The sequence below is a fragment of the Diadema antillarum genome, unplaced genomic scaffold, assembly GCF_040938485.1.
Source record: "Diadema antillarum isolate AM-2024a unplaced genomic scaffold, OU_Dant_1.0 seq00000809_RagTag, whole genome shotgun sequence".
In the NCBI taxonomy this organism is placed as follows: Eukaryota; Metazoa; Echinodermata; class Echinoidea; order Diadematoida; family Diadematidae; genus Diadema; species Diadema antillarum.
In genome coordinates, this window is record NW_027271689.1 from 424,550 (window position 1) to 550,662 (window position 126,113).

Sequence of the window (126,113 nt, forward strand, 5' to 3'; positions counted from 1 at the left end):
CAGCTACACATTGTATGAATCTGTGCATCGGCTATTGGACGTAGGCTGCTTTTGCTTGCTGATTCCATTCAGTGACGTCACAAATATCAGGCGTGTTGGGCAAGTTTTTGTAGGTTTTCGAAAAAGAAAGGAGAATGGTATTCTCCTCACTTTATGTTGCACAAATCTTTCTTTCTTTTCTTTTGGTGAGGTCGGAACAGTATAGTTAGGGCTGGCTTAAACACTATTTGCAATGTTATTGTTCATATTATTTGATATCTTTGAATATTGCAGTTTAAGACAATAAACCTTATGGTCAAATCATGTCCTGTTCATAGTTTGTGTGCTATCATTTCGTTCTGTAAATCCATTTGATGAGACTAACTAGCTCACATTGTTACTTCTCTCCCTGTTCCCTTGTCACTTACTATTTTTTAATCTTTCTTTGAAGGCCGCAACACTTTGTAATATATGCAATTGCATATAATTATCACGATGTAGGTTTTCTAAAAATCCCTAATCTGGAGCTTTCTATTTCTTGAAATGTGCTTTCTGCTGTAGGACTGAAGCCCTCTTCAGCAATAGAGTCAGACTTTTTCAGTGTTTGTTGATAGACACAAAGAGGCGCTATACTCGTAGTCAGTGACACAATATTTGTACTGACTTTTCGAATGTCACGATTCATCTTTTTGATACAACTGTACTTCGCAGAAGTTGCTTAAGTATTCAGTAATTTGTTAAGTATTACTTGAACTCATTGTCACACATTGTTTAGATGAAGAAGAGAATCGTTAACACTTTTTTTGGTCATTCAGTGAAAAGGGAAACCAAGCTTTAGTTTATTGTTGATACTGTATATCATTTTAATAGCAAAAGCAAGGATAAGAAGGACACGAAACGAAATTGGCCGACAACAATGAAACGTAATGATGCATTTAATACTTTTATACAAAATCTTATATAAGTACTATAGAGTGCATTGCATACATTTATAGAGTATAAACATAACATTTGTCCCTGATTTTATGTCTCTCGTACAGAAAAAGAGAAATGAGGGCAAATCCGTCTATGTTAACATGAGTATATAAGATTATGGTGGCAGCTTAACAGGATAACTATTTTAAGACGTTAGGACATAAAGCAGCTGTAATGTGTGTCGGCAGTAAGAAAAAAAAAAACCAGAAGACGAAATGAAGAGATTTTGGCCAGATCCAGCATTATATAGGTACGGATGCACATCGCGAGTATAGTCGTTAAGAGAATCGCAGAGTGATCCATAGACAGAGAAGAACAAAATGACAAAAAAATCAATTTCCAGACAAAACTACAGCTGTACACACATGTAATTAACGAGTACGACAGTACGTAACGCACACCTGGCTGTCACACTAACACGTAGAAAACTCTCAAAGCGTATGATATCCCAATTTTCACTGGCATGTGTATTGCGTTACGGGGAACATTATTGCCTTTTTGGAAGTCACGTAGAAAAAAAGAACAACATCAAAATTGTGATGTTCCAGTGACTACATTTCAGTCGTTGCCGTTGTTGCTGTTTTTATGGTGTTGCTGTTGCTTTTAAAGCGGTTGCGGATTTGTTTATAACATCAAAGTTCCAAAATCCTAAGCGGGTGATGAATCATGGTAATGAAGATCCGATAGACAAATCTCTTGATTTACTATAGATTGCCCCTTAAACCCATCTCTGCCAATATATCAAATGTGTACAAATTTCACACACAAAGCTATGGATAGGTAGTTAATTTGGCACTCAGAGGGGTAAATATTACTATCATAAAGCAGGTGCCAAAAGTACCAAAGAGGAAAAAGTGAATTGAGTTCCTTGTAGGAGGTTGAATACAATCATATTCAACTTGTTGCCCACCACCTCCACCCCCGCCAATCTCACTTTAAGTAGCTATACACTCACTGAAATTTCTCCATCTTTTCAAAGCATTACCAACCTCACTAGACATCCAAAACTACCGTCATAATCATCACACCCATTACGGCAAGTTGCCGTATAAGACTAGTGTATAACTGCTTCGCGACCCGACCATACACAGTCATAATCCTTCATTCACTGATCCATTATATTATTGATACCTTATGAATCCCTTGTCAGCTCCTAGTGGTCACTTTACTTGGATCTTGCCAGGTCAAGTGTCGACAAGGAGTACTATGAGTAAGTTTGGCATACTAAATGGCACAGTCGTGGAGCTACATCACTAGCTCCATGGTACAATCAAGCAAAAATTGCCACTGAAGTGTTGCGATTGATGCGTATGTCGTCTGTCAACTTTGAGTTATGACCAACACGAAACGGTAGCGCACCTTCCTTTCAATATTTTCATCCGTATTCTCATCTCTCCTTTAGTTTTTTTTTTTTTCAGTAATGATAGCTTACATTGTAATATTGCCACGTATCCCCTGCGAAATACATATCTGATAATTTCATCCTCTGTTTACAACCCTGCATTTTTGTTCAACTTTGGCCGGCAGTAAAGTGTTAATGATGTTCCTATAAAACTTTTAAATACCTGAAACAACCTTATCTTTAGTGCGTACTGGTACAGTGAAGAAGAGAAAGGCTCAGTGAATAACATACGTTGCTATAAGTATTACTTCTTGGTTACATAGAACTTGCAGAAACATCTTCATATCAAATATGATTTTAACATAATACTGGTTCGCAAAGCTTGCGTTATACTTGCAGCGTGTTCCCCTCCCCCTCTCCAGCCCTTTTATCTCTCTCTCTCTCTCCCTCTCCATTTCTCTCTCTCTCTGTCCCTCTCCCTCTCTCCCTCTCTCTCTCTCACACTCTCTCCCTCGCTCCCACTTCCACCATCTCGACTCCCTGTTTCCCATCTTCAGTAGATGGTTGTCATGGGGATAGGTGTGGTCGAGTTTGTTGGAAGAACCTCCTCAGGAACGTATAGCACTCCTGCAATGAAGAATATAGGATAATAGTGTACATTAGCGGGGAGCAGGATTCTATAATACAATGTAGTTGACTACATGCAGATAGTTTACTCATAGGACTCTTTCAGCTGGATTTTAAAACACTTTTTTTTTTATATAGACCATGTAGAACTGAACCATTGCAAATCTCGCCTAAGCAAACGTCCCTTAATCGTCACGAATACACCTTTACATGTACTACGTACAAAGCTATTCATTTTTTTTTGACAGCGACATTGCGCTTATTCAAGTGCTGATATGCATATTACGTTCGAAACCTATAATTTGTAAGTATTATTTAGAATATTTTGTCCTAAGCACATAACATGATTTTAAAAAAGCAGGCTATTCGAGGAATAGAGCATGATGCCTCATAGTTATTACGTACACACAAAAAGAAAAATGCATCAAAGATTTGTAAAGTTTAGTTCCATTAATCATCGGTTGCATTATTTCTTGTTTCTTGTCGTTATTAATGAATGATGTCGAAGTTGAGATGACTTACCAGCGATACAAGCCGTCATAAAGCAGGCAATTGTTCCAGCGACGAGCGCTCTGATAGCCACCGCGGCCAGATCGGCCCGTTTCTCGGGAGCAAGGGGTGTCAAGCCGCCGAGCTGGATACCTATAGATCCAATGTTGGCAAAGCCACACAGCGCATACGTGGCTATCACCTCAGAACGCAACTGAAAAAATGAATTGAATAATCTTCAAATAAATCTCAGATAAAACATAAATCGTGATAGTGACCTGACCACAAAATCAAGCCGTGCGAAATGCTAAATTTGAGTAGAGTTGCAATGATTTAGCTATCCTGACTGTGTAAGTCACTACATTATCTACATAAACGATGACATCAATGATTCCATGTTTGGTTTTTATTTTAAAAACTTACAATTCTACAGCTTTCACACTTCAGTAGGCGTCTAAAAAGAAATAAAACAACTGAAGTTGTGGTTGCCGAACTTCATTATTTTCATCAAATATCCAGCTTGAACACGGAGAAAAGTTTCTCTTTAATTTATCCGAATTGAATCATAATGTTGGTTACCGAGGTTAGCCTGATCACTCTGCTCCTATAAGAGCACGTTGTTGCAACATCATAGTTACCGGTACATCAACCAGGTATCCGTTTATACACCTTCGTCAAAATGGACTCCGTGAATTACATATCTCGTGTAAGTATGAATACATCAGACAGAATTTGACTTCCGGTGGTATCTACCAACTCACCGACAAGGAAGGCTCAAGCCCGTTCTCCCTGTTCTCAATCAGTTTCGCCAGCTCGTCGTAGGCGACGAACTCGTTGACGAACGTCTTGATTCCGATGAGTTCGGCAACTTTTCGGCAATCGCTCCATTCGACGCCCATGATGAAGGCAAGAGGCATGAAGACGTATGAACATATAAGCTGAAAACAAAACGAGTCTATGAATTAATTGTATTGTCACATTTGATTGTGTTCATACTTTCTCGACAAACAACACCCAAAATTATAGCCTATAATGTATTTTTTTTTATCGTCATTAAGGTGTGTATATTTGCAGATTTAGTAAACTATACATGCATCACTTATGATTTGTTCGTTACACAATCTTTTCGGAAACGTACTAAGGTTTTACTCATCTGAAAACTTTTACTTTGGGTGATGTATGATGTTGAAATATCAGAGGCCAACATATTGAATCAAATTAAACGATTTGCATGTACATTAATACGGTGTTCCAACATTTAAAAAAATGCGCAGTTTACGGCTAGAGTGATTTCTCTCTTATCGTTGTTTTTACAATCTGTCTCAAAAACCATTCTTTTAACCCTTTGCTTTGCCACCTTAACTACTTATACACAGGTTTTGGTGCTCTCTTTGGACAAGCATCGTGTGCCTGTACAATTCGACACACTTCGCACATATTTTGTTCTTTTCAAACGACTCATGCCTACCTCAAAGGTGAGCTCTGGGTAGCCTACCAGACCTCCGAAGTACCCCAAGAGAGCGTTGACCAAAGCGAGGAGCGACAAGAAGGCGATGAGGTTGGCTGCGATGTTGAGTACCAGTGGTATGGCCATCGACGCTCCGTTCGAAGCGGCTTCCACGAAATTACGCTCGCTCCTGAAAAGATTTTGAATTGCACAGTAACATAATTTTCGGAGGCAATTGTCAATTGTCAAAAATCATCTTTACATTGTTTGAGGGGCATGATATCAATTTGAATAATTACGCAGTAACCGCTGCAAGCTACATAATATTAGAACCAAAACTGGTTGTCAGGCAGAAGCTCGGTGGTCTAGTGGCTTTAGACGACTGTCCAGTGAGTAGGAAGTTCGTAGGTTCGAATCCTGTTTGAGTTTGAAGGCCCATCAATTCAGTGCTGTAACGTCATAGGGCAATTTGTCAATCAGTTGCATTAAACAACTCGACGCAAAAATTCATCTAATCAATTTGAGCATGATATTACATTCAAGTGTGAAGAGTACGTCAGTTCGTTCGTTGGTCTGCGCTGCACTGACAATTTTTAGGTCCTGGTTGTCCTCATCATTTCGAACAATTTCGATCATTTCCATCATAACAGCTGAAAAATTAAGAGAAGCCAAGTTTAAATCTTGATATCACAAAATCACGTCAAAATTTTCAGTTCTCTCTCTTCTTTGTCCTCTGTACTTTATTCTTACTTAAAACTAACATTGTCGTTTCAACCATCTGGTCCACGTACACAAAAATAGACACGTGCACAATAGAGATTCAGTAGAGAGAGAGAGAGAGGGGGGGGGGGGGAGGAATGCAAAAAGAAAATGAATGAAAATAAAAAAAAAATCCTTCCAGCAGTCATCACATCGAGACACCACCTACTCCCCCGCCCTCCCTTCAGCAGATTCCTCCACAACAAGGAAATGCTACCGTTATAGGATGACTATTATCATTGGCTGATATGTGGCGCTAAAATCGAGACAATGTCATATCCCCTTAGAACACATGACTATCTAACAGAAGGACAGACGATTAGGCCTATAACGATGTGTCATATCCTGTCATTTGTTTTGTTTTGTTCGTTCGTTTGTTTGTTTGTTTTGACTTGCGTTAGGGGATAATGTTCGTGGTTGATTTGGTCAAGATTCCCTTCCCCACCCAACCTCACCCTTTAAGGATCTTGAGGATGTAGCCCTCCTAACTCTTGCTAAGGGTTTTCTTTCGCTTTTTTAATTTTTCCCAGTTTTCTCTACAAAAAGTGCGAAGGCTACAGCGACAGCTCCCTCTATGGCCCTGTAATATTACAACCTCAACATGATCGAAATACTTCATCTTTTTGAATGAATTTGAATCAATTTTGCATCAGTTTTACCCTTTCTCAATGACGATATCCTCGCAGTTGGCAGTGGCTGATTTTTCCGTCTCAGGGTAGAAGAGCTTCGACACCGCCAGGGCTGCGGGGGCAGACATCACCGACGCCGATACCAGATGAGCCGCGCTGATACCGCTCAGCACGTAGGCGCCAAGCACGCTCCCAGCGATGGTGGCGAAACCACCGGTCATCACTGCGTGGATTTCCGACCGAGTCATATCCTTCAGGAAAGGTCGAATGAGTAACGGGGCTTCTGTCTGTACAGTCGGATGTTTAGAAACAACATAAAGCGGTTACAGATGTATCAGCCGTTGGGCTCAACCAAGGAAACATCTCTTTTGATTACACAGGTCATTTCACAAACAGATTCTGCAAACTTAACCTCTAATCAATACTTATACTCCGTGCTTATACACGTGCCGTTTGAAAGTTTGCATGGTGATGTGAATGAGGAAGAGAGGTTTACGGCAACATCATAGTTATGTGTAGGCCATTTGTTGTCCTCGAAAAGACTGTTGTTTGGTGAAAGAAGACTCTGGAAAAGGAAGAGTGGAGGAGGGAAGCGACATAAGGAAAGTGTGATGAGGAAAATACGGGCAGCAGCGAGAGTATGGGAGACAGCAGGGACAAATGTTAATTGCAACTGATTGACAAATTGCCATGGTATTATATTGATGTAAATCAGTACCGAATTTACCAGTATTTCGTAGCAGCCATGATAAGCGCAAAAATCATGGGCAAACATACTCGGGTTGGATTCGAACCTACGACCTCCTGATCGCTCAACAGGCCTCTTATCCACTAGACCACCGAGCTTTCGCTCGACAGCCAATTCTAGTTCTAATTCTTTTTCAGCAAGTAGCGGGCACTGCGTATTCAGTCAAATTCACGATCACAGGTCGTAGGTTCGAATCCTGCTCGAGTATGTAGGCTATGCCAATGATTTTCTTCTTGTGCTATTTTCGTGAGAAATAAGAAAATTAATTGAAACTGAAATTGATACTGAAACATATGGCAGGACTGACTATACCACACCCACCTGTCCGATGAAGATGTTGCCGGCAGCGTTTAGAGATTCCGACGCCGACGTCCTCATCGTTCTCTGCATCAACCAGGCGATCTTCTCGATCACGACCTGCATCACGCCCCAGTAGTAGAGGATGGCGATGGCGCTGCTGAAATAGAGGACGATTGGTAGGACCTGGGTGTGGAGAGTATGACGTAAGCAGTGTTACGTAAAAATATCGGTCCTGATGAACCCACGACTAAACTTTGAATTCTAGCTGAAGAAATTATCTGATCAACCCAAAATTCAATTTCGTTAAATTTAAGTTAATTGCATATTACAAATACAAATGTTGATTTTTCACCCAAACCACTGTCTATGAGCCCTTTAAGTGTTCATTTCATAAATTATCAAAGCCTGTAGGAATATAGAACTAGTGAAAGGGTTTATTTCTAACTGTATGATATTGATGTATCATGTGCGAAAGTACAAATATTCGAGCGATTTTCTCAATACAGTGTTAATGCTATATCTGCTTACTATGGCGTGCATAATTATGACCAATAATAGGAATTTCCATGGCTTAAGTGTATAAAGAGAAAATGTAAATATGAATATAAAATGAAGACTTCAGGCTTTCGTTATCAATTCACTATCAATCATGCAGCCTTGCATTCTTCATTTTCTTTTGCCATGCAATTTCCCTTGGTCCGATAACACACATCCAGAGCTCCGTCTGAAGGCCAAGTGACACAACCAAAGCCAACAAAAAGTAAAGATCTTCACCAACGATATGTTTAAATCATGCAAGATGCTGGAGTAAGCTGCGGAATACAAACTGCCTTTTTGTTTCACAAATCCATTGGATGAGCACAGTATATAATCAAGTAAACACGAGTTCACACCGCAGAATAATATTTTATGCACTCGTAAGCCAAGAAACTTAGCAGACAGTAACCAGTCAATTGATGAATAATTGGATGGATAGCAAGATAATTGAATGAATGTTGAATTGATAAACAGATTTAGTCAGGAAGAAGAAAGTTAAACAAACAGTGAAACACGAATATAGATGTAAAATATTACATTTCCATGTTCATAAGTTGACTCACCGCAAAGGCAAAGTAGTGCTCATTGTAATCTTCGCCGAAGAGAAACTCCGATCCCGCCGCCGAGTAGCCGAGAAACTTTTGTACGACATCGCCGATCCATTGGAAGAGTACATAACCGGGATATGTGCGAAGGATGAGCAACCCGAAGATGAACTGAAGGACGAGCCCCCAGATCACAGGTCGCCACTTCACCTGAGGAAAAGAGGATTAGGCCTACCGGTTTTTTTTTTTCATTCTTTGTTTACATTTTTTTCTTTTCATCTTCTTTGATGTTACATCAAAGAAGATGATATTGCATAATGATATGAAATGACAATGATAGCTGCAGGTTAAATGTTTGCGATTTTTAAATCTAAAAAATGATAGCCCTTCTATTAAAAACAACCCTTTCCAAATGCAGAGGTACACGCACATACGTGCAAGTATAATGCAGATACCCTTACTAGTATTCTGAACAGTCAGTTTTTTGACCAGTTGACAGTATTTCTTTTGTTAGATAATGATAGATTTCATGTATATATATTATGTAGATCTATCTACTTATCTATTCATTCATTTATTTACTTGTTTATTCATGTATTTATTCACCTATTTACACACTTTCTTATTCATTTAGTTATTCTTCCGTCTCCAACAGAAATATACCAATATGAATTTCTACAAAAAAATAATTGCATACATATTGATATCACAATGTACAATAAACGAAATTTATATGATGATTACAAAAAAAAAAGAATTTACTCACTCGGTCAGGATACTTGGAAAAGACATAGAGGAAGACAATGAAGAAGACCAGACCAGCAAATGAGACGAGCTGTATGGGGTTTTCTCTCGTCAGAAAGTAGAGACAGACGGCAAAACCAGCAAGCACGACTACAAGGACAATCCTACATGGCAGATGGAAGAGAAAGATGGGAGAAAGGTGGTTGTAATACATCACACATAGTTTGATAGAAAGATGAAAACACATAAAATGGTTGTACAGTGTACATACTCCCGTTATAACGAACACGGTTATCAAGAAATTCTCGTAAATACAAATTGGATTTAGGCCCTCAAATCATTAGCTATGCATATTTTGGCTATAACGAAATTTCGATATAAAGAAATACAACACTTCTAGTCCCGCAGAATTCGTTATATACAGGGAGTCGACTGTATATCATTCAAATGAACCACAAATGGTACAAGAAGGGATTACTAGACTCATGATATTTTCATATAAAGCATTATCATTGCAGTTAATATTACTGACGTGATGTCAAGCAGGACAGTTCTAATCCGACATGGATTGTTATTTCGAGATGAAAGTTGTTTATCAGAAATATTTTGTTTGTTGGGTTTTTATTGTTTCAAATTTCAAGTTTTAATTTTTCTTTCAAAGCTTAAATGATTTATAGTCAACAGTATGCTGTCAAGTTCATATAGTTTTTACTTTCTGACATAGGTACCTTCTCTCACAGCACAATAATTTGAAGCCTAGCTCCCTCTACGACAATTTCGCTACCATTCGTCGACCAAAAAAAAGACATGTTTATCTCTTATCAGCTTAACGTAGCTGAATATGGGCTAGCCAGCCATCTTCTCAGATGGAAACAAACAAACAAACAAACAAACAAATCTGTCATAATACATCCATCTGTTGGTCTAGTTTTTACCATGGGACGGATAAAAGGAGGTCATTGTGGTCAGATTATAATCATAAATCTAGCCTTGACCCAATAGATTGAAAAAAAAAAGTGTAGACAAAGGAAAGAATACAAGAGAGCAAAATGGGAAAGAGGGAGAAAGAGAGAGAGAGAGAGATGGAGAGAGGGAGCGAGAGAGGGAGCGAGGGGGGGGGGGGGGGGAGAGGGGGGAAATATCAGTTGCTCGGATTTTATATCGCAGAGTGTTTTCATCTGTACCATAATACTTAGGTTCATTCAATCTTATCGTTATATGCACCGACAACCAGTACTGTCATAGAATCTCTCTTTGGCCATCATGTTATAACAAGTGACCCATTTACTCTCAAGGGTGATATCTACACGAGATGTCGACATCTTTGTTTTATTGCTCACTGCATGCCAGAAAATATGTAACAGTGATTGTGACAATGCAGATGCATGATACACTTTCATTTCGTTCCTACCACTTTGCTCTGTAAAGGCCTCGTATTAGGACATTCCAAAGCGGTTCCAGTATATTCTCGTAGATCTGCTCGCCCTTGGTGTCCCGTACGAGTCCGTACGCTACACAGAAAACCGTCACTGCCGTGATGATGAGGATGACGAAGGCCTCGTCGAAGTCGTAGATGCATGCGTAGATGAGATAGGCAGCGTACAGGCATAGTATGAAGGCGTAAATTGCGTAGCTGATGAAAGTGTGGTGTTCCGTGCAAAATGACGTGATCCGACCAGTCACGCTATAAATGTTCTGAGCGGAATTGACATGGCAGAAATACTCTTACTCCTCGACATTTAAGATTTTGTCAGATACATTGTTCTGAAGACTTTACGAGAGACACTCATAGCACTACATAGATTTGATAACCATACAAATAAAGTAGAAAGAACGGCTCCAAATGGACTTCGCGCTTGTTTGTAATTTTGCTTAAATGTCAAAACAGACCCCTATTGTTGTGAGTATGCCGAAGATATTTGCCTCAGCTGTGGCAACATTTTGCTCCTGATGTGTATTTTAGGAAGAATATACAGATGGGTGTATTTAAGATTTGTCAGACCATATTGGAAAATCTGGAAGAGCACAAATAATTCAGTTAAATTATCATTATTGTGGTACAAAATCAAAATAATCTGAAACAACAAAGACAGTACATTCACTTAAAGAATCTCGCAGACAGGCACTGACTCTGCTATTATCGAAACAGCAATCTCGACATAGTACATTTAATATTGAGTGACAAAAACATAACTTATAGGTCAAGAGGTAATAAGACATGGGCAGGCTTTACGCGACAACAATACATATAACAACTGAATTACAACAACAGCTACAACGGATGATTATGATGATGTTAAGCTGAACTCAGCATGAGGCGGCAAATAATTATGATATTGACTGGCCTTGAGGGAGATACCAGATGAATATTGCCCTCGTCTTCGACTCGGGCAATATTCTTTCAGTTTCGGCAATATTTTCTGGTATCTCCCTCGAGGCCAGTCAATATTATATAAATACCAACTCAGGGTGTCAGATGTTTCCAAATCGTCTACTAGTAACTTTTCTTTGTGCCAATGAACGTATTCCATAGATGATGATGTGTCCAAATTTTCATATCATAGGCTACGCTAACTGCTAATTGATATTCAGCACACACACACACCCTCGTACACACACACATACACACACACGCACACATACACACACAGACGCACACACACTCAGAACAACAATAACAATGTTTCAAAGTCAATAACATTATATTATGCAACTAGTTCACTGCAACACATGCATCAATGTCAACAAGAAATATCTACATACACCAATCATAATAATTTCAAATTCTAGAAAGGTAGTTGGGATGTAATATTATACTTCAATCAGTTCAGATCAACAGGTTATCTTTGTTAAATGTTAATTAATGTGTGTATACCTGCCAGCACCGATTTTGGAAACCCTCAGATTCTTCTTCCGTATCTGGTTTCCCGTCATCTTCCGCTATTTGACCTTGTATGTTGTTATTATCAGGACTTTGCTGGAAGGGAACAAAGATATACAAGATATGAATAGCTATTCTTTTACACAACGAACTCACAAACACACACACATACACACACATACACACACACTCAAACACACACACACACACACAATCACGCAAACAAACCCAATACAGTCTAATGTATTGTAAGCGGAAACTAAACCTCGAAGCACTTTTGGCAACATTCCAACGAAAAGCCACTTCCTATTACATTATGACGCAAATAAAAGGCAGTTAAAGAACAAAGCAAAGAAATTGTCAGATCGTGGAATTTAAATGAATTGAACGTGATATAAGAAATTGATGGCATTTCAAAGTTCTGCAGTGTTGACATTGGTTAAAATTATATCAGCTAGACGATTCCATTGCTCTATAGGTCTCTCATGGACATGTACACAAATATTCACGTTTATGATAAAGATTCCCTCAAATGATAATTATTGCACTAACTAAGCAATATGACCTTCAAAGAGAAATCTTTATTCACTAATGTAATGCACAAACCAAAGGGGAGAATTTCAAAGACCCAACATAACATAACGGTCTCGGATAATCAATGCGAATTTACCAATTTTAATTTACTCATGTGAAAATTCAAAGCGCTTATATGTGCTGGTATTTGATTTTAATCTTTCGGTTGAAGTCAACTTGAACGTACATGAAAATACGGTATGTCCCTTCAACCTGTACATCAAAAACCACAAATGTCTGTGTATTCATGGTGAACGTTCCGGAGCATCGTTTGAATTCGCGCACGGGAGGAGAGGCGGAACTTCATCCATTGTGTTTCAGGCTCTTATTCATAAGCTTGTATGTTGTTGTTTTTTTATATTGGTCGGTTTGAAATTCTTTAGAATTTGATTGTTACTGAATAACAACCGAGGTTACCAAAGTTCTTGCATGTTATTTTCGCACAGTCTCATCGACTCATCCATTTACGACATTCCGCAGGACAATAATGATCGTCAAATATTTTGTGGTTGCGGGAAGTTCACCGAAGTGACGAGTGGTACAACCACCTTCCACAAAATATTTGAATTATTCTATTCATACAACCAGACTAGATGAACGTCAAACATATTATGTGTTACCACACTTTGAATACATATCATCACGTACAGAGAGAATTGGAGATGAGAGGGGGAGAGATATATTTTGATAGATAGATATATTGGCAGATATAATATACATCTGTATATGTACGCATGTTGTTTGGTCATATACATATAAGTTGTATATATGATATATGATATATGATATATATATATATATATATATATATATATAAGTTTTATATTATGTATATCATATATATGCAAAGAGAGAGAGAGGATGGAGAGAGAGATTTTATATTTTTTCTCTCTCCCTCTCTCCCTCTTTCTCTCTTTCTCTCTCTCTCTCTCTCTCTCTCTCTCTTTCCCTTACCGACTTTATCGATACGACGGGAGTTATCGATTCCATAGCTTCATAAGCATCGTCTGCATTAGCCGTGGAGGAACTGGCGCGATCGTCATGCAGTCCATTCTGATGGCATGGATCGATATCACCGTGATCGGTCGAGAAGGCTGGGTTATCGAACGTGTTCGATTCGGTAGAGTCACTCGGTTTGAGCACCTGTCAAATCAGATGAAATGGAAATACGTTGTAATTCATCAAACAAGCATCTATAACCTGACTTTCTTTTTAAGATAGGTTTTCCCATCCTCTTTTGCACTTTTGTCATTCAATTTCAAATATTTATTATTCAATTTCGTCCCGAGAAGCACGTGGAACGCAAATCCTAACTTCAATTTCGCCAATTGTCATTGTCATTCGTTTTTCGTCAAACATTTTCGAAGATATAGCATTCAAAATCGTCAATTGTCATTCAAATTCATCCCTCCCGCTGAATGATCGCAGAATGTGAAGATCAAATTCGTTTTTGTTCACACAATTTCATGAATTTTTCATTCAAATTAGCCAGATGTTGTCGTATGCGAGACGGTATGTCTGTTTGTATCAGTGTGTACTCGGATTGCTTGTGTGTGTATGTCTGTATCAGTGGTTCTGTGTGTCTGTGTGTGTGTGGGGGGGGGGGATACTTGTGTGCATGTTAACTCCTGAATGTAAAATGTGAACGGTTACAGAAAAAAATACATGAATGACTGGGAAATCACACCGGATAGAGATATGAGACGAATATGAATGAAAATTTAACGAAAATGATTGACAAAAGACGAAATCGATCCTGCTGTTTTGAGTGCTGCGAGTGAGACTGACGAATTTGAACTGTAAATGACGAAAATGTATGCCAAATGACTAAATTGAATGGACTTTATTTGAAAATGAACGACGAAAGACGAATTTGAAAGTAAGATTGGTTTATTCCCGACATCCCGCGACGAAATTGAAGTAAAAACTTGTGAAATTGAATGAAAAAAGTTTGAAAATGAATGGGAAACCTATACATGGATTTGATGGACTTGAAATATAAGAGTCACATATAGCGTGTACTAAGATGATATAATATTCAAAAAAAAAAAAACATTAATCAATTACACTGACATCAATGCTAAACACTGCCGTTCAATGAAATCACATTTTCACCCGTGCATAACATCGTTTGAATATTTGTTTTCGCTTTCGAACACGCATACATACACACATAGGCAATTCTCATACGTAGGTTCTTCTTCTTTGTATCCAACATCTACCTCCACGTATTAGATGAGAGGAATGTAAACAATGAATTCTCTGTTATCTCAGCAGCCCGTCTCACCGGTCTGCTCTTATCAATAGTCAATAATAAGGTCCAACACTTAGGAAAGGCCTACACCCCTGGAAGATGCAGGCAACAGTCTCTTTCAATCTTTTCAGAGTTCAGGGAACACATTCACAATTATTTGCGCAGGAGAATTTCTGAGTTAGGTTTACATGATTGCAATGATGATAATTGATAGCAATAAAATTGTATTTGGCGATTGGAATTCCCCAAAATACAGCATCACTGAATCATACAACTCTGGAAAAAAAAAGTACCAAATGAAAACAAAAGTATGATACATGTTATATATAGATTTCCGAGGAACGTTCAACGCTTTCATAATTACAACATTGGAATAGGCAAATTGATGTTCAATGCATTTGAAAGTTAATTCCAACAATAATAATAATAAGACTAATAATGATAATAATCGAACAGTAGCAGTGATTGACAGATGTGTCATGGACATAATATTGGTTGGCATGGAAGTTTTTTTTTGTGTGTGTGTGTGTGGACGGATCCCAGTAATCTGAAGAGAAAAATACATGTATCTTGATATTCACTAGGCCCATAGTGATGCTTACATAGGGTATCATGTAAATCACTACAAGCCAACATGCATTTACAATTCGTAGGCCCTGTATGTATACAGGAGAAGGTAAACACAGATTCGATTTGAAGACCAATATATCTGTCTGAGCCAAAGTTGATAATGATGCTTACAGTGGTTACTGGGGAACAATAAGATCTGATTGCACAAAGACGAATATAGATAGATTATTATAAAATGTATATTGACATAGATTGTATAGTGATGACAATATCCTTGCCGTGATTATTGGTACCATTCTGTCATATTATCGACAGTGTTTGGGGGGGGGGGTGGGTGAGGGTGTGTGTGATCAATTTAAAGGGGATGGCTAGTAAGTGATCAGTGGGAATCAGTGGAAATGGTATAGGAGATGATTGTTCCAATCCTTACGGGATTCCTTCAAGAGTACATTATAGGGCCTATATCTATTGTTGTGTGAAAATTATTTAATTCAGAATGGTCTCATATTCAAGTAATGTGCAGCTTAAAGTTTCCAGGTTAGCATGCCTAGTCAGTGACGGGGCATTAAGCTGCACATTACTTGAATATGAGACCGTTCTGAAGCAAATAATTTTCACACAACGATAGATAGGCCTATGTAATGTACTCTTAAATGAATCCCACAAGAATTGGAACAATCATCCCGCAGCATTCGCACTGATTCCCACTGATCAGTTACTAGCCTTCCCCTTTAAGCATGCTTTATGAGATTATAGTTTACAGCAGTCTTTTATGTCATGTTGTCCCTTCATAAGTTTATCTTGCACGATAAAGCGTTTTCAGGCTAATCACGTTGATCAAGGTGAATGCTTGCAAGTACAATTTGTATTCGTTTCATTGTCAAAACGCTGGTGACGTCTAACATGACCCCCCCCCCCCCCAAAAAAAAAAAAAAAAAAATATGTATGTGTGGTGCGTTGAGGTGTGTTTGTGTGTGTCCCCTCGATTGTTGTTTGAGGCCCATGTTATCTACGCGTGCACTGCTCAAATCTGGTAATCACAAACTTCGCGGATCTTGGTATACCAGCTATAGTATGCTTTTCAGGTTTTTCTCAAATGCGCTTGCCCTTCAAATATTGACTTATTATGGTGGAATCACAACACATTATGCAAGTAAATTTGAGGTTCACTTATTGCATGGTATACATTTCTATCTATTGGTTCAGGTGTCCTGTTGTTTTTAAAGGACATGATACGAGGCCATATAGGAATTTCGTGGAAGAATCGTTGATTTGTATATCAAAACTTTTAACGACCTGTGATTAAAGTTCAAGGAACTTAAAGAACAGACCTTAGAATTCTTGTTTCCAACGTCATCACTCTTCAATAAGGGTCAAGGTGACACACCCTATGATTATAATGATCTGCAAGAATCCGTCTGCGTCACAACTCTTGAAGTTCTTTATTATAATCCTTTTATCCTACTATTGTATAGGTGGGTATTATAATGAAAAGAATCCTCATTACAGTATGCGGCTAACAGGGCATCGATTCTTTGTGACAACTATAAAAGATGGGTGCGGAATATAGAGGAATGGTAAATTCTCTCTTACGTGCTCTATTTCGGCGGACAAAGTTCATTTCTTTCATTTTATTTTGGATTCCAATAAACAATACTAGGTTTTATTGGCTCAATTCACATTTTTCGTTGTAATTAAGGGTCAAAATGCTTAAATGCGCCGCAAGTCCTTTACCAATGTGTTTACCCCACCTCAGATTAAGACATCTTCACCAAGGTGATTGCGATTTACACTCGGCTTGAAATGAATTGAGAGGAGTCGACTTGTGTTATCAAAAGGTCACCAAATTGATTGGATGATGAGGTGGACTTGGACCTGACAGCTTATCATGCCCGGGTTTGATGTGGATCAAGAGGAAACGCTTAGTCCGAACCCTGGACTCTCGTTCCAGAAACGATCAAGGCTTAATCTAACCGTGATTATGGTGGAAATATTTGTTTTCTCAGACACGCATCGAGGCGTCATCATGAGTTCGTAGGCTCGAATCTATGCGAAATGTCAAGAAGTCGTTCTCTGCCTCTGGTGTGCAGATTCCGTTGCTAATGATTTTATGTGCACTCTGTTTAAATGCAATCTGTCTCATTATTACAGTGTCAATGATTTCACTCTTTTTTTTTTTATTCACGTTCCTTATTCCACATTTCGTACAAGTTTTATATTCCATTTGATTTGAAGTATAATAGAAATGTTTTTCACACAATGGTCAGTTTGAACCAATAATGCACAAATGTATAAGGACATATAATTAACGTGTAATATGAGGAACCCACTAAAAAGCAAAGCTTGTAGGATGTGGGTTCCAAAAATATAACATAGGGTTTTAGTATAGTATATATCAAAGTCAGAAGTGACGTAACATGCACAATTCAAAATATCGAGAATATTACAGTGTTTACGGGATGTACAAAGTATGGTATATAATGTTTTATGATTAACTTATTTCTCTTTTGAGAAATAGTATAGTATATAATGTTTATAATGTATAGTATATAATGTTTTATGATTAACTTATTTCTCTTTTGAGAAATACAATGTGTACTTTTTTTTTTAAGCCGAACACAATCAAAGAAGAAACTGAATAAAGAATTAATGGATTTTTGTGAATCTGTAACCTTTATTGATCATTTATTTAAATCCCATTTTTGTGTATTGCCATGTCTCACTCAAATACCATCACATAGGTCCTCACTGCAAAAGCTGTATATCGACTGTTATTCTGTAAATCTTTAGTGTAGAAGTTTAGGTAAGAATGCGCAATGTAGAGCATGACGTGACAAGGAAGGTGGGATCTTTTCCACCTCCCTGATGTGACGGATAAAGTTTCTTTATCAAGAAATAAAAACTAGTGCTATTTTGATTGAGAACTGAAAATTCTCAATCATGTCATGGTTAACACGTCAAAATATCGTGACCAAAGCCCAGGTGAAAATGATGAAACAATCTGTCGTAGAATTCCTTTGGCTTTTCCCCTGATGTACTTAAATTGATTCTTAGTGGAAAATTGAGCGAAGAAAATGGGATTCCATCGGGATTCGAACCCGAGACCTCCGGATGCTAACCCGGTGCTCTACCGACTGAGTTATAGAAAGCCCTAGTTCAGTCTTCGTCCCAGAAACCCTACATTCTCAATGCTCGAATGGTCAGAAGCTATAGCAGTGTGTTTGTGTGTGACACACGTACACACTTAAACCTGGCATAAACCCGAAGGATAATTCAACTTTGGGATAAATGCGAAGGATCACCGAAGTAACGCAGCCTTTTAAGTATGTAACAAACGCAAACAGAAAAACTGACCGGAAATGAATATTATTTATTAGTGGAAAATTGATTCTTGTTACACGTAATGCACTATGGCGGTTTCTTGCTTTACAAATTTCCCATGAAGAACCGATACAGTATACATGGATGTCGTCCATTTTTGTAACCCAGTTTAAGGTGGCCTGGTACCAGCTATTTAGGGCAAACAGTGCTATCTTTGATTTGATGATTACGTGGCAGACGTCTTCCATGTGGCATATCTCCCACGGATAAGTTTATATGCTTCTATTCTAGTAAGGATGCTTGCTGATTTTATTTGATTTGATATAATAGCTGATCTTTTTATTGCTATGAAATTACCATAAAGCTTTCAAACTAGACAACTTATCTGGAATCAATACCTGTAAGTGGGGTTGCGCTTTTGTTTTATATGAGAATGAAACATAATTTTATGCACATGCACATATGCATGTGCACTGTATTTAAGTATACATCCAACGAACAAGAAATATCTAGGATGGCCCAAAATAAGTCTATTTATTAGTGGCAGATTATGAGACTTTGAACTAAGATGTATTAAAAGAACTAATTCTATTGATGTTTACTCTATTTTTCTCCAAGTACACGCAATATCAAGTGACCGAGGACGATATAATATGCCGAAAACTGTGATAAAATTTTAAACAAATAGTAGATTTGTTGAATGTTGATTTCGGAAGATCAAACCGTAGTCGTTCAACAGAATGTCGAAATTCGCACTTTGCACTTATTTCAAGACTGTGATGTTGACTTTAAAAATTCAACATTCTTCCCTGCAAAGTTTGTGTATGTTGCATCAAACCCCTTATTCCACTTCATCGACCACAGAGATAGAGGCTACATAAGAAATACTGGTGATGGAGGGTTGGCTTTCTGTGAGAAACCTATTATATTATATAAATGAAAATGACAAACAGCATTTGAATTTTTGATTGTTTTTTTCAGAGTAGATGATGACATTTAAGCAGAATTTAGCTCATGTTTCTGCCTCTCCCTTTCCAGTTCTTAGCATTTCGTCCGTTTCCATTGGTACCATGGTAATGTCTATATATATGATGTATACATTATGACACAGCCCATTGTGCCTTAAACGCCCGCAATCAAAGCCTGCACGTGCAACGCACACAATTAGTATTTATTCGCAGTTTGCACGACATGATTATTTTATAACATGAACGTGACAGCAAGTTCCTCTATCTTTTATCATGTCTGTATATGCAACAATCAAACTTGTAGAGATTGTGGGCGTCATTGTTTGATTTAAAAAACGAAGGCCATTTACATCCAGTTTGGTGGGTGTCTTGATTGCACAGACCCTCCCTATACTTCCACGACAGAGCTATAAACACCTTTGTTATGATCGTATATATTATGTGCTTTGAATGAGTACCTGAATACAACTTGTTTGAACCTCGAGTCAGCACAGGACGAAATTCACTAAATAATGAGAATATGCCCTTCAATCATGTTCCACGTAAATTATGGTTAAAACCTATAGCTCTATGTATCATAAGCACCTCCGCATCTCTTAATGACTTTTTTGTGTGTAGGTATTTTCGAAACAATGAAGGAAATTAGATTAGAAATGACTCATAATTACCATTATACCTCGCGAAATAGTGTAATTTCCGTTTTCTAAGGACCTTTTAACAATAGAATATGGTACTCCTTGAAACATAACATCAGCTTTCATGCTTCCAGACGAAATTCCAGCTCCAAACCTTGTCTTTCAACAACGAATAATTTGACACTATACACACAGTTAATTGTGTGGGTTCTTTTCGTGCATGTATGGAATACATGTGAGTTGCAGAACATGAGTTGCAGAAACAGATTTGATATCTAGATCATAATTATACAATTATTGTATTAAAGCCTCTTTTCTGACATTATTCTTTTATATTTTGCATATGTACAAGCCACCCGATTCATTATACACTTTTTTGTTTTTCAGAGGCCTCCATTATAAGTTTAAGATTATATTCTGCTTGAGGATTCATGTGTGTGTGTGTGTGTGTGTGTGTGTGTGTGTGTACTTTTTTGTCTAAAATATCCGTTTGGATACAACGTGTTCTTCTGAAAGTATTAAAGTAATGTTGTTTTTACAAGCAATAATGCAGGAAAACCCTCTTCTTCAAAGTGATGTGTAAGATTATGCTGAGTTTGGTCAAACGTGCAAAAATGAAATAAAGTCAAACAATCTCAATATATCTGGATGTCACAGATGGATAATTGTCTTTGGCGACGAGGGCAACAATGATATTGGACGATGTATCCCTAAGGACGATAACACTTATAGGAGAAGCAATAAGAGTTGATTCCATAAATTAACAATATCTCCCTGTCTCCATCTTCCATCTATTTATGACAGAATTCACCGGCAATGAACTGATATAGCTAAATTGGACATACAACAATTGCAGGTCTATAATATTTAGCTGTATTGGCCGATATTGGGCAGCAAATACATTATGTGCATTATGTTATGAACATGACCAATTACTGAGACATGAGCCCAGATCTATGGTCTCTCATTGAGGGCTACACTCGGTTTCACAACACAGGTAGCTGTTCTGTGACAACAAGACAAACTATTCCATTTTTTTTTTAAATAATGATTTTACAATAATTTGATGGCTGTAAATTTATGATTACTAGTTATATCAGACGGCACCATAGTCCTGGGAAGTTGACAATATGGTAACAGGACGTTAAATAAGATTTTTAAAGTTTTTTTAATGGGAATCTCATGTGCCATTCCTTTATTCTTTTCATCTTTCATAAAAGAAGGAACCCCACAGACAGAATGATGACATTGATGTATTAAACTATACGTTGCTTAAGCGCAGACCCTGCGGCATGGAGTTTGCCAATATTCTGTATAACAAGTGACCAGTGTATTCAGAGCTAGTATGATAAGTGGCTGGTGAAATCATACATGCAAAGGCTTTGTGTCCACTACTGCTTGATTCTGATTGGTGCAAGTTTATGATTAACTTTTAATGAACCCAGACGAAGTCTCTTAGGTAAGAGTCCAGCATGAACAGTAAATTGTATCATGTATATAGAGGATCAGGGAATGCATAACACATGCGAATAAAACTACTACCCCAGGCTACTGTTTTTCAGTTGACAAAAGCGGCATCATCTTTCTGTACAGCTACTAAAACAATTTTGTCGTGCGTTTAACCATTTTGTACTTCAGTTTGAAATAAGAATACAATCCTTTCGTTATCTGGACGGTCAGATGCGAGGAAGAAAAGGAGTAAAAAAGTAATCTCCAACTCTGTGCAGAAAATCATTGATTGCTTGAGCTTATATCCTGGCTCATACCTCTAAACTCTCAAGACTGTTCACAAGGGAGATTGATTGTTTGGGTCTTTTCTAAGCCATAAAATCAGTTCATTTTAGTTTATCTCATTTTAGCACGGAACCTGTTTCAGCCAATGGCTGTTCTTCAGGTGGTCCGTGCCCGATAGAATCTCATATACATCGTCATATATCATACAAAACAAACATAACAAAATAAACAAAACAAGAATACAATTCATTGATCAAAAAAAAAAGAGAATGAAAAAGAAAAACGTTAACCCTCCCCTCCCCCGTCCATTCATAACATAATACTGACTATTCACATAATATATATCTTTATTCATCAAAATCACTTGGAATGATTCGGTTCAGTAAATTAAGTCAATGCACATTTCAGAATCAATTGAGGTATTTCGAATCATAATGTCTACAGAAAATAATTGGCATTAAAATATTCGGTAATTTTACTCAGTTTATGCCAGATGACAGTAGGCGAGGATAATAGCTTCACAGTGTTATTCTAACAAAACGTTTTCAACAACACCTGACGTCAAGAAATAACAGGTATAGGACGGGAACATGAATCCCATCTCGCTGTTACATTCGACTAAAATAGTGTGATCAGTGGACAGGTTATGTGACAACATTTCAACTTACCATCGTTTCTATGTGTTGTATTGAATGTGATCCTGTCGAACCTGGAGTCCGGTTTCATCAGCTTGAGTTAACACGTAATTCCGCTGTGAAGCACGTCCAAACAATCAACCAACGAGTTATTCCACACGGACGATGTCAAAGAAGACTGGACATCAGTTCGAGATATCAGTTTTAAATGAGACTCATTGCTATGCAAACTTCGGTTTATGTTGCTCGAATTTACTTTACCCTGCCTGCTTTTGGCAGAGATCGGCATGGACCATCTAATCACGTGACAATCTTTTTCCCTCTTCTTATAGATTGTTTACTTATACCGCTACGCGGTACAAATCGATGACTGTGGTTTTCCTATCTCTAATAGATAAGATAAGCGTTTTCCCGCTTCTGTCAACTCAAATCCGCTTCTGCTTTTATCCTAACTCCATAAACCTCGACCGCCTTTCACACACAACCGGTGTACTAGTTTGGAAATAAACAGGGCTTATAAACGCTGATATAGTGGCAGTCGACTCAGTAGGGTTAGAATCAATCAACGATGCTTAATAGATCTCAAATTAGTCTGAAATCAAAAGAAATAGCAGTTTGATAAATTGTATATCTGTAGGCCCTACAGGGAATGTTCCTCTTTCCCCACCATCCACCAATTTTCGTAGGTCTTGTGACAGTCGAGACGGGACTGAGAGTAATCGGGATCTTTATTCGGATACAATTCCAGGGATAATGATAATAATAACAATTTTATAGAGCGCAAATTGCACTTAATTCTTATTTGGAAACGAGAAAAGACAGATATATGTATAAGAACACACAGAAACAAAAGAAGAAAATTATATATATATCAACCTAAAACACACCCATTACATCATTAAACAATTTAAAGGACAATGAAACTTACTTTACAAACTAATGAGACTTCAATAAAGACTTGAGCTGATCTAATCATGAACATTCTCTGACATCATTAGGGAGCTGATTCCAAAGTTGAAGTATTGAATATTAAAAAGATCGTTTACCATATGACTTACTGTAGTTACTACATTATACTGTGTTAGCAATTGTTTGGTGCTTGATCGAAGTTGTTGAAAGTCTGTTAGATTTCAGGCAATCACTAGATATTTGTTTTTGTTTTATTTTATTTATTTTATTTATTGTCTTCTTTATAAAAGCAGGGTAGTCCCATTCAAGCCGCAAGGCCTGCTTTCCAAGGGAGCCCTGCTGTACAAATCACATTTATGTTACAATAAAATACATACATAACAATCATGTACAAACATACACAATAATACATTTCATAAAAGTGGAGATCCTCTGTAGATAGATAAAGCGAGAGAGAGAGAGGGGGGGAAAGAGAGGGAGAGAGAGAGGGGGGGGGGAGAGAAAGAAAGGTGACAGAAAGAATACATGTGTACATCTTTCAAAGAAACGAGAAATTAGCTACTGCTGGTACTGGTAACCACCTGGATGTTGCGGTCATTGCGTTTAAATAGGGGCAGTGAGGCGGAGGATTTGATAAACACAGGTAGTGAGTTAAATAGCTTCGTTGCTGTGTATGAAAAAGACTGCTTTTTTATACTCGGTCTTGGGTTTAGCTAGATACAATTGGTGCATGGAGACTGATCTCGTAGAGTATGGATTAGCTCGTTGTGGTAAAACTCGTCTGAGATATTCAGGAGCAAGGCCATTCAGAATTTTGTACATAAATACATTATAATTATATTCCAGTCTATTTTTTTTTGTTTTATAGTTGTTGTTGTTGGTGGTGTTGTTGTTGTTGTTTTAAGCAGTAATCTATTAGAATTCGAGTCTAACGTAAGCAGGCTAATCGCTACGATCACTGATTACTATATATATATATATATATATATATATATATATATATATATTTAATGACTATTTCTTAACCTCACAATTCCCTACATAATGATGACATACACACTGCACTTACATGGATATCAATTCTAAAAGTTATGTATATTTCATAAGAAATCATAGGATATTATCAAAGTGTGCTTTACAGAGAATATCATCAATCATTTTTTATTTTGTACTTGGATAATTTGGACAACTTGGATAACTTTGGTCTAACATGTCTAGGAAGGGAAATCCACCCATTACTCATTGTCCTATAAGTTTACTGTTATTATTGTATTGTAACATTATTAATGTTTATTTTATGGTGAATGAATAAACAAACAAATCAAAATGTGTGAAACTACTTTATTTGTCTATTGGTTTTTGTTTTGTAGTTTTGAAAGGTGTCTCATCAGGCCGACTGGCTGAAATGGAAACGAGTACAGCTGGTAATATAGACTAATGACGAGTTACTTTCGAAATATAGCATCACTGTCTCTCTTGCAGTGCCTGGCGCCAAATTATTCAGCAGCGTTTGTGAGACTCTTGTATTGGCAAGATTAAAGACGGGAACTCGCATTTCAAAGTCATTCTGTGGGGTTCCTATCAAATTAGCAATGAAATTGCCCCATCAAAACATCGAGTTATCGATGTGTGTATCATGTACACGAACAACAAAACAATTCACCGCATTCACTGTCTCTATACGTCAAGTGAAAACACACATGCACATTTACTTCGCAAATGGAGGCTTGATCGTCTCTCACCATCATAATCTTGTGGAAGAAAGCGATCCGCTCCATTGACTTAATGTTATCTTTAAAGCCAAGTAAATCGTGTGAACGAATCAGTGTTCACGTCCCCTGCAAGAAAGAGGAAGAAACCAATCCGGAGTTCAGTTCAATCTGCGGAAGCCATGTAGGCCTGTCATATCTGATTAAATGAACCTACAAGTTAAATGAATGAAAAAAGGATAGAGAGCGAGGTTGGGAAATTTTCAAATGTTCCTGTAACTCAGTGACTGCTGTCTAGACTGATACTGTCTTGTTTCATTGGTTACAAGTCATTTTCCAGCCTGCTTCCCACAGACTGAACTGACAGGCAGGGGACGGTTCTTCGGTCTACCTTGTGAAATATCCAAACTTATGTCATTATCTCCTATCATAGGAGATAAACGATTTCCACACTAACTACCTAACCTCATGAACAGAACGTTTTCCTAACTTAAAACTTCTCGTTTCAGGACTATGAATGTTTCACATTGTGCAGCTTAACCACTGTCAAGAACTGCATTTGCAAATGTAGGCCCTTAATATGAATTAAGACAGAAGCAAATCAGTGCTTTGATTCAGGAAATCTTGCCAGGCCAAGATATCTTGTGTAGTTATGATAGTACCATCTTTACCATTTTTACTAAATCTAGATGCTTTTCTTAACGTGCATGAGTGCTTTATGATTTTTTTTGCTTGCTGTTGTTGTTGTTTTGAATAAAGATAAAAGAAAACGTTAGGTAAACAATTTCTGCCGTTAATGAAATTTGTGTGACAAAAAAAAACACCAACAAATCTTGGCGTGGTAGTATCAAAGTTTTTATTCAAATTCATGAAATTCTTCCGTCGAGATGTTTTTATTTTAACTGATTGCAACGCCCATGACTTTTTTTATTATGGCTACTACAAAAACATTGATCAATCCAGTGCTTGTCTACGTTGATGTACATAGGGCAATTTGTCAATCAGTTGCAAAGTATCAAAGTTTGCAATGAAATCCAGGCCGTCATAATTATCCAAACCTTTATCAGAATTGACATCGCATCCAGAGTGTTATCTGTATAACGGTTCAAGCTGATTTCCGTCCACACTTTCCATGGTTGCTGATTATGCGGCCAAGGTTATTGACTCTACGTATACTTCAGGGCTGTGAGAATCAAAATGGTGAAAAAATACAACAACAATGTTTAATAGTACAGTAATTGTTAAAATGAATTAAAATCTTGTTTTACAAACAAAAGTACAAACTGAAGTTGGTATTCGTCGTGGGAAACTGATGAGTTGAGTAGTCCCCCGTTATAATAAACGAATTGCTCGTCTTCACATTATAGACCTCAGCCCCAACTCAGGATCGGCGATTCACCTCCATGCCGACATTAGCATTACAATCGAGATGACGTTTTTCTGTATAACCTTGACCTGCCTAGAAGACGTTTGGTCCGTCTAATCTTTCCTTGACCGTACCATAGAACACTGCAGGCTCTTAGGATTTGTCGAACGTAATTTACTGTGATTGCTGCTTTTGTTCTTAATCATGTCAGCTCATTTCGAATGGTATTACCCTCGTTATGCCGAAGGTTCGTTAATCCGAAAGACACGGATTCCCTATACCTAGATGTTCGTCAATCCGAAACACACATACAGCTGTATTCCCTTTACCGATATAGATGTTCGTCAACTTTCGAAAGTGAAATAGGGTTCGTTAATCCGAACATTTGTGACATTATTCAGAAGAAAGAAGAATACAAGAATAAAAAACTGTGAGGAGAATTCCACAAAATTTAACTGACATGAAAAGTGCACACATTTCATGGACTATAAGACACTGACATAATCGTGTTAAGGGTAATATTATTTCCCCGATTCTTTCTGAAAGAATTACTTTCACAATTATTTGAAGACATCTCTTTTTGTGACTAAATCTCATTTGCAATATAGTGACGTTATTTGTCTCTCTGTCTGTCTCTCTCTCTCTCTCTCTCTCTCTATATATATATATATATATATATATATATATTCACTTATTTATTTATCTATCTATTTATTTATGTATATACTTATGTAGTTATTTATTTATTTATTTATTTATTTATTTATTTATTTATTTATTTATTTATTTATTTATTCATTCATTCATTCATTCATCCATTCATTCAACCATTAATTCATCTATTCTTCACACATTAGAAGGACAGCCCTTATATATCTATTCATTTTTTTTTTTATGAATCCACCGTACGTAGGCCTACATATTTAGAATCTACTGTTGTATTTTCAATCTATAAAAACCAAATGGAAATGGCTAAACATTTTCAGAGCTTGCAATAACATTGAATATACATCACTATCATGGCCATGTAGAGAGCAGTTTCAAGAGGGCGGAAACAGTATGGGGGATGTAAAATGTTCTTTATTCTGGTTCCTGGATAATTGTAAATCCACAAAACACGGCTTCTATCCTTAATCACTCTGGCATATCGTTGACACTGGCTGTTGAATCAACTCAGAAGCTATCTATGGCATCATTGTAAGCATTTCGCCCCTTCGACACACTCTATATAGCATACTGAGTATTGCTTTACATTTTGCGCATACAGACCTATTATGATTGAGCGGCGGCGACTTGACATGACTTTGTCACCTTTGAAAAGCAGGGCCTTGAAAAAAAAAGCATGATAACATGGAGCAAACAAAAATGAGACTGATTCAATTTGCTTTGGGCGTCATCATACCGAATACTGATCAAAACATCACATATTCAAACAGAGGAGAAAATGAAAATGGCAGAGAGAAAGAGAGAGGGGGAGAGAGAGAGAGAGAGAGAGAGAGAGAGAACATGGAACAGACAGGTTTTCTTTCTGTTTGTGTGTGAAGCAAAGATATGATATGGGTTGGTAGTCGTGATAAGTTAGCCGTTATTTGAGATTTTGCATTTTTTGTGCAAGAGTCTCTTTGGATGAGCCCTGTTTGTCATACATCCCATTCACTTTCACAATTACGCAGCTCGACACCCACGAGTAAAACTTTCCCTCTAGCTATAGCCACTGAGTAAAACAGGCCGAGCAGCCAGACACTAGGCAAATAAGGCCCCATGAACTCGACACTAGGCAAGCAAGGCCCACGAACTAGATGCTAGGCAAATAAGGTCCACGAGCTCGACTTTCTCATACGTACATTAGCAGTATAGCTCGTGGGCCTATTCTACCTGATGTCAAGCTCGTGGGCCTTGTTCACCTAGTATCTAGGTCGTGGACAGTATAGCTCGTGGGCCTATCTTACCTGATGTCAAGCTCGTGGGCCTTGTTCACCTAGTGTCTAGCTCTTGGGCTGTATGACTCGTGGGTGTCGAGCTCGTGATATGCACCTGATGCAATTTGGTATTTGTTCCAGAACAATTGTGGCACCGCCAAGAACTAATCAACTTTATCTCAGTTAGTGTTTCCGCTTCTTACAATAATTATAAAATTAAAATCTCAAAAATCAAAGCACATACACTCAAGATGAATGCACACGCACGCACGCTCAGCGCACATGCACACACAGACACCTGCACTTGCACTCAAACCTCTTCCCACAACCCTTCAATTTCTACTCATACCCCCACACCGACAATGATCCCTCATGGTATGATCTTTGATGATCAAAGTTTGAATGACTCCGAAAGTACTTATTACACAACTGCCGAGTTTAATGCACTCATAAAACAAAATAAATTTCAATCATTTTTGGATTTGTTTAGTCTTCTTCACATCAATGCCAGAAGTTTAAATAAGAATTTTGATTCCATAGAATCATTTCTTTCCTCTTTACAAAATTTTCAATTTAGTATAATTGGCATATCAGAAACTTGGCTTAATACAAATTCACCACCAATGTTTAATTTAGAGCATTATCGAATGTATCGTTCTGATCGTTACTTAGGCAAGGGAGGTGGGGTTGCTTTCTACATTAGAAATAACATTGATATAAAAGTGAGGCATGACTTACATATCGAGGGTACGGAAGATATTTTTGTTGAAATTGTGAACAGTAAAGCAAAAAATATAATAATAGGTAATATATATAGGTCCCCAAGAAATAACATTGATTGTTTTCTAGAAAGTTTTGATCAAATTCTGAGTATTATTTCTCAGGAAAAGAAAGACACTTTTATAATGGGAGATTTTAATATTGATCTTTTAAATAATTCTGATAATCATACAATGCAGTTGCTAAGTTTATTAGCAACTTTCTCATTTCAACCACATATCAACAACCCAACAAGAATTTCTAGTACATCAAAAACTCTTATTGATAATATATTTTCAAATGTAATAAACACAGAATTCACAAATGGTATATTTTATTATGATATATCCGATCATTTACCTGTTTTTACCATCAACAATAGTTCTTTGAAAATAAAACAATATTTTGAAAATAAAAAATCTCAAATGTATTATAAGGAAACAGAAAGTAATATAAATTCTTTGATATTTGATTTAGCGCAGGAAGAATGGGACGATGTATTTGATGAAAGCAATGCTGATACTGCTTATGAAAAATTTATCAGCAGATTATTGTATTATTATCAGAGAAATATTCCTTTGGTTAAACGGAAACCTTTAAAGAAAAATAGACAACCCTGGATTACCAAAGGTATTATGCGGTCTATATCAACCCGTAATAAGTTATATAAGCAAGCAATAAAGAATCAAAGTAATAACTCATTTATGAAATACCGGAAATATAGAAATCAATTAACATCAGTAATAAGATTGTCCCGAAAATTGTATTATTCAACTAATATAGAAAAAAATAAGGATAATCTTTTTTCATTGTGGAAAACTGTCAATGCTCTTATGGGAAAGACGGTAAAAGAAACTACCAACTCTATCATCATTGACAATGAGGAAATTACTGATTTTACCACAATTGCCAATTCATTTAATGATTATTTTATAAATATTGGTCCTAGTTTAGCATCTAATATGAATTCATGTAATACACATTTTACTGATTATTTACCCAATCCTTGTGAAAATTCATTATTTCTCACGCCTATCAATGACCATGAAATAATCAATATTGTTCAGAATCTGAAAACAACTAAATCGAGTGGGCATGATGGTCTTAGTGTTCATTTATTGAAACAAATAATTTTTTACATTGCAAGCCCTCTAACTCACGTATTTAATATGTCTCTTTCAACAGGCATTTTTCCGAACTCATTCAAACTTGCAAAAGTTATTCCCATTCATAAAAAAGATGACTTTAAATTAATGAGTAATTATAGACCAATTTCATTATTACCAAGTATATCCAAAGTTCTTGAAAAAATTGTGTATAAAAGGTTATATCAGTTTTTACAAACCAATAATTTATTGATACCCAATCAATTTGGATTTAGAAGTGGATATTCTACTGACTATGCAATCGCTCACATGTATGATAAAATGATTGAAGCTTTTGCTGATAAAAAGCATGTTATAGGTATATACATGGATTTGTCGAAAGCATTCGACACCATCGACCATGAAGTATTGATACATAAACTTAATACGTATGGTATACGAGGTCACGCTCTGCTCTGGTTTATAAATTATTTGCAAAACCGTCAACAGTATGTTAGTTTTCAGTCTTATGAATCACACAAACTTGATATTAAATGTGGGGTACCTCAAGGCTCCATTTTAGGGCCTCTGTTGTTTAACATTTATATAAATGATATTATAGGTTCTTCTCCATCTTTGAATTTTATACTTTTTGCTGATGATACATCCATTATTACATCAGATTATGATATAGGGACACTTGTTAATCGTTTGAACACTGAATTATTGAATATATTGAATTGGTTTAAATCAAACAAGTTATCTTTGAATGTTAATAAGACAAATTTCGTTTATTTTAGAAAACCCTACTCACAGGATCTTAATATCAACATATCAATTGATGGGTTTTCTCTTTGCGAGAAACAGGTTATTAGATTTTTAGGCATTACAATCGATTCTCATTTAACATGGAACGAACATATATCCTGTTTACAAAGGACCCTATCAAGAAATATTGGTGTACTCTGGAAGTTGAAAGATCTTTTATCAGAACGATCCCTGATTATTTTACATAATTCTTTAATTTTGCCTCATATATTGTATTCAAATATTGTATGGGGAAATTGTAGTATTACTAAACTGAATTCATTGTATTTACTCCAAAAGCGTGCTATTCGTATTATTACTAATTCCACATATTTATCTCATACAGATCCTTTATTTCATCGTTTGCATACTTTGAAGCTTCAGGACATCCACATTTTACAAACAGGTATATTTATGTACAAGTATGCAACAAATCAACTTCCCTCTTTATTTCATAATATTTTTCACTTAAATTCGAATATACACACATATCCAACTCGCCGTTCGACAGATTTTCACCTTGTAAACCCCAAAACTGTTTTAGCTCAGAAATCAATTAGACATTACGGTCCCGATGTCTGGAATAACCTACCTGATCAATTAAAGCAGTGTACTTCACTGTTTTCCTTTAAAGCTCATTTAAAAAAGTATTTATTATTGAAATATGTCTCCAGTTAGTAGTTTTTGATCAATGTACTTTTTCTTCTTTTTTTCTGAAGTCTCAGTAAGCCCTGATCCATGCAAAGTGTTTTTTTTTTCATTCCCTCCCGTTCCTTTCCTTTCTTTGATAATGATATTGCATACATTCATTAAAGCGTATACCTTACCCCCAAAATAGGCATGCTACAGCCTTTATTCTCTCTTGCACTGTCACCTGCGCACACGACGCACTGTCACTCGCACACACCTACACTTTTATTGTCTACTATACCATGCAGCAGTCAATGGTGCTGCGTGCTGTTTTTTTTTTTCTTGTTCTAAAGCGCCAAGTCACTATTTTTCTTTTCTGTTTTTTTTTTCTGTAGCAAAATGTGTTTTGTGTATTAAGATTAAGAGTTTTATGAGTACATATATAATTGGTGTTGTATTACATTGGTATCACATATTCAGATAGGGCCTCATCCACGTCAAGCTCTGCTTATGATGACGGTCCCCTGTATTGATTTCTCCTTTGTTATTAGATACAGTAAGCCTTAATATGTTATTTTGATTCATAATTATGCCACTTCAGACTGAATGTTGTTACGCAAATGATTTTTTTTTTGTATTGATTTGTATGTATCTGTATCATTTTGTTTTCATTTGCAATTGTATTCGGAGAAAGAAAATGCAGAAATAAACCAAACAAACAAACAACAAACAAAAGTCTTTATGTATCGAGCCCCCAAAATTCATATGTATGTAGATTTTAATGTTTTACTGTTCAATAATGTATGAAGGTTAATTTTGTGTTACAATGAATGTTTATGTATTTTTATCATGGGCAGGGCTCTCTGGAAGAGCAGGATCTGCTGGTCTTGATGAGACTACCCTGTGGAAATAAAACTGAAATAAATAAATAAATAAGATATGATGGTTGAGACAGGAAGAGATGATCGTATTATACAAGTACTTTCACATGCACAGAAATATCACCTCGTACTTGATTGCATTCTATTACAAAATTTACTTTCGATGAAGGTTCGTAATGATTTCAACGATTTAAACTTGTAGTATACACACCTTGTAATGAAGTACATCCTATCAGAAGAAGAAAGGGAAACCATTTAACGAGTTCTCATATTTTTGATTTCCAGCAATTTTTTTTCTTGTCAATAACCCCTCTATGAAACACATCCTTGTCATTTTGAAGAAAAAAAAGGGGGGGGGGTAAACTGATGGTAATAACGCAATATAACCCTCCACAAGAACCTTTTTATAGTGCTGAAAGGAGGAAAGCATTTCCGTTGGGCCTTTCCTTTACCTTTGTACAGGGGAGAAGCCCCAGAAGAGAGATCAAGGAAAAGTCAAGATTTCATGTTAAAAGGCAGAATCCCTCTTTCGAAAGAAGAGCATGGACATTCCACTAACTCCATCGTTAGGCATTTTGTTAGGTGAGAACTGACACAGCTCAATCAGAACACTACATAATTATATGTATTTCGGAGACAGATTCCGTCCCATAAAATCAGAAATCGAGCAATAAAACTGTTTGTATCCATACTGTACCATTGAATGAGTCAAGTACAAGGTAAATACATGTAGACAAAGTAGTCTACATGATTACTTATCTTAACATATCTACGTCTTTTATCAAGTCATGAAAGGAAGCAATGTCGTCTGCTATCATCCCAGCTATAAGACTTAACACTGCTTAATACTAGTGCTTTGGAGGCAATAATGATGATGATGATATATTTCATTGCTTTGAATACGGCTAGATCTCGTGGTGTGTTATTGAAAAATTGTCTTTCCAAATCAGCAGTAAATTGATTCTCCGAAAAAATATTTCGTGTCAAGCTCTCATTTCATAAGCCACGTGTCTCGTAGAGGTTCTTTTAAAACAACACAATATTCTGCTTATTGGTGTTAACCTTTGCCTTGATGAAATTATACTATTGCATCTTGTGTCACTGAAGGCGCTTCGAGTTACAAATTGCAGATTCTCGGTTCAGAAAGTGGTTGCAACATACTATTTGCTATCTGTTCATACCTTGCGACAGCTAGCTGAGTATGAAGTAAGATGTTACGGTCTGTACAGAGGTGAAAGTGACGAATAAAGTCACATTTTGAAGAAAGTAAATACTTGACCTTTGGTGTCCTTCCTTTCTGTTCTATTGTAGGCCAGTCTGTAGAGTCTGATCTGTAGGGCAAAAGTGAAATGAGAATAAACTGATACGATTCCCATCTGCCACGTCTGGAAATCACTCACGACTAACTGTATAGTGAAAGTCAGATGATTTCGTTTTAAAGGTATCTGACATGCTCCTATTACGTGATTACTCTAAGTAGGTTGTTGTTGTTGTTGTGGTGGTGGTGGTGGTAGTAGTAGTAGTAGTAGTAGTAGTAGTAGTAGTAGTGGTAGTAGTAGTAGTAGTAGTAGTAGTAGTAGTAGTAAGTAGTAGTAGTAATACATGTAGTAGTAGTAATAGTAAGTAGTAGTAATATAGTAGTAATAGTAGTCTCATGCCGGGAACATTTCTTTTTCTCTTTCTCAGTGATTTTGCTATTAATCACCTCTTTATTTGACATGTTCTGCACATACAAAATATCTTCTCTCTCTCTCTCTCTCTTTTAGCTCAGATTTTCTTTTTCATTCCGACCCAGATTATCGTCTCCCTATACATTGCCCTAGGACAAGTAGGACGCAAATATCAAGATGAGTGAAAAGAGACTGTCTTTATGAATATTGACCATTTTTGCTTTTTTGCATTTTTACTCACTACCGATTATAGACGCATCAAGCGCTTGCATGCATAAGATGACTTTCGCCACATATGCTACATAACATGGTTTAACATGTCGCCGCAGTTTTTTTTTTTTTTTTTTTTTTTTTTTTTGATGAATGAGTTCAAACTCAAAACGTGCCCTGGTTTTGTAGGCCATATAATATTTTGCATGTGCCTGTTTATGACACGTTCGTGGGATGGAAAATTAAAATTTGTAGATGTTCATGGGCTTCATGTGTATATTCCGATATGCCTATTATGATAGGCTGTCATAGTGATGGGCGTTAAATGTATTGATGTGTGAGGGGTGAGGGTTTAAAGGGTTTAGGAGAGTCACGTGGGTACCCCAAAATGATCTGTGTAATGGGACAGCTCGAGTTTGGTATGCTCTGTTAGCCCGGCTGATATTGAGGTACAGTACGTTTAAGCGGGGTTCCCACTATCACGATTGGCGCCACGATTGAAATCGTGGTATTAATCATGCAGCAAGCGTGATGGTCTTATCAGATTGTATCAGATCTTGAGATCAATCGTGGCAATCGCGTTAATCGTAGGAAAATTTTGGACGGTTCAAACATTTTCTACGATTAACACGATTAGTTTTTTTATCGTGATCATCGCATCAGATTGTCTAGGATCGTATCCAAACGCAGCAAATCTCTTCTAATCGTGCTTCTTAATCGTGTTGATCGGGATCGAATTTTTCACTTCACTTCCGCTTATTATTATTATTATTATTTTTGCCCATTTGCCCTTATTTTACTCATAAACTGGTTTATTTTGTATTCTGATAGGTGGAAGCCTGCATCTTTAGATTATCATTTCCAAACGGTAAATTGTATGACGGTGTGGGGTTTAATTGTCATAATTTTTAAGGTACATTATCAAAATCATTTTTTAATGATTTCATAAAATGAAAGTTGTATTACAGATTTTTAGATGTTTTCATACATTATGTTAATGATGTTTTCATTAATGAGTTGCTATTACAATTATACAGACACACAAAACAGGATATGGGATAACTTTTGTAACGAAAACAAAAAATTAGCAAAGATAAAATGGCAATTGTATGTCTGCACGTATTGACTAACTCAGTACAAAGATGAGAATAATTTAATGAATCGTGCTTGAATGGGTGCATATCAAAGGCAAATGGTTATTTTTTAAAAGTATATTACAGAGTATTTTTTTTTTTTGGGGGGGGGGGTGCAGTATCCTGCTGTTTGTGTATTGTACATAGTAATTAAGAGTTGTTGTTTCATCAGCCATCGCTTAACCCCTTTACATCTATTTTGACACTTTTCAATGTCTTTTTTGTATGTTGGGTAGAGCACAATTTTAGAGGAAAATGGTTATTTTCAACTCTCATTATTACTGCAAATGTAAAAGTGACCATTGTCGTGGATGTGAGATCACTCGTATGATTATGACAATGAAGATCACTCTTATTATCTTTCACAGTTAGTTATTCAATAAGTGTAGCAATATACCTCTGCGAAATAATTTTGCGTAAAGCCTCCTTTTTTGTTAAAAAGTGACATCATTTTGATTAGGGAGTCACTTTTCTGTTATGTGCGTGTATCAGTTATGTTAAACATTGTTAAGTAAATACTAAATCAAGCCGAATAAACCAAACTTTTAATAACCCATGAGATAACGACATTTTGAAATAAAAAGTTATATGATACATACAATCTGCGAATATGAAATCGAACACATAAGCAATACTATCCATTCGGCCAACTTTCGCATATCGAGCGTAAATAACACAAAATAATATGTTACATAACATTCAAAATGATCCCATCCTCTTTCTTAGCTTCCATATCATCATATAATTATTTCCTTCATGTATTGGAGAGAAAGGTCATTTTGTCTTGCTGTTTTTTTTTTCCTGGGGAAGAAGGGCAATCATCTGATCTTATGTATTTGGGTTCGTTATTTCATTTTTTTTTTTGTGAGGGGGAGGGTGAGCATGTCGATTTGATAATCTATTAATTTCTTTACGTTTAACATTAGACGAGGGAATATCTGAGGTTATGTCTGGCCTGGGTGCTGCTTTCTCTCTGATAACATAATCGTCATTAGCAATACTGCAAAGGTTACGTTGTCATCATCGTCAACCTGTCAAGCCTTGCCATCATCAATGGTTGTGGATAAAATTAATTGGCCTAATCACTCTGCATAATTTAAGGGAAACAATGAAATCCATCGTCAGCAGGACTTTGATATTCCCAATTCGGGTCCAATCGCGCCTCAAATGGGGGTCGCTTCTGATCCCGATCGTAAAAAAATATCGTATCATATCTCAGCAGCCCGTAATGGTTCGCGGTATTCGTAATGGAACGTATCAGTACGTTGCTGCACGTACCAGATCAGGGATCCTGATCGTAATGGTCATGTTAGATCGGTACCAATCGTGAACTCAATCAGGACAATCCTGTCGGATCGTATTTGAACGGCAGACCAGATCGTGACAGATCGTATCGCTTGAAATAGACCAATCGTGACCATATCGCATCCAAGCGTACCAACACGTATTGACTCGCATAACCTCGTATCCAAACGTGAAATTTCAGACGAGTTCAACAAATTTTCCACGATTAGTTACGAATGTCCAATCGTGGCGTTCGCAATGGATCGCACGATAGTGGGAACCCCGCTTTACTGATCGAGAATACAACGTCATCAGCGGTTTGTATGGTAAAGTATAATCAAATAGTGTATTATAATCCCATGATATGAATATTTTTTCGCAATCATTTGTTATAATCAATATTATTCTCTGTTTGGATTAAAAATAACGGGATTCACATGTTCCTCACCTTCTTGTTGGTGGGGTATGGTACAGAAAAAAACCCCCAATTTTGATGAGTTTTACTGCGTAATTGCTTGCTGACGCGATTACGCCAAATGTACATGATTATTATCTCTTCTCTTCGTAGTACTTAACAGGAAAGTTACTGAAAACGATTTATTTCACTGTTATCGTGACACTGGAGGTGGTTTTCAGGAGATCTAATTGGTATCAGCGTCTGCAGCATAAATACAATGTATCTACAAGGCTTAGTAATCTCCACCATAATAGCATAATACATGTAATACACTTGTGTATATGCAGAATAGAGTGCAGGGCTGGCGATTGCTCGAGCAGTCCTTCAAACCTGCTACGCAGTTAATAAATTTTGAGTGCCCCGGTACCAGTCCCGTGGTGTATAAAGAGCATAGCCGTGATAGCACTTGATTGGAAGGCATGCTCTTATTATTTCTTTGGTTGGTTGAAGCTCTATAGGTATTAGGCCTTATTCATCTTGTATGAGTTCGTAATGCATTGTGATTCAGTTGACTCGGATGGGTTTGATATAAGTTGGAGATAAAAAATCTCACTCTAATAAATGTGTGTAGTCGAGACGATTAACATGCGGCATAAGAAAGGAAATACGGTCTGTCGCCTAGTACCTCCTTGGTCTGTGTGTGTATGCTATTATACATGTCTCTCGTAATAATGTGAGATATGTTCGTGTATACAAAGTACCGTTTATGTTGTTATTGTCATGGATATTAGCGATGTTGTTAACGTTAAAGCAGGCAGAGGATAAGTTGATGGTTCTGGGGAGAGGTTTCAAAGTAAAAGGAATCGCATCTGCAGAACAAAAATGGTTGTAAAATTTAAAATCATAAATACCTAGCTGTTGTAGATGTGATTAAACAAAATAATCACGGCTATGTATGACGACTCCAGTTCGTGTGTATAATGGAAATCGGGTTAAGCGATGTAAGTGTATTATCTAGTCGGAATTTACGAATATACATTTTTAAGGGTTCTTGCTAATAGTTACCCTCCCCCAACTCCAAAAGAGGGTGGGTCTGAACATTCTAAAGCTTATAAATCGTAGGTATTTTGGAATGTTATGGAAATTAGAAATGCAGGGGAAAATATCAACACGAAAATCTCATCATTCTATACTAAACTACTGAACCAGTGATTTTTGTTCTTTGAGCCCATTTTTTTTATTTTGAAGGCAGGCAAGTGTGAAAATAAAAACCCAAACAGTGAAAAGCACGCCTTTTGTAAACACGTTTCTAATATTTACCTGCTATAGCAATGTAGAGTGTTAGGAGTCTAGCCACGACGTCCCGGCCCAACGAAAAGGTGTTTGCTGGGATCTAAAATCTGCATGATAATAGTTTCGTCCTCTTTGCATGTACAAAGCAAAGACTTTGGCAAACACTGGTCTGAGAACTTATCCCAAATCGCATGGTATATGTACAGGGTTTTGTTATTTCTCGGTCTCATTCTGGGTATCTTTTTTTTTTTCTGTGTGGGTTCCTTGACATTTCCTAAAAACATAATTACGGGCATAGATAATGAATAGTTTTTGCCAACAATGACACTGTACTTTCCGCTCTGGTGTACCCACAACCGCATGAGACCTATTTACTGAGTACCATATACTAACTAATGTAATGAATTAAAAGAAGTATACACGCAAATATAAAGTATAACCCACCAAACTGAAGCAATTAATGATTTGTACGTGGCCATGCAGATCTGAGAGATAGACTTGTTATACGACTATGCAATGCAGAAGAGAATCAATGATACGAATAAATGGTAAATGAGATGTGATCTAATTTTTCTCTTAAGGTACTTGTCTTCGAGAGATGAATAGTAATCTATACCAAGGGCTTGATTAAGTACATATTGTATGTCTTAATTGTTTAAGACTGATTTACACTGAGTACGTTTATGAAGAGCTCGACTTTTCTTTTTCTGGTGGCCCGTTCGGGCCAATAATATTAACCTATGAATTCAAAAGTTTGGTGGCCCGAAACAGAAATGAAGAATCCCGAAATAAGGAAATATGACAACTCATTTTCAATTTTACTTGCCCGATCGGGCCACCAAAAGATAGCCCTTTGGAAACTTTGGTGGCACGACATCATGTTTAGAAGCTCCGGGCGCCGGGCCATCACTAATATCGCGCCCTGGTTTATGAACTACATTTACTTAGGGCACTGCATACGTTCAACCTAAAATTGGTACATGTACTGTTTTGTCGTTATTTTACAAAAGGTGGACCTATTTTATTGTTATTGGTAATCAATCATTGGTCATGTTTTATTAGACTTTGTTTTACACAGTGCAATCTATCATAATTACTGACTTATTAGTGGCATTGTTTTCGTCTGAGTTGGATACATTGTACCACAATGATATTGTTACTTTGATGGCACATGCTGTATATTCTTTTACTGTTGCTCTTTTTCGCGTTTTTTACGGACATCAATCTACCATGCCAATGAGATTACACTGAATAATCTGCAGTACAATATGCATTTTCATAAATTGAGTGCACTCTTTGTAGAATCAGTTTGCACTTGTTTGAATTGCTATACAGTGACATGCTTTAAACGATAGTTGCGTTCCCCACCGCCCCCCTCCCCAGATCATGCAGATACTCGGATTTTCAGATACATGTACATTGTATTGTGAACAAATGTTTGAAGACTCGAGTCTGCACCTACAGACCATTAAAAAAAAAATAGTTTAGACCGGAAATGCTCCCTTGGCCGGTAAGTCTAAATGGTCTCTACTTGTCATCACTAATTCCAAAACTAACCTTACTCCTCTTTTATTAGCAGCTTTTCCAACCTGGGTAGATACAGTCTACATTGAATGAGTGCCGATAATAAGGCTGAGAAGACGGTTGGCTCACTCGTTTTGTAAGAGGGAGGAAAGGAAGAAAGGGACCACAAAAAAGAACACTCAAACTTTCTGCTGTATACATGACATATACGTAACGTTGTAAGTCTCTCGCTACATCATACTAATTAATATTGCGATTATGTTCGTGCTTGATTTCCTCGCCATGTGATATTAGAGTATAACGATTTGCATTTACAATGTAAATGTACGAAAGGTATGTTTTTACAGGCAAAGAATTTTCTATGATTTACCTTCACCCTTTTTACTTCTCTACCCACTTTGTTGTGTATGTTTACATGTAAATGTATCATGAATTCCCATCGACGATGTAATGATACATAGGGGATTATCAGATCCAAAGTAAACCTTCCCTCCAAACAATGACGACGACGACGACGACTAACTACAGCAACAACACCACCAACAACACCACCACCACCACCACCAGCATCAACAACAACACCAACAACACCAACAACAACAACACCACCACCACAAGCAACCAACTAACCATATTATACCCATAATTCAATAAATGTTTCAATAAGTACACATTTTGGCAAATATCATTATTATTTCAATATTTATTTACACAAACAAAATCTATTCATCATAATCATACATACATGTACCACTCTGTAGCAGTTGGCTAACTAACACACAAGATAAGAGACGTCACAAATAAAACTTAAAAGCATATTTACATTACAACATCATAAACATGTCTTTGCTTACATGTTTAAATGATTGTATAAGCATAGGCGTGGTATACTCTCCGACATCAAAATGTCACTGGCTTGGAAAACTACCACGGGAAACTTGTTAACATTCGTCACCCGAATAGCGGCGTTATGACCATTGCAAAATTAAAGACTTTAGGGAGTAGGGTTGCTTTGTGTTTAAGTTGATTTGCTCTATTTCATCAAAATAATCTGTGTTTGGTTTTGCTGTCAGATTAAATCTATGCCATAGCTTAGTGAAAATATCCATGGAATTCTCGTCTCATACCAGTGTTTTTAACACCGTGATTTCATTGTATTTCATTCCATTATTCATCTTTTTTTTTTTAGGGGGGGGGGGGGTATTGCAAATAAATTTTTCTAGAAAACCAAGAAACCAAGGCAACATGTTTAATTGTGTTTCATTTTGTTACACTAAATATATATCAACATAGCCTATCTTATACCAATGCGAAAAGGCAATTTGAAGAACATATTTCATATGACAATACATGTACAAACTTCACAAACTTATTAAAGGTCAAGGAAACGGGTCACCTCAGGTACCTTGTACGTGTACATTGGACCTTCAAAGATTGTGCATAATCAGCATCAAGGAAAATAACTTTTGACTGTCTGCAAATACAGGCAGTACATGTTTACACTTTATTCATTTGTTTTCATCAAATCTTATATTTACCATTCATAATATAAATGAATGAAAGGACGGGGTAAAGATAAATGACAATCAGAAAGAGAGAGAGAGAGAGAGAGAGAGAGAGAGAGAGAGAGAAAGAAACAAGTAAATGACAGAGTGCTAAAATATGTCATAAGTATCCTACAGTGCTCTATACCCTCATTTCTATGTGCCTTTGTAAAAGACACAATTGAATGTAAGGTCTACTCAGTAACTGTCATTTTGTAAATGTCCTGTTACCTTGTATGTGCACACACACTTATATGCATTGCCACATTTCTAAATGGTGAACCTAATGTACCGCTTACAGTTTACATGGATTATTGCCCATTTCAACATTTCCCTTTGAGATAACAGACAAAAAAGATAGGATAAAGATAGTCTGACAGATAGATAGGTACAATGTATTGGTAGATTAAAAGAGGAAGAGAAGGTGAAAATAAGAAATATAAAGTCTCAAGGGATAACATCATGGGAAGCAGTGGTTCTGGGCACTAGGCCCCAGACATGTCATGCATTGTATGCGACTCAAATTGGTCTAAAATGAGAGCTGCACTGAAGAATGCTCACAGAGCATGGAAATAGAGAAGGGTTCAGAGTTCTAGTGAACCCTGCACTACACCCAGGGATATTCCCCAATATATAATTACATATGTATAACTGTTCCCAAATGCAAAAATACAGCTGGTTTAAGATATACATTTCCAGTGAGAGGCTCAGCTTTGATTATCAATACCACCAAAGTAGGTAAAAGGATTATTCTACATAAATAGATCAAAAATCCACTTCATTTCTGTACAATCTCACCTATGCAAAACACTAAAAATGTATATGCGGTACATATATTATCATGCCTCTTCAGTCACACTGGATTTGTACAGAATCCACACACTGCAGAAAGTAAAATGCGGTAAAATAAGGAATGGGTTACACTGGAGAACTTTCCCAAGATTTAAAAAAAGGCACAATGTAGATTTGGAGTGCAGGAGCAGAATGAAAGTTGAGTTTTTAAGTACTGCACACAGGACATGATCTTCACTGGATGGGACTGTTATCATTCGAACAAAAGGGTACAATTCAGAACTAAGTACAGCTGTAGTTGTGCTTGTGTGCTAATAAATAAAATATAACTGCCTGTCAATTTTGGCTGCCTTACATCAATCACAAGAAAAAAGATTGTATCCAGGTATGTACAAGGTACATATATAAAATTACTAACTCACATTGATCCAGGATCGATCATAAAGCAACTACCTGGTGATCAATCTTAAATATAACCATAAAATAACATACCTGGAAAAAGAGTAGTAAGTCATGACTGATTAAGACCCGTACTACAATCGACACCCACAGGATATGACTCATGGGTTTGCTGTATTTCAGCTATAAATAAAAATTATATCTCTTATATTTACTTACTAGTGTAATTCTACTCCAACCCCCCCCCAACACAAATAAAACATATGTACAGTAATCATTTTCCTGTACCTTAGCCATCACACACCATTCACTGTATTTAGCTCATACACATTCTATACACATTTTCTGAAAATAAAACATCTTTTTTTCTTTTTTTACTTCAAATTAAACATTACCACATCTCCATTTCAAACCTCCATGGGTGTCAAACCTCCATGGGTGTCCTAAGACACTTTTCCCTACCCTTTATTCCCTCAATGGGAAAAGCAACTTGGGTCCAGATTTCAAACAACAGCACACTCTTGAAAATATGGAAGTGACAGGTGTATACCAAAAGTCAGCTAATGTTACATGCCTAGTGTTACAAAATTTGGAAGCTGTGCACTCAAAGCATATTGACCTCCTTGGATTAATCCTACATACTTCATAAAGGAAAGGCTCTTTCGTTCTTTAATGATGTTCATATTGGCATACAAATATCAAGTTGATATTCTCTAGAAGAAAAAAATATTATCAAGAGCAGACATTGCCCTGCAGCTGCATTAGCCTACATAAAGATCAGTCTTACTGAAGCATTTTGAGAGAGCTTTACATAATTGTTCATTATTTATAGAAATGGTTACGTCATGAATATCGCTTGCACTGCTAAAACCCCACTTCCAAGGTTTGGCACACGTTAAAAATCAGAATGTTTCATTTTATGAGAAGTTTACTCAAAAGCTGGTTAAGAACAGGATAAACTGATATCCTAAATATTGCAGCTAGTTTTCTCACAAGTAATCCCAATATATTACTTTTACTGCTCTATGTTGAGTAAGCAGACATTGTTGACAGTATGAAAAGAGCAAGATGCTAGCAAAAAGGATGAACAGAGCAATGCATTTAGTGCACAAATCTGTCAATTATAAAAATTCAGAATTATGAAATGAATCTGCTACGTTTAGTTGGCATCATAGAACTCTAAACAAGCTATTAGGTTTGCTTCAATAAATAGATGGCTCAAGGAAGCCCTAGGGAAACATGTTAAGCTTAAGTGTGAGTATTTTGTACCAGTCACAGTAGGGTAAAAATGGTAAAAATGTGTTTACTAAAAATGTTGGGAAATTAAGGAATAAGAGATGCAACAATGATGTTCGGTGCATGAGAACACTTTTGCCTTTCTTGTGCATTTGACAGCAACAAGGAGTTTACAAAGAAAGTACAAGTGAATTGCTCTCATAGAATAATGAGACGGATAACCCGCAACTCCACAAGCCTAATCCCTAGTATACATACTTGTTAACATGGATAAAAGTTTGGACAGGTGTTCAATGATCTCTACGAAAGCTCTCACAAGAATTCTTAAACCCACTGGCAATGGAGAGTACACATGCTTAATCACACAACCCACATGAAACACACGCTGCAGAGGCTTCAGATACACAGAAATAAAAAAGAGCAAAATATCATCCTACAGGATGGCTTTGCTTTTATCATGAGGTAATCGTTGTGAACAGCATTGTTGCCATAGTGCCAGCATCAGCGCTCATTGTTGCGTTAGCCATGACGACTGGCGCCGGTACAAATAGCACACCTGCAGAGATCGCGATAGAAAGATGGAGAGAGAGAGAGAGATTAAAAACAATTAAAGATGAGATATTGTTACATTCACAAAAACAGATCTAAAATTCCCAAACAATGCAATAACAAGTATTGATTTTGAACATGTTTTGTTTTTCATTGAAAAAAAAAAAATTGTAATTACGGCTCCCAGAGCCATCCCGGAATGGACTTGGATATGCCTCAAATGCCACCACATGGTGGAAATTGAATGGGAATTGCAGAGGAAGAAGATGATAATGTTCATTGAAACAAAATGTAGAAAGGCATTAAAAAAAAAATGTGCTGTGCAATTGTTTAACATCCTCATACTCCCTGTTGTTTGATTTACATTTCATAATGATGTTTAGCTACTTCATCATCGCTATGTGGAAGGCTACATTCATTACTATGTTGGTACGCAATGGTGACCAGATAAGACAGGTTATTCCTAAAATCAGCTTTCGAAAAGCCCTAATAAAATATCTGTTGTTTGACTGAACAGTCTTAAAGAACCAGTAAGCGGGTCATCTAATTGAATCGGTATTTATTCGCTGCCCGTCAGGGTACATTCGGAACTAGGAACAGCATGTATCAGCAATGCGTCAGTGAATATGTGCATAAATGCGCACACTCATTGGTAACAATCAACTCCAGTCAAGATTCTTTGGCTATGTGTGTACTTTTATAGTGGTCAATGATAAAGTTGTAAACAATTCATCACAGGGATTCACAAGTATTCCCAAACTGGGCCCATCTTTTACTCCCATGAATCCCCATGCTATGGGATCTTTGAGTCACCCTACAATTATAGTATACCATTGACAATCATTATGTAGGCATGGCAGGAAGTAGAAAACAGCCCACTCTGCTGTATGGTGACTTACCAGCTATACAAGCCGTCATGAAGCAGGCGACGGTTCCTGCGATAAGAGCACGGACGGCCACGGCGGCAAGGTCAGCTGCTTTGGAGGGAGCCAGGGGGGTAAGTCCACCCAGCTGGATACCTATCGAACCGATGTTGGCGAAACCGCACAGGGCATATGTTGCGATGACCTCGGACCGTTCCTGTGAATAGCAAAAAATGGAAGACTTGCCAGTTATGTTCTGAACCCGGGATCATAGACATATTGTGGTTTCCACAGCAGAACATCATCAGCTGGCATTCTGAGCAAGAAACACCCCCCCCCCCCCCCCCACACCAAAAAAAAGGCACATCATCGAACTTGTTGGATGTTACACCTATAGTTTCATTACCAGTTCAGAAAAATTCAAATTTTTGGCAATATTTAGAATATATGTCAAGTTTCACTTCTTTTTCATTTACATTGTTAAAGATCAATAGATGTCTCTCTGTGCTCCTTTTACATTGTTGGTAACTTTTATCATTTGGTATCTAATGTTGAAATTGTAATAAGTGTATGATCTGTTTTTAAAGGTACATTGAACTTTAACAAGCCTCTGGCTTTCAATGAATAGTACCTGTTACATTTTATAAACATTTTATATCCAAACGATTTTTATTATTGAACAAATGTATGAAATGACTTGAATCTCCTGAAACTTACAGATTAGTGTCAAAAGAACATTCATAAAGTATAAACAGGCAAACACGACACCTGGAGGAAAAAAGCATAAATTTTCAGTCCAAAGACGTAGCTTTGCAGATAGATGCCTTCATGGGAAAAGAATTCAACTAAAAATTACCGAGAAGTCGTTGAGTCCCTGTGCCCGTTCATCCAGGATGACAGCAAGTCTCTCATAGGCCACAAACTCGTTGATGAACGTCTTGATCCCGATCAGCTCGGCCACGGTGCGACAATCCGCCCATTCAACACCCATCATGTAAGCAATGGGCATGAAGACGTACGAGCAGATGAGCTGCAAATAAAGGAAATAGATCGACTGCATTCACACCTGTAGTTTTTGGTTTACAGCAGACAGATTCATCAGCATTTTGGAGCAGATCACACATAAAAGCTCAGAGATGGTCTCGGATCAAACACATATTACTCAGTGTTGAGAGAAGAATGAGAGAAGAATGACAGAACACAGAACAGTAAGTTTACAGGACTGCATATGAGACATGCTCGGCATTTTCTGTATTTTGGTAAGCAATAATGATCGTGCCAATCATATAAAAGCAACAAATGTCTGAGACAGTATTCAGCTCACCTCAAAGGAGAGTTGAGGGAAGCCAACCAGACCTCCAAGGTACGACAAAATGCCATTGAGTAGTGCCTTGAGGGCAAGGAAGGTGATTAGATTGGCAGCGATGTTCAAAACGAGGGGCACAGCAGTGGAGGCTCCCTTCGACGCTGCCTCGATGAAATTTCTTTCATCACTGAGGAAAAAAAAAGAAACACAAAGTGGTACAACATGAAACAAACAATGTTTCTTTCTAAATCATTCTTTAAACATTCACTTGCCGGCCAAGTAAAATCATAAAGTTTTGTCAAAGGAAATGCAATATCACAGCCTTTTGAATCAAGATTCTACAATTGTGACTTTTCAGTCTTTACTGGAGAGAGCATTAAGTGAGAATCAGAATGTGAGTGGGTGCTGATCCAGCACTAAACACTCACCCCTTTGGCAGTTTGACATCCTCAACAGTGACAGTCTGCGATTCCTCCGTTTCTGGGTAGATCAGCTTTGAGACTGCGAGGGCGGCGGGAGCAGACATGACGGAGGCGGCGATGAGGTGAGTGGCGCTGATGCCCGAGAGGACAAACGCTCCCAGCACGCTCCCGGCGATGGTCGCGAAGCCTCCTGTCATCACCGCGTGGATTTCTGAGCGCGTCATTTTTGGCAAGTACGGACGGATCAGGAGGGGTGCCTCAGTCTGCAAAGTGATAATGATGGAGGAATGGTAGATTTTTAAATACTGCAGAAACTGCACGATCATTGACTGCGATTTAGCAGGATTATCAGGGCAGGTGGGTTGGGGGATGGGACTTACAGGTTAGGTAAGTATGGCGTATTCTGCCGTAGATCCAAACACTCACCTGGCCAATGAAGATGTTCCCAGCTGCACTGAGTGACTCTGACGCAGTGGTTTTCATAGTACGCTGCATCAACCATGCGATCTTCCCTATGACCGTTTGCATCACACCCCAGTAGTATAGAACAGCAATGACACTGCTGAAGTAGATGATGATGGGTAATACCTGAAGGTGTGATAAAAAATAAAAATCTTCCATTTTGAGATACAATGACCAGATGACAGACTGGATGAATTATCAAAATACTGAACAAAACATCTTTCAAAATTTCTTCAGTCTCCTATGCACTCCCCCCCCCCCCCAACTGTGTGTTGTTCCACATACTGAGCATGTCATTCCATTTTTCCCCCTTCAAAGGATTCTACTCATGAGCTCTAGTGGAGCATGACAGTATGTGCAAACAAGTTTTTAAGAATTTATCTTTGGCATGCGATCCAAGGATCCAGGTAAAAAATCTAGTCAACGAGACACAGACAGTTGAGTAACAAACATCATAGGCATTCACTGAGGCGTATACAATGTATGTATATTTAGAGAAAAAGAGTGTGCGATGAAAAGCTTACAGCCATGGCAAAGTAGTGCTGGTAGTAGAGCTCTCCAAAGAGGAATATGGACCCTGCCGTTGAATAATTGAGGAAAGTTTGCACGAGGTTGCCGAGCCAGTCGAATACGACGAATCCAGGCCTGGTGCGGAGAATGAGAAGCCCCAGGATGAACTGGAGGACAAGGCCCCAGATAATGGGACGCCATTTGATCTGTAAGGGATGAAAGGTTAGAGGTTAATTTCTACTTAACAACTCATCCTGTATCTCAAGCAAAGCGTAATTCAGTGCAAAATAGGCATGACAGCTAATACCCTTTTGGCCTGGGTAGTGCACTTCGCAATGCCAGCATACATTGATCCATCTAGAGCAAATCTCAACATGCACATCCATCTGCCACATGCTATCTAATTACAAAACTGGTACAAGTTAAAGAGTACACTTCACTGGAATCTCATACACAAGTAGCCAGCTTGAGCACAGATGATTTAGTGCTTTCTTCTTTTCTGTCTTAACAACTTTTCACCTACTCATTTTGATTAAATGTGAACTTTGCACTGAAAGAAACTTGAAATCATTTCCTTTAAATGGCAACACACAGACAGACAAACACACACTCTGATTAGATTTCTACTGCTTTTACACCTCCTCTTCTGCTCTGGATTCATGCTTGACATTGGTTTAGACTAAGATACACAGGTCTGTACTGAGCAGACACTGTTCATTTTTTTTTTTTTTTTAAATCCTGAGGTAAAATAACATCAGGGCTTCACTCACGTGACGTGGATACTTGGAAATGATGAATGAGAAGAAGATGAAGATGGCAAGGCCAGCCAAGGAGATCAATTGGATGGGATTCTCTCGTGTCAGGAAATACAGGAGGACGGCAAAACCAGCCAAGGAAATCACAAGCACGACCCTGCAGTTTGAGAAACAAAACAAAAACAAAAACAAAACAAAGATGGTCAAATTTGTAGATAAAAATCATCTTAATAGAAACAACAAAATTTAAGTCGTTGAAGTGATGTATGTCTGACGAGAAATGTCCAAATTCCAAATCTATTGAGGCTTGAGATAGCAATATCTTAGTACAGTTGAACCTCTCTTATCCGGCCTCCCTTTATCCGGATCTCTCTATCATGGACGCAATCTCAACGTGATTTTTTTTTAAATAATTACAGGAGGAAAGGGGGATTCCCAACTCCTTGAGAACTCCTACACAAACACACATGAGTTACATATTACTTCCAACATGATTAACATACATTACATCAAATTTCTTTCCAAATTGCTTACCTTCAGACATTCTAACATCCCCAAACATCCCCAAATGTAACAATGAAAAGGTTGCAGTATACACATTACTACATGTGGTACTACAATGGGCTTCATCAGTACATGTGTATGTATGTACATGTATAAAGCATTGAGTCTCCCGTATCCGGCCAAATCCCTTATCCGGATGAGCCCTGGTCCCGACTTGTCCGGATACGAGAGGTTCCTCTGTACTACATTACTCACTACAATTTCACATTGAAACACTTGACTCAATGACTAAGTTTCGCAGTGAGGGTAATTTGCATTTGAAATGGAGGTCTAACTGTACCAGCATACAAATTACTAGGTTTCATTTACTCATTTAGAGTTTTAAAAATTCAGAACTCCCATATACCAACTGATGATGCCTTCAATTTATTGATCACAGTTTTAATAGAGACATTAGAACATGCACACTCTAAGCATCTGGCTGCATTTAGATCAAATGAAATGTGGTGGAGATATGCAATAAGTACCATCTGAGACGGGGCCAAGCCTTGTCCAGACACCCTTCCGCAGGGACAACGACGTTCTCAGTAAAGGAGTCGGAAGAAGTGTCGCGAATCACGGTGTATGTATATAATACAACAGCCACGCCTGTAATGATGAGGAGAGTCATGGCTTCCTTGATGTCATGGATGGAGGCAAAGACGAGGTAGATCAGATACGCGATGAGGAGAATAGCCGCGAAAACACCCTTGTAGACCTTCCTGTTTGCCTGGTACGAATCCTTCAAGTGCTCACCGATGTCCATTCCCTGCAGAACCATTGACAGATTAATAGAAAATCATGAAAGAGGATTCATGCCAAAGTGGGACCAAAGGGAAACTGATGCATGTACACCCCAGTTCCATGCATGTTGTCTTTGCAAAATGCTTGCTTTTTGAAGAGTAGTGTTAAAATTGAATTGCAAATTTGTATGTCTTTTCTGTTTGAGCAAGTAGTTTCATAACAAAATCTGACCTCTGTATGTAGGAAAGATCCACATGCTGACATCATCCCCATCTTTTTTTAATTTGTGTGTAACAACTATCATTGTTTTGCATTTCTATGACTCCAGTGTTTTTCTTTTTCAAGATTTTCATGACACTTCTACTTTCTTTTGTTTTTTTTTTTTTATTCAAGTCAACTTCAACATGGAGGGGCATTTAACACAAGTCCTGTAAACCCCAAACTGGGACTTTAGAAACAAACAAAGGAACAAAAAAAAAAAAAATACTCCTTAGAATGCATACAGATCTCACATGGCAATGTTATATGCACAAAAGTCTGGGAGATGGAGAAGTAACTGAGAAAGTCTCACCATCCAGCAATTGTCACGGTCCGAGGGATCATGCCCATCTATCTCTACAACAATAGTATTGTCAGCTGTCACATCGGCTGAAGCCTCAGGGTCCATGATCCCATTCTTGGGTTTCTTCGGAGTGCTAGTTGGCAAGCTTGCATCCACTTTCTGAAGTTCGATGTCATTGTATTCATTTTGCTGCATTGGATTGAAAGAAAAACATAGCAAAACGATAAAAAGTAATCTTTGGCACAGGGTTCTGGTTTCCTAATGCTTGGTTGGAAAAGAGAGAATCTCCATTACAAGAGGAATTACATTATTCCAACTGAAACAGGTAAATGGTATCAATCACCTTAATAGCTTCCCCTATTAATGTTGCTCCTAATCAAACTAATTTATGGGACTTCATACTGCTTAAATATACATACAAAACAATATTGTTTATGCCAAGTACGTATTGTTCGCCCCATTTTGCCAGAGACTTCAAAAAGATACATTTATTCTGCATTTTGCTTGCAGAGCATGATAATGAAATTTATTGAAACTGAATTTGACAGTAAGACACACGAGCCAGTGTACTTACAGCTTATATTTGTATACCCACTGTACTCGCGCACGTCCACACTCAAACACATACAATTGTATACAGACATACATTGTCTGTGACCGTGCACCTCAAAACGAACATAAAGTCGCACACACTGATTTTGCGTGAGGACTGAAAATAAGTGAAATGGGTCAACCTCGCCGAACTTGACTTTTTCATATTTTCTGAAAGAGCGGGTCTTCTTTTACATTATGCTAAAATTTGGTATCATAAAACGGACAGGAAAGTGTGTTTTCTAGCAGTTTATCTCGAACATTTTTGGTAGAATAGTGTGATTAGGTGTGTCTTTGACAGAATCCCTTTTTCATTTCTGAAAAAACCTTGTCCACACTCTTCACTTTCAACTCTAATAACTTTTGAAAGGATAGTGCTACTGCTTTGAAAGTTGGCATTAATTATGGACAGAATGTGTTAATGAGGCATGCTTAATTTCAGTTTAAACTGATAATCCCTTCATTGTTGTTACTCTGGTGGTTTACTTCCTGTTTTTTGTCCCATTCATCGCACAGCCAGCACGGTTTGGTAAAGATAAAGCGCTTGAATAGACACTGTACTTCAGAGCCTCTTTTCTCAGTTCACACTTTTCCTGAGTTTGTGCTTTCTTTCCAATATTTAGATAGGTTAGGAGAGTCCATTTGATTTGAGTTATACTTCATTTTAAAGCTTAAAGGCTGCTCTTTCAGAATATGGTCTTAACTAAAAATTCATGTCTGGCGACTTTTTGTTTGTTTTCAGGTGCAGGGTCTCATATGTACTGTACGATGCTGCTACATACTACTGTACATACATGTATGAGAAGGGCAACAAAGCTGGTGAGCAAAAGGGAAAATAGAAAAAAGCAAAGAAGAGAGCTGAGACCATTCACGCCTGCAAGTGGCATGATGCTGAATAACATGATGAGTTTTATATGCATCCTCAGATTTTTGTTGAATTTAAATCTTGTAAAATGGCCTTGATGTTTTATTTTAAGAGATTCACTGATGGATTCAATCAGTCATTCCTGCTCAGTTCAAAGCCCTTTCTACCCTGACCAGAATATGCCCCTAAAAGCATTACTGTGAACTTATGTGCCCTGGCAGTCATGCAAGCAAAGAGCCTGCATCGTTGCTCCATCAAAATAGTTTCGCACAATTCAACTAACAATTCCAGACCAAGCAAGCAATACAGTTATCCAGTTGCCCATTTGTCTGAAATGGCATGTGAATGTACATAAACAAGGTTCTTTGAAACCTGTGGCTGCCCACTCAGGTGAATCAATCTCACAGGCAATACATCTCGCACTCACACAAAGACTGATCACGTTACAAAATGACAAACAAAACAACTCAACCATGTCCAAAAGGATCTGCAGTTTAAGAGTACGAAGTTCAAATGCAATGAATAATTGGCTTTTGGCATTCATCATTGTCTCTTTTTTTTTAACCATTTGCAACAAAACCCATAACCATCCTCATTTGAGGGAAGAGCTAAGCCAGCAAATCAGGAATTGCTACGTAAAAAAAAAAGAAAAGGAAAAACAAATTGTATAGCCTTTTCTGTAGAGAATTCACATTCCTGTGGTAGGAGGGAGTTGCCACTAAGAGGACGTATTTCACTCTGCATTCATCAGCTGCACTGTGTACACACACACATCTCTGTCTTCCGTGCATGCTCAAGAGAGATTCTCCTTACAATAAATACAGTGTACAAGTCCAGGGTGGTGTTTCATCAAGTTGTTCTTAGGCAAAGAACAACTTAAATCGACAACAAATACAAACATAATGTAATACATTGTAAATGTTGTTTGGGAAATCACTTTGCTTGCAGCTACAATTTGTACATTATTATTGAATGTGTTGTTGTTCTTCAACAAAAAGTGTGAATGTTGAAAATGAGAATCAATTTGGCAACCCAATCCAAAAACTAGTAAGGTATGAATAGGTCTATCCAGTGTTTAAATAAAAAATGATCTACAGAATGTTTGCCTTGTTTTGCTTCAGTACTTTTGTGGTGTCCACCACCAACCCAACTCTACCCCTCTCTTTTCAAACATGAAACTTCCTTCAGGACAAATATTTCTTTTGTCCTGCTCACAAATGTGATGCTGTGTAACATTCTTTTCAAAATCGCTTTGCGGTAGCTTCAAAAGGCAGAACAGGAGCACATTAGGTACTTGGTTGCCACACTGCTTGCAGCATGCAAGCTGACTGGAAACCACTTTTGAGTTTTACAAGCTAAAAGTTTTGAACAAAGTCTCCATGACATTAAACCTATTAAACTCCATTCCATCCATCATTATTCTTTTTATTTCATTTCCTCCTTCAAGGAGATTATGTTTTTGCTGGCACTGTTAGTTAAAAGTTCTCTGTTTGTCCATGTGTCTCTGTATTTGCAAAACAACTCAAAAAGTTTTGAATAGATTTGGAAAAGAAAACTTACAGGAAAGGGTGATAATAACACTAGAGGTGATTAAATTTTGATGGTGATCAGAACACCTTTCTGGATCCAGGAATCATTATTGTTATTATTCTTTTTAAGAATTCTTCATCATTGGCAAATACAGCCAACAAACAGGGAGTTCAAGTTGGGCATATTTGAGGTGGCAATATGTGCACCGAGTGCCCACTTGAGGTGTAGCAAGAAGCTAAGGTCAACTCAGTGAGACACTACAAAGGCTTCTTTTTCATTGGGAAATAGCCCAATTTTCAGTAAGTGTGTGTAAGGGAGGGAATGAGCTGCTTTGCAGAGGTCCACACTCTCATCTGTTGATGATTTCTCCTCAAATGCTTTGATCATCTCTCCAGAGATAATTAAAAAAAAAAATCAAGCTACCTGATAAAGGCCGTTCGTTACACGCCAGAGCACACAAGCACACATCTAAAAGTTCATAAAACACTCCTCACACTTTCTTTTACAACCTTACCTTGTCCTTCCTCCTACCCTCCTCTGCTTCACTAGGATCATTGGAAAACGCCAAGTTATCTGTGCTCATCCTGACGGTAAAGTGGTACAACGCAGCAAAGTCGCAAAAAGCCAACAAAGCTGAGAAAGAAATCTTTATCGAGTATCTGTCCTCAACAATTAACACTGCTACATTTGGCTTGGTCAATGCTGTTGTAGAATATTATTGTCTGAAACAATTTAAGTCGATGAGAAAGGTGCAGAAGATGTTGGAGTCAGAAAAGCTAATTGAACAACTGGGCTCAAGAAGATGCTGTGAAGTCCTGGTTTGTTCAAGAGTGTGTGTTGTAAAGACTGAGTTTGGTACTGTTGAATGAACACAGCTAGTCCAAGCTACAAACAACAAAGAATGCGCCCCCGCCCCTCTGGAACAGATAGCCCAAAGAAATAAATGTACCAATCGCGGCAAAGATCGGTGAAAGGCCTTCAAAGAAGACATTGTCTCCATGCATAGCGTTGGAGGAGAGGTCCATTGTGTTTGGGCAGGAGAGGGGAACAGAGGACACTCACAGTCACCAGGAAAGGCTTTAGTATGTCCCCAACGTTCACAGTGACAGAATTTTCATAAAACTAGCAGGATTCATCACTCCTTTAAACCACATTGCTCATCAGCAATGTCAAGACCCATAATTAACCAAAAGATTGGTGTTATGGATGGCAATTTGATTTAAAAGTAGAACTTGGAAGTTTGAAAACAACTGAGAATGTTCACAAACACAAAGACCCTATTCTGTGCTGTTAACTCCATCATCAGGGCTTCAGTTACATCAAGTTAACAAACTTTATAAGGTCACATAAAGTTAAGCTATTCAAGTGTGAACTCTGCTCGCCTCTCTAAATACAATGCAGTTTCTCTGAATAATGACTAAACTGTGAGTGGGTGTGACTCTGACACTAAAAGGGGGCAATACTGCCAAACAAAAGCTCACAGAGAATTATACACTTTGTACATAAGCTGAACTTTCTGGGTGACCATGCAATGTACAAACTAAAATACAAGTGAGTCCAGATTTCCTCCAGCACACCACCCCAACAATACAAGGACTGGTATTGTTGGCTCTTTCTCTCCATTCTATAAAATAAACAAAAACTAGAGATCTGCAATCCTATAACAAACAAGCAAGCAAACAAACAAACAAACAAACAAACAAACAAACAGACAACCCACCAACCGACCAAACTAATCAATATGTACAGCTACATGTAAACCAGGTTCCATTTAAATTGAAATACACAGTTGTAACTGCATAACTACACACAGGATGGTTCCCTACCCCACAATACCGGTACATGAATATCTTGATAAAAATGTATTATTACCTAAAGCAGCTGTAGCTTTACCGTCATTTAACTTTACCTACTGAGCATTTATGAAAAATGGACTCAAGAGTCATCAATCTCTAACCCCCCCCCCCAAAAAAAAAGCAAACAAACACACACACATTTTCGATAAACAATTGATGCTAAAAAAAATAAAGAATAAAAAAAATCTCCCAGTCTATTAATCAAAGTCACATTGGTCATTTGTGTAGACATGCTACATACATGTATGTACAGTACATTGTATAAACATGAACATCACATCTGGAATTGAATGGCAGTCAGCTGATGCAATATTTCTTGCAAAAATAAATAAATAAATAAATAAATACATAAAATAAATGATAAAATAATAATCATGATAATCACGATATCCCTGGAATCCCCAAAGATTGATAGCAAAACTGGACTATTGTTTCACACAATTTAACTTGAAAGAAAGCAGGGATCACTGTCTAAGGAACAAACAGTGGAGAATACTGAACTATAGAGGGAGTTATTGAAGGTGTGAGCAAAGGTAAAGTTTGACTGCCTGTCTGGCCCATAGGGTCTCTCTCACATTTATGTAGAGATTTAAACAGCCTTGCACTGCTATGGCTGGGCATCAACTGCATTCACCTTTTCATTATTACTACAAAGTCTCAGGATCTCTCAATACATGTTATTCCCAAAATGCATCTTTTTAGACCCAATATTTGGCAACTCAGAAAAGTCCCCTTTTCTCAATCATCAACTGATTGTCTGCAGTGAGTACCAGGTACAGTATATTCACTTCTTTTCTTTGTTTCCTAGGATTTTCTGCTACTGATTTCATAAAAAAAAAGAAAGCAAAAAAACTTGCTGTGTTCAATTGGCTAAAACATCCAGTGTTGTCACAGCCTTCCCTTTTTGGCAGCTCATACATTCAACTACAACTTCAACAACTCCTACCTGTAACCTCTGAAGGGATTAACCCTTGCTGTGCTTCTTTACACTGACTGGCAGAGATGTGTGGAAACTACATTTGTACTTGCCAATGAATAGAGATTACCCTCATGATATTCCCTCAAATAGCTGTTCTGTCACCATGGCTTCCCTACAGGACCATGGCAATTACCCCAGACCCTTCCCCTGGCCCTAATCCTAATCCTAATCCTAACCCTAACCCTAACCCTAACCCAAACCCCTAACCCTATTTACAATCTTTGCCCTAACCTTGCCACTAACCAGTTAGCCGGGGAGTAATTGCCCTCTGGGGGTACACTAGTTGCCTGGATACGCAATTGCTACTCCTGAGTGAGCTTACTATTCAAAACTCAACATGTATCTGTACATGTAGGTCAAGTGTGGAGAGACTAACTCAAGTGCTGATTAAAAAAAAAAAAAAAAAAAAAAAAAAAGTTTGGCAAGTTACAGTAAAAGCCTAGTGCCTGATCACATAAAGGTTTAAACCATGCATACACCATTGTATGGTAAACCTTAAACCTCTGTACCGGTACGTTTAATACATACAGTGTGTACGGTGTACATTACAATGTAAATGACTACCTTTGTGCTACATTTTGGAATACATCTTTAACACAAAACTTACAAGCCAGAATATAAGGTACATGCAACATAATTACACACCTACAGTTTTCTGCAGAGTACATGTATTTTAAATGGATGCATTAGTAGTGAAGCATTAACTTTCAATCAATGAGAATATACAGAAATTCAGAAGTTCATGAAATTTGTGTCATTATTCTAGAAAAATTCATGAATATGAGATGTTAATGCCAGTCTGACTACAAAGTATTTACTAATATCATCCTTTCTGTGTCAATTTATGAAAAACAACAACAGACCAACTACACCAAGTACAAATTTGGTCACCTAGCCTTTCTGGAGAAAAAAAATACACTAAAAACTTAAAAAAAAAATAATAATAATAATTTAAAAAAATATATATATAAAAAAGTAAAAAAAAAAAAAAATTGTTTGTAATAGAAGCAATTACCACCAGCACCAGCATAGCACAAGAAAATACACAGCGGTAACTACATTGAAAGTGCACAGCGCCATCTAGTGTCAGGAACATAGTATTACATACTTGGCACACCTCACTGCAGAGAAGTCACAGTTGCTATGCAGCAAGAGCTGGTGCCCCTTGATTGCCAGGACGCATGTTGCACATGAATGATTGCATACCAAAGATTTCATTGTCCTAGTCAACCTTGGCAAGCTGAAAGGAATCAATGCCATCGTTCCTGGCCAGTTACCTATACTGTTCAATGGTACAATTAAAATTCAGAATTGTTGTGTGATCAAGTACAAAGCAGCGCTGCATTATAGTTTATCAGCACTGGCAAGGCAATTTATGTACAACTTGTATAACATACTGTAAACTAGGAAAGCAAAATTTTTCAGAACAATTTTTTATCTATTTATTATTATTGTTATTATTATTATTATTATCATTTTAATCAGGACGATTACAATGTACACTTGTAACTGTACTGGGCTAATACCATCCAATGCAGCAGCACCACTGCTTCAAGGGAGAAAGTTTTCACCTGACCCTTTCAGATTCACAGGGATGCATATATGAAAACCACAAATAGCACTATTGGAGAACACATCATTTGGGGGCATCAAAGCTTGAATACATTCATTGGTATTAAATGGCCAACTCCTGTCCTCATTCTTCAGCTGTGTGAGTATTCACTGTATGTAGAGATGAGTCTGGACATATCAACTATAATTATTTTCAAGGATTTTACATTATATCAGAGCTGGGACTGCCTGCCCACTCTTTGGTATCCAGACATGCATTACAATGTGTGAAAGCTGAGGCCTTTATATTTCAGTCCAGACAATGTAATTCCCCCTTTTATAAACATCAGCATCTGGCATACATGTACTGTACATACAACATTGTACATGTAAGAGAAGAAGTCTGGAATGTCTATTGTGATTTGTAAATATCAGCCACATCTAAATCATACTGTAGGAGGTGATGTTATCTTGTATATTTAACAGGGAATAATTTTCCTGATATCGCATAGCAATTTCCTATGCATTTTTACACCACTGCTACGCAAAAGTTATGCTACACAAACTTTTTGTGTAGCAGTTTTCTTACATAGAAGTGTACAGGATATTGATCATTGAAGGTATTTTTCATCAGCTGAAATTGCTAATCAAATTTGAGTTTGAAAATTATTCCCTGTTTAAGTCGTACATTTGTACATGTACATACAAAACATTTTGATATTAAACAGAAAAGACAATTATCAGTCAGGTAGGATTCCTATCCCTTGGACTTATAAGAGGGAGAACAATTGTTTATGCTCAAATTGCTAATTGTCAACCCAAAACATTATTTTGTTTTAATACCTATTAATCATGGAACAATACTGATTTCACCACCTCAACCTACAATCATACATGTAAAATACAATTGTAGGCATCACTACAATGAAAAATTGATACAAAGTGTTTAAGGTCCTACCGACTATACACTGTAATTGTGTCAGACTTTGAAGAAGTGAGCAGTAAAAAACTCTTAATGTACATGTACAATCTTTTTTTTTGTGGTAATGTTTGTCTGAGCTCACGTGAAGCCATAAGCAAAAATTAGTGTTCTTTATACGCTGTATCTAACTTCACAGAGCAATAAGAGCAGAGATGATATGAATTGAATGTAAAGAAATTTCCACTTGGTACAGTATGATTAGCTGCCACTGAAACAGTACAGACTGATGAGGTCAATGCAAAAATGTAATCGACACAACTTCACAAGTGTGTTGTCATGATGAAGAATTCCTCATTGAAACATGTTCTCAAGAAAAAGGGGAATTCTTTGCAGTAATATGCACTAGGCAGGTCAAAGAAAAATGGGGACATTTGCCTGACCCCTATAACTGTACTATTCAATTCAGGATGAATCCTTACTCTATTAAAAGGAGTTGTGTGTTGTACACATGGAGCCTGTAAACCACTGAGCCAATGAAATGAAAATGAACCATACATGTACACATCATACAATAATGATTCACTCCCAATTGGAATCTAGGATTAGGCCTTATCTTTGCTTTGTCTGGAATGACCAGTTATGGTATGGAAATTCCAGGCCCTTCCACATGGTTTCCTTTCAGCATTTGGTTTTTCACAAAACCTACTTATCGTATTGAAGCTGTACTGTGTCTCCCAAGATGCAAGAACATCTCTTGCTTGCTTGCCGACCTGGATGATAGCCAGTATCATCATTGGCCACTAGAATGGCAATGCAAGCTCCTCTTTATCTTCTATCAAAACTACAGGTAGGCTTTATCATTCATTCAAGCAAATCAGTTTTGATTCCACGGCTACTCTTGAGAGAGAAAGAGACCCGGAGAGAGACACAGAAGGCACGAGGATGACCTTGAAGAGATCACAAATTTTGACATCAAAGGATGATGATGATGATGATGATCCACAGCATTTGTATGGCGCCATATATCTGTCACAGAAACATTCAAAGGCGCAGACAAAGGAGTACGGACTTGAAAAATGATAACAAGCCTACACGTACAACACTCTTCAAAAGGTAGCACAGCAAAAGAGAAAATTGTGGCCAATATTTGTGTGGCACAAAGTAGCCTTCTGCTTATTCATTTACTAAAAATGGAGATAGTGTCAATTCATCTTTGCCCTGTCCATCAGCTTACACCACTGCTGGACATTCCTATCTGAACTCGTTGAGGACGAGTCCCGAGCATACTCGGTCAAGCGTCTATGGGAAATGCGTGTTGTAGCAAAATAAGTCCGTCCTCAAACAGGTTAACACAGAGCCACAACACAAGAAGAAAGGCCTCAATAAAATGTGATCTCTCACCAGGGTCAAACACCTCATTGGCGTAGAAAAGCTATGATGAGGTCCGTCTGCTCGTACATGTTTCTTGAAGAACCATGCAAGGCACCTTGAAATACATGTAGGCAGTCTATCGACATTTGCTCCTACTGTTTCACGATACAATCACTTTCATCTTTCAAATTTTATTTCTGTAACTTTCCAACACTAACACGAAGAAGCCCCAGTGCAACGCAACACCAACACTCAATCAAATCAAGTTCATCACTCCAACCAAGGTGTTTAGGTATTTGAATTGATGGGCGCCGTTTATTCAAATTCATAGTCACGATTGTCTTTATAGACATGTATATATCAGTTTCTTGTATTTTTGGACTTTCTTTTCGGGCAAGTAAAATTCATGTTCGAGCAAGTGGCGTACAGTATGTTAAAAGGATACATGTACTGTAACAATTTGAAAACTGCTTACCCAACCAGGCAATTGGTTTTTAAAAAAAAAAAAATGAAGTTACAGACTGTATGTACATGTAGCACACTGCCTTTACTTGGAATAAATTTCTTGTGATTTCCAGTATGAATTAAACTTGCCTCAAAAGGGAAGAAATTATGAGATCATTGTCTGTGTGAAACAGCATGCATTTCCATGATGGCAAAAATACTTGTGAAAATCCAAAATTTGCCCAGTAAGAACAGAGCCAGAGCAGGGCATGCTCTAGGAGATGAGCTGATTGTAGATATGCAGTCTGCTGGTAATGCTTCGTCACAAGCTCACTATTTTCATTTTGAACATCTCTGAAAGCGAATGATCTGATTTGAATTCATGTTTCAGCCAATTACTGTAAAAGTGAAAATTTTCTTGGTGTTGACATTTTCGCGCATTCGCGCAACCAGAAACTAGCACGAAAATAAAAAACATGAATATTTGTGTTTGCCATATGTTCCAGTAGGCCTGGTTCAGTTGTAGTTGATGTCTTGATTACACAGATTAAAAACTTGATTAGTTCTTGAGTTGATGCAGTAATCCCTTGTTACTAAAAATACTAGTTAGTACTATAGCAGCTCTATATGGAGCTATAGCCTACAAATGTATTTGTATGTAAATTTATAGAATCACTGTCTGTAACTGTTAAGACTCTATCGAATACTGGGATGAACGCCAAAGATTGCTTTCAAGCCTTTCTCGCTAACAAATGTTCGTATTATTACTAGAAAATGTAGAAGAACACAGTTTCTACTTATTCGATAATAATAGTAAATCATGCTCATTTTATAGCTCTTGGTTTTTGAATTTATTCACAACTGATTATGGACATTACAAGACTGTTATTCCATTTACTGATTTAGAGTAGATAGTCTACTGTGTACTAGTATTTGGCGGGTAGCTCTGTGCTGTGGCTGCCTACCCTCACTCCCCCGCCCCGTTGGTTTGTATACATGACGCAGGAGGCAACCCGAAATTTCCCGCGACAACCCAAACACCGACGCGGCGGCGGGCAGCTAGCTTTGTTGACAATGAGAGCCGTTCAAAGTTGGCGCGCATCTGGGGCGGGTTGCCGTGTTTGACGAACGCGTAACATACAATGGTCTGTGTGCTCCTACTTTCATCTACAAAAATATCAGGCACTTATTTCCGTCAAAAATATTTACCAAATATTCTAATATATGAATTTATGAAAAAATTTCATTCGGTATTGTTCAAGATTTACCAGATGTTCTCCTAAGAAGACACAAGCAGAGTTGGTATGTTAAATCGGCAACACATTCTTCTTACTCCCAAAGACGTTCACGCCCGTACAAATTTGGAGACCGCATGGCTCGTAAAAGAAACACAAACTTGAAGCTCTTGTTCTACTAAATTTGGCACTCTCCTGTCGTGGAAAATTACTCAACACGTGAATTATGAAATTATCTACGACTGCCGATTCAAAGTTTTACCCATAACATGAAAAAACGATCTATTTAACGTAAATATTATCACTCTGCTCAGCAGCACATGTTCGCAAATAAATTTTACGCAACGTAGTGAACTGAAGGAACAACTCACCAGAGTCCTTATGACCGGCTTTCTCTCTCGTTCTCTCCCTAAAATATATCCCGAAGACTCCAAATCTGAACCAGTAAAGTCTAAATCTAAGCACACCGAAAATTTTCCAGAATCAGGACTGTCTGCGATGTGGTTATCCATATTGCACTCAAATTTATCCTCGATCATCGAGCCTGATGCGTCTGTCGCGGTTGGAAAGAAAATAATGGCGCGACTATACGTTACGTACGTACAATACGTCTCTAGCGGCGCGCGGCACTCATGTACTACGTAGCCAGCTCGCTGGACCGGCTCGAGCGAATTTCTGAATGAACGTACTGTAGTGACAGTTTACGCGTCATGAATATTCAAACTTACGGGATATACCATTTTAAGAATATGTATCTTGAGCAGATAAATATGATTTGCAAGATAAAAAAAAACAATATATTTGGTCTTTTCTGGCATATGAACTCATTGAAATATTTAACATACAGATATATATTAGTTAAAACCATAAGGAAAAGGTCGAAACCTCATTATGATCACACGGCACTTGATGTTGATGGATACAATTATAGCTGTCTATCCCTATAATAATAATATAGGTAACTGTGATGTGGACTTGAGCATGCGCAAAAGGAAAGATCAGTCACAGACCTTAATTAAGACTAAAACACGGTTCCCCGGGTTTATCTGGACGGCAAAGCTCACTAGTATCATTGATACAAACTAAAATGAGTCTTGTAAATCAAGACAACCAAAAGGACAGACAGACACGAGTGTACTCAGATCAGCAATTTCAAACTCTACCATTTACGTTTGTCAACGTACGTCGCGCTCCGTGGGATCCTAATTTTAGGCGGGACTTCACGATGTAAACAAAGCCAGAATACGGAGTACCAGTGACGATTATGTACGCGTCGGTTTGTTTACGTTTTTTTTTTTGTTTGTTTGTTGTTTTTTTTTTTGATAAAGGGAGCTCTGTAGAAGGCATACCCCAACTACTACAGTAAACTATGAATGATATTGCAGGAAAACTTATTTTAAGTGTCGAGCTGATGTCTACATACTGTATTACTTTCAAAGCAGGCATTTACTAATGGTGATTTCTTATCATCCCTGTCAACAACCCACTTATTTGAAGCGCAGTCCAACATTCCGTAACTAGTGGTACTGAAAATCGAAGCCCATTTGTAACTGTATCCATAATTGCCCTAAGGAGCTCCTTGCCCTAAACTCCAACACACATACTAAAAATCAAAAAGGTGAATAAATGCTCTTTGACAAATATTTTCTGCTGCTTTCTGATTTTCGTCCACCAGTTTCGAAGTATTTCAACATGTGTTTCTTCCCCTTCTTTATATGTATGAACTGCAGACACTTGATTGGGTAAAGATTTTGTAATCTTTTGTTTTTGTATTTGTATTTGTATTTGTATTTTTTTTTTACAGCCCTCGAGTTGTTTCTCTTTCCGCGTTCCGTATCACCCTCTGTTCTACGTTTGGCTCGCTCTCTCCCTCTCTCTCTCCCAATGCATGCATACATGTGTATATATTGGAATATACCAGGGAGGTGAGATCTTCCCACTTCCCTGGAATCCCACGAATGATTCCATGTGTGTCGGCCTATACGTTCTTCCGGTTCTCCTGTAAGTATCTGCCAATGTGTCTTTCTCTGTAAGCCTATATCTTTTCCCATTTCTTTATGTTATCTTCATACTTTCAACTATGAGTGCTCCTTCAACATTTTCTTTTAGAAATTGCACAACATTAATTTTAATTTCAGTTAATATCATTATTATCATTAATGTTCTTCTTCTTCTTCTTCTTATTATTATTATTATTATAATCATCATTATAATTATTGTTATTATCATCATCATCATCAGCTATCTAACGTGGAAAAGGTTCAAGGTATTGAATCTTTGAATTGTCCTCCTTTTATACATATTTTTGTTAATAAAGTGAGTTCTCTATAGAACATAAGCGATATATGTGCTAAGTAATGCACGTCAAAATGTATGCCAACCACACGGACAACGCTCAATAAATGCTCTAATGGCACTGTCATCATACACGGTATCGATAGTGTTTAGAGATCAATGTACGGTTTTACTTTGTATTTTCTGTAACCAAGGAGCTTCATTGCCTTGGTGTAACCATGGAGGTAGAAAGAGGTTTCTACCTCCATGGTGTAACACAACTAGCATGGCGTCGTTACGCGGGTTCGAAGTTCCCGCCATCAGTGTCATTCGCCAGTTACTACTAGTAGTACTAGGAAATTTGTAGGTCCATTGCGTCAAGCACATCCTTGAGCGCTGGGAGACTCACTGCGTGTGGATAAAGTGGACAAAATGACCGGACACATGCAATTCAGGGGACAATGCGCGCAACAACAGAGGCCATCGATCAAATCTGCACGATGGCGGGATACTAGTAACCGCGTTTAATTTGCTGGGAATTACGATGCTCACATGCATACACATCAGGGGACCGTTTCATGAAAGTTGTCAGCCCCGACAAAATGTCAATCTCCGACAGTTACCATAGTAACAGTCAGTGAGCAGAGCTTCACAGTCAATCAAAACCAAGGATTTTACTGAAACTGTCAGAGACTGACAACTTGTCAGGACCGACAACTTTCATGAAACGGTTCCCAGATGATTACTTTGTTTATGTCTCCAAGGCCGGTGGCCAGATACAATGTGTTCAAAATTGTCTTGCCGACTAAATCGGCTTTCACAATAGGTATGCCTATTTGATTTGCTGGTATTTACACACCTGTATAGGCTTTTGTCGAGGTATTTATACAGATTATTATATGAGCTAATGGTTTTACAGTTCCTCAAATATTGTTTTTATAGGATGATAGGGTGTGCATGTTGCCGTGTGTGTGTGTGTGTGTGTGTGTGTGTGTGTGTGTGCGTGTGCATGTGCGCGTGTTTCTCGCAAATGGCCTCGATTTCTTTTTTCTCTTGAGAAACGATGGAATACTGAAGTATTACGCCCAGTTTGGGGGAAATTACACGGGCTTTTTTGCGAGAAGATAATTATGTGTGTTAAAAAACCCCGCGTTCCGTTCTTTGATTAAAAAAAAAGAGTAACAATATAAGTTTGACATTATTTTGCACAATGTTTGTGTTTGGTGCATTTTTCCTTTGTATATAGACTGACATTATATTGTACAATGTTTGTGTATCCAATGCAGTTTGTCTTTGTGTAATGTTTTGTTTCTGTGAACGTGAACGTGAATTTTGTGATATAAAATTGAACGAAATTCGAATAAAGAACTAATAAAAAAAAAGGTGGAGTATTATGAGAAAGAGAAAGCTCTTATACCCCTTGAGAGAGAGAGGAAAAAAAGTATATATAGGCAGCATGGACTAGTATAGCTGAAGGCCGTGTCACATCACCATTCCGGGCAAGCTACGCGGGCTTGTAGTTTGCAGCACGTAGAAGATTTTCTGCGGGCGAACAAGAATGTTTGCAATTTTCATTCATGCCTTGTCATACCGTACGGGGGAACTTCTGCGGCTTGACTTGCGGGGAAACAAATTTACTCCCCGGAGCTCTCCGCAGTTGGTCCGCACCTGACAGTATCTAGTGCGTAGTTGCCCGGCGGTGCTCAGGCAAGTCCGATTTTCTAACCGCAGCCAAGTTTTGAGCATGACCAAAACTTTTTCCGGGTGAGTCGCGGGAATGCCCGTAGAGGTCCACGCAGAACGTCAGTAGGAGACCCTTAGCGGCAGTACTTCCCAGGCAATTCCCACGTAGGTACTTCGCAGTCCCGTATGCGGCCAAGATAATGAAATTCTGTGAGATTTCAGCCATTCCACAAGAGGAATTCCTTCACTGTGTTGTCAGCCCCCACGCAACTGGTACAAAGGTCACACAGTATACTCGCAAGTATAACGCGTCCAGCAAGTAAGACACATGCGCTGACTCGCACAAATCCTTTTCCGCCCTCAGGAATGTCCGGTATAATATAATATGCTAGAAAATCCCTACACGTAACAAGCCCGAGCAGCTTGCCCGGAAAGGTGTGACAGGGCCTAAACACGGGCGGTTTGCGGGTAAAAAAATATGCGTGCGCACCTCCGGGCGACTACTTTTGAGATAGGCCCTACATGCTGGGTACTGTCGCAGTGGCGGATCCAGAGGGGGGCGCAACCGGCGCACGCCCCCCCCTTTATTTTTCGTAAAAAACAAAAGAAATAAAAAGAAAAACAATGAAATGAAACCCGGAAGTGGCACCAGAAATATTAGTCACGCCCCCCCCCCCCCCCCCCCCCCCCCCCTTTACAGAATTCCTGGATCCGCCCCTGCTGTCGGGGACCTCGGGTAGTCAAAATTGTTCTTTGCAAGTCCCACGCAAGGCTGGTGTGACACGGCCTTTAGGAGGTAGGCGTGCTCGCCTAGACCTCATTGGTATAGCACTGGTGCATGTACTCTAAAAACTGAGTAAAGTATGGTGGCTCACGTGGCTGCTTTCGGTTTCTATAACATGCAGATAATGTACAGAGGCAACCACTGGATAAGTGATGATTATATCGGTATATCAGGATGCGAAGAATGATATAGTATTAAGCCTACTTATTTCCTTGAACGAATTATTTTAGTTATGCTGAATTCGACGAAATGATATCCTCCTTTTCCTACTTCAGTATTCCATTCGTAAGAAGGCGCAAGGGGTTCGAATAACGCGTCGGCCCTAATCAATAATATCAGCATCTTAAAGTCACTTAGTATACCTGACGGGTGCACCTGTACTTTTTATCTAGTATTTAAAGTAATAGACTGTATGTCAGCCATGTTAGTAAACGTTCAGTGATTAAACTCTGGTGATAATCTCGCACATGGTCATAATAGGTAGATGCAACTCAGCGATATCGACACCTGTGTGATGTGTGTACTGATCTCCATGTATGGAATGATGACTTAAGTGCATGTAGCTAATATGGTAGCTCCATGATGTGAGTGACAATTAAAATGGAACAATGCTATTCCCGAAGATGAGTATATTATTTGCCCTATACCACTCAGAGGCGGATCCAGGAATTCCGTAAAGAGGAGGCGCCTTTACAAAATTAAAAGGAGGGAGGGGGGGGGGGGGGGCGCACGCACCACTTTTTTTTTAATTTCTTTTGTTATAAAAAAATAAAGGGGGATCCGCCACTGCGATTGCAGTGTCGTTGATGACAACATCAGACTTATTATAATAAAATTGAAACAAAATAATTTACAAACTCTTCTCCGAATAGGTGGTGATGATGACGAAGGTGATGATGATATACATTTATTATGTACACGTATAGCATGTTTAGTTACTGTATACAGTATAGTCGCATGACTAATTTTGTATGATAACAATCAAAGGGAAGAAATGGTAAAAGAAAAAAAAGAGTAATAACAATAATGACTGATATTTCTGTCCCGATCAGAAAAATTGAAATGTAAAGAACGTGAACGGAACAAAATTGTTCCTTATATTTTTCGACGTAGGTTATGATTATAACTACGGCATCATTAATGTTTGACATAAAAATAAAAAACACAAACAAACAAACAAACAAACAAAACAAAACAAATAAAGAACAGTCACGACTTTGATGTGGACACAATAAACACACAAAAATGTTACTTGGTACAATACACACACCACAAACAAGGTCATCACCACCAATATGCACAAACACACACACACACACACACACACACTTTACTTTACTTACTTACTTTTACTTTTCCGGAACGATGGTGTATAGGACAGAGCCTGTTCATCGATCAGGTAGAGTTATCTCTTGATGCTCTCTTTCCAATCAAGCAATAAAATTGTCCAGCGCTGTTACCCTTCTAATACAATTAACAGCTCAACTTCTATTGCGTATTGTGTTATTACCAAAAATGGCCTATGGCAGGAGTTGACAGCTACTGGAGACCAAGAGCACGTATCATGTCACATTACGTCATGTAATGACTATAATCAGTCATAATCAAACACAACATCTTTCCAGTGCTTGTCTATAGCCTATTCTTAAAGGCATTTATGGAACAAGCAGAGACCACTTCTTCTGGGAGAGAGTTCCACATACCAACAACTCTGTTAGCAAAGAAATACTTTCTGACATCTAACCTTGCAAACCGTTTTCCCAGTTTCATGGAATGACCACGTGTTCGTCCATTACTATTATGAGAGAACATGTCAAACTTTGTGTGATAGTGTCCATGTAGATACTTGTACACATCAATCATGTCCCCTCTTTTTCGCCTGTAACTGAGAGATGGCAGTGAAAGGTGATGTAGACGATCAGAGTAGGACAAATGCCTAATCCCCAGGATCATTTTAGTCGCCCTTCTCTGAACACTTTCAAGTCTTCTTTGTTCACCTAGCTTGAAAGGTGACCACACAGCTTGACCATATTCCAAAATGGGTCTCACAATGCCTTTAAACAAGAGCCTAACAGTATCCTCATCCAAATATGTAAAGGATTTCCTAATAATTCCTTGTTTGTTTGTTTGTTTTATTTCCGTCATAAACATACATACAGATATAAAAGACAACATATAAGGTACAGGGAAAATGATACATCATGCATAAAAATGAAGCATACATACAAAGCAAATGAATAATGTGACACATCATCGATATACAAAAAAAAAAATGAAGAAATAGAATGTACAGTAGGATTATATAGAGAGATAACGGCTGGATAGCCCATAATCAGCTGCACTTTTCTGGTGCCGCTGGTCTTCCATGGGGACCAGTTATAAAGGGTTATGGAAAAGAAAAAAAAAGAATAGAAGATTACATAATTATATAAATACAACATTATAATATATTTATAGTCTCATGAAAATTTATAATGCAATAATCATACAAAATCTCAGGGCAAAGTACGCTTTATTGAAAAGTGTAGATAAATTTCTCGTGTATCAGACAAAAGTATATATATATAGATATGTTTACAAAGATGAAATTAAACCAATTCAAAAAGGGACCGTTTAAAATCCTTCAGTGACTTGCAGTCACGGACAGCATGAGGAAGGCTGTTATATAGTTTGGCTCCCCTGTAGAAAAATGCACGTTTGCAAAAGTTTGTCCGAGGTTTTGGAAGGCTGAGGCTATAGTACCGAAATTGGTAGGGTTTGGGGGAATAAAATATATTTTCGTGTAAATGGGTAGGTGTTAAATCATTCAAAATCTTGAAAATCATTACTCCGACATGAAACTTTTGACGGGATTTTAACATTTCCCACTGTAATATATCATGTATTAACCTGACAGAAAAATGTAATTTAGGATTAACCTTCAGAATAATTCTTCCTGCTCTATTTTGCAGTTTTTGCAATTGATTTATATGCTTTTCACAAGAAGACTCCCAAATAACATTTGCATAATCCAAATGAGGAAGAATAACATTGCGATATATCAAATTCAAAGAATTTCTGTTTATGAAATATGTCAAACGACGAAGGAAGGAAATCATACGGCCTACTTTTTCACACAGATAATTTACATGAACGTCCCATCTGAGTTCATCATCAATGTACAATCCTAAATACTTCAAACTTTTAACCTGATTAATTTCATATCCTTTTATACTTAAATCCAAACTATTATATCTTTTCAACATATATCGATTACCAATTAACATACTCACAGTTTTATCATAATTAATTTTCAATTTGTTCTTACACATCCAACTATCTAATACAAATAGTTCCTTATTCAATATTGTTTGTACTTTTTGTGGGTCTTTGTGAGAAAAATAAATAACTGTGTCATCCGCATATAAATGCACATTACATGAATCAAATATGGAAGGTAAGTCGTTAATAAATATGATAAACAACAATGGACCCAATATCGATCCCTGTGGCACACCGAGCTTAATATCCAGTTCTTCAGAGGTACAATTTCCTATACTAGTTACTATTTTTCTGTCAAATAAGTAATTTTCAAACCATTTAAGGGTGGGGCCGTTAATACCTATTGTGAAAAGTTTATGCAGCAGACATTTAGGGTTGATCATATCAAAAGCTTTTTGCAAATCTACAAAAACTGCACCAGTGTATAATCCGTTATCCAAAGACTTCAACCATTCATCGGTTACTTTAATCAGTGCCGTGGAGGTTGAATGTTTTGGCCGAAATCCGGATTGTTCCATTTTGAGTATATCATTTCTACTTAAATGTTGAAGTAATTGTTTTTGTATAATCTTTTCAAGAATTTTTGATAGACACGATAAAATAGAAATTGGTCTGTAATTGTTTGGCATCAATCTATCACCCTTTTTATGTAGAGGAATGATTTTTGCTATCTTCCATTTATTTGGAACTTTTCCTTGAGTTATAGATTTATTAATCAAAAAAGTTATTGGTCGAACAATTGCATCCTTTGACATTTTTAGGATATTTACTGATATTCCATCTAATCCGACTGACTTCTTATTTTCTAATTGTTCTATTTCCTTTGAAACTTCACTTTCACTTACAGTAGAAAACGTTAATGGATATTGCACACATGGTTCGCAAGTGGCAGTATCAGTACAGATTCTGTCTACAGGTTCTACTACAGTATCAGCTGATTCAGAAATCAAACTGGTTGCAACATTGGCAAAATGGTGATTAAATTCGTTTGCCATACTTTGACACTGACTGGGTGGAGGCTGAGAGGAAGAACATATTTGGGGTAATACTGATGATAATGTTTTCCATGAGTTACCATAACTTTGATCTTTAGTTAATTGTGCCATAAAATATTTGCGTTTAGACTTCATAATAAAAGATGTTACTTTATTTTTTGATTTACGATATTCTTTCCAGATACTCTCATCTTTGGTTCTTGTTGCTTTCCTTTTTAATAAATATCTTTCCTTCATTAATTTAAAAATTGTTTCGTTTAACCATGGTGATTGAGTTTTCCGAACTCTCTTGGTTTTTACGGGCATATGCTTATCAACAACTTCAAATAATAATTTTTCAAATTTTCCAGTACATTTATCAATACAATCCTCCTCTTCAACTTCCACCCAGTTCTGTTTTAACAGCTTATTTGACTTTGCAACAGCTTGGGAAATATGGTCCTTGAATGTCAATATTATTGTGAGTCCACTAAAACACCCAAATCCTTCTCAGCTTTTGTTTGAGCCAAGACAATTATTGTGTCAGACCCTTTCTTCATGACATATTGGGAGTCTGAACATGACCGACCAATTTTCATTACAACACATTATTTGTCAGGGTGGAAACGAAGCTGCCATCTATCTGCCCATGACTCAAGTGCCTCTAGGTCCTCTTGCAGCTGCTCAGTAGCTCCTGCTTATCTGAGCGCACATACAACTTTGTGTCATCTGCAAAGAGTTTTGAGCTAGACCGAACACATGTTGGGAGGTCATTATGTACACTACAAACAGAATCGGGCCAAGTACACTCCCTTGTGGTACTCCACTTGAGACAGCTGACCAACCTGATTTCTGACCATGACACTGACCACGACCCTCTGGCGTCTGCCAAGTAAAAAAGATCTAATCCAAGCAAGGACTTTGCCCTGAATGCCATATGCCTCCAATTTACAGAGCAAGCGCAGGTGGGGAACGGTATCAAAAGCTTTCATTAGATCCATATACACAACATCAACAGTACTTGTGTCCATTCATCCAACACTTCCAACAAGTTTGTCATGCATGACCGCCCAGCAATGAAACCATGCTGATGATCAGAAAGAAGATCATTCCTTTGGAGATGATTAACAACTTGCTTTCTCAGCAGGCTTTCAAACAACTTACACACCACACTGGTTAAGCTTACTGGCCTATAGTTTTTTTTTCCATCTGCCTTACTACTCCTCTTGAAAATCGGAGTCACGTTAGCACTCTTCCAATCCTTTGGTAAATTACCTGTTTCAACACTGTAAAAACATCGGTGTTAGATTTAACACCACGGGTGTTAAATCTAACACCGATCAAACTTCAACTACCGGTGGGTCCGGCATATCCTCCAGATCCTCTTGTGTAAATACTGATGTGAATACACCTTGCAATACCTCTGCTTTCTCTTTGCTTGAAGAGGTGATGCTCCCATCACTTTTCTTAAGATTGGCAACAGACTCACGAACAGTAGTCTTCGATTTCACATACGACCAAAAAGCTTTAGGGCACTGTTTTGATCCAGATGCTATACGACTTTCAAAGTTACGAACTGCTTTTCTACACGCCCATATGGCTTGATTCCGTGCACGAGTGTAGCACAGTCTTTGCATATTGATATCATGACTACTGTACTGTGAGTTAGTCTGCACTCTCAACATATCTTGTAGCTTTCTAAATTGTCTATGTTTTTCCCTTACTAGATTGAGAGTGCTAGCATCCATCCATGATTTCTTCTTCTCGCCTTTCTTAAGATCCTTATTTGGTGTGTATCTATCTAGTACAGAATTTACCTTTTCTTTAAAAAACAGCCAGGAATCATCCACAGATCCTGAACCGAGTTCCGCCTCCCAGTCAACGGCACCAAGGGTATCCCGCATTGCGTCATAATCTGCCTTGTTGCACAGGTATTTTACTTCCCTTCCAGTTCCATCATTTCCACATAACTTCATCTCAAAGATAAGGGTATAATGATCACTTTTTCCAATGGGCGCTGAGGTTGTGATGCCAGATATTGACTCTTCCATACTAGTAAATATCAGGTCCAGAATATTTGCACGTTGCCCCGACCGGTACCTGGTCGGTTCAGATTGATGTTGAACAAGGAAACTGTCTCTAGTGCTTTCTAATACTCACTATGGTCTGCACTTACATTGCATGACTCCGTACTCCAATCAATTTCAGGGAAATTGAAGTCCCCTAAAATCAAAATCTCGTGAAAGTTATGTGATCCAATATTACTCATTGTTGAAAACAAACATTAATTCTCTGTTTCACTGCTATTTGGACTGCGGTAAAACAGCGCAATAAGAAGATTCTTCTTGTCACTAAAGCTTATTTCTGGAAATACAGCATCCCTATAATTATGTGAAGACAAACCCGAAAACACCTCAGGTTTCAAATAACAAGAAATATACAAACACTCACCTCTACCATCTTCTTGCAGATTGTGAAATACCTCATACCCATCAAGCTGAATTTCAGCCAAAGACAAACTGTAATGTGAATTTTTAGGTTTAACTTCTGTAACACCAATAACATGTGGACAATGAACAGATATAAGAGCTTGTAACTCATGCCTCTTATTTAACAACGTATACATTAGTATCATATATACACTTGAGATTATCTGCGTGCCCTCCTACTTGCCGATCTCTGGGAAGTCTTGACGACTAGCCAGATCCGGCATCTCTGGAACCTGCCTCTCCCGAGGCGGGGTTTGACTTTGAGGCACCTGTGCTGTGCTCTGAGGCGACACACACACACATCAATATTATTATACAGTACAGAATGATACACACAAGGCGGGTGCGATGACAACGCCGGCCGGCCGGTCGACTCGCTCTGCGTGCCCCCGTATTAGACCAGGCGTCCACTAGGGTGCGGACAAGACGCGGACAAGACCCGGAATGCAAATTTGGTATTCCGCACTCCTTCGGCAACCTGTCCGCACGTTCCTGAACGTGTCCGCTCACTGTCCTAAACATGTCCGGGCGTTTCCGCACCTTCGGGAGAGAGAAAAATTTCCGCGTCCAAATTTTGATCGAGACCAAAATTTGGACGCGGAAATGAACTTCCTGACACCTTCGGCGACTTGTCCTGACGATGTCCTGAGGATGTCCCGCTTGTCCGGAACCCTTCCGCTCCTTCCGCACACGCTCCGGAAAGAATCCTGCGGTGTGGGGAAGCTTCGCGAATGAAAGCGGAAGACACCAGGAATGTTTTAGGACAGCGCGGAGCCGATGCGGATCTTATAGGGCTCACACCCATAAATATTTCCCCATAGGGACGTGTGTTAAAAATCAAATTTCAAAAAATTCTGTAAAATAGCTGGGAGAAATGAGGTGTTTCAGCTTCACTAACCTGGATAAGTTAGATGTACCCTTTCATCCATCAAATTCTCAGGGTGGATAATTCAGTTCAAATTCTGTTCAGGGGTACGAAAAGCCAGACTACGAGTTCTTGTCACTCAAAAAGTCACCCATTTTCCGTGCACGTACCCAATGAAATATAGTCCCCTCAAATTCCACCAGAAAAGCTTTCATCTTCTAACCAAAATGCAATTTGTAGAGGAATTCATACTCAATATCTACAGCTATTCAGTTTTTTGCCAATCTGCATCATTGATTTTTAATTAATTTTTTTCTTCATTTATTTTGGTATCTTTGGTACGAATTTGTGAAGGGGTTTCGGACATTCCATTGTATTTACGGGTGTGAGCCCTATATGCAAGTGTCCGGAACCGATGCGGAAATTATGTGATCCAGACACGAAAATGTCGACACTTTCCGCGAGCGTCATGCCAATGAAACGCAAAATGAGCAAGAAGGGAGGCGAGGCCCCCATGCAAATATCCCCATCACAGGCACACCTTTCGTCTAGTGATAAAGAACAGGTAAATCTAAGGAGTTCCCGGTCCCAGAAGGCAAAGAAGAAGGTAGTAGAGACTGTGTCAATAGCAACCAGAAAGAAGTGAAATCAGTCCTCCTAACCTCCTAGTGAGTTTATGTTGATTTGATCTTTTCAGAAATTATTTTTCATCTGAGTGACTTTCCTGGTTCCTATTACTTACTATGGTACATTTTCCTTTATGTTGTTTTCTTATCTTATTTGCAAACAAACGAGGTTGTCCCATGTGACAGCCCAGCTGAAAAATCCAAAAGTAGGTGGAAATACACTCAGAAAAAAAAGCATAGAATTTTCGGCTAAATGTTAATGTATTATATAAACATGAACAAGTTGTTATTCATAAGTAAATGCTCTCTAATGATACAACATATTGTGAACAAAGGACAAATTCATCACACTAAAAAGCATGAATTCAATTCAAAAGATATACCTGTGGTCTCATTACAATGTATTGAAGCCCAAAATAACAATGAAAGCTAAAGATAATGGAGGAAAATGAAGAATTTTCTGTCAATTCAAAATTCAAGTGAAATGAGAGAAAAAGCAATAAATTATGAACTCGAAAAAGTGTTAAATTTCTGTCTGTCTTTTTTTTTTTTTGCTGAGTGTTAAGTACACATTAAGCATTACAAATCATTTCAGAAATATTCTTTACCTGAATGATTTTCGTAGTTGTTATTACCTAATAATTTTATCTTCTCGTTTTGTTTTAGTTGCAAATAAACTCGATTGTCCAATTTGACAGCCCAACTGAACCCCCCCCCCAAAAAAAAAGTGAATTAAAGTAGGTTAAGAATATTTCCCCATTTATACACTTCATTGACAATAGGCTAGTAAGCTCTCAGCATGAAAAAAAAAATTCTCGGACTTGAATCATTGCAAAATGTTCAAAAGTGATCAAAATAAGAGAGAGTTAGAGATGCACAAAGGTAAAAATGTATGTAAAAATGTTTTATGTATATATATATATATATATATATATATATGTATATATATATATACATGGTTCAAAAAGTTTGCGAATACCATCCATGTGACTGTAGGCAGAGAAAAGATTGTTCTCCCAGATGAGACAAATAAAAAAAAAAATGAGTCGTCAGCCGACATGCAGACAATCCTGTTTTTCGACTTTCGGTGGTCACATTTGTAAAATAATATTGACCAATCATATCAATATAATATCAGTAGCTACTGCGGAAGCACAACAAGGAGCATCAACGAAGGCTAGCAGTCAAATGAGGAAAAGTCAAAGTCAGCTCCAAATTTATACCTTTCCATTTTCCCGGCATTGTCCGCAGTTTGTCCGCTTGCCTATCTTATGTTGTCCGGAAGGCATCCTGATTGTCCGCGTTCATTCCTGGTGTAATCCTAGATGCTTCCGCGCTGCCCGGCTACGATTAGCATATTCCGAGGTATTTCGCGCTCTTCCGGAGTGATTCCTAGGAATGTCCGCAGTCAGTCCGCGGACAGTCCGCGGACAGTCCGCGGACAGTCCTAGGAATGTCCCAGGACAAGCCGATTCACAAAATTATTCCGCGTCTGTCGCGGACAGGATGCCGAAATGACAAAAGTTGCTTCCGTAACCCTTCCGGGGCTTGTCCGCGCCCAAGTGGACGTCCGCCCATAATATAGCGCGTTTACCCCACAAACCTGTTGGCCGGCGAGTGGAGCGAGCCGCCTTTATCCACTCGTTCAGGGATGTGTACTTTTGTCGTTGTTGTTGCTTTATATTCTTTGACAAATTTGCGTACAAATTTGACGCAGAAAATACACACGGCACCAAGGCAAGCCTCGTTAATATTAAGTAACTATTCTACTTGGTTACTTAATATTAACGAGGCTTGCCTTGGTGCCGTGTGTATTTTCTGCGTCAAATTTGTACGCAAATTTGTCAAAGAATATAAAGCAACAACAACGACAAAAGTACACATCCCTGAACGAGTGGATAAAGGCGGCTCGCTCCACTCGCCGGCCAACAGGTTTGTGGGGTAAACGCGCTATACGGGGGCACGCAGAGCGAGTCGCCTTGTTTAAAGGCTAGCCGGTCGGCGGCGTGGGCGTTTCACCGCAGAGAACATTCATTGTATATTGTGTGCCTTTATACCCAATTCCTATTCACCATCTTCCCCTTGCGTCGAGTGCTGTCCGACATTTTGAGCTAAATGCGGATAAATATGACGTCACACACACGTCATCCAGTGCTTTAGTGTGCATGCATTGATTACAATCAGCGATGCGTCTTTGCCCACGCGGCTTTTTTCTTCTTGCTTCCAAAATAATGAATTCGCAATCAGTTTGACATTCATATCGACTTCGCAATTAGCCTATACTGCATTGATCTCCAAAGATGAATGATATGAAATCTATTCGTTAATACATGATTTTGCCCGCAAAACACGAATATAGGTTACAATACGTGCTTTGCCAACAAATCACGAATGATAATGCTTCACCTAATGATAATGGGTTTAATTACCAACGGGTATCCATATTACTTACGGGGACTATGCATTCAGAGATTTCGTTATTCAACTTTAAAACGTAAACAAAATTGTCATTCATGGAACATAGGAACATCAACCCGGTGAGCTCGCAACACGTTTCATGTAGATATCTTTGCTTGAATATGTTGAATTATTCTGAATCCAAAATATTACACTATAGTCAACGAATCACACAGAGTATAATATAGATCTTGATCGGGGAATATCATTTGCTAAATCATTCATTTACACAAAGTAGTTTTATGTATAAATCAATAGGAAGATTAGGAGGCCATAATATCTGCCCATTATTTCATTTATTAAGCTATAAGTAAATATTGTGACCAATACCATGATCGCAGTACTGCTACAAAACTGTTGCTGTTTTATGTAAATGTATAGTCTTGAAAGCAGACATTAAAGAGTTCGTGGAACAAGATCATAGTATACATTACTATATAGGTGGTTATATTTATGTTATGAATAATCCTGTAGCAAAAATAATAAGGCCTCTTAATATTTTTTCAACAAAATATGAGTCAATTAAGAAATGACATTACTACCTCGCATTATACACGCACGAGTATAACAAAATAATATTTTGTGATACGTAGATAATATATATCTTATATATATATATGTTTATATATTTATACATATATATAAAACATATATATATATATATATATATATATATATATATTATACAGTATACACATGGGTACAACTTAGTGCTCGAATAAACTTCGTGTTTTGCAAATGTGACTGCGGCTATAATACAGTGCTCTGCGACGAAAACACACTGTTAAACTTTCATATTGTTTGGCACTATAGCTTTTCTTGCTATTAGTGTATACAGTTTACAAGAAAGCAGAAACCATTTTCACGGTTTATTGTATATATGGAGTTCACTTATACCCTTGCAACATGATTATATAACCAAGGAAGTATAAAAGAAGGTTCAAACTCCTTGCTATAACCAAAGAGGCATTGATACTTCAAATGTCTCTACCACGTGGTTTTCGTTGTGGATATCAGGTGCGCGGGTATAGTAAAGACCAATGTACTTTTTACTGGAAGTCACCGTATGAGAACTGATAGTTGCGTTTGATTTCAGTCCTGATTCCTGGTGTGTAATGAGCTAACCGAGAGTACTAGTACATGGTGTCATTTTACGTCGGGTTATAATGAGTGCCGTGTGTATTATCTGGACTTTATCCAAAAGTTATATACGCGTACCAAAATGACCGTTATATGATAGCCATTGGTATAGCTTCCTCATTGCTCCGTGTATTACCACATTAGTTTCTTCCCCTCATTTAGGAGGGAAGCTTTATATATTTTGCCGTTGTATATATTTACCACGTGACTGCAGGCAGATTACTCGAAAGAATAGTTGTCTTTCTAACAAAAACGGATCAAAAATATATCTCCGGCAAACTATTTATTATAGGTGGACTATACATAAGCATCAGTCACTGGAGACGGATTAATGCGCGGCGACATCAACCATTTTGAGACGCGTCCACGTGGTCGTGCCGGTCGAAACGCATACAATGTGCGTTTTATGATTAGCATGTGTGTTTTGGGCATACGTTCGTAGCTGGAAGGTGTGTGTGTGAGAGAGAGACATAACAGTCTTCACAAAGATAAGAGAGATATACTAGAATATCCGTCCCCCCAACACACACACACACACACACACACACACACACACACACACACATACAGACTTCACATTATAAGTGAACACTGAAGCCACAATAGCCATGTATACTATGGTTCTTACTTTTTTACGGAATAATATTAATAAAAAGAATATTCCACTAAAGATCTGTACCATAACATCGTTGAACTTCAATTCTACATAGTTAATTATGCAAAAGCTTCAATTGTGTTAGAGGGGAATACTCTCCTCGAATACCCTCCCCTTGCTTGGTCACTTGTTTTCACGCTTACATGTTTCCCAAAATATTAAACATGATTACTCTTGCCCCTCCCCCACAAAAATTATAATCAATCAATTTAAAAAAAAACCCTACGTACGGCTATGCATTAATTGACTTTACTATTCGCAATCATCATTTACAGCATACTCAAGTATCTAAAAAATATATATAAACTGATCTCGTTCTTCACCATGTGAGTCAGAATTCGTCGTTATGAATATGGATATTTCCCCACTTACCGTTTTCATCTGTTGATCGAGACGCTGGAATATACATTTCAGCCGCTTCATCTCTGCGTTTCCAAGCGGAGACCAACAAAAATTCCAACAAGGTGCGATCCGTGAAAAGAAGGAATGTGAGGACAGTTTGTTTTGACGAGTAGGTTTCACTCACTGAGGGTTGTACATTTATTTATTGTATTGATCGATCCACGTCTGCGATTTGTCACGTGGTCGGATTTCTCCGCACAGGAGTACGTCCTTCAACGTCAGCAATTAGGGATAAGTGCGGGTACTCGGGAACCTTTCATGACTCGTTAATGGCGGTTAAGATGCAGCAGCTTTGCTTCTACATCTTCTATGGACGAGTCAAATTAGCCGTTCTAAAATGGACCAAAGCGGAGAAGGCAGTGATAATCGCCATGACGTGCATCCCACTCCACTCTTCCATTATTCTCTCCGGGCGACTCGGCGCGTTTTCACTTTCACTGCCACTCACCATTTCCCATCTCAATCACGGTTGACTTTCTGTTGTGGAGCGCACTAAGGGTAAACAGGTTGCAAGATGTGGAGGAATGATTTATCAAAGATTAATCCCGATGACCGGAGGAATCGGGACAAGGTTTGGAGTGACACTAGTCACGGAAGGCAAAGATTGTGACGTACTAAGAGATAATCAGAAGGACGTCAAAGGAAACATTTCTAAATAAAGGATATTTAGGGTCAAATAAATACCGATAGTACAGTGCACTCCCGTTATAACGAACACGGTTATAACGAAATTTCGTTATAACGAAGTAAATCTTCTGGTCCCAAATTTATCACCATTAAAGTCTATGGTAAAAAAATTCGCTTATAACGAACACTGTTATAGCGAAATTTCCGTTATAACGAAGTCTTTTCCGAGTGCCACAGACAAAGAAAGACAAAAGAAATGTGCTCCGTTATAACGAAATGCGAATTGCTTTCGAAAATACCTAGCGGAACAAGCATTTATAGCGTCTCTGCATGGATGAACGCTTCACACCACTGTGTTTTCGCTCTTTGTGTCACGCACAGTTTCTGAGGGGAACTTGCGTTTATTATTGTGATACAGTTATCCCATCACATTTCACATAGCTTTCCGATGTATGATGAGTATTCAGCAAACAGAATATGATATATATATATATATATATATATATATATATATATATATATATATATGGTTTCCTTGTTTTCGTTAATATTGTATTTGTTCGGTTATAACGAAATTTCGTTATAACGAAAGAAAACTGCCGGTCCCGAGCATTTCGTTATAACGGGAGTGCACTGTATTAAAAGAACAGCGACGGAGATAATATTATGTTTGTCTTGAATGCAAACAAAGTGAGAGCAAAGATGGGTAAAACAAGGAGATTGATTTCATCTCACAAATGTGACTTCAAGTAAAATATTATGGCAAACTGGAACAAGGAAACTGATGATACAGGCAAAAAATACTAATACACAGCGGTTTTTATATTGTGTTTTTTTTTTCAATCTCTCGGAGCATTCCACGGATATACAGCATTACACAATCGCCACGGAGAGGGAGCATAAAATTATATAGGCCTTACCAGCAATATCATATACGTAGTACTTTTATGAATTTGTCAGTAATTATGCAAGGATGGGCAAATTGTAGTGTGATGTGAAGGCCCGTGACTATATCAAACTTTAGTTATACAGAAATAAATCGCAATGTATTTTTCCCTTCAAATTGAGAGAGAGAGAGACAGACAAAAAAAACCACCAACAACAACAAAACCTTACTTCCAAGCAAAGCAAGTGGTGTGGTCAGGATGTCATTAAGCTTTCCAACTAGACTGTGGGCCTACACAAGGCGACTAAAACAACAACAACAAACAAACAAACAAACACAGAAAATTGAGAGCAAAGACAAACGCAAATACAAAATAATGAAAAAATACCTTTGTCTCTTTCCCTAACCTCTTCCAATAAATAGAACCTCATTTATGAGCAAGAATACAAGGCCTGAAGAGCTATGCAAAGAAAAAACATTTTAAAAGGGTACATTTTCATTTGGTATGGGAATCATTTAACATTTTGTCCGGGAGAAGTTGCTAAAACTAACAGGATTAACAAGTTAATAAGTAAAAGATTACATCTGGTCAAAATTCCACTATGTTCACAAAATCAAAGAGAAGTCACATCATGACAGTCATTAAATCATTGCATCAGTCTGTTTTATATGGTGACAGGAAAATTAATGCATTGGAGCCACGCACATTGTGCTTGTGTGTGTGTGTGTGTGTGTGTGTGTGTGTGTGTGTGTGTGAGTGTGTGTGTGTGTGTGTGTGCGTGTGTTTGTGTGTAACATAGAGCATAGAGTATATAAAATATATAAAAAAAGTATATAAAGTATAGAATAATTCATGTGCACTCATTGACAGGAGATACTACGTTTTGTACATTCATTTTGTTTATCAAAAACATTCAAGCAGAATGTACAGCAATGAATGAAATCAAAATAATGCAAAAGCAAAATGTTATGAATACATCCTTGTTTTGGTCATGAAGCTGAAAACATATAGCTCCATGTTTTGGTTAAGAGAAAGCCTGTCTGCAAGTCTATGTTCACTTTAACTCTGTGATGGCGCGAATTCACAAAGGTGGTACAATTGAAACAATTGACAATTTGTATGGAGTGCCAAGTGTCGCATGGCCTATTTAACGAAATTATAATTTCATCGACAAAATGACTGATTTTGTAACGAAATAGGCCATGCGACACTTGGCGCTCCATACAAATTGTCAACGGTTTAAACCATGGTTCCAATTGTACCGACTTCGTGAATTTGGGCCTACAGGTGCAAATATGGCTAAAACATAAAGTTATGGGCAGCCCTTCACACATCTTATAGCACTACAGTATATGTAGTAGCCTGTAGGCCTATACATAACATCCTTCGAAAGAACTTCTGAAAAGTAAAGTTTGTGTATCCCTCTTGCAACCCTGAAAATATGATTCCTGTCACAAGCTGGTATTGTACAAGGGCAAGTAATTCAGACCTTTCCTCAAATGATAAAAGCAGTTTTTTTTTTTTTTGAACAATGGATAGGGGGACAATACTACAGATTTCCAATAAACATTATATTCAGATGCGGAAAAATAAAATCAAACCATTATTCTTGGTACAACAGGGGAGTGTCTTCTTGGGGGACATGGAGTTAGTTTTTTGTAGAGACTCCAACCCCAAGCACCTTCTGATCTGAAGACTCTCCAGCCTGAAACACCTAGCAAATGGGAGACTCCAACTTGATGTGTGCAAAGCGCATATCACGAGCGCGAAGTTCCTTGTGGCTGGGGTCCAGGGCCCATTTAAGGGCCCTGGAAGCTCTAGAGTTTTAGATGCTCTCGCGTGCTATCAAAAGGCTTATTTTTCAACATATGATTGCAGTAAGTAAGAAATCATTTCAAGCGGGAGACACAGAGCCAGGACGGGAGAAATTACATCTCAAGCAGGAGAAAGGGAGATTTTGTAAAAATGGGCTTTCAGCGGGAGATCTCCCGTCGAAAGCGGGAGGGTTGGAGTCTCTGTTTTTGTTTCTCTTTTAAAGGACAAGTTCACCTTCATAAACATAAGGATTGAGAGAATGTAGCAATATTAGTAGAACACATCATTGAAAGTTTGAGGAAAATCGGACAATCCGTTCAAAAGTTACGAATTTTTGAAGTTTTTGTGCAGTAACCGCTGGATGAGAAGACTACTGCAGTGTGTGAATAACTTAGATGTCACATGCGTACAACAATATAAGGAAAATATAAAGAGAATTTCACAAAATTTCATCTTTTGAAAAAAGTACACATTCCCCCTACTCGTTACCGACAAATGTTATGTGTAATATTATTCCCCCTGCCTTTAGAAAGAGGCAAGTCAAGTGCTCTTTTATTACGCGAAAAAAGTGAAAATATGTTGAATTTTCTTTACATTTTCTTTATACTGCTGTACGCATATGACTCACAGGCTGTAGTAGTCTCCTCATCCAGCGGTTCCAACACAAAAATTTTAAAAATTCATAACTTTTGCATCGATTGTCCAATTTTCCTCAAACTTTCACTGATGTCTTCTACTAATATTGTTGCATTCTCTCAATCCTTATGTTTATGAAGGTGAACTTGTCCTTTAAGAGCTCTAAGGTGAATTACATATCAAAGATTTCAATCATGATGTTGGGAGATGTCATTTTTCAACCATGCAAAATTTTATGACATTACAACCTTAAAAAAACTATTTCGAGAAGCAAGATGCATAAGGAAAGGTGCAAATGAAATATAGGTCATGCCAAATCATCAAATTATTAAATTTCACTACTACGAGTGTATCAATATTTCTAATTGGAACTTACTAGACTTCTTGGCATTCATCCTCGTTCACATGATCACATTTTTGTCATCATCATAATCACATTCACCAACCAATATACAATAATCATGCTGTCACTCTGTCAAAGGGCAGAGTGTGCACATTAATTACTGGATCAAAGCATCTCTAAAGAGAAAACAGAGAATCAAGATGGTTGGTGTTTCAACATTGTGTCTCCTTTATTGTCTTGCCGTAGCAAAAAGTTTCCCGCCCAGGACTCTGAACAATAAAATGTTCTGCTTTGGAAGTAGAGGTGAACATCATTTGAATTCTCATGGTTCACTGATGACACTTAAAGGGAACATAAACCCAAAGAGCAATGTGGATTGAGTGAAAGCAGCAATATTAGTAGAACACATCAGTGAAAGTTTGAGGAAAATCGGACAATCGATGCAAAAGTTTTGAATTTTTAAAGTTTTGGTGTTGGAACAGCTGGATGAGGAGACTACTAGAGGTTATGACGTATGAGTGGACAACAATACAAAGAAAATATGTATAAAGGAAATTCAAAAAGAATTAGCTTTTCTAGCATTATGAAAGGGCACTTGACTAACCGCTTTCAGAAAACATGGGGAATAATTGCTACCCTTAACATATGTCAGTATCAAGTTGATGGAATTTGTAATTTTCATGAAAAATGAATTTTTGTGGAATTTTCTTTATATTGTTGTCCACTCATACGTCATAACCTCTAGTAGTCTCCTCATCCAGCGGTTCCAACACCAAATCTTTATAAATTCATAACTTTTGCATCGATTGTCCGATTTTCTTTGAACTTTCACTGATGTGTTCTACTAATGTCGCTGCTTTCACTCAATCCACATTGCTCTTTGGGTTTGCCTTCCCTTTAATGATTACTCTCGTTAATCTACTTTCACAGCATGTGACCTTGCACAATGGAATGATCAATGATTCCAAACCACAGCTTCTACACTCTCACAGAGCATGGCTTTCCTTGGGAATGTGAATTTTCATTTCATTTGTTGCAAAACAAATTTTCTAAAATGCTGTACTATTTTGGCCAAAGTTACATAACCTTTGACCTTGACATCTCACTGTTCACCTTATCATTTCCTCCAATTATTGTCTACATATCTTTATCTCTCTTACTACATTAACTCACAAGGGAACACTGCTAAGAATGACATTTTAAGCCATAGTTAAGCATTTGAGGCCTGAAATCTAACAAAGCGAATCTGCAACTCATGCAGCGTACCTGGACCTAGTGTCATAAGAATCCATCAATTTTTTTTATTTTTTTTTTGGGGGGGGGGGGGGAGGAGGGGGAGGGGGAAAATTGTGACACTGAGATATGGGCAGACAGAAGGAAAAAGGGCAATATGCATTACATACAATGCCCTGCATTTCATTTGGGGGCAAAGGCATAAATATTGTGACAGACTGACACAAAAGGATGCCTACATAATTATTTGTCAAGGGGTAGTACCTCTGTCACAGTTCATGTGTCTGTGACACAAGCCCACTGTGTTTTGAAGCTCTTTTCAATTTACAAATGTTGGCATATTCAGCAATCTTTGCACTTAATAAAAAAAGTATGTTTTGGCTGGATGAGTCCATAGTTTCTGGACAATAGTTGGTTAACTCATGGCTAACCATACAGTGCTTTCATTGCTTACTGGTACAGATATCAATGTAGAAACCATCGTCAATGAATATAGATTTTTATTCCTATTGGGTTACCACGACCTTCTAGTTGGCACATTGCCACAACCATGGACCTACTACAAAAAACTGAGTGGGCTTACTTACTTACAACTATACCAACCAAGTAATTCAAGGTTGAATGGATAACAGAAGGCTAATGTAAAAAGCTTGGCATGTTAAAGTAAAGTGCTTTTAAGATGTTTGACATGCTTTAACAATTCACCTCATACGGAAGACAGCATACTGCTGTGGACTACATTCATAAGGAGAAATTATGTGGCATTGCTTTGAATCATATTCAAATACTGTAAAACATGATATACTCGTGACATGAATTTTTCGCGAATTGGAGCCGACGGCCTTTTTTGCAGCATAAAATTTTCGCGAACTGCTACTGGCATTCATTGCATATAGTGTAGACAAGAACTTTCGCGTGCATTTTAATTTCGCGAATCTTGAAGCTCGCAAAATTCGCAAAATTCAAATACACACGAACATTCCTCGTTTTACAGTAATCAGCATCTGGAATGTGGACACATTGTATGTGACATCCTGGTGATAAGAGTTGTAATCAAGTGCAAGGTAAAGATCCTCAAAAGGATGATAATTAGCAAATAGGCCTACATTGTTTCAATATCAGTTATTGATCTATCAATAACAGATATTTTTTTTCCAGACATTTGATCTTGAACATTATGGTTTGCAGTTTCTGGTGCCTTTCTAAACCATTGGGAGTCATATATAAACTCATAATCAAAGAAGAAAATGCATAAAGTGTACACACTGAGGCATATACAACAATACCACAATTGAATGAAAGGAATGTATGCATGACATGTATGTTGCACTTCATAATAAGATCAGAGCTAATAGATTCATGAGCAGCACGAAATTTGTGAAAACGAAAGACCTCATGAAATACATGGCATATGCAGTACTTCACACATATATGCGAAAGTATATAAATTACAACTGCAAAACAATTCTATGCAATGTTTTTTTTTTCCATGAAATGGACAAGTTTTAGAAATGAAAAGTGCATGGGAGATTTGGCTACTTACTAATCCTTAATGCATACACATTGGACCCCACATCGCAGGGACTGTCATCAGAAATCTTATCATTTTAACAACTAACCATCCACACTGCTACCTTGACTGCCCCTGAGCTGCACAAGAAATTGGGGCTTGGGGCAAGCCCTGCCACTTGAAACCAGAGTTTGCACAACATCTACGGCCACAGGTCACTCTCCCCTCTAAATTTGTCCCCAGACCGTTTGGCTTCACGGGTCGGGGTCCAAGTCCCAGTTGAGTGTCCACACTATGGTTTTGGGGGGATGAACGTGAACATGGGGTGTGACTGTCCCTGATGGATTCAGACCTCAAGAATCACTTCTCTTCATCTGCCATGATGCATAGAACTCATTGGCACATTTTTTGCTGGGCGATTTTCAGCCGACCTCATCCCCTTCTTGGCTAGTAGTGCTGGTGAGCTGTGAGAAGCTGCTGGTTTCCTCCCCTGTGAGGATGTCTAGGACCTTAATGGTTGCACCCAGCTGGTATGTGATGATGCAGTCAACCGGGGAGAATCCATCGCCTTGTGTGGTCAGCTGGAAGACATTGTTTTGAGGATCCACCCCTTTGCAGAAAGGACCAAAATAAAAACAATAGAAAAAAATTCATGCTGGTGAGATTTACAAGAGTTACCAGTAAATGATAAGAGCAAAGGTTGATGCATTCTTATTTCTAGGAAAATAGAATTTTCAGTGAGTCCAAGATGACTATTGCAAACCTTTCAGTTTCTACAGTGGACTCCCATTATACAAAGTCATCGGTACCGGCAGTTTTCTTTCATGATATCGAAATTTCGTCACAACCAAACAAATAAACAATAAAAATACAAAGGGTCGGTAATGTTGTGGCCTGAATTCTTTCACTGTTGTGACCGGAATTTTGTTGTGTTTGTTATAACGGGACTGCACTGTATTTCCTTCAAGCACAATTTGGGGATTGCAAATCACTGTATGGCTATGATGGGAGGCGGCAGTATACAAATTTGGTTGTCATAGCAACTTTCAGCCCTCCTATAACATACCTCTGTGACAAAGAGAATAGATTCTATCTATCCCTATTTTAATCAATGTCTTGAAGGGTTTCATAAGCACATGTGTGTGCCTCATGAGCAAAAAGTGCAAAAAACAAACAAACAAACAACAATCTCCGATGGAAAAGCCCTGTAAAGAAAAGTGTGGAATGCATTACAACATGTACTTTACTTGATATTAGGTTTTCAAAACTTTACCACTGGAAAAGGATTAATCCTTTAAATAATACCAAAATCAGAAACCAAGAATGCTGGAACACATGTTTTGAAGTTTCCTGGAAAACTGACCTGTGTATTTAAACTTTTACTGAGTTTTCTGTTGCAAAGTCATAAATAGAACTTGCTTCACCTTGTCATTAATGAAAACTTCCTGTAGGCTAACCACAATGTGTCCATGAAAGTCTGATATCCCCTTTGTGCACCTTCACAAAAAATGTAATGGCAATAGCTTGCCAGGATGACACTTTACAAAGTTTGACAGATGCTGGTGATTTGCTTTTTTGTTTTGACACAAATTATGCCTACTTAAAGCCATGATTAAAGTTTTTGTCACACAAATCTCTACAATAAGTGACTAAAATATCTTCTGAAAAAGCTCAAAATATTGTCTTATATCACTGTGTGGACTGCCAAATGTCAATATAATGACAACACACTGCTTATGGAGAGTTTGTTTACAAGTGCAATGTTATAACCTTTATTTGTATATGTACGAATATAACCATCTTTTTTCATACATAAAAAAGAAAGCAATGCTTCAATGTCTTAAAGGGAGCTGGAGATGCAACAATGGTTTCGTACAATACGTGTATATTGATTCTCGCGGTACCACGTCGAGTCAAACTAACGGCTCGTTCGAATTTTTCAGAGCCCCCTCTGCTCTGATACGAAACCATTATTGCATGATTACTAAGACATGAGAGCGCTTTGGGGCGAGTAAGTCTGACAGTGTTAGTTATATGAAAGGTACTTTAACCTGAAACACAAACTAAGACAAGGAAACTCAGGGAAACTTTTGAGCTACCAAAACTTTATATTATCTTTAAACCCAACAATGGCACCAGAAATAAATTTTTTGGTGTGACCCCCCCCCCCCCCCCCCCCCCCTTTACAGAATTCCTGGATCCGCCCCTGGTTCTTACGTTCCTTGGACCAGATTTCATTTAGATGGCTAAATTGATTCAAAGAGCAAGTATCCAGGAATTTGAAAATGTTCACTTTTGAACCTTTGATCTTTGCCCTTCGACTCCATCGCCAACAACTTTCTTCAAATAATCCCAACTGGTAATATCTGGTTACATACAATTTTCACAATAATGCTTTTAGCTATTTTGAAAATATTGGGGAAAAGGTGACATTCTAACATGATTACTTGACATGGCCCACATCTTTTCCTACAGAACCAATGTGCATTCATGCATAATTATGTCCCAAGTTTCACGAAGATACCTTGAGGCATTGCAAGATATGGAAAACTAGTGATTTTCAGCATTTTCACTTGACCTTTGAGATTCCACACCATAGCCCAAACTTTCCCTAGAGAGTCTTTATCTGGCAATGCATTCTAAATTAATTTTCATGAAAATAACTTCCAGACATTGCAGAGGTATGGGAGAAATAGTGAAAATTTAAGCATTTGACCTTCATCATGTGCACCCAAATGTTGATAGGCACAGCTTTGTCCACCCATATGCCAAGTTTCATTTGGATATCCCAAACAGTTCTTTAGACCCCAAATTTGGTACCGCATTTGGGCCAGCGTGCGTTTACACCGACTTTTAGGCCGGCCCAAAAGTCGGTGTAAACGGGCTCAAAGTTACACCATCCATTATCCATTACAGATAGAAACACAGATGGATGAACAGTTCAGAACGGACAACCAAAAACATAATGCCTCTGGTGACACTTCATGAAGGAGGCATAAAAATTTGTAAAACCTGACTGGGTAAATTAAATGACAGTTCTAAGAGATATTTGTTTAAATGATTTATCACTATGAAATAAATTGTACTTTTATTGCATTTTGTCATGGAATGTCTGAGAACAGTGCTATTGGAATTAACCTGTTGAGGACGAGTCCCGAGTATACTCGGGCAGGTGTCTATGGAAAATGCATGTTGTAGCAAAATCAGTCCGTCCTCAACGGGTTAATCAATGCTTTATGCAGTCATGGATTTTTATACATTCTCAGCTATAGGCACACAATTTCATGTCACCTGCTGTATTAAAGTCTCTGTTTACCATTTGGAGCAGTGCTTAAAATGTTAGATTTATCACATTTGATGCATATGTATAGTTCAGTTTATCACAAAACATCCTACCAGATGAAAATTGTGCAATAAAGCTCGAAAATATAAAGAGATATCATTAATTTTCTCAATAAACCATACCTACAAAATGGTCTACTCTAGGAACGATTTTGATAAAACTATCATTCACATTTTGTATAATTTAACAATACTGAACATTCATTATACTGATCAATATTTTTACATTGGTTGTTTCTATCCCTAACTCACGTTTCTGAACTATTTTTGAAGGACTAAAACTGGGCTTTTGTGGTTTTTCATCTGCAAATAGTAAATAGTGGCCTCAATATATTTCATCACATGCCTTGGATGTAACTACTGTGTACATGAATTCTTCCTGAATCTTCTTCATGGTTCATGCCTTTCACAAAGAGTTGTAACTTCTATGTTAGCCTCTAATTTGGTACTTTGAAGATATTACCTACTGCTTTCAAATAGCCTGTACATAACCCACCAGCATTTATATTCACGCATTTCTGAGAACACTGGACTTAATTAAAGGAACAGCATATTACACAATACATGAGCAACAATTCTGCTCAGAGTGAGAGGATTATATTACTCAGGAGGTCAGTGTACGCCAACCCTTTGTATGCCCAGTTGAGCTTTCTCTTCAGCACTTGGTTAACTTTTTTAAAACTTAACATGATTGTATGCAATGAGCCAGGCTGCTCAGGCCTAACACATGGCACAATAGAGATTAAGGGCATTAGGATAATCTCTATTCATTGGCAGTTAATCAGTTTCCAGACATCCTCATCAATTAGCAAGGAAAGCAGTCTAGCTTCCATGGCAACCACCATACAAGGGTATTTTGCAGATAATACGAGTCTCACATATCATTACATATAGGGTTATTTCTAAAACATCATTGCATAACAATTTCATAACACACACATTTAGGATACTTGATAGGGACAACTACATTTGCAACAGAAATGCACACGATCATGATCTTTTGAGCAAACTGGAGGGTCTGCATAAAGCAATCATTGACTTGAATTGTTTATGTCTTCAACTGCATTCTTGAACAAATCTTTTTGTTAATGCAATTATGTCATACAATAAAATGGGCCATTCATAATTTTTAACCTGTTGAGGACGAGTCCCGAGTATACTTAGGCAGGTGTCTATAAGAAATGTGTGTTGTAGCAAAAATTAAACCATCCTCTATGGGGGCAATGCGAATTTCGGACTTGCTTTGTGTCCTTCCTTTTCTCACACAAATAATACGCTTTTCTATTTTGATATCACTTTTTACACACTGAAAACAAATTTGCAAACAACTTGAAACCTTTGTTTACTGAGAACACAGCTTGAATTAGAGCATATTACCATGGACCTAGGTAGGTCCTTGATATTACAGTGAACGTGAGGGCCTTGTAATCAGAAAATCAATATCCTATGCTCCACTACCATGTATGCTCAATGGAAAGATTGTCCACTGAAACAAAGCTCCTTCAGCCCACATTCTTGTGCGGTCAAGCCCCCATACACACCCCCACAAAATCAACCAATCACAGAGCACGATGGCTTGGCAGCCTTTCAAGTTTGTAAGGAAACTTGGCAGACAGTGGGAAATGAGGACGTACTATACTGCAGGACATAGGGGCACATACACACACAGTTTGCCGCTCAAATCAATACTTGGCAACACAGTATTTGTAGTGCGCATCAGCGGTCACGCTGTCTGTAAATGAATGGCATGTCCACTGACCACTGTGTGTATATGTGTATAACCATGTGAGTAAAGATGACGTGTTTTCAGTACCAGGAATTTGCAGTGGGCTAATATTAGATTGGAGGTCTTTCTTTTGTCCAGTGTGGACCCAGCCCCTTTCGTCGTCGTCGCAGATTGGTCACTTTTTAATCTGCATTCACGAGATTGAAGAGATTAGGGACTTCATGCTTACCAAGTACCATAAGCATTCAAGGAAAGCTATGAATTTGTGTGGTAAAGTTCTCCCAAACTGAACAGAAATAAGGAACAGTGAAATGATACAAGGAAACACACATATGATTACAATCACTATGTTCTACATGCCGCTAGAGATATGGGAGCGCAATCGCATTGCATTTATTGCACACTATTCAGGGACACAACATCACAAAACTTACTTCAATATCAATCTAAAAGTTAATTGGTCATAAGTGCTCAAATCTGAAATGTCTTAAAATAACTACCAAGAGCAAGCAATGCAGTTTATCAAATATTGTGGAGACATACTTGTTAAAAGAAAGTTTACCCTGATTAGTGAGCACATATTATGTGATAGTAACATACAATGTAAAACACTTGGAAAACACCAGTGAAGTTTGAGGTTTCTATTTTAGCCAAGACTGCAGTGTGAAGTGTATTTAGTCATTTACAGGAGCCATTGAGCCCAACTACAATGCTCAGCACTACCAAACATTACCAAAGATGACAAAACTACAAAGTTTCAACTTGATAAAAATCTGACAGAACGCAGAGAAACATGAAAAGTTGACCATTTGCCAATTAGTTACATATAAGAAACACAGCATCCTCTGTACAGGATATCTCACTGCAGTCAACAGTAAGAGATTGTAACTATTCATTAAAGACATATTCTGACATCAGTTCGAAACAAGCTTTCTGCGTAGAAATATTGACAGCGACATAAAAAGCAAGATACATCAAATTTTAACTTTGACTCAATTTAAAAGGCACTGGAATGGCAAAACTGCAATTTAGGCCTCCATCATGAATAGCGATAACTGTGATAGATTTATTATTCATTATACTGTGGCATTTGAGCTCAACTTTAGGGGCCCCGGTGGGTGGCACCACCATCACTTGAGCAAATTACGACTCATTATTCCTGCCAGGTTTCGTCAAATCCTGTCATGTTTTCACGACAAAAACAAGACCAAGTTTATGCTTAAGTGCATATGATGGACAACACACCATGCATGACTGACATTAGGCGGTGAACCAGGGCTGGATACCGGATCCACAAATTCCTAAAGGGAGGCGCAAAAAATATTTCTGGTGCCACTTCCTGGTTTAATCAACTGACAAGCAAAAAAAAGGGGGGGGGGGGGGCTCCTGCCTTTCTCGTGCCACTTCCGGGTTTCATCAGCTGACAAGCAAAAAACAAAAAACAAAAAACAAAAAAAAACTTTCAGTCCTATTTTCTGGTGCCATTATGATAAAAAAATTAAAGGGGATAGGCCTATATGCACCCCTTTCAGTTTCTTTACTTTTTATTTCCATTATTTTCAGTAATTAATGGGGCACGCACCTGGTGCCCCCCCCCCCCCCCCCCCCCCCCCCACACACACACACATTTGGCTCAGGTGAGCAAATAAGTGTTCATACAGGGTACAGCATCATAAACAATGCATACTCAATTGCATACAGAGTCCTTTGTAGCAACTAAAAACCGACTCATAAATTACTACATACCGAGGATAAATCATTGCTTAAAGAGATATTGAGAAACGACTAATACAAACAGAAGAATACAAGAACAGTATATTGTGTATACATGTTTGATATAGTGAACTCCTCATAATGTGTCAGAGTCAAATAAGCTGGAAATCACCCTACTTGAATCCCCCATATAGTCCTGATCTTTCTTTGATGCATTCATATATTTACGATAGATATTGAATGTTTCACATCATGAAAAACTTTTGAACATATTCTTTGTCTGATTATCCCCAAACCTCACTGATGTGCTCTACTCATAATTCTGTATTCACTGAATCATATTTACCTTCATATACATTAGGATTGAGAGAATGCAGCAATATTAGTAGAACACATAAGTGAAAGTTTGAGGAAAATCAGACATTCCGTTCAAAAGTTATGAATATTTTGAGTATCTGCGCAGTCACTGCTGGATGAGAAGACTACTACAGTGTATGATGTCACATGCGTACAACTATATAAGGAAAATAAAAAGAGAATTTCACAAAACTTTTATGTTTGAATAAAGTGCACATTCCTTCGACTTGCTACAGACATATGTTAAGGGTAATATTATTCCCCCTTCCTTCTGAAAGAGAGAAGTCGAGTGTTCTTTTCTTATGCGAGAAAAGTGGAAATATGTTGAATTTTCTTTATTCTTTCTTTATATCGTTGTACTCATGTGACATCACAAGCTTACTTAGGCTTTTCATCCAGCCGTGACTGAGCAGAAACTTCAGAAATTCATAACTTTTTAACAGATTATCCGATTTTCCTCAAACTCTCACTGATGTGTTCTACTAATATTGCTGCATTCACTCAACCCACATGTCTATGAAGGTGAACTTGTCCTTTAAATTCCCCTTTAAACTGGGGTACGGTCCTTACTCTTTGGGTGCCAGGGATTCTGGACAACATGTACAATACTATAGGATTATCTGTACTAATCGTCACTCAAAGCACATCCAAAGTAAAGTGTGGCATATCATGGAGTGCAAAGGCTGGCCTCAGCTCGGATATATTCGCATACTAAAAACACTTCACTATCCTGGCAAATCTTGTCAGCCAGATAAGTTTCCTGGTAGAGCTTTCTGATATATTCCAAGCAAATTCCAAATGGCGGAAGATGAATTCTGAGCTCTTCCAAGCACTATGTATTAGCTTCAATGATTCTTTAAAGCCCAAACAAAGTTCTGGTACGCCTGCAAAAGTTGTCAAATTTCGCTCCCAAATGTGAACGTATGCTTAGGAAATGTGCAGGATAACGATGTTATTACAAGATATTCGATGGGTAACGACGAAAATGCGAAATACTAACCAAAAAGGTTCAGTCTCAGTACTTACCCGAACGGGGTCAGGCTAAACTCGGACTCGGGGATAACTCGGCTTCGCTTTGACGGCGGGATGAGTTGTAATGGTTGTCCCTCTGATTGTACAGTGTTGTCCTATGGAAGCGGCCTGCTACTAGCGCTTCGTGTTCTGGCTACTCGCAGTAATGATCTGAGTTGTTACAACGCGCGCATCAAAAACCTCTTTTGCGCGCATGCAAAATTAGTGTGCGCCTATCAAGCACCTCTAAAACAATAAAAGGCGCTTGATAAACAACAACAAAAACTCCAAAGACCGCGCGTCTCAGCAACTGAGGACCGCGCGCTGTCATTTTTGTTTGTTTTTTTGTACAGGATTACGTTAGCACGCACTTTCCTGTCCATTCAGTTAGGCCTCATTTGGTATTATGCAGTGGCCAGTAGAATGTGGCGATCACGAACTGCGTGTGAATTGTCTGAAGTAGGGTCGAATTTTTCCCGAGACCGAGTTAGTCTGGAGCCTTCTGGAATAAAAGTCGGTTTTCCTACTAATATTATTTTTCTCAAAATACTCCAAACCGACTCATCATTCCAGCAAACCGCGTCAGCCAGGTAAGTTTCTTAGTGGACTCTTTCGATATATTGCAAGCAAAAATGAAATGGTGCTAGACGGGTTCTCAAGCACTTACCGAAACTTAGTTTTCACTTTAATTTTATTCATGAAAACAGCAAAATGGTGACTCCTATCATGGATACTGCATTGGCTTATAGTGAAACAGCAATGATCTAGATCCTTGCTTCTCAACTAGTCTGCAAAGCTCCCTCAGATGGGTTGCAATGTCAGTCAAAAATAGATTAGAAAAAGAGTCATACTTGATCCTACTGGGCCTCGAAAATTTCTTTAGAAGGCAAAGTGGGTCTTGGCTTGAAAAAAAGATTGAGAAGCATGCTGATGGATCTAGCTGACATACATGTATTGATATGTGAACACGTATGTACGCATTAATTGCTTTTACAGTGCTGTGCATTGAATAACTCCTGTGAATACAATCCAGAGAAAACTGCCATGCTATGACGTTAGCAGCAACACAACACAGGAATAAACAATGTTACTGAGGCATAAAGATATTTCAAAAGGTGACAATAATTGGCAATAAAAACAGTTCTGATGAATTCAACTAATGCGAAGTGTACCATTCCATTCCATAACTGAAAGGCAGGTAGGGCACCATTAAAGTCTTTATTCATTCTTGCCTGTCTTTTATTATGTATCTACACGACATGATGCTGAAGGCAAATGACGTTATTTTCTAAAAAAGATAACAAAATCATGATGTCATTGTTGTCCTCTATAAAAACATCTGAAGTGGTGTGAAATGATCTCAGCTTATAAGAATTCATTCATTTTTTTTACATCAGCAACCTGCCATCGATGCAAAATGTGTCGTATTTTGAGGTTTTGTCTTCTTTCTTTTTATTTTCCACATGGTGTAACCGTGACCAAACCTCTTCCCTTTCAGTCTGTAAACATTCAGTGTGAATTCAGTCTCTTTGTATCTTGATGGTAGATAGGATAGACAGATGATAGCATTAGCTTTGTTGCTTGTCTATAGACACATTCTCACACACAGGAGTTATCAGATTTTGTGATGTAGTACAAGTAATGACTTTTATGTGCCACTGTTATCACACACCATGCAAGGCAATTTACCACAAGTTTTTTTTTTTTTTTTTTTTTTTTTTTTTTTTTTTAAATCAAGCAGAAATATAAGTCACAGTGCAGTGTATATTGCAAGAGTTGACCATTTTTTGTGTCCACACAAGAAATTAATGGTTTTTGCATCATATTATTGCACAAAAAAAAATCTAGTAACCCTAATATCTGCATCATTACAAGACACTGAGAGGAAATGTTCATGCAAGAAGCAGAAACAGCTTTGAAATCAAACCACTCATGCAATTGCACTTCTGTGTACTTGGGTACCAGACTAATACGGTCAAGGTGATGTTATATCAATAGGCCTTTCTTTGATCTTGGTTAAAGTGACAAGCCATTATTTCTCTTTTGTTTCTTCTTGAGTCCCTCCATCCCCATCTTCATCTACCTTCTATCACGCTGATAGAATATATGATTACATCCTCACCAATCTGACAGTGGCCTATCCCAGTTAATCACCTACATTTTCTTACATGCTTTTCACAGTTTGTTCAAGTTCAAGTTCAAGTTCAAGTTCAAGTCATTTATTGTCATGCACTCAGGCATAAAAATTATTGTAACAGTCTCCACATATATGCAAACACACAAAAGGAAATAGAACAATGACTCAATAACAACATGTTAACAAAAATACATAATTCCACTCATAAAATGTTGCACTTTTTAACCCTAACCCATCCACACATCCCACACCCCCAACCACACACCACAGAGATGTACCCCCATACACATGTCACACGCAATTGTCATAAACATTACGCCAAACTTCCACATCCCGATGAATACACACCAAAGTCTGCACCAACTATATAACATTAAAAAATGTGTCCAATTATGCACAAAACACGTGTACCGGGATATCATTGTTAAAATACTGCATCTGTTGGCAGGAAATAACATTTGGCATGTAACTGTCCATTTCTGTGATAGCATGATTTCACAACAGCAAAAACATCATCTAATTCTAAACATGCATATTCAAACAACCATAATGAGGATTGATAAATAAATACTTGCATATATGAGATACATCAAACCCTTAGTGCATAAGCTGTTATTTTCACATGCAGATATTTTCATGAATGAGGAGGTCACAGACTTTGTGGTTTTCACACAATAACACAGTAGCTAATTGTAAGTGCAGTACTACCCTAGCATATGGGGACATTTTCGCATGTTGTTAAATTCGCGGTTCAACAGTAATTCATGAAATTCACACAAATTAAACCCTCACAAAAATAACAGCTTATACACTATATTTCTTTGTCATAGTTTGCTAGTTTATTCTGAGTATATACGCTTTGTGTGTTCCATTATGTTTGCAGTCAACACCGTAACCATAAATTTTTGTGTGCATGAGACTTTCACAAATTTCGCAATGAATCACAATTAACCCAAGTAAAATATGTACGAAAGTTTTTGTCTGCACAATCCAGTCCATGTAAAGTATTTTCTAATTTTTCATGGGTAGTAATTTGTGAAATGTTAACGCTGCAATACAGACAGTCATCTCCAATTCATGAATGTTTTTGGTTTTACAGTAGATGTCACATCACAGCATCAAACTTTCACATCAGAACAAGGCAAAATGGACATGGTAATGGTAATGGTAATGGTAATGGTAATGGTAATGGTAATGGTAATGGTAATGGTGATTGGTAATGGTAATGGTAATGGTAATGGTAATGGTGGACAAAATTACTGGTACATGTAGTCTGTATCAGCCATTACTAGCAAAGAATATACATCAAAAAGACCCCTAATATGAAAGCCAGCCCTGGGCAGACAGTTTGAGCCTGACTTTTGGGGCTACAGCCTGAGTTTACAGACGAGTTGCTGGCCAGCATCAAAAGCACTAAGGTCCCTGTTAACACATAGGCCTGCAATATGTCGCCTCTGCAGTATAAAAGTGTCCTTGAAACGCTTGACTCTTTTGTCTTTATGTGGTATAATGGTATGGTTTGGCTTGCTTCTTTCTTCTTTGCTCTGATATCACGTGCCAATCACCCATGAAATGCACGTTTCATATTTCTATGCAGTCATTTTTTACCAAGACAATCAGATAGACATTTTACAAAAGTTAATGAACATACTGACATACCAATGCACCTGATGCATTGCATTACCTATTGAATCATCTTCCTTCCCACCCCCCCCCCCCTTTTATGTACGGCCAACATAAGTTTCAGTGTTTATTACCAAATAGGTACATATTACACATATTTTTCTACGGAGAATTACCAAATACAAGAAAGGTATGGGACAGGGGCGGAACCTATTCACTGACAGGCACTGCCTTCAACTATGCCTTTTTCTTCGCTTCAGTGATGTTTAGTTGAAATATCTGCTCTGAAAGAAAGCATACAAAATAGTCACAGATACATGTAGAAACTGTCTCGTGAAATACTTCCTGTATACAAAGTGAATGGCAAAAGAGAGGGTCAGGAAAAATGGGTCAGAAAAGCATCAGAAAAAAATGAGACATCAAATGGTGGGAACTTCCCTTTTTGTCGAAAAAACAAAATTGAACAAAGGAAAAGGGTGTAAGAGAAACATAGGACATCACAAATTAAACATCAGAATTTACTACATGTACTTAAAAATATAATTTGTTGGATAGAAAACGCAGACATATTTGTCTAGTCCTGAAAAAGTGTTCAAAGCACAGAGGAAGAGGGTCTGCAATGGATAACTGGTGAATGGCCCAAACAATTCTGTCTGGTCACTATGCCATTGTACACATGGTAGTCAAAGGCGCATGGCCTTATTGGCAGGGTGCAATGAATACACTGGCTCCACAGGGAGAAGGCAACAAAACTCATTAAAAATTGGGCCAGACAAGTTGACTCCTCTCATATATTGAAATTTGAAGATCCACGTATTTTGATATCCCTATATATGCACTGGCCTTGTACTGTCACTACCTGGTAATATGTATATGTTTATCTCCTATGGTGACTGGGGATGACATCTCATAGCGCTTAGTATCCAGTGGAATAGGTGCTCTAAAAATATGAATATTGGTTTGCATATATCCAAGTAATCTGAAGAAAAATAGTAACAAAATTACTATAAAATATATAATATGGAACACATTTACACATTCATTTCACAACATACTGTACGAGCTGAAATATTTTCGCGAATTGCTACTTGGAGGACATTTTCACGTGTTGTTAATTTCGCGGTTGCGAGGGTCTAACTGAACTTGGTTATTTTCCCGTTGTAATTTTCGCATTTCAAAGGCGATTCGCGAAATTCGCGAAAATAAAACCACCGCGAAAATTTCTGCTCGTATAGTAAGTGAAGCCGAGGGTATAATGGATCAAAACAAATCAACATGCATTTTGCATTACATAGATCCTTTAACATAATATGAACAGTATGAATTCCTTTTAGAATCAAGATATCCACTCTGCCTGGCCCACAGTACTAGATAGAGAAGTGGACATGTACATGCTACGTCAAATGGCTGCTCTTCATATTGACTTAGTAGAAAGTGCTACGTCAACTGAGAAATCTGCAATATCACTGTTTACATTCTCTCTTTTTTGTGCACACCCAAACTCAAAATTGACGGACAACAATTAATTCCAGACATCAGATCAATCCAACGCTTGATGTAGACATATGGCTCAAGTAACCTCCGGTGGTCTCAATCTTCAATGGTAATATATCATGGGAGAAGATGAAATGATATGAAAATGATCTGAACATGCCATAAAACTGAAGTGCAGCAAAAAGGCTTAAATGACAGGTGTGCCTCCTAAGAAGTCTCCTTTGAAGGGGAAATCCAGTCCAAAAACAAGTTGGTCTGATAAAAAAGAGTAAAATCTTATGAATTCAAGAACTGTTTCCTGAAAAATTAGTGAAACTTCAAAATGTCATAACTTCCTTCGTAATATTTTACTCTTTCTTGTCAGACTAACTTATATTTTGGACTGGATTTCCCCTTTAATGGTTGTGGTCCTCTGAACCAAGCCATTATTTTGTGCTACCAAAGATTCCCATCTACCGGTCATTACCGTTTCATGATCAGGCAACTACATCACATTCATTCAATTGCTTGTTCTGGGAAACTATTAGTTCCAGAGAAGGAAGGTGAAAATAAAAGGTGTCTTTCTTTATTATGCTGTATTTGACACTTGAAAAGAAAAGAAAGAAACTTTGACGAAAGCACTGCTGCTACTGTTATCTGGTTTGATTTTCCCAGTAACCTTGATAATGACATACGGAGTCATTTATTCATCCGCTCTTGGCAAAACAGTATGAGGAGGGGTGTGACAAAATCACAATGTATGATCTGGAACGATTTGATATCTGTATCATTTTAGAGGAATCAGCATTGCTTGAAATGTTTTGAAAACTACAGAAGCCAAAGGTATTCACTCTTGATGATAAAAAATAAAAAAATAATGGCTGGTGGACATTTGAGTGCAAGGAATAATCTGCATTAATTGGATTTCCTGAATTCCTCTCTGTGAGTAAAATGGTATTCTAGAGACACCGAGATGCAGGTACCACTAAGTACACGAATCTTGCTGTGTTTTTTTAGATATTATTGCTGTTGCTTTAGTCTTTTTGAGGTTGGGGGCATAGTAGCTGTTCTAAACCTGTAACTGAGTTGCTAGGATGATTATATCATTTTAAATGTAATTATATTTCCTCAGTGTCACTTTCAAAATAATTAGTCTATAGGAAATGAAAGGGCTTGAGGGAAAGCCGCTGCAGTGACTGTGAAAGTCGCATGGCTTGCTTTACATACTTTACCTACAATTATTTGTACCTTGTGCTAGCTGGACATACAACAAAACTGCATTGTAGTTTGGAATGTCTACTTATTTTACTCAATCATACCACACCCTGACATGCTCCAGTAGAAATTCTGAATTGTCTGAGGTGACTGAACAGTATACAAATATGATAAACACACACAAACAAAGTTCACATTTTTTTAAAAATATAGAATGGAAGTAAAATTTTTGCCAAATTCTTCTGCCACATATTTGGCCGAGTTACTGGATGCATGGCTCCATTTGCATCTGACAGTATTCAAATGATACATGTCTTTTCGTGCATCATAAAAGAATTGTGTGAATAAGGTAACTATGGAATGCTTATTTCCATAGTGACAGCATGCACACTATTCATTCTGATGCATGAAAAGACATGTACATCATTTGTATCATAGAATGCTGACAAATTTCACCCACGACCTAAATTGTTCTATTCATATATTTTTTTTGACAATTTTCTTAGCTTTCTTTTTGTCTTGCTATAGATGAAACCATGTATTAATAATAACTGATGCATGAAAATTCTTACTGATGCATGGCTAAGTACACTAACGCTTGCCAAGTGCGCAAACTCTTTGTTACAAATATATGCGCTGTGTCTATCACTAGTGATCAAACATGCTGCCAGTAAAAATTGCTCCATTGCTCTCGACCAATGAGATTGCAAGAATCTCTTGACCCATTCTATAATGATTATCATAGAATGGGCTTTAGAATCTCTGCAATCTGATTGGTCAATTGTCATGCATTGATTTTTACTCATCTACATTGAGCCATGTGTCCGGTAAAATCTGAACGCATGGCTAAAGTCTTGTACAGTGTTGTAGGTGTACCGGACACATGATCTGACGGGGAAAATGGTTGTATTTCATGAATTTATGTGCCCATTTTATAATGTAAAAAATGCACAGGCCTATTTTGTGGATCAATGAGAATTGGATGCTCTCGTTTAACATTGAAACAGTCTTAAAACCCATTCGCTGCACTCGTGGGTTTAAACAGCTCCAAAGTTAAACTCACGCATCCAATTCTCACCAATCCACTCTGTCCTCTGCTTCATTTGTATACTAACACATGGCAAATATACCTGATGAATGACTAGCAATTCCTTAAAAATGTGAAATATATAATGTATTCATATCCATCACAAATTATTTCTTGTAGACCCTGATTGGTCGAGGGCATCAAAAGCAACAAAACATATTTCTACCAAGAAAATCCTTGTCCTGTCAGGGTCCAGCCATTTCCCTTAGAAAAAAAAAGAAGAAGAACTATCATGCTGGTGATTTGATGAACGTCTCACTAATACGTCACATGTACGTATCTCTGCATATGAGATCCTGCTCATTGCACTGAGCTGAATACTGTATGGTTTTTCCAGCAATAGGCAAGAAGACTGGTTAGGTTTGCACACACAATTGAATGTGTATCACGGCGTCTTCACTTTGCAAGAGATTTCATGAAAAAAGAAAGACATCGTGGCATTTTTGGCTACCAAAGAGACAGGTTAGGTTTTCACGCACAAATGAATGGGTACTGCGCACCACAGACCATGCATTCACTTGGCGTGTTTAATTTTGTACAAGAAATGAACTTGTTTGAGTGATCGGTCAACTTTACAAACTTTAAACACTGACTAAATCCAACTTAATTTAATTGCTGCCAGTCTTGAAATGATTTGTGAGGGATATAAAACAAATATACCACCTGGGCCCAGTTTTATGAAGAGTTACAATTGATTACGTAGTTGGATGAACGTTCGTTTTATCACAATCAGTGGTTGTGATAAAACGAACATTCATCCAGTTGATTTTCCAATCAGATGAATCTTTTCAGCGAGATTACATAGTTGATATTTTTACAAGTCTATGGCAGCCTGTGTGGTAAGGAAATTCATAACCTCAATGACATGATAAACATGGAACTAATACCTGAGCTCCGAAATTCTGACATTGTTCTGTTAGGTAGTCCAAGGTGGACAAGGAATATTAAATGAAAGAAAGATATCAAATTTGTTAAGATCACAACTGCTGATCTGTAAATGAACAAACATGTCCGGAAAAAGGGAACTAGTGGGACTCGAACCTGTCACTGTGTCACGGTTTTGAAAAGGTATGAAATAACGAGCAACTTTCATTATGCATTCCTTTATTCTTTTGAATGATTTCCAAAATTGTCACTGATATTTCTCTCTGACCAGGTTTGTTGATACCCATTTAAAGGAATGGGTAGCCAGATATTACAGTTCTTTAACTGAATCAGTCTTGTTTTGCTGCCCACCACTGTATGTTCGAAAATCACGACTAGTGCAGGCCTGCTAAGAAAGAATTGCCCATCAACAAATATGTGCAAGGAAGCTTATGCTCATTGCATACATAAATGGTCAACTCCAGTGGAGCAAGATTCTTTGGCTGCGTGTGCGCTGTGTATAAAACCTACACAATTAGTTATGGCAATTTTAAGCCCAAAACAATTATGTACAATTATATATGATTGAGATGTACAAACAATTCTTGGGATTCAGCTAGGCAGTCTTTGCACCAGGTTCAGGCAGTCAGAAACTGACAGTATCATAATTTTTTTTTTTCCGTGTCTAGATCTCCCATGAGCTTTGCAGAACTCCTGTGTCCTACTAAGTGCAAACGAGAACACATATGGCAGTACCTATAACATCCATGACTATCAGTCTTTAATGTGACAAAGAAATAAATGTGAGGTGGTACCATAATGGGAGGAGGGGGATGGCACTTGAGAAAAATGAGAAAAATAGCAGTATGACAACGTGCAATCACATTGAATACACGAACTACTACACATTTACAGCATGGCACTTGTATATCATGTATCTTGTTTATCAATTGCTCTGCATTGGCAAGTTTGTTTGTTTGTTTTTTTAATGCAAAAACACAATCAGCTCATTTTGAATTGTCTTGACAGGTAGGCCTACATCGAAGAGAAGTTCGACAAGTAGTGATGACTGCATGGTGAGTAATGCTGCACCGTCTGTTCTCTGTCATCTGTGTAATAATCCCTGATTTGGCCAGCCATATGGTGGTGTATCAAATCTAGATGTCAGAACTTATTATCTATTAAAAAGGGCAGTCAGTATTATGCCAACATGTAGACAAATAGTGTCACAACATATATTAAACATCTGGGGGGTGGGGGGGGGGGGTAGGGGAAGACTAAAAGTACAAGTGTATAACGTTTGCCCTTCAGCAAGGCACTTTATCCACATTGCTGCTCTCCACCCAGGAGTATAAATGGGTACCCGGTAGGATGAGAAAGCTTATGTTGGTTGATCAGCATGTGCGCGCCTGTAAAATGGCTGCGACTGGCTGGAATGCTCCCCAGGGAGTGGAGAATGAGCACTGTTAGTGCTGGTTGGAAATAATGTATCCAGTGACCGGGGTAATAATAGTCTGTAAAGCGCATTGAAACCCTGAAGTGTGTGAAATGCGCTATATAAAAACCAGCTATCATTATTATAATGGAAACTTTCATCAAATCTGATTTCAATCTGAACACAAATGAATAAACGTTGCAGGAAATATATATCAGGCATATTTACAGCACAAACAATCATATAGCACAGCATGACAATAGAGCCTACAAACAAATCAAAATGGAAAGAGATGACAAGCTCTGGATAGGAGTGGCAAATCTAAATGTTTTTCCCACAGGAATTTATATAAACTGCTATACTGCTATATTGAGAGCTCATCATTGTTGCCATCCTTTCAACACAGGAGGAATTTTTAGATTTTAGTAATTGAAACAGTAACTGAATAAAGAGTAGTACAAGTCAGTAATGCTGTGTCCCAGAAGAATGTCTTATTCATTCACTTACCCATTTTATTCATTCCTTTTTTTCTGTTATTGATGGTTCCTACCTGCCTACATTTACTATGGAGACGAGTGTGAGTTTTCCCCACAAACTTTCAAAAACACACTACATTTGTGAGTGTAAGTGATCAAAGTTCTACTCTGACGCTATGATGAAACACTACTGTGAGCTGTAGACAATTGGATCAAGAACACGGGCATGGCAATACTTGTCATGACTGCAATGTACACTGACTGTGTGATTCACATAATACCACCATGGGGCAAACAAGGTCACAAAGGGAGACACCCACCTTTGAAATTGAGCGTTTCCTGTGACCTAATAGCTTCAACAGATTTTTGCATCACGAAATCCGAAAAAAATCTCTTTATACTGATAACTCATCAACATATAAATGTAAATGAAGAATTTGTCAACATGTATCTCAAATCACACAAAACAAGCAATAATCCCAATAGTCAAGAAATTAGGGTATTCAAAGTGAGTTAAAATCCAATAGTTACTTTGGCAATAGATTCTATCATCACATCTAAAGTCTTCAAGAAAGAGAAATAGAGAATAGAGGACAGAAAAAAAAATAATTTCAAGGGCTTCTGCAAATACTGATATTTGACAAGAAAAAAATTAAAGATTTTTAATTTCAACTTTATATTGATAATAACCTTCATGGCGATAAATTCTGCATTTGCAATTTTCTGCCACTAGAGGGAGCAATGCAGATATTTCATAAATAAGGCCTACAGCACTCCCATACATTTTTAATCTCATTCACAGTCAATATCACACAAACACACAAGTGAGAAAGGATAATGCACCAACATTTAATTCTATTTCTGCATCACCTGCATTACAAAATATGACAATACCATGCAAATGAAATCATAGTATTGGAAAATTGACAGCAACATGTGCATATCCCCAGCAGAACGTAGTAGAAAGAGTCATACCTGAGCACAGCTCTCTCATCAGACCTAATCACCTATCCCAACACCCACTGGTCCTGACGTCGTCAGAAAACTGAGGTCGGCTTGTAATCAAAAGGATTTCATTTCCTTACACAGAGTGGTTGCTTTCTACTCAATTCTGGACAGATTCTGCTGATTGAACAGCCTAAATGTTTCTGGTTTGGGAGTAGTTTGTGGGAGTAGCTTGTGGGACTACACAATAAGGTGGTATTGTGCTGGTAGTCACATACCGAGTGCTGTCAGCTTCTACTCATGTACTTCAGCGAGAGTTTAGTACACAGAGTAAGCTAACTACTACATGTCAACAATCAACAACCGGGATAATTTGCAAAATGTCTGCACAATCCAAGTCTCTAGCTTGCTACAGGGTCCAGGAGAGAGAATCTCCTGTTGAAGAGATGCTTGGGGTTGGGCATCTCTGTACTTCATATAAAAACTCTGCATGTCACTGTTTCAAGACTGCTGCTTTGACATAGCATCAGAAGGTATTCTATAGAAACTATTGTTGGTTGCTGATTTTTTTTCTCTCTCTTTACTTCATGGCACAAATTTTCACATATTATTTACCTAAGCTACTGTAAAAGTGGTTTCTTTCGCATACAGAAACTTTTGCGGTTTCCATCGGTGCGGACTTTTTCGCGTGTGTTTAAATTCACGGTCGGTAATGATAGCGTTGTACAAGCGACGAGTTCAAAACATTTTCGCGAGATGTTAAATTCGCAGTTCAACCTCAAAGCGCGAAAATAAAATCACCGCAAAAGAAACCACTTTTACAGTAATACAGCAGATGCATATATATTGTATTGTGTATGAATGTGAAATCAATTCAAGAATAACAATAGCTTTTGCTAGGTACACCAGACTAAATTCTATAATGTAAAGCAAGATATTTTCATGGCATGAAATTTTCAGAAATTGGAGCCAACTGGGTTTTTTTTTTTTTTTTTTTTTGGTTTTGTTTGTTTGTTTTTTCTGGCATAAAATTTTCGCAAATTGTCACTGGTATTCAACACATATAGTATAGACAAGAACATTCACATGCATTTTAATTTTGCGAATCTTTGCAATTAAAATGCACGCAAACATTAATTGTTTTACAGTAAAGGGCTAAATTTTGATGTTTTTGAATATCTTTTCAGCAGCAGTCCCAGAAAGAGTGAATATCATTTATGTGTTTGGGGGAGGCCTCTGTGTACATTTTTGTCAGATTTCATGCTTTGTTTAGATCATTTTCCAAATTTTACATGCCATTTCGCTAATGGAATAATCACAGTTTAATCATGACATAAAAGCGGTACATAGGTACTGTTATTTCTCCCAATGTGGTAGTACCTATGAATCCACTTGGTATACCACTTGGTTCTAGGTTATACTTATATGCCATTTATATAATAGCAAACCATGCACCCGATATTGGTGAATGATAGATAAGTAATTGATATTTTTAGTCATGCTGATTGTTGTCATCTTAGTATGTATTTTTTATACCGTGTAAACTTATTTTTTTTTCACAGTTTTAGCAAGTAATTATGAATATATGTATGTGTGTATATGATTATTATGTATTTTTTTTAATGCAATAATGACATTTTATATTCTATTGTATACAACTGTATGTCACTCCACAATTCAGCCACTTGGCTGCCATGGCAGTATTCTCAATAAACCAGACTGAATTGAATTGAATTGAAAAAAATCTTAAGATACCAACGGCAAAGGGTAAATTCAATGTAAAGGATTGAAATCAATCTTTAAATGCCATCAATAATCAAGTATGTGTGTCCTGCTTGAAAATTAACACAGCACAGATATCATAACATGCCTCTACTTACCAGTAAGTTTAAGCTCCCTTGGTAGAAACTTGGAGTAGACGTAAGCCCCAGGGAGTTGGCCCTGGGCTGGAGAGGACACAGACGCCATCACAAGGCCTTTTGAAGAGAGGTCTTCTCCGTCATTTCTGTAAAGGATATAAAACAGGCAATGTATATCATCACATCTATTCTACATGATCATATATATTGTTTTAGGGAGAAGCTACAACCCTGTGTTGGTTAAAGGGGCTATGTAAGTGGTTGGAGCAGAAATAAACTCAGTGTATGTACATAATAGAAGTCTTAGAAAAACTTAAGCTGGTTTGGAATAAGACTACTCATTTCATAAAGATGATACCTGCTTACACTGCAGCAACTAAAGGTAGTTGGTCCTAGGCATCATTACCACTTGAATTTTGTCATATATATTTTTTGTTAGTTACTTCTGATATGCTACATGCAGAGGACTTCATCCTGGTGAGTTCATACCTGAAATGAAGGTTGAATCGCTGTTATATGACAATGACTTGCAACTTCTTTGCATTTGCTGATTTACATAAGGTTAACTTTACATCATTTGCACTGTAATTTTTTTTTTTTACATTTCACTGGTGGAGAAAAAACTCACAAACTATCTCATTAAGTTTGTCAAAATCATCCTGGCCAGAGACATAAGATCACATTCTCATTGCATTAAATGTTACTAGAGCATTGGCATTTCTAGATAATGTTCACTTACAACTTTACAGAGAAAGAAGTTCAAGAGATGTCTGACCTCTTTGAAGAAATGAACGTTGCAGCATCAACCAGGTATGCACATAGAGTTGACACAGTAAATGCTGTATCACTGGCCTGGAGTAAAAAAGGTAAAATAAATAGAAACTGGATTAGAAGTACATGAATTGATGTCTGTCAGTGAGCACTTTTTTTAAATAGCAAGGAAGATGACAGAACCTTTCAAGGTTTGATACTACTGAGCCAATTTCTCTTACTGTACTGGATCAAAGACTGCATGTGCCTTGCATTTCATACATACATTTAATGAATAGAGACTAGTAAGGGAATACAGCATGTTGTTAGATTTGGAATTGAGATTCAAAGTGAAGGCCTGAGAAATAAGTATTTCAAAGAAGTGAGGTTAATGATTCCCCCATCTGCCCCCCCCCCCCCCCCCCCCCCCCCCCCCGAGATGATACACACTGCATGTTTCGTCACCTCACACAATATTTCAGCAGGCTCTTAATTCCGTCAGTTGGCCAATGAGTGAAATTTGCAAACATCAAAAGCCCAAAAAATTATGTCATGTGCAGGTCACGTCAAAGATACTGCTCCTACTGTTCCGGGAAGGATAAACTGGAATCATGAGGGTCATTTCCGTCCACATTAGGCTTTGTTGAGTGAAAGACTATTTCCAGCTAAACAGTCAGTTCCGAATGACAAAGTGGCATGATCAAATGCCCATGCTACACACAGGATTTAGTGACATTGCAACATGTTGAAACAATGCAAACAAAGACTGTAATAGAATGCTTAAGCATTGAACTTCAAAATACCACTTACAACTTCTTTGTCGCGAGACACTTGTGTGTGTGCGCGTTTTAGATTTATATATAATGTATCTATGTCAATCACTGCATTATCTCATGACCAGTTTTAAAGAATCGTTTGGTTAAGATCTTAACACCAATTAGTATACATGTTTTCTGTGAGACCACCAAGACATCCCCCTCCCACCCCCCCCCCCCAAAAAAAACCCCAAACAAACAGGTTGGGCTGAAGGCTTGTTTCAACAAATTTAACATGCTGAACATGACTGACGAAACAACGTAATGGCACAATTCCTGTACCAAGACAGTATTACCTGCGGATGACTTGCATAAAAGTCCAGGTTGTCTACAATAATAACATCTGGACGGGAACTCAGCGTGTGGATTCTACTGAGGTAGGTAAGAATACTCGTCCGGTCTTGAAAGTACCTGGAGCAGAAATCAAGGATGAAGGGAAGGCAAGAACAAATTTATTCCAAGAGTTTACGGCTAGGAGCACTACATGTATATTGGCTAATCAGCCACTGTCTGATGAAAGATGGCAGCCCTGGCAAGTAGCCAATGGCTCAAACATCATTACACTGAAACCTCCAGGGTGCTACATAAGCACTTGCCCGATTGCCCGGGGCAAGTGAAAATCAAAGTCGGGCAAGTGTTTTGGAACAATGAGAAAAATGCTTGCCCGAATTGAGGGTATCGACATGCACCAATACGTAGGTGCCGTGCGCAGAGCAGCGTTTTATAAACCCTTGGCTTTACAAGTGATTTCTTATATCTTTAACCAGTACGGTAGTTAGAGTTTCTTTTCAGTCAAGTATAATTCATGTACGGGCAAGTGTTCTGCAACAGTTTGAAAATTTGCTTGCCTGACCGGGCAAGTGGTAACAAAAAGTTATGTAGCACCCTGACTTCTCTTGGTTTCCAGCCTCAATGATAACAGAAAGGAATGGCCTATTGCAAATATGGGTCTTGCAATTGCCACTTTCATATCAAACTGATCAAATCATCTTCATCTACATATAAAGTAAAATTCAATTAATGATATGACAGAAAATGTCTCAAGAACCCAGGGCACATTTTCTTTGCTAATTCCTCATTGAAAACACATGAAGGTACTCAAAACATAATGACAGGTTGTGTGAGTGACCGCTACAAACTAATTACACGGTGATATGATGCATGACTGAGGCAGTGAATGAAGCTGATGAAGACGGCTGGACTTGGCATAAATTTTACCATCATTAACCTGTTGAGGATGAGTCATGAGTACACTCAGGCAGGTATCTACGGGAAATGTGTGTAGTAGCAAAATCATGCCATCCTCAATGGGTTAAAAACAGCATGATTTCTCAGTACTTGAATTATCACACAACCACATCATCCATGGAGAAATACTAATATTGATGCAGTGTAACTGTGAAATTTATTCTGGGTTTCTAGAGGCGACACTACTTACATTATATTGATTTGCTTCATCAGCAATGGATCTTGCAGTGGAGCACCCTCAACTGATGGGGGCAGTGACTTGAACTTTGTAGGTGTGATGAAGACAACACGATGTCCATCGTGGGCACAGGAAACAGCACACTGAAACAAGAGGGCCGTCTTGCCACTGCAACAAGGTTTGCAAAGTATGATATGAACAACAGGCATTCAATTTTTTCTCTAGGCATGAAAAGCCTGAATAAAAATGAATCATCAGAAGTGTTCTTTTACAAGTTTCCATACAATATCTACTCATACACAGAATCAGATGAATGATAAGCCATGAGAGGTAGTAATAAATGTGGTACACTAACTAACAGCATCAATGTCAGCGGCTTGCTGGACGAGTTCTTTGGCACCCTTGACTGAATTTTTTAAGACTATCCTTTGTCCAAAGGCTTTTAAGAACATTTTTAAGGTCAGAAGCAATGATGAAAACTACAATTTTCCTTAATTCCATCTGAAAAGCACTAAACTGTAATCATCATTTTCCTTTTGCCCTAAATTTTTGTTAAAAAAAGAAATAAACCCAATTTTTTTTTTAAAATTAGGCCAAGTAAAAAAAGAAAGTAGTTTCTCGTCCGGGTTTTTTGAGCAAGGCGATGAGGGAGGTCCTTACTATTTGATATCTTACTATTTTTTCGAGGATTGTCAAAATGAAAGTAATATGTGTTTTTATGTGTGATATAAACCACTTATCATTTGAGTGATGCACAATTTAATACCAAATCTGCGTACATTGCTGTTTATGCATGACAAGTATACCAATTTAACTACACTGTGACTGTATTCATTCAGTCATATCAAGGGTATGGAAAAAAAAAACACCTTTTTTTTAACATAAAATATACACATTTATGCATCACTTGTTGAACCTATGAATCCAACCATTATCTCTGGAAATGCATAGCATTATTTTTGCCTTTCAACACAACACAAACTTACTGAGTTAGATCTTTTCTCATATGAAAACTTATTCGCTCAAGGATTTAAAATGCCGCAGACAGTACTGCCAATTGTCAACCCTGTGAAACAACCACCTGATTTCCTTTTTACTGAAAGACAGAATATATGAACCAGTTGAATACTTTATTCACTATTTAAAGCCGTTCGCTGTGCACATGTGCGCTTGAGATCGGTTCTCTCCATCACTCCACGATTTTTTTTTTTTCCAGCTCCAGAACGCATGCTATGCTGGCTGGCTGGTCTCCTCTACTACAGGGAAACCCCGTTATAACGAGTTCGGTTATAACGAGGAACTGCTTATAACGAGGTGATCGCGTCGGTCCCGTTTTCCTTTGCGTGTAATGGCAGAACGAATCGGTTATAACGTATTCAGTTATAACGAGATTCCGGTTATAACGAGGACAATTTCGGTAAATCATGATAAAAAAAAACATAAGCAATTTGATCAGATATAACGAGGTTCCATTTCTTGACCAAATTGCCGCTTTCAAACACGCGACAAGTGAAACATTGGAAACCGAAATCTCGCTATCCACGTCTTTTCCCGTTTTGCAGAGAACCGTTCCTTCCATGTTTTCTTCTTAATCACGCGATAAGACACAGGAACACCTTCCGATGTTCCTACTAATCATTAAACATAATCATTCGGTTTTCTTTGTCGCGAGAAACGCGTGCGTGATATGAGGTCAGACCACAGCGCAACGAGAAAAACATAGATAACGCATTCAAAAACTTTTCATGTAGCGACAATAAAATTCGACCAAAAATGGACAATTGGAATGCGTGTGCAACTCATCATTATATCCTTTCCAATTTTAGTTCCGACTTCCAGTTCTTTTGCTGGTTTTGAGCAAATATGAGTTTGGATGATTAAAGCCGAAATAATAAAATCATCGCCCCTATCCGCCGGGTGACAGTAGCGTTAAAATGGTTGAGTAACGCATGTTAACCTATATATTACTTTACAATCGGTGTTCAGAAAAAGAAGCAAACGCATTTATTAGTTTGAACAGATCTGGATTTGTTCATTATCATTTAACAAATTATGATTTCAATATGAGTGTGTATGATCAAAGCAGAAATAATTAGTGAAATCATCGCGATCCTGCCAGGTGACAGTAGAGTAAAAATAGTTGAATAACGCATGTTAACCTACTTAATCGGTGCTCGGAAAAAGAAACAAACGCATGTATTAGTTTGAATAGATCTGAATGTGTTCATTATCATTTAACGAATGATAATTTAAATATGAGTGTGTATGATTAAAGCCGAAATAATGAATGACATCATCGCGATCTCGCCGGGTGACAGTAGCGTAAAAATGGTTGAATAACGCATGTTAACCTACTTAATCGGTGCTCGGAAACAAACGCATTCAACAGTTCAAGAATAACCGATAAAGTACAAAACGCGAAGAGATCATTCGGAAGAAAATAAAGAACGCATTTTTAATCCCTTCGAGCGCAACGATCATACATTGTATGAAATTACAGCCAAATGATTCATGAAATCATCGAATTCCCGCTGGGCACCAACAGCGTAAAATACCTCGCAAGTTAGCGGTAAACAACGCACGTATGTTACTCTGAAATCATCGCGATCTCACCAGGTGACAGTAGCGTAAAAAAGTTGAATGACACATGTTAACCTAAATCAGAAAAAGAAACAAACGCATTTATTAGTTTGAATAGATCTGGTACAGATTTGCGTAAACAGGATGACAACCTCCCACATTCAATCCTGTCACATATTTTCAAGAACGGTCGTACAAAACGCGAAGAGATTTTCGGAAGAAAATAAAGAACGCATTTTTAATCCATTTGGGCGCAACGATCATACATTGTACATGTGTACAAGATTACAGCCGAAATGATTCATGAAATCATCGCATTCCCGCTGGGCACCAACAGCGTAAAAATACCTAGCAAGTTACGGTAAACAAGGCCTGTATGTTACTCTACAGTATATATTTGCCCCCATATTTGCGCTGGTGTTTAGAAAAAGCTTAACAAACAAGAATTACAATAAAGAATTAACTTATCATTTCAGCCTCTAGTTCTTCGTCTAATTCACAAATAATCTCCCTTTATTCTCTCAATAATAACGCCCAATAATTGTGTAATAACAACGCAAAGGATATGTTTAAGTTTCATGGATGGGTATATGACATCATGCTTATGTTTTTCTTTGTTTTTAATGAGTATGGTTATAACGAGGTACCGGTTATAACGAGGTAAAAATATATCGCCAGTCCCACGGATCTCGTAATAACGGGGTTTGTGGTCACATTGCGCAATCAATCTAGCAGCACATGAAGCGGGCAACAGCACGAGAGAAATGTACAGAAGGTGCTCAACGTCCTGTCTACATCACGACGTACCGAGTGCGCTGTACATCACAGCCCAGGGCGTTGGGCCGCCGCCCACCCATCCAACTACAGTTCAACTGCTTTGTGGGTCATTCCTTCTTGCCGAGCTCGCAGTGTGATGAAATGCATGCGTTATTACATACGCACTACAGAAGCTACAGCTGTACTACAGCTAAGTAGAGGACGCAAGGCGTAATTAGAAATCACGATTGGTAGGCCTAGGTGAATTGTTGATTTTTTTTCGGCGGCCGAAAAAATAGTAAATATCAAAAAAGTCGATGCGGCAACTGAAAATCGATGCGGGCGGGGAGCGGGCTGGGACGAGAATTATGAATTTCTTGGTATTTTCAGCGCCATTTTGAAAATAGCAAATAGTAAAAAAATCGATGCGGCGGCCAAAATCGATGCGCGCGAGGACGAGAAACTGGTTTCTTTTTTTACTTGGCCTTAACAATTACCTGTACAATGACAAGTCATGCCAGAAGTTTGCCTAAAGTGTTGAGAATTGTCATTGTCATTATCAATTGTCAATTGATTTCCTTGTTTTCAAAATTGAATCCATGAAACAATGGAAAAATGGTGCACAAAGCATTATTGAACCAAGTTGAGATTTGTTTTCATCAAAAGAACTGCCTCAGAACTCTTTCAAAGTCTAACCAAAAGGGTATCATACACCTCCTTGATCTGACTCTGAACTCTAAACTTTGTAGGCAATATGTGGAGAGGCTAGGCAACTGAGCACAAACTAGCACAGTGCAATACAATCAAATCAAACATAGCCATCATAGACACATTCTAATGCCCAACTTAAACACCATACATTTTCACATCTCTTCATCCAAATTCACTTTGAAAATTCAGGGCTAGTTTCAACAGTCGACACATCTTGCCCAAATTTTTGATGAAACCATTCTGAATAAAACAGTCCATATATAAACATGGGTGCTTGCAAAATTGAGTTTAGAATATGAATAATAATATGAAAAATGAATGAAAGTGTAGCCAAGATGTGTAAAGACTAAAGTTTCATAAAGCATGGCATGAGACTTGTATATTCATGTGCAATGGTCTGTCTGCATCTACATGATGTGATTATTCAATACTGATAGCACCCACCTGACCTGGATACCCCCTGCTACAGTGCATGATGAATGGAAGTCCAAAGCCAAGAATCCACCAGACTACTGTAGACATATTGGGTGAATTTGCTGATGGCAGGGCCACGGGTGATGGCTTTTTGTTTACCAGGCCACGACAAAGATGTTTGCATAATTTATGATTTTAACAAACTTATTTATTAACAAAACAAATTGAGTATACTATCCCATTGCACTGTAATCATAAAACATCCGGCCAAACATCCATACTTTAAACACAAACAACTTATAAACAGAAACTTGAAATCTATTCATGATGAATTTGAACTGTCTGTGGTCAGTGTGGATCAGGCACAGGGCAGGTTAAAATGCTTACATGAAATTGAACGTATGGGGCTAGGCCGACAACGAACTTCAGTTCTAAACCCAGGTAAGATAAACCACTGTAGTCATAAATTACCTTTCCTTGTCCCCTGTGATAAGACATTTCATTTCATTCTTCAAACAATGCTGCAGTAGTCCACTATACTGGCATGTGCTGTCTCCTGACGTTGTTTCCTGAGACCGAGATGTGAATATCCTCGATGAAGAGGGGAACATCAGCTGGAGCGGTACAGCCATCTTCCTGTGTATAGCGGTTTCGCCGGGGGCGTGTTTTTTTTTAGACGGGACAGATTGGGGACCCTAACCCTAACCCTAACCCTAATAATACGCGCCATGTCCCAATCTGTGCCGTCTTAAAAACCCAACCTCTCATTCTACATTGTATTTGTTTATTGCTGTTATTTGTACGTTTTTCCTTTGTTTCTTTGTTGCGAAGAACAAAGAAGACAAATTCTGATATCCACGTAAGGAGCATATTTTTACCATTGTTTGGCTGATATATTGCTGCTCACTGGCACCTGACTGGACAGTAGGCCTACACAGAGTATTCTATATTTCTGATTTTTCTATGCGTAGGGATAAAAATGCACACTTTATCTTTGAATACCGATGCAGAGAATAGGCAGGAAGGAATGTAGGCCTACTTCCTATTCCAATACATCTTAAAAGAGCACATGTAAACATTGCTTCCCGTGCAACAGGCAGCATGTTTTCGGTGTTCTGTTTGACATTACTATAATGACGGCACATTTGCAATTACAGTGTACTTTCTTAACCCATTATATAGCCTATCTACAGTACTGTCATGGGTGTATGCAAGGGGGGGTCGGGAGGGTCGTACGACCCCCCCAAATTTTCAAAAGGTCCACTTTTTGTGACAGACATTTATGTTTTTCGAGGGCTTCTTACCCTGTATACAACAGGGGAAAAAAGTGACCAGGTGGTGTTCTAGCAAATTGTCAAAAACGTCGTAAATTTCGTAACTTAGTTTTAATCTGCCATAACTTATTTCTTAGGCTTAAGCCGCGCTGCCATGTTTGATTTTCCTGTCTCCCATCAGCAACTCATCGAACTAGTTGCCTAGACTACACACTTACAGCCGGCCTTATTACTTGCGCCTTACCCTATGACAACCGCGGCCGTTTGAATTATGGCCTAACCTATATTGTCCTGTAAGGAGAATGTTATAATTCATACTCATGTTTTCAACTCCTGTCCTTTTGGATTGAGATTGAAGTGCATATTCTACTTTCTTACTACGTTTGGAGGCAAAGTTAGGCAGGATTGACTAGCTCTGGGAGTATCGTCAACTCTGGAATACTTGTATTAAATGGTCCGCAAAACTTTTTACTATATACTCTAGGATTTAATAGGAAGGTGTAGCTAGTCATCAGCAACTTTTTTTTAAATGCAGTTTTCAACTTACCGATTGACAAACTTGTAAGTGACCAACTCAGGTTTTATCACCAGTTTTAACATAAATGAGTTTTTCTAGGTATGCCGAAAAAGTCACTTTTGTATGCACCAAATGGCCCCATTTTAAGATATAAAATTCAAAACTCCCCACGCTTGGTCGCTCCGCTCCCTCGCAAAGGTAAAGGTTAAAAAATTGTGATTACGACCCCCAAGAAAAAATCCTGGCTACACCCCTGGACCAGCTCGGGTTTTATCACCAGTTTTAACATAAATGGGTTCTTTTCTAAGTATGCCGAAAAAGTCACTTTTGTATGCACCAAATGGCCCCATTTTAAGATATAAAATTCAAAAACTCCCTATCGTTGGAGGGGGGACACCCCCCTCCCACACCCTCCCCCCCCCCCCCCCCTCGGTCGGTCCGCTCCCTCGCAAAAGGTCCAAAAATTGTGATTACGACCCCCCCCCCCCCCAGAAAAAATCCTGGATACACCCCTGACTGTATCCAATATGGCTTGAATTTTGGCATAATAATATATCTGCCTTTGAAAGGGTCGTTTTCTGCAAACCTATTGTAAGACTCTAATCATGATTAGGCCCTTTTAGTGTCGATTGACACAGAAAACAGCACATAACCCTATAAAGCCCGGGTTTTAGCTGTGCCCGATATTGCTGGTTGCCATTGCAACTGTAAACTGACAACCATGTTTGTCGGATTTTGCATATTTTTCTGTTCCAATTTTAGTTAAACATACTGTGGATAAATTGAAGGTTTCCTTGGTTGTAATTTGAAATAGTCTTCTTATTATTTTCTTTATTTCTATATGACATAGGCATCAAACAATAGATAGAGAAATCACTTGTGAAAATACAGCATTTTCCAAAAACTACCCTTTTATTTTGGGTCATTTTCACACAAATTTTGCCTGTAGTATCATTTGTCCATCATAATTATTATCAATCTGCATACTCAAAATTCCAATATTGAGGAAACATAAAATGTGATGCCAATATATGTAATTATCCCAAACAATACATCATTATAGGTGCAGATGTCGTATATTTCTTCATATTGTAATGAATATAGAGCCCCCATGTGTTGACCTTGAAAATTTTAAACCATAACCCAAAGTGAAAGTTGACTTGCTTTTCCTTTGAGGCAACTATAAAATGATTGGTATAAAATAAAAACATATATACTCGGGATAAAGAAATATAAAGAACTAGAAATGTCGCTATGGCGACTGGTATGCCTCCGCCATAATGCATGATTCTCCTACTAGGTCTATAGTTCGTCTTGACAATGTGTGATGACAGTTACACATAATTGGTAAAATATCAAAATGACAGGTTTGTTACACATGGAGAAAAAAGTTTTATTTCAGTATTAAATAGTAAAATAATAGCATTTTAACCTGACCTTTGACCCTTGACCTTTGACCCTATTGCCCTAGAATTCCCAGGAGAATCACCGTCAGGAAGAACATGCATGTACTAAGCTTTTAATGATACATTGAGTCACTTTCGAGATATGGAGGAAGAAGTAGAATTTAGCACTTTCACTTGACCTTTGACCTTTTGGCAAGAAACTTCACAGAGAATCTCTGATGGGTAATACATAATAATGATACATTAAGTTTCAACTAAAATGCTGCCGGCATTGCATAAATATGAGGGGAAAACAGAGTGAAATTTTGAGGAGTTGACCCTGACCTCTGACCCCCTGACCTTTGACCCATGATCCCCAAATTCCCTAGATTTTTACTGCCATTCAATACATGCATATACCATGGACCCTGGTAGGGTCCATGCATACACTAAGTTCCATGAAGACATCGAACCATTATTTTGTGAGATATGGAGAAATATTCTAACGGATGGACGGACGGACGGACAACCCGAAAACATAATGCCTCCGGCACCACTTTGTGGCGGAGGCATAAAGAACATGATTTTAGCATAATTATATTTATAATGTATTTCTTTACATTTGGATTAATGGCACCCTCAGTGGGTGACCTTGAGAAATTTCAAATGTTGCGTCATGACCGTACACTCTAAGAAAAAAAGGTTCTTTTGAGCACCATTAAATGGTTCTCAACACTGTCACAATAGCGACACCCTTTTAGGTGCTCGTGAGAACCTTTTCTAAATGGTGCTTGTCGGCACCTTTTGCAAAAGGTGCCCATTAGAACCTTTTTCACGATGAAATGGTGCTCGTGAGTACCATTTAAAAGGTGCCCATGGGCACCTTTTTGACTAAAGATGGGCACCTTTTTGACTCTTTTCAAAAGGTGCTCATGAGAACCATTTCATTGGAAAAGGTTCTAATGGGTACCATTGTTAAAAGGTGCTGACAGGCACCATTTAAAAAAGGTTCTCACAGGCTCCAAAAAAGGTGTCGCTATTGTGACAGTGCTGAGAACCATTTAATGGTGCTCAAAAGAACTTTTTTTTTTCTTCTTAGAATGTAGTATGTGAATTGATGTCTGTGTATTTTTGGTGTGTTTCACATGCAGTGCTGGTAAGGTGCTTCACTGGCACCATTCTTAAAGGTACATTACCTATCTGCATTGAAAATGTGCATCACAAACTCATTTGAAATGAAATGAATTCATCTGAATTTCATCTCATCAGTCAAACATACGTTCAAAACATGTATACATATGTATTAGCAATACATCAGCATATCATACATTATCATTGACACTGGAAAAAAAAGAGCAAGGATAACACACCCATGCACACACAGTTTCACAAGCATGAATACATGTACATGACATTCACCAATATTTTTTCATGAAACATTACTCAATAAGTGAAAACCATAGAAATTTGCTCTTTCACAAATTCGCAGAAATGTATTTATTCACCTTCACTTTTACAATCTAAAGGTGAGGTTTGTTATTTGTCATGTTATAATCTGTCAAATATTAACAAAATATTTTCATTTGTTCACTAATTTTTTTTCCACAATATTTGTCATTTGTGTACCGAGCAGTTCTTGAAACACCATCACACATCTCTGTACAGATGATATGAAATAGCAAGAGGTGCATCAGGCTTTTGAAATACATAACAAAATTTCTAATTCTCTGTGAAATAATTCCTGCATGGATGAGATACAGTAATTGTTTACCAGGTAAGTCATAAGATAGGCAGAAGGCAAGTACGTTACTTGCTTAAGTAGTATGAGGAACTTTTTCCACATATTTGCTAGTTTGTTCGGTGTTGTTGTTTTTTTCCTTTTAACGCATATTTGTCCTAAAAGCAACTACAAAGGGCAGGAAAACAATTCCATTAAACAGGACCTTTGGTATTGTCACAGAAAACATACATTATATTGCTGGTACTGTATGATACTTCGGATAGGATAAGCTTTACACTTCTTCACTTCACTTCACTTCACATTCATAACGTCGAGTACTTGAATTAACTTATCTTTGTATACGAGTGACCTTTTTTGTTGTTGTTGTTCTGCAATTTGAAAGCACCATAGACACATCTATACAACTGCAAATACAAGAAGAGTATCAATTCAGGTTAATCATGACTTCTGACAATTTACAGCATGTCCTACGAAAACACACACACAAAAAGAAAAGAAAAGAAAAAAGAACACATTGTTTTATAATGAGAAGGATAATAAGAATCCCAAGGGGAAAAGAGCTAGGATACCACACCCACACAGTTTCACAAGCATGAATGAACAAAATTCCTCAACCATGATCTAAAATATATAACATTGGGAATCGATACAAATTTGAAGAGTTTGATAGCAAAAACCGATAAGTCCATTTTTGAAGATTTTGAAGTATGGTCTCTGTCATAAAGTACAAAATAATACCTGTTAGATTATATATTGGTTACTACACTTACATATAAAGGTACATTTTTGAAGTTATGGTCAAAAGAAGCAAACATTTTCTTATAGTTCTCTTTATTTTTCTTGACCTTTAATCGCAAATATCTCCCTTTGGCAAATATGGACTTATCGGTCTTTGCGAACAAACTCTTCATTTACACTTTTTTTTAAAAGCAGAGCAACAAATTCATTAGAGTAAACTATATGCAGGCCTAAAGCTGAGGTTTGAATTTGCTGTCCTATAACCTGCCTATGACAATAATATGTTGTTAGCATTTGTCATTTTGTTCACCAAATTTGCCAACAGTCTTTTAAACACCACACATGTACATTTTGTATTTCTGCAAAAGCAATATAAACTGGTGACAAGAGGTGCATCAGTGCTTTGAAATAAATTACATAATCTTCAATTCTCTACACAATACGTAATTCCTGCGTGGGTATAAATGCAATAAGTTTTACCAGTCTAGGTGCAAACTTTAAAAGTGTGCAGAAATCGACCACACAATGACTGGAGAATTATAAAGAGCATTTTCCTTTTGTGCTTTTAAAGTTTAGAACTATGAATGACTCCACTTCTCAGATTGGCATCTGGTCTGATCTCATTACGTCTACCCCCCCCCCCCCCCAATTACAGTTGATTCAAAGCTGTTAAATGCAAATTATAGTGAAACATTATCACTGGTACATTGTAAGTTGCAAATACAATGTACTGTATTGGGATCATAACAAAACACGTGACCCTCCATCACACAAACCAACAAAAAGTCGCCTGACATGAATATTTGGTTGACGGCAGATTCTGAAAGAGCAGCTATAAAATACACTACTGTATAAGTCAATGCAAACGAACTTACCTACCCTATCTACATATTTCTCAAAGGTCTTCTTTGGCAGCATCAGTGTGTTTTCTTTGACTCAGCTCATTCTTGGCTAGCGTAGGTTTCTGGTCGATGCTGTCAACGGGCTATCGGGCTAAAACTGTCATTCTGATTGATGTATTATTTTGGTCACCCAGCTCATTCTTGACCAGCCCATCGGTTCTGTTTGATGCTGTCAACGGGCTATCACAGGCTGTCATTCTGGTCGATGTATCGTCTTAGCCACACAGCTCATTCTCGACTAGCCCAGGGTTCTGGCTGATGCTGCAAATGGGCTATCCCGGGCTCTTATTCTGATCGATGAATTCTTGTGGCCGCCCAGCTCATTCTTGGCTAGTGTTAAGCCTACCGGTTCTGGCCGATGTTGTCAACGGTCTGTCACGGGCTGTCTCTCTGATCAATGTAGAGTCTACCTTTTTCCCTAACCGCACCAGCGACCCAAACACGTACGTACTGCTTCATCGTCCCGGCCAGAGATACTTGTTCCCTGGTTTCTGTGCATGTTGGTGTGTCCACTTCCCTGATATATGAATTGAAAGATACAATAGACCTACACCGCGTTAATAAAACAGTGTCATTGCTATAATTCGATAAACAGTACACGGCATTACACGGCGTGACTCCTCACTGATGAGAACAAGCCTGAAAACATACTGAAGAGATTTTGACCTAACAGTTAGGCCTACTGGGCTGTAGACAGACCTCTATTGGCTCTAACGTTAACACTGACAGTTATACATAACTTATAAGCTTCTAACATTATATTAGAACAAATTTCCTTATTGCATTGAGACGGTATAAACCTTACCCCGGGGCGCTCCTTGTACACAGTTATCTTTGCGTTCGGCGTTTGGGCTATGTTTCGGAGTTAGTAGACTCTATTTTTAATAGGCATAGAAATGTCTTAAACGTTACATGCATACCTAGCGAGTTAGCCCGGCCCAGTCGCTGTAAAAACGTGACAGCCATGCTCCGGCCCCGCACGGCGTCTGTTCGGGCTAGCCCATGAGCCATTGCTATGCCAAATTTCTAATTGTAAAGTGTCTGTCAGCTCAGCCTAACATGTTATTGATAGATCAGGATCTACTGTACCTGGTAAACATTACACAAGATAGCAGCTTCGATCAAATTAGATCTAACATTAAGATCTAGCTAACCGTTAACCCGTTGAGGACGGTTTGATTTTGCTACAACATGCATTTTCCATAGTCACCTGCCCGAGTATGCTTGTGTAGTAAGACAGGTTGAACTCCGTGCTTGGCGCTCGGTTTGGTTGTATGGATGGCGATTATATCTGCCACCGGAAGTATATGATATATAAGGTTGGCGATAATATATCTGCCACCAGGAATATATGTTGTATACGGTCGGCGATAATATATCTGCCACCGGGAATATACAAGCCAATACCGGTGCCGCGGTACATGTTTACTGGTGCGTAGCCCCGTCCGTCGCCGCGCATACACTGTAGTAATGCATGGCCATACTGCCGCGTACTCCGGTAATCGGCGTATGTGCCAACACAGGCTGACGGACAGCACAACCCCCAACAAACGTGCACGCACGCACCAGCCGCACGCACGGAAAGTTCACCTGGAGGGCAAAATAAAGACCAACAGACAGACGGACCCAGGACAGGACAGAGAACGGCTCAGGACCTCCCTTGACCTCAACTGTCCCTCGTCCCCGTCCACTGACATTACTGCAAGTATTGACTACCTTGTACCTGCGCTTGGCAATTGGAGCAGCTGCTCAGAAACGGTAAGTTATAGACGCTGAGCATATTTGCCATTATTGTAGCATTAATTAGGGCGTAATAGTACTTATTCTGATAGCGTTTGTTCCCTAACACCCTCGCCACCATCAAATAGGGAAAAACGCTACAATGGCGACGAGGATGTCCTTTTCGGACCTTTAGGTAACTGTTTAAGAAATCTTAAATTTGCCGCCATTCTACAATGGCGACGAGGATGTTCTTTTTTTGAACCCGGGAGGGAATTATCTTAGACATTTTGAATTTGCCGCCAAATTACATGGGCGGCAAGGATATTTGTTCTTTTTCTTTTCTTCTCTGAAAACCCTAAGAAACTGTAAGGTAGCTTAAGGGATGTTAGTATTTTGGAGTATTTTTCAAGTAATTTATACCGACTCTTAACGAGTTTGTTTTTCAAACATTTGAGGCTTCTTTCTAAACAAATTAGTTGTATCATTTTTTCCGGTCGGGAACAAATACCGGCGCTTACTGCTGCCGGTTGTCTTTAATTCGTAGCATTTTGTGGTAAATTCTTGTCTTGCCAACCCATTACGTACGGGTGTGGCAGACCAGAAAGTCACAACAGAAACAGGAAAAAATCCTCTTTTTGGTTTACGGAGAAAGGAAATTGTTAAATTTAGGTAAATTAAGTTTAGTTTTATGTTAGTTAAGTGGTAATTTTGGGATTTTTCGTAACATTTGAGTTCACGTGCGGATGCCGCTATTGTTTGGAAGCGCGCCGTTTAGACCAGGTGACCTAAGATTCGCGCCGTTTTCGTTCCCGCGGTCAAGTTTCTTTTGTTTAGCTCCCCTTGAGCATCCACCTGTTGGTTTGGGGAGCTAAACAAAACCCCAAGTCCGCACAGCACCGGTGATCCAGACACGAATGTAAGTAGCAATTTGAGTTATTTTGTATTTTGTTTTCTTATACTTTCTCCGTATTACGTTTTGTGCATATTCGTCAATCTTGATAGTTGGTGCGTCGTCCTACTGCACTTAACGTGTTCCGAGATTTCTTATTTTTTCTAGTTTTTTCCTTTCTTTCTCTCGTGCAGGCTTATACACTAGACCGATTGATTTTAGCGTAGTCACGGTCGCACCGTTTAGTGTCGAGCGCTCGCTTTGTATTTCTTTGTTTTCTTTTTACCGCTCAGTAACGCACTGGGGTAGGAAGTAATACGAACATTTCGACTACCCAATTCGTTGCTTATATGGTATACGCCGTACACCTTTGTTTTTTCTATTTCGCTTTGCTTTCTTGTTGAAGTAAAGCTGGTAAGATTGATTTGTATGTGATGTATAGCAGTAGTTTTTTTTTTTCTGAGTAGCGTTTAATTCTTTGTGAATTATCGTATTTTTTTTTTTGACAGCTCGTTGTTGATTTATATAGTCACTTGTGATTTTTTTGTTGTTGTCTTTCTCGCTACTCATGTAAAACTAGAAGGGTTAGATTTTCCCTTTCTGTTTATATACCATCGTATAGTGTGAGAATCGGCAGCATATTCAACGCTTGCCGTACTTACATGTTTATATGCGTTTTTCGTTTTCCGATTCGGATAGATTTTTTTTTTTTCTCTCTTTCGCGGATAGTTGGATTTTCGCGGTTGCTTGCGCCGTTCGGAATGACCGCGGTAAATAGATCGCGTTGAAACCAGGCAATCGCGGCATCCTTATATGTTTAGTTTCTCGCATTTGTATTGCATCCTTATATACTTTATACGTTTGCATGTTTGCATTTGTACATTGTTGTATCTTTGTTTGGCGCGTTTGATGATTGATTTTTGATTGCTTTGAATCGCTGGTGACACATACGTTATATTCTTTCATGCAATCTTCTTTCATGCTTTTCTTGACGCTTATACATGTATTTTCTTGATGCAATTCCTATTTCTCTAATGTTATATGCTTTTTGCATGCTTTGCTGAGAGTATGATTACATGTTGTACACGCAATTTCTGTTTGTTGTTGCGACTGTTTGTTGCGAGAATTGTTTGAAAATAATTTATGTGTTTGTTGATTTCATAAAGTGATTTTTGCATGCGCATTTGTTAACGTTCCACCACATTTTGGACGTCCTAAAGTGATTATAATTTCACTATAAGGGATGATCCAAATATTGGAGGATATATAT

General features: G+C 38.0%; 3 protein-coding genes across 3 annotated transcripts; all 3 read right to left on the minus strand.

Annotated features, from left to right (window-relative positions):
* Positions 1-2,744: 2,744 nt before the first annotated feature.
* On the minus strand, positions 2,745-22,974 carry LOC139739606 (solute carrier family 28 member 3-like). The gene is made up of 12 exons (XM_071650207.1): positions 22,726-22,974; positions 13,530-13,718; positions 11,997-12,098; positions 10,533-10,816; positions 9,144-9,285; positions 8,396-8,587; positions 7,317-7,478; positions 6,278-6,534; positions 4,881-5,049; positions 4,174-4,350; positions 3,446-3,626; positions 2,745-2,923 (listed from the first exon to the last, which is right to left on the minus strand). The coding sequence occupies exons 1-12, from the start codon at positions 22,726-22,728 to the stop codon at positions 2,850-2,852; spliced, it is 1,932 nt and encodes a 643-aa protein (XP_071506308.1). The 5' UTR covers positions 22,729-22,974; the 3' UTR covers positions 2,745-2,849.
* A 21,720-nt stretch (positions 22,975-44,694) lies between these two features.
* LOC139739607 (solute carrier family 28 member 3-like) lies at positions 44,695-62,838 on the minus strand. Its single transcript, XM_071650209.1, has 11 exons — positions 62,671-62,838; positions 50,965-51,144; positions 50,138-50,418; positions 49,122-49,263; positions 48,366-48,557; positions 47,806-47,967; positions 47,386-47,642; positions 46,976-47,144; positions 46,508-46,681; positions 45,688-45,868; positions 44,695-44,795 (listed from the first exon to the last, which is right to left on the minus strand). The coding sequence occupies exons 1-11, from the start codon at positions 62,836-62,838 to the stop codon at positions 44,695-44,697; spliced, it is 2,007 nt and encodes a 668-aa protein (XP_071506310.1).
* An 11,102-nt stretch (positions 62,839-73,940) lies between these two features.
* LOC139739608 (uncharacterized) lies at positions 73,941-116,307 on the minus strand. The gene is made up of 7 exons (XM_071650210.1): positions 116,147-116,307; positions 111,227-111,382; positions 110,085-110,199; positions 108,999-109,075; positions 108,245-108,369; positions 87,392-87,570; positions 73,941-74,045 (listed from the first exon to the last, which is right to left on the minus strand). Exons 1-7 carry the CDS (start codon positions 116,305-116,307, stop codon positions 73,941-73,943), a joined length of 918 nt encoding a protein of 305 aa, XP_071506311.1.
* Positions 116,308-126,113: the final 9,806 nt, after the last annotated feature.

Bases quoted from the DNA above. Each gene is read 5' to 3' on its own strand.
- LOC139739606 (XM_071650207.1), bottom strand. The intron at 7,479-8,395 runs GTGAGTCAACTT...CTCCACACCCAG, and splicing joins AGCACTACTTTGCCTTTGCG to GTCCTACCAATCGTCCTCTA. The intron at 5,050-6,277 runs GTAAAACTGATG...AAATCTTTTCAG, and splicing joins GATATCGTCATTGAGAAAGG to GAGCGAGCGTAATTTCGTGG.
- LOC139739607 (XM_071650209.1), bottom strand. From the start codon at position 62,838: ATGATCGAGGATAAATTTGAGTGCAATATGGATAACCACATCGCAGAC. The intron at 48,558-49,121 runs GTGAGTGAAGCC...CATCCCTTACAG, and splicing joins TTTCCAAGTATCCACGTCAC to ATCAAATGGCGTCCCATTAT. The intron at 47,643-47,805 runs GTGAGTGTTTGG...ATCACTTTGCAG, and splicing joins GGAACATCTTCATTGGCCAG to ACTGAGGCACCCCTCCTGAT.
- LOC139739608 (XM_071650210.1), bottom strand. From the start codon at position 116,307: ATGGCTGTACCGCTCCAGCTGATGTTCCCCTCTTCATCGAGGATATTC. The intron at 110,200-111,226 runs GTAAGTAGTGTC...TTTCTGCTCCAG, and splicing joins ATGAAGCAAATCAATATAAT to GTACTTTCAAGACCGGACGA. The intron at 74,046-87,391 runs GTCGGCTGAAAA...GTGTCGCCTCAG, and splicing joins CTAGCCAAGAAGGGGATGAG to AGCACAGCACAGGTGCCTCA.